The sequence below is a fragment of the Arachis hypogaea genome, chromosome 14 (genome assembly GCF_003086295.3).
Source record: "Arachis hypogaea cultivar Tifrunner chromosome 14, arahy.Tifrunner.gnm2.J5K5, whole genome shotgun sequence".
Lineage (NCBI taxonomy): Eukaryota > Viridiplantae > Streptophyta > Magnoliopsida > Fabales > Fabaceae > Arachis > Arachis hypogaea.
The window spans coordinates 8,247,141-8,391,319 of record NC_092049.1 but is presented as its reverse complement, the minus strand read 5'-3'; the positions used below and the strand labels follow the sequence as shown (position 1 = coordinate 8,391,319).

The following is a 144,179-nucleotide window of genomic DNA, read 5'->3' as shown; positions in this document are numbered from 1 at the left end:
TTTCTCACTCAACAAATGGGTTGCACACTTAAGGTCTTTGGTTTGCTGTAAACAAAGCAAAATTAGAGTCAGATATATTTCTATTATGAAAAACTGATTTAATCTAAGACATATATTTGTTCTTACATTTTTTTCAGCTTGGTTTCTGCCTGCCATTTTTTCTGAAATGAAAAATACACCCATAGATATCAGTCAGATACACCCATCAGCCACATACACCTATACGGTTTCTCATAAGTATTTAATTAGATCAGTTCAAAATGATGTTTCAATTCACTCAAACATGCATAAATATACAAGGTCAAGCAACATTACAAGGTCAAGCAATATACACCCAAGGATAAGCAATATTTAGAACACTTGCAACAGTTGATTATATTACATTATATCAGTTCAAAAATATACACCCAACAAATTATGCCATATACAACCAACAAATTACTCCATATACACCCACCAAATTACGCAATATACTCCCAAAAATCAGTTACGAGAAGAACTAGAACAAGAAGAATAGTAAAACCTAGAACAACTAAGAAGAATAGTAAAACCTAGAACCAAGAAGAACAGTAAAACCTAGAACAAGAAGAACATTAAAAATAGTAAAATGAGAGCTAGAACAAAAAGAACAGTAAAACGTAGAAGAATGTAGAAGAACAGTAAAACCTAGTTCTTCGATTTCGAAATGTGGAAAATCTACAAGATGAGTAAAATAGTAACGTACCTTGAGTAATATATCTTCGTTTTTTTGGAGATTGTTGATGGAGAGTTCTATTTTGTATTGATGGTTTCTGCTAATCTTCGCGACGAGTTCTATCTCTTCACTTTCGAATGTTGTTCGAAAATGGACGGTTTGTGTTTTCTTCGAAGGGCTTGGAGAAGTGGAAGAGTACGTCGTTAAGGAGCGCTTTTTGCGAAACGTAACTGTTGAGTGGTGCGCGTGTATTTTACGCTCCATTCAAAGGGAGTGACTGCCCGTGTGAATGAAGTCTGGGCTGAAAACTTGTAACACTTGTAGAACTTTTTTGTTTGTATGTGTAGCAGCCCGTTCAAATATATATTTATTTACCTAAAAATATTTCGTATGTATTTTTTATTGGACAAATATTTTTCCTCCTAAGTTAATATTACGTAAGTTTTGATTTCTTTATCCACTAAGCAGCATGTAGGTGCTTCCATTCCATGAAAAAGAAGAAACATGAAAAAGAAAGAGGGCGTTAGTTGAAAGAGCACAATCAAGTTTGATGGTGGAAAATGAAATGCAAATGGATGGTGGACTAAACGATCAGCACACGAGTGAGCAGTGAATTCAGATGCATATCAACGACAAACACAACAAGCTCTTAGCTTCCTTCCACCCATGCATGAAATCCTTCACATTCATCATCATCATAACCTGCTTACTTCATGTGATCACAACACACATGCCCCACATTCTGATAAGGCTGAGTATCACTGACACGTCAGCATATGACATGATAATATATTATGAACACGTCACCTTAGAATTGTTACACGTAAGCGACACATCAGTATATAATTATCACTTAAACATATAGCTAAACTATATTTAATTTAAAAGGTAACAAAATTGATATAAATTAAATGTTAAGTTTAAACAGGGACGGATTGGGTGGCATCGGCCCTCAAAATTTTGAAAAACTATATTTACATATAAGATATGTTTAAAAAAAAAATATTATGTAATTTAATAATTTTATATATATAATTTTTTACTATATGATAAATTTATGTCTTAATTATTTAATTTATTAATATTTTTTATTCAATTAATTTAATATCATATTTTTAAGTTTTTGTATTTTTTAAATTAGTTTTTATATAATAATTTCTATATTTATTTAAAAAAAATTATTTATTTTTTTATATTAACACATTTATCATTTATATTATTATATTAATAATGATTTACGTAGTTATATTTTAGTAATCATATTATGTATTTTAGATTTTTTTATAAAAAATACTCATTTATTTTTTCTAAATTTATGTGGTTAAAAGAAAAAATTTTATAAAAATATCTTATATCTTGTATTCTATAAGGATACTGTATTTTTCAAACAGTTAATAATTTATAATTTATTTTTAAAATTTTTTAAAAGAATTAATTTTAATTAATAAGATATTTGATAATTTTTAACTAAACACGCTATAATTTATTGGTATTTTATACTTTTATAATAATATTAAAAAATAAAATTATAAAAAAAATTATAATTATATATATATATATATATATATATTAATAAATTTTTAAAAAATTAACTCTAATAACTATATATTAATTATTTTTATAAAATAAAAAAAATTATCTAAAATTCAATCCTTTCATATTAAAATTTCTGATCCCTCCTGAGTTTAAATATCAATTTTTGTTATATATACATAGTGGGGAAAGCATGATGATGAAATGCACAGTGGATCTTTCACCTATGCATAGAGTTGGCCCTACACAACCTTCTTTTCAATTAGTAGACGAAGCACTCCAAAATCCCTTAATCCACTTATTGCATTCCATGCTTTTTCTCATTTAATCATACACCCTCAATTTTCAAGTTGAACACTACTTTTTCATATATTGTTTATCCCTTTCAATTCATATGACAAGATTGATTTTTTTTTTTAGAGAGTATATATTTCTAACAACTTTTTTTATATTAAAAAATATTATTTATATATCAAATACTCTTGATATTAGTCACCAAAAAATACTCTTGATATTTATATGAAAATATAATTATTATTAATTAATTGTATATTTAAATATTATTTATTAAAATACAAATTTTAATAGCGAGTTACAAAAGATATGGCTAAAGAAAGAAGATACATATAACATACTATTTGAAGGGAGTGTATCATGAATGATGATAGCATGCTTTTGATGCATACATTACTATGTTGACTAATTCCAATGAACATTCTGATTTATGAGACATTATGGTACTCATTATAGTTGTGCCTTCCTTGGCCAAAGCCTATTAATTCCTCTCTTTCTCTTTATCTCTATCTTTCTATCTATAATAATTCTTTGTCTCTTAGGATTACTTGCATGAAACTTCTAAAGCATTATTCACTGTCAAGCCTCACATGTTAATTCATATATGCATGCTTGTTCCAGGTGTTTCTGCTTCTTCCACTTTCATCAATTGGTAGAAAGTTACTGCTTCTGCTTCCTATGTCATTAATAGTATATATGCTTTGAACTGGTATGTTTTCTTTCTTTCTTTCTTAACAATTTCCAATGCATGCTTGTTTGGTGTTTGATGAAAGTCCTTGTAATTCTGTTAGCATAGGTATTTGATTTGAGCATATTGTAGTTGACTTATTACTTCAGAGCCAGTTAAAGGCTTTATACTATATAAAGATGAAACCACTTTTGTCAGGTATATATGTATAAAAAATATTATGGAAAAAAGTAGCATGAGTGAAGTAGATTCTGTGTTTGTAAAAAGTTCCAAGAGAAAAAAGGACAAAAGGAAAATGATAAACCTTCTTGTGGAGGGTGAGAGGGAGGTGAAACTGGGAGAGAACTTTATATATTGGAGAAGGGAATTTACCACTCAATTGGCTAAATGCCTTGGTGAATGCGTGCTATTAAAAAATAGGGAAGTAATTGATTCTAGATAGAGCAAAAGCTAGTTGACATTTAGCCATACACTGTTTCTTCTGAATTTTCGGCTATGATAATGAATTGAGGTATGTGAGGATTCCTTATAAGAAAAGGGTGCCTTGTAAGCACTCTGAATCTGATCATGTACCATCTTATTTGGAAGAAAATTATGTGTGTGAGGGGTTTCTTTCTTCTGTTTGAAAGCAATAGGTGCTTTGCCTTAAAACAAAGTGGCTTTTTTGCTTTACCAATAACATCTGTTTGTGAAGAGATAATACTCAATTTGGTCCCTGAAGTTACACTCGAACCTCAATTTAGTCTTTGAAATTTTAATTGCCTCAATTTAGTCCCCAAACTTTTCAATTGACTCTGTGACGGAAACCACTGTAGGGACTAACATGATTAAAATTTGAAAAGTTCAGGGACTAAATTGAAGCAATTGAAACTTTAAGGACTAAATTGAGGCTCGAGTGTAACTTCAGGAACCAAACTGAGTATTTTCTCGTTTGTGAAAGCATAGACCAAAACTAGAAGTCATCAACAATTAAAAGGAGGGGGGAAGCCTAGCACTAGGATCATATCTTCTTTAGTTCTGTTGCTTCCCTTTATAATGTTTCTCCTAATTTCAAAATTTGAAGCAAATCTAACACAAACCATGTCTTTCTGTCCCAATCGAACTGTCACCATTGAGAGTCCTAGTACTAGAAATCCAATTAATCGACTCAACTCGACCCATCTGAACCTTAGTACTATCTTGACCAATCTCATGGTGGAGCACAAGTCATGTCTAAGGAGTTGCTTTTATGTCACAAATTATTCTGAGCTTTTTTAAGTAATTGTATAAATTATAAGAATTGGAAGAAAAAAAGAGAGACAAAGAAAGAAAGTGGAAAAAAGTTTGGCTCCAACCTTTTCTCGGTTACTGTATACTATAATGGAAGGGTAAGATATCTAATTAAGAAGACCATCCTTTGGTAGAGGACCACTACCTGGCCAATTATAGGTTTCAATTTGAGGAAAAGAAAGTCTACATTCAGTTTATAATTATATATCAAAGTTCATTGATAAAGAGAAAGTAACTAAACAAAGTAACCTCACAAAAAAATAGGTTGAATGATCTTTGCCTGAGGAAGTTTTTTTGGTCACACACTAGCTGTTTGCTTGGTGCATCCCTTTCTCTCTGATTTTCCACATCATTTTGTCAAATAATCATTTAACTTAAAAGACTGCCATGCGTATTGGTACATATTTTACTTTGGATTTATGTACATTCTGATCCAACTATGTAAGCACTGTAATAGCCTCAATATTATTTAACTCTAAGTTGTAACCTAATGTTTAATTTTCTAAGTTTTATTTGTAGCAACTTTATTTTTTATGTTTCAAATAGTGTTGTTCAATTCGGCCCACGGTCAAATAACTGACGGAAACTGCTGACGTGGCACTGTCCATGTTAGATACATGAATACCATTTTTACCGTTCTATAAAACATTTTAGTGGTAAAGTTTTGCAATTGATATTTTTTAGGTTTTAGTGAATAATATTTGAGTACAAAATTTGCCTCAACTAAATCATGTAGCCATGTTTAATTCAGTTACAAATAATTGGACCACCTGGTATGCACCATTCACCTAATCTCTCAATTTGTCCACCAAACCAGGTCTCAATGTTGGTTTTGGATGCATGGACAATTGTCCATATGTATGCAATAATGCAAGTCCTGTTTATGATGGTTTATTTTATTTTCCAAGAAAACAAAAACATACAGAGAGCATAGTTATATGGTCATTTGAATATTTCCCTAAATGGAAATATAAACTTTAATAATTAAATTCAAACAATTATAAAATTGATGAAGAGAAGAACAAGTAATGCTTCACTTTTTACCATGTCCAGTGAAATTAGCACTGTCGGCACTACTACAAATTTAGTGGTGTATCTAACAAACATGGTAAAAAGATATTCTATAGCATTTTGCATCATCAGTGTCCATTTTCTTTTGTTGTTGACTTTTGTTTTCCTATTTAATATTATTATAACTTGGGTTTATGAGTTTATCTATCTTGTGCCCTAAGGACACATGTTAAGATTACAAATTGAGAAAGTTTTTATTGGAAATATAAAAAAAATTCTCCAATGCATTTGATTTGCATTTATTAAATGAAAAAATTTAAAACCTTCTACTAATAGTAAGCTTATCATGGGCACATGTTAGCTAAACCCTTATAACTTATATATCATCACTCATTTCCATTTGCTTCTATATTTCTTGTTACATATCAGTGACTCAATGTTATTGTACATTTACCTAATCTTAATTAGTTTCATGTAATTAAGGTTACATTATATATACATATAATGTGTAAAATATTGTGTCGACTCACATATCATCTACGATATTTCATGAGTAGTTTAAAGTTACTTCCAAATATGCACAATATTCTGCATAGTAGCCTTTATGAGTGCATGACAGCAAAAGCCTGATTTTATTGCTTTAATTTCCCCTGTATTATTAATATGTAGTTTGAGGACCCATCTTTTTATACATATAAGATCATTGTGTGAAGTTATATTCAGATGAATGAAGGAGTCAGAATCACAGCACTTGTCAAATGAAAGTTGAGGTAAGGCTTTCTTGCATATCACTGTTTTGCTTCTACATTTGCTACATCTTCTTTTTCTCTTTCATGATAGTGAGGACATGACATGATATGTGGATTCATGTCCTTGATCTCTGAACAATCATACTGTCACTGAAGTTTCTGTTTTTCAGAATTGAATCAGTGCAGGCTTTGTGCTACAAGTTTTTCTTGACCATTGGCATGTGTGTGTAGATCAAAAACAAATAGAAAAAATGAAGTTCATGAAACTTGGGACAAGGCCAGATACTTTCTACACTGAACAAGCTACCAGGTTTTCATAACAATCTTTCCTCAAAAGGCCCACATATTAATTATGTTTATGTATGTATATATGTATCTACTTGCTATATATAACATTCATAAATTGACTTGTGTTTATCATAAATGCAGGACTTTGGTTTCAAATATAGCTGTAGACCTTGTGATAAAAATCAATGATATTACTTATTTGCTACACAAGGTATTGTAATTAAGGTTGAGTTTGATGTGTGTTAATAAATCAATAAATAACATCAAAATTTTTATCTTTGTTCAATTATAATTCTGCTTTTCGTTAGCTGCAGGCTCCGCTTCTTCCTAAATGTGGTCTTCTGCAACAACTTTGCAGTGACTTCAGTGATCCTGAGCCTGTTTCTCTAGAGCTTCATGATATACCCGGAGGCGAAAATGCTTTTGAACTCTGTGCCAAGTTCTGTTATGGCATGTCAATCAATATTAGTGCTCATAACATTGTGCCAGCATTCTGTGCAGCTAAGTTCCTCCAAATGAACGAATCGATCGAGAAGGGTAACTTTGTAGGGAAGCTTGAGGCTTTCTTCAATTCTTGTATTCTTGAAGGTTGGAAGGACTCCATTGTAGCAATTCAGGCCACTGATAAGTTACCACTTTGGTCAGAGAATCTTGGAATAATAAGAAAGTGCATTGATTCAATTATTGAGAAAATTCTCACACCCTCACCACAGGTTAAGAACCTAAATAACATATTTTCCTCACTTTTTCTAATATTTCTTCTTAGGAAAGATTCATGCATAAATCCAAATTCAGCACCTCATATTTAGATTCAATTTTACATATGCAAGAAACTTTTGTTAGGACATTATGTGCTTAATAATGATTGGTCTTTGCAGGTTAAATGGTCCTACACCTACACGAGGCCCGGTTATGCTAGAAAACAGCATCATTCTGTCCCAAAGGATTGGTGGACAGAGGACGTGTCAGATCTCGGTATAGATCTTTTCCGGTGCATAATAATGGCAATCAGATCAACATATGTGTTGCCACACCAGCTTATTGGTGAAGCATTGCATGTCTATGCTTGCAAGTGGCTACCTGGCCTCACAAATATTAGAAGTTCAGGAAGTTCACTAGCACAGACCGAAGAATCAAAAGCGAAAAACCAAAAAATTCTTGAGACAATTGTAAGCATGATTCCTGCAGATAAAGGATCGGTTTCAGTTGGCTTCTTGTTGAAACTTCTCAGCATTTCGAGTCATCTTGGCATCTCGCCAACGACGAAAACAGAACTGATAAAAAGAGCCAGCATACAGTTTGAGGAAGCAACGGTGAGCGACTTGCTCTATCATTCGACATCTTCTTCGGACCGGAATTTCTATGACACAGAATTAGTCCTAGCGGTTCTTGAGAGTTTCTTCAAGTTTTGGAAGAGCAAGCCCCCTAGTGTAGTTGATAACAGACAATTCTTGAAATCAGTCAGAAATGTTGGGAAGCTCATTGATTCCTATCTTCAAGTGGTTGCAAGGGATAATAACATGCCAGTGTCAAAGTTTGTAGCTCTTGCTGAAGCCGTGCCGGCTATTGGCCGATCAGAGCATGATGATCTTTACCAGGCAATCAACATCTATCTTAAGGTGAATTATATATACATTCTTGTGAATTTGTGTGAGCTTGTTGAATTTTCATGATTTCTTTCTTGGGATTGTTGGCAGATGCATATGAAAAGGCATAATTCTTGTTTTGGTTGGCATTGCCTATTGTAGTTGTAGACACTCCATTCAATATAAACACATGTTCAAGGAATCAAGGCTAATGAATTTGTGATAGAACACTATAGATTTTAATGATTGAAACATAAATAGAATCTGTGATAGAATACTATAACATCGGTAGATGCGGCATATCTAAGAATTCCTCATGGAAGAGAAGAGAACACTATTCACAATTTCACATTCACACCAAAACTACATTCCTTAGGCATTAAGCTACTTCATTAGATGCAATTTAGCTTTATGGTACATTCATGATAATGGTTTTAAATTAAATACATAAACAGGTGCATCCTGATCTTGGCAAGGCAGAGAAGAGGCGCTTGTGCCGGATTCTACAATGCCAAAGACTGTCCCCAGAGGCGCGAGCGCACGCAGTTAAGAACGAGCTTCTGCCACTAAGAACAGTGGTTCAGCTTGTCTACTTTGAACAAGAGAAAGGCTCTAACAATAATAAGGCAACAACAACCACAACCATCAATCATCACAAGCTGCAAAAATCACATCATGATTTACTTCAAGGAGCAGCAGCGAAGCGGCCGGCTGCTAGAGTCGCGCACGACACACAATCTTTAGGCATAAACAAAGAGGAACTCATGAGAAGAATGTCTCATGCCGAGAGCAGAGAAAAGGTTCAAAACAGAAGTAAAATATCAGATGGTAAATTGGCATTGGAGATTGAAAAGAAGATGGTTATAGGAGGAGGAACAAAAGAAGAATGTACATCAGGGTGTAAGTTGGAATTGGTTTCAAAGAAAAGCATGAGAAAGGTAAGGAGTAATAAATCAGAACATGGCCATGGAAATGGAAAATAGAAAAGTGGTAATCATAATAATAAATCCTTTGAAGAACTCAGATAAAAACTCATCTCAACCTTCCAATATGTTCAATTTGTAAAACTTACCTCAATTCTTATTATTTCATTTTGTGTCATAAAAGAAATGTAAGAAGTGTATGATCCTTTGCACTTTCTATCTCTCTTATATTAATGTTTATTATTCCAAGTGGTCAATGCTACAAATATAATGCAGTTGAATTCTTATTGTGTGAGAGAGATGATATTATTATGGACTTTGCTAGGTAAATAATGACTTTTGTGAACAATATGAACAATGGACTCTAAAATTGGCCCAATAAAGTAAAAACACACTATACCCTCAAATTACTCACCTAAATCTTAATATTAGTACAATCATCCGCACACTTAAGTTGCGTTTGTTTCTGAGAACAACACAAGATAAAACACTGAGAACAAGACATAAAAAACAGAGACACAAAATTTTGTGTTCTTGTATCTTGTTTGGTGATAAACTAGAACAAATTATAAAAATATAATTTATTCTCATTTTTTTTTTCATTCAAAAAATTTGAGACGAAAAATATAATTACAAAAAATTAACAAGAATAATGAAAGAAAAAATAAAAAAATAAGTTGTGTCCCTTGTTAATACTTCTGTATCATTTCTGTCAGAATGGATACAAAATCCACTAATTCATTGTCTTTGGACACACATTGTCTATGTTCATGTCTCTTCTGTCAAATACGATTTTGTGTCTCTGTGTTCCTGTCTCAGTGTCCTGTCTCTCTAAACAAACGCAGCTAGTGAATTGAACATTCGATATATCCATTGTTCACATTGTTTAGTATTTTCATTATCTACTTATACTTTTCCTATTATTATTTGGGCAATCTCAATTTGCATTATTTACAAATTCATAAATAAAATATGGGTTTTGCTAACTTGTGTCCTAAAGGCATGGGTTAAACCTATTATATAAAAGAAAATGTTTTATAAAAGTTATTGCAAAAATGAATTTTTTATCAGTGATTAAATATGTCAAAAATATTAAAAAAAATATTATTATATTTTTAAAATATGCTCTTAGGTAAAATTTGTTTTGAAGTATTGAGACAGAGATCGAGAGACTAAAATTCAGTATCATTTTATTAGTTCAGAGACTGGAATTAAAATTTCTGTCTGTTTCCAAAATTTCAGTATTTCAGCATCTTCAAAAAGTGGGGACACAGGACACTAAAATGTTTAGAAATGGAGACTGAAACTTTAATAATATTTTATATCTAAAATACCCTCATTTTAATTAATTAATTCCAATTTTACCATTTGTGCAAATTAAATTAGAGTTTCATTCTTGTTTTAATTTCTGTATCCCATTTTGCACCAAACAAAATACTGAGATTTATTTCAATCTCTATCTTTTAGTCTCTGTCTCTTAGTCTCAGTCTTTCCGTCTCTGCCTCTCCACCAAACGCTACCTTAATAAACAAGTTAGTTAAATCCATAAAATATCATTTTTTCGAAAAAGGAATTAAAGCATTAAATGATTTGGTGTATTATTTATTTAATATTTAATGAGTTCTTATTACAATTAATGATGAAAAGTGAAAATTTGCCAAATGTGTGTAAAGAGTAATGTTATACTTTTCAATTATTCTCCGGATACAAGTTATTTTTTGATACAAGTCTATACAAGTCATTTATATTCACGCGTGTAAGTTCTTTTTCGTGCTGTTATTGCACATTCTTCTTATTTTTCGTTATTTTTCTCTTTCGCTATCGTCATCACCAACACCTCCTCTTTTTTCTCCTTCTTTTTTCATTGGAATTTTTTCTCCTCCTTCCTTTTCCTCCTTCTCCTCCATTATCAGTTATTTCGTTGTTGAAAATAATGAATAATTCAAGTTTAGATTGTCAATTGAACCAGGACGAAATTGATTATTGTTTTGAATCCAATCAAGTGGCTGAGGTGTGGTTCGATTCTAGTTAATTTTTTCGTTAGTAGTTTATGATTCTGCAGGTGAATAATATTTCATCTTTTTTTTTTGTTTTATCTTCTCAAATTTTTTCTTGTTTTATTCTTTTAACAAGAATAAAAATAAAAAAAATCAAACAAAGAAGAAAAAGAAACACATAATGCTGCAAAATTACTTGAAAGACGATGAACTTACATTCATTCAACTAAAAGAAAGAAATAAATAAGAAAAAAATGCAGCATTAGAGAAAATATTTTTTTGTATTTGCAGGAAATTTGGGTGTAACAAGAAGATGTTTTGGTGTAACATGAAGATATTTGAGTGTATTGTTTAAGAATTTTCGATGTATGGGTTCTGCATAATTCAAAACTCTTCCTCTTCCTCCTCATCTTCTACTACTTCTTCTTCTTTTTTTCATCATCATCATCACCATTTTTTTCTTTTTTCTTATTCATCTTTTTCTTTTTTATTTTACCTTATCAAGTTTCTTCTTGTTTTACTCCTTTAACAAGAATAAAAATAAAAAAAATCAAACAAAGAAGAAGAAGAAACACATAATGCTGCAAAATTACTTAGAAGAGAATGAACTTACATTCATTCAACTAAAAGAAAGAAAGAAATAAGGAAAAAGAAGAAGAAGAAGAAAAATGCAGCATTAGAGGAAATATTTTTCTGTATTTGCAGTAAATTTGGGTGTAACACGAAAATATTTTGAGTGTAACATGAAGATATTCGAGTGTATTGTTTAAGAATTTTCGATGTATGTGTGCTGATAAGTTCCGCATAATTCAAAACTCTTCCTCTTCCTCATCTTCTGCTGCTTCTTCTTCTTCTTCTTATTATTTCATATTCTCATAATTCTTCTTAGGAGGAAAAAATGTATAATGTTAGAAAATCAATAAAAATATGAGGAAGAGGAAAAAAAAATGCAGCAACATCAACAGTAATAAAAAAAGGGATAAGTACGATTTTGGTCCCTAATGTAGAGGTCGAAAATTTATTTCGTCCCCGGTCTTTTTTTTGCTATAAAATGGTCCCCAAGGTTTCAGTTTGTTTTAAAATTGTTCTTTTTACCAATTTTATTTTTTTTATTACCAAATTACCCCTCATTAAAAAATTATAAAATAAAATAAATATAAAATTAAAAAAAAAAGAGGAAAGAAAGGGTACAGAGAAGCGGGGGTGGAGAGAGAAAGAAAGGGGGGTGGGGCACGAGAAGGGGGGAGGGAGGAGTGGGGAGAGAAGGGGGACGCCATACCGCCGCACCGCCACTGCCCGCCCGCCGCCGCCACCTCTTCTCAGAGCAACTACGACTCTCTCCCCTCCTTCTCTCCTTCCCTGTCTCAGACTCCTCGAACCAGAGCTCACCGCCAGCGAGCCTCCCCTGCTTCACCATCGCGCAGCAACATGGAGCCTCCCCTGTTTCACCACCGCAAGCGAGCTTCCCTGCTTCTCCTCCCTCAATCCCTGTCACAGAAGGAATCAGAGCTCACCGCCGCCCGTTACCCTCTCTCCAGCCCCTTCCTGTCATGCCCAGACCACCGGCGCTCCACCATTGCCTTCCCTGTCCCCTCTTTTCTGTTTTCTATTTTCATAATCCAGTTATCATTTTGCTTTCAATTTCTATTTTTGGTTAGTGTTAGATGCTTGATTTGATTCTGGATTAGTTTAGCTGGATTTTAATTTTCTGTTAGTTGATTTTAGGGTATTGAATTGCTGAGAATTGCTGCTGAATTGTTGTTGTTGTTGTTGAGCTTCTGTTATTGAATTGCTGAAAATTGCTTCTGCTGTTCTTCCGCTTCTACTTGATGTTCTGTTTTTGGTTGTTGATGGTTTTTTTTATTTTTAATTTTGTTGATGGTTGTGATGATGATGATGATGGTGGTGGTGGTGGATGGTGGGTGGTGGTGGTGGTGGTGGTGGTGGTGGTGGTGGGGTTTAACTTGGGTTCCTGGTTGATTTTGTTGTTCTGATGATGATGATGACCATGATGATAATGGTGGTGGTGGTGGTGGTGCTTAGCCTTCTCTGCTGAGGTTGGTTGATTTTGGGGGTAAAGGGAGAAGGGTATTTTCGTTCGAAGGACGATTTTAAAACAAACTGAAACTTTGGGGATCATTTTGTAGCGAAAAAAAGGTCGGGGATGAAATAAATTTTCGGCTTCTACGTTAGGAACCAAAATCGTACTTATCCCTAAAAAAAAGGACGATGAAGATGAAATACGTGAAAGAAAAAGATGAGAAATGCAAAGAAAAAGGAGAAGAAGAAAGAACATGAAGAGGAGGAGAAGGAGGAATGCGGGATAAAATAGCATAATTTCACGTGCGCGTTATATGTCAAAAAGATTTGTATGTGTAACAATACTCTACTTTTTTTTATATTTGACACTAAATAATTTAATACATTATAAATAAAATAAGAATTGCAATGGTTCTTAGAAAATGATATGTTATTGTTATTAGAGGAAATCATAAAGTAATAGGTTTTGAGCTTTTTTTTTTTTTCGTTTTCTTTTTTGTAAAAGAATTTATATAGCCCATTTGAAAGGTTTACAAAAATTTTTATTTTAATTTTCAAATTTTTAATTGAAAACTTTAATTTTTAATAAAAATAAAAACAAAATATTAAAATTTTTTTTCTTTTCTCCTAAATGTAAAAGATAAACTAAAATTTCTCTAATTAAAAAATTTTGAATGCCGACAATTAAAGATGTAAATTAATTTAGCATCTGTAAAAAATTGAATTAGTTCGATAAAACTATTCAAATAGGTAATTAGTTGGATACTATAATTTGGCAAATTAATCCAATCTTTAATATTATAAATTAATTGATCTCTTTTAGAGTTATTGGTGATTAACTTTTATAATAAAAAATAACAGTTTACTATATGTAAAAAGCCCAAAAAAAGTGGTATTCAAATCTTTATTCCTTTCTCTACAATAATCCTATTTTTGGTCTTTCTTTTCGGTTACTTTGTTACAACCATTTCGGTAAAGGTATTTATTACATATCCTTTTTCAATGTTTAGTGTTGGAATCAATTAATATTAAGTGCATATAAAAATTAGTCATCAAATTAATTATTATATATTTATATATAATAATAATATTTGAAAAATAAAACAAATTTATGTTGTTTTAATTTATTATCAATGCGTGTTTTGTATTTTCGAATTGTTTAATAACAAAAAAATTTAGTCAAAAATAATTAGAATTTACTTTATTTAGTATTCATTAATTCTAACAACAATTAATAAATATTAAATATGATAAATTTTAACTATTTTTTTGTCTTCTTAATATTATCGTTTGTATTTTAACATGTATTTTATATGAATAGCTAATTTAGTAGTTAGTCTTTTATGTCCATATAACTTGGATGATTAATTAATGAATTTATTTAAACAAAAACCTAAAAAATTTAAAAGATGAATTTAAGGCAGGAATTGAGAATTGATAACAATAATTATGATTGTTGTTGTTTTTATTAGAGGTCACATGGTTTTTGTGCTCTCCTAGTGGAACGGCTAAGAAACCCAATACTAAGTTTTTCTATATAAATCAAAATGATACTTCTCCTTTCTATGCTAAATTCCAAATTCCAGAGAGGGGCATAGAATCATGACTACTTCTTTGTTCTCCATTTTCTGCTCTTTCTAAAGGGTAATTTTTGTCTTAATATTATTATTATTATTTGTTTTTGCTTTTGATTTTTGTATGAGTTCCCATTTAATTTTCTTTAATTTGCTATTCAATTTGTGTCTGTGTGTTTGATCTAATTAGAGCTAAATTCAAAATTAATAATAACATGGATCTTTGTTGTGAGGAATTGATTATTCTGGTTCTGTGAATCTTGTGTGAGATGTTGAAATTCTAACTTTAATTTGCAACCATCTTAATTATGTGTGTCTTGTGTATTTTCTGTTATATGAAATATTTAAGAAACACAATCTTAAAATATAACAGTTTTTAAAATTATTTTAAGACATGTCAATTTTATTTCAGTCATTAGTAGTTGATCATAAGTATTGTTGTTTACTTACATTGTGTTGTTTTAGTGATATCTTTCATCAATATAATTTATTTAAGGATAAAGTATTATTTTAATTTCCAATATTTGGTTTAAATTTTAATTTGATTTCTAACATTTTAAATATTCTATTTCAACTCCAAAAAATTTTATACGAATTCAATGTTGTCCTACCATTAAATTTAACTTGAATAATTAACAGAAAAAACGTCTACATTAATGATCATTGGTGAGTCGATTTTACTTATATACTAAAATCGAACGTTATATTGGTTTTTAAATATGTTAATTTTTAATGTCAAATTTAATTGTGAGACAATATTAATTAAACCCATTTAAAATTTTTTGGAATTGAAATAAAGCATTTAAAACGTTAAAGACCAAATTAAAATTTAGCCCAAATATTAAAATCAAAATAATAATTTACCCTTTATTTAAATAATATGTTCTACTTTAGATTTTATACCATATTTTACCGAGGTCTTAGATTGACCCAATAATGATGACAAGATTATCACAGGCCCCAAAAAATTAGCCCCATAATCTAATATCAAGCTTGGTTAATCCTGAAATATGCAAAACATTGATCATGACTAAGAAAACTAAAAAGGGAAATTGTTGACCCCTACCACCAAAAGAAAAAAAAAATGTTTTATATTAAATTTATGTGATTTGCTTCCTTTAATTTAATGGTGTCTGAAAATGATGAAATTCATGTCAATTATATATTTTTGATAATTTGTATTGATCTATAATTGACTCCTTCTGCTTAACAATTTTAGCGAAATCCTTTTTATTAATTAGCTATATTTCTATTGAAAACATATATATTTTTCAAATATAATTCAATTAGGATGATTACTACATTATTTTAATTTATGATATGTAGTTAAGAAATTGTGGTATATCTCAATAACTAAAATTAATTTTTAAAATTAAAAAAATCTTAAAATATTAATTAGATAAAAAAAAATATAGATGTTTGTATATATAAAAAAATAAAGTGCCGTAGTACAAACTCATTTAATTAATTATAAATTACAAATATGTCTTTTGAATTTTAAAGATTTTTTAACATAATAGTTAGGATTTCAATTTAAATCTTAAAATTTTTTGATATTATTAATTTGAATGGGTTGATTGATTTTATAAATTTTTTATTAGATGGGACAATTTTATAATTTAAATCTTATTAAATTTTATATTTTACATATTTAATTTTTTCTTTTAATTTTACCTAAAATCTTAATTTTTTTTCTACTTTATTTTACAGAAATGTGGTGAAGATGAGGAGGTGCTTAAAAGGAATAAAGCATATGTTAGCTACTTTGGTGATGAAGTGTTTTGAAGCAGATGATGGGTCCACAAGACCAACTAGTAGAGGCTTAAAAAACCCTCAATTTCTTGCCAAACAAACAATTTGTATGTTCTTATTATTGCCTTTAATTTTGCTTCTTACTTAATAATAAAGTGTTTAATTAACTTGTTAGAGTTTGAATGCAGTTAGTGTAAATGAGATTGAAGCTCTCTATGAACTGTTCAAGAAAATTAGTTCTATGCTCATTGATGATGGACTCATCAATAAGGTATATACTAATCCCATCTCTCATGATATATAATTATATATTATATATGAATCTTTAATAATGGCATGCTAGCTTTAATTTATTTTATTTCTCTCTAATCTAATAATACTATAATTGGTTGTGAACTGTAATTTAATTTTTCTTTTAATAATCAACAAGTCTGAGTCTGAAAAAACTGGATCGAATTGACAAGTTCGACCGAGTTAATAAAAAATCGGTTATTAAATAATTAGTTCGATTCAAAATAAAACTTGATAATAAGTAAATTAGTTGAAAATCGAAAAATTAGTTAAAAAGATCGATAAACTAATTGAGGTGATCTGGTTTTTTAGTAGTTAATCGATTTAAAATAATAAATATTAAAAAATATTTTTAAAAAATATATTTCTTATATAAGTATATTATTTTTATTATATCTAATTCAATTTCGATTAAATTTTGTTTGAATCTTTAAACTTTTTTACTTCTGGCTCTATTAGTTTGATGGTGTATTCAACAACTTTGAGGAACTTAGTATCAAACACCCTGGTTTATTATTATAATTAATCATTTTAATTTTTTGCTTGTTTGCGGTGCGGTTTGGATTGATTATGAGTAAAAAACTAATTCAATACGAACACTAATTTTGTTTGTGGTGCGATTTGGATTGGATGACTTTTTAAAAAAAAAATCTGATCCGATCCGATCAAATTTTAAGCGGTTTGGATTGGATTGGATTTGCGGTTTTGTAAATTAAAAAAATTAAATACATATAACAAGTCTTAACATCAAATTTTAAATAATCAACAATATCTTTAAAAGCCAACGATAATATAACAATAGAAATAAAATTATAGGTTAGTTAAAATAAATAAATAAATAATATTTTGAACATAAAATATTTATTAAATAATAATAATATTGAATAATATAAAAATGTATAACAAATTAAACATGTTATAAGTATAATTGTAAATATAATAATAAAATAAAAATATTATAGTACATTGTGCGGTTTGGATTGGATTGGATCGGTTATAAAAAGTAGATCCGAAATCCGATCCGATCTAGTGGTTTGTAAAAAATAGAATCCAATCAAATCCGAATTAGTACGGTTTTAATTGGTTTTCAATTTGAATTAGATTGGATAAACGGTTTAATTTGAATCGGTTTAGATTTGAACACCCATACTTTAAACATTAATTACTATATTGCAGGAAGAATTTCAGTTGGCCTTATTCAAGACAGGCAAGAAGGAAAGTTTATTTGTAGATAGGGTAAGTAAGAAAAGCTCTTCTAATTTCAATGTAAATTGTTGCAATAATAATGTATGTATATTCATGAATTTGTTGTAGGTGTTTGACTTGTTTGACTCTAAGCATAGTGGAAGTCTTGATTTCAATGAGTTTGCAATTGCTCTCTCTGTCTTTCATCCCAATGCACCAATTGAAGACAAGATCGATTGTAAGACTCACCAAATTAATTAACATACTTTTAATATTGTTATTAATTGGAATATTTTTATCAAATAATTATAGATTTATTAAATAAAATTAATATATAATGTATAAGAGTTTAAATTTGTGTACTTAAATATTTTATAATGAGTTTCCTTTTTTGCTTGCAGTTTCATTCAGATTGTATGATCTTAAACAGCAAGGATATATAGGGAGAGAAGAGGTACCTAATAACATTTTTCTTTTTATGATTACAATCAACATTTGGATTTTTCACATTTACCCTAAACCCTACAACTACTAATAATAATTAATCTATGTTATATATAGATTGATTTATCTATTAAAGTAGATAATATAAGCAAATTTAGGGAAACAATAACTAATAATCTATCAACGTTGGATGTGTAATTTTAAAATTTTTGGAAGTTGGTTGATTATTTTTATTGTTTCCTAACAAGATTGATCAGACATAAATGAAACTCAAATAATAAGCATTATGTTTTTTTTTTTTTTTTCTTATTATGTGTAGTTAAAGCAAATGGTGGTGGCAACTCTAGCTGAATCTGACATGCATCTTTCAAATGATGTGGTGGAAAGCATCATTGACAAGGTCATTCATTCTTCGTTTACACAGTCGTCTAATTATATTCATTTTTTCGGATTATGATTTACACAGTTAATATAAAAAATAATTATTTTTATTAATGTAATGGTATATAGTGACAGAACTTGAAACAAAATTTTAAAAAGATCATATTTAACATAAAAATTTAATAATAATATTTATATTAAAATAAAATTTATAAATGTAATTATTCTTTAAGTTTATTACTAATAAGATAATAAATAAATATTTTTACAGATAAAAAATATAAAATAGTTTATAATGGTACTCTTCGAGTTTTTAGTGACTTAAATAGAGAATGTTGCTTGTTGAATAGAGAATTGTGAATAGAAAAGCAAAGCAAGGTATTTTTTTGAAACAGGTGCTTTAAATTATAGTAAAGTATTTGAGTCAACTGAACGATTATTTATTTTTTGAAAAACTACTACTAATTTTTTATAAAAAGTTTGGGGGAGCCATGACCCCTCATTATCTCAGCTAAGCTTCGCCACTGATGGTACGTAATTAGATATATGTATAAAATTATTTTACATTGACAGTGTATTAAAATTAAATTATCGTATTAATACCTTACATATTAATATGTAATATGTATTATTGAAATGTTTTATAATTATTAAGACTTTATTATTCAGACATTTAAAGAAGCTGATACCAAAAACGATGGGAAGATTGATAAGGAAGAGTGGAGAACGTTTGTGTTTGGCCATCCTTCTCTTCTGAGAAACATGAACCTTCAATATCTCAAGTAAGTAGTTATATACTTATATGATATATGTTACCTGCTTTTAATTTCTTCTATGACTTGTATATTTTATTCTTCTAAGTCCTAACACACATTTTCAATTTTGGTATATATGCAGAGATATCACCATCACATTTCCAGGCTTTGTGTTTCACTCACAAGTTGATGATGATGATTGATTGACCCATCGTTGTATTTATAATCTTTTTTGTTCTTTATTGACAATCAATATTATATATAAAATAATGTTTTTCTTCTTGTATATTGAACAAGCTAGCTATATAATTAATTAGTCATGTTAATTTGTTATTCCTTTTTTATGTGTGCTGATGCATTTGAGAAAAAATATTTGGGAGAAAATAAAAGAGAAACTTTTGGGGTTATCAATTTTTAGTATTAATAAGTATAAATATTCATGGTTCTGAAAATTGGATCATTCAGTTAGACCGGTCTAATTGTGAATCACAAAGTAATATGGTACGATTTACTGTTTAAAACTGGTAATTCTAAAACTGTTTGCAAACTGTTAAATTGGTCAAAAATTGATTGGTCAAATCGAATCAATATCTGACTGGTTTGTTCTGTTATTAGCTCGTTCTTGCTTATTCTGATTGATTAACTCTGTTACTAATTTACTGATTGATGATAAACTGATATGACAAATTGTTACTGGCTTGTTTTTGCTTTTTTTTTTTTTTCTGTTGTTAAATTTTGTTAAAGCTTTTTTATGATAAATTTTGTGTTCATTGTCTAGAAAAATATTTGTAATTTAACCACAAAAGTTAACAAACTGTGTATTGAAATGAACTCGCATGACATTTTAGTAAGTATGTTTTATTGGTTTTGCTCTCAGAAACCAAGTAATTATCATTTTTATCTGTGTTAATACCATTGAATATAGGAAAAACACTGAAATGATATGTGATTAATCACTATTATGTCAACTTGAAAGTAATTGTGTGTAAAGTTTAAATGTTGTTAATTTCACTTTATGCTTAATACCAATAAGCCTCACTTTTTGACTTAAAATTTAACTATTTGACACTATGCAATTTGATTTATTGGTTAATAAATCACCTTCTAGAACTTTTGGGATTTCATACTTCAAAACTGAACTTGATTAGTCAAATAAAGTGGTAACAAACACGCCAAGACATGAATATATGTATTTTTGATAGTATATTTTGCCATAAGTTGGTGCTTAATATTCTTATTGATTTTTGAGTGTTTTGTTTTTTGTTTTAAGGCTGTGTTTTGTGCTCAATTTTCATTTTGTAGGAAATAGTTTGAGGTATATAAGAATTAAAAAAGACTATCCTGACGATACTACTCTATTGATTTTGGTTCCCTACAAGCTTGAACATAGAATTGGAAAGAGAAACTTTTTATTATTTTATTATTGGTCTATTTTTGGCATTGCATATTATTGTAGTTTGTTTGTTTATCTGTTGAACTTTTATAGAACCAATTGTTTATGATCCCCTTTTGAAGTAAAAGAAAATTGCAATGCTCACTGCTAGTGCTTATTTTTCGTTTTTTTTATGTTGGGTTCAGAAATCATATTGTGTTTTGTGTTTTTATTGAACGATTAATTGATTACTGATTAGCTTTGGCTGATATGCCGTTTTGTGTTTTGTTCTTTTTTTTGCATAGTGATGTGCTGTTGGAATATTATGCTGTGCTGTATTTATGCTTTGGGCTTCATTGTGTTTAGTTTGTGATTGTATTGAAGATTTCAATAGTAATATAATGGATGTTTCCTTTTGTTACTTAACTTTTAAGATTGTCCTTTAATAAGATCGTAAGACTTTAGTTAATAACATTTGATGTATTGCATTAAATTTGGAAGATATTTTAAAATTTATATTATACTATAATTATGTTTTAACTTTTAAGATATTTATTTATATTTTATTTGTTATTTTATTATAAAACGGTTTTTTCAGTTGAATTATGGTTGAAGTGGTTTGATGACCGGTCTGATTTTCAGAACCTGGCAAATATTACACTATTTTTAATAAATAAATTTTACTAATTCATGTGTATAAACTTTGCAAAATGTGTGTGTAAACTGTATTGATTTATGTATGCAAAATTCTGGTAAATATAGGTACAAATTATATATTTTTTGTATGCAAATTTTCTATAAATATAAATGTAAATTATTGTTGGCCAAATACCGATAAAAAATAACGATAATATTTGCTGATAATGTAACATTCATCAATAAAAAAATATAATGTTAGTTAATCCTTTTTATTTATCCACAATAAAAAAATATAATGTTAGTTAATCCTTTTTATTTATCCTTTTTATTTGCTCCTATATCATCAATTAGGTTTAAGAGGAACCACGTCCATGAATCTTTTGTCTCAGCCTCCACGACCGCATATGCTATAGGTAGCATCTGGTCATTCGGATCCCACCCCATAACAACCAATAGCCATCCTCCATATGGTGTCTTCAAAAAGCAACCATCAAGCCCTATCATAGGCCTACACTTCATAAAACTCTCCTTGCAAGCCTTTAAGCAAATATAAATCCTATGAAATCGTGGACTTAGGTCGACTGATGTATCGGGTTGCTCAGTTTGGGCTCCTAAAAGTTCCATTGATGTCAACCAGTGCAATCTGCTTGGTCCGAAATGCCTTTGCTCTTGAAATCTGCACATTCCACTTCCTAAGAGTCCTACTTTGTATGTTGCCCAGCTTCAACTTTGGATTCTCTTCTACTTTTCTCCTGAAGACCTTCGCCAGCCACTTCGACTTCATCACTTTTATGTGAAATACAGTGTTACAAGAATGATGATCATTAATTGTTCTTAGCTGCCAACTATCTTCATTGGCCATCTTTACCGCATATGCAAACCATTCACAACCATCTCCACACTTAGCCCTCACCCGGACATTGTCCACCACTGAAAATTTTATGTTTCTCCCAGTATGAACAGCATATGATGTCACAGCTTCCTTGAACTCTTGTTGCATAAAGAGTTCCAGCCTCCCACTTATACTTACTCATATCCTTCAACTCCTTGTGAACGGGAAATTTCTTCTTGCTGGCTTCATCATCCTCACTCGATACCTCCTCTAATTCATCACTGTTCAATCCTTCATTATCGCTTAAACGAGAGCTCTTTCTCTTCCTAGCAGCCACCTTTTGAGTTTTCTTTAACTTCTCGACAGCACTCTTAATTTTCTTAGACTTTCTTATATCTTGGTGCATCTCCCCAAGAGTTATATCAACATCAAATAGCCCATCATCACCACAATAATCATCTTCACTATCACTAAAATGCAGATCAGAATCAGCCTCATAATCTGGGTCATCAGTGTCATCCTCTTCTTCACTATTGTCCCCATCACCAACATTCTGTAGCACTTCTTCAGCAAATAAATGGGCATCAACTAATCCCTGCATTTGGGCCTCCATATCCACCCCTCCACCTTGGGCTTCTGCTTGAATATTTTGGGCCTGTCTAATATCACTTGGCCCACTATCAGCATCCACACACTCCTCCTCAACAACTTTGCTGCCACCCGCAACATCTAAATAACCAATGTCGTAACAAAAATCATCAGAGATTGAGGCCTTATGCACCACATACAAATCAACTACCTTTTTTTCAACTCCTATATTTGCCATTTCCATTGCTTCTTCATCACCTTTCAACAACTTCAACCCTTCTAATCCTAATTCAGTATCTTTATACCACAGTACCCCAATGTTCTCAGCAATGTACCCAAGTTTTTCAACCACATCATAAGCCTCTATAACACTCCATCTATCTCTGTCACACCAATCAACCGTTGTCACCTCACCATCGATATACTCAGTTTTACCCTTATCACTACAAAACCTACCCCTGTGATGAACTCTAACACTGAAATCATCCATCCTGCCGTTATAAAAAGATGTTCAGACCAAAGAACAGAGTAACTAATCATTAAAAAATATAGACCACCTCAAAGTTATATTTTTCACTAAAACAGAACAGAAATCCCTCAATCCCTCAATGCAATAGAACCCTAACAGCAATCAACAGTGATAAAAAAAAATCCTAAATCCTAACCATGCAGACATGCAGTAGCAAAATTGACTATAATGGCCTACCTCATCAGAAACCTTAATCAGAATGGCGCTATCCAAGTTTGAATGGTTGATGACTGAATGGTATCCCAAACTCCTCCCTCAGTCTCGACGGCGTCACAACATGCGCCGTCCTGCATGTCGCTGTGGCGGACAGTAGTTGACGGTGCGACGTCTGACCACCCACCAAGATTCCTTCTGTGACTCTGTTTCTCTGGCGATGTTCCTTACTGGCAAAGGGAAGACAAACAGGTTATGTTTGAAAAAGGATGCCAATTGGTTTACTTGGGTTACTCAGCCATGGGTATTTTGGGGGTTTCACATTTCTTGCCACATCACACACTATACTTTGCCATATCACTAACGTCCGTGAGTAATTTAAACGGCGTCAACTTAAAGGATAAAATTGATGCAAATCGAAAACTTTTGGGATAAAATTGAAACAAATTGAAACTTAGGGGTAATTTTGAAACTTTTAGTAAACTTCAGGGACAAAAAGTATTACCCTTAATTTTTTTTATTTTATCAATAGAAATAGTAATATAAAATATTTTTAGTAAATTATTAAACACCGCCCCCCCTAAACAGTTAGTCTAGCTCCGCCCCTGACTGGGATGCAAATAAGCTAAGGACTTAGTTACCAGAGGAGTTAATGGGAAAAATCATCGCGATGGCACCTCCCTCACCATGGAAAGATGATGACCAATTGGCTTAGAACCTCTCAAGTGATGGAACCTTCAACCTCAGATCAGCCTATAACTCCTTGGACCGTAATCCTTCAATGCCGGTCTAGGTCTTTAAGAAGGTTTGGAAGTGGAATGGTCCTGAAAGGATCCGGTACCTTCTCTGGTTAGTAACTAACGAGGCTATTCTTACTAATGCTACAAGAGCCAGAAGACACATGACAAACATTGCTAACTGTCCGAGATGTAATGCTGAGGAGGAAACTACTATTCACGTCCTTCGGGACTGCCAATTTGCTAGAAATTTATGGTCTTCCCTAGTTCTTCAAAATTGTTTGGGTGAGTTTTTCACCACAGATTTGCGGGAGTGGATTTTGCTTAATCTGATTCAAAGAGGTAACTGGCCATGCACTTTTGGAATGGGAATATCAGCCCTATGGTATGATAGAAATAAGCTGGTTTTCCAATGAAAAATCTCTGCTCCAGGTGTGGTTGCTATTTCTATTCGCAAACGGACAACTGAAGTATTAAATTGCTTGAAAAGAATCTTATCAAGGAGCAGCCCAATAGGTCAGATCACTTCATCCGGTGGATACCACCACCAGAGAGTATTATAAAAATCAATGTTGATGGCTCGTTTTACTCGCACAATAATAACGCCGCTTGTGGTGGGTTTTTAGAGACTAGTGGGGTAGATTCTTAAAAGGCTTTTCATGCAACCTTGGCAGCTGCTCCATAATGCTTGCAGAATTATGGGCCGTCATCAAAGGCCTTCAAATAGCAATGGCAAATGATATTCATCATGTCATCATCAAATTAGACTCTAAGATGGCTCTTAATTTTGTCAGAAACGGATGTCTTGATTCTCATCCTTGCACGACTTTGATCAAAGATATCAATATCCTTGCAGGACGAATCCCCTCTATTAAAAGTGGAATCACATTTTTAGAGAAGCAAACACTGTTGCTGATTGCCTAGCCAAGAAGGGCTAAGAGCTCCCCAACGAACTGCATATTTTTTATGCACCACCACCTGATTCTATTCACTTTCTATTTTCTGATTTTCATGGTTGCCTTTGGCTAAAAGGTACCATTTGAGTGTTTCTTCTGTTGTTGGGTCCTTGACCCTCCTTTTACACAAGAAAAAAAAAAAAAAGAATAACTACATGCATTTTAGTTAAGGTATGAAAAATAGTTCATAGCTAATTGTTTTCCCTTGTATTCATTGACCCACAAAAAAAGTTACTAAAGTAGAGCAAAGTTATTTTTTCTGCAATACTAAATAGTGCCAAAAAAAGGTATTAAATTTATAAAAAATAAAGCTAAAAATATATCAATAATAACTAAGTGAGACTGTTGACCCAAAAAAAGGTCAGAATAATGTCGACATACGAATATTTATGAAAACCTATTATTCCCACCATTACCAAATAATAAATTATTTACTAAAATTTAATAAAGATGGCAGATTCTAGATCAAATTTCATATAACTTCAAATGCATGTAAGATTTTTCAAATTAATTATTTTTTCAAATTAATTTAATAATTATTAAATTTTAATGTTTGGTCTGGGCACTAAGTAGGAACACGTTCTTAAAAAAAAAATTAATACATAAATTGGGCCTAACCAATTTCAAACTTTATTTAATGACTAAAATAGCCCAAACCACTAATAAATAAAATTAAGGAGCCGAAGATCTAAATACCAAAAGTACGCTTCATTCAAGAGTTGAATAAAAAGACCTCTTTTGTGCTTTGGGCCCTTTGTGGGCCTGGCACTGTCCAAAAAATAAAAAATAAAAAATAAAAAATAAAAGGACCTCTTTTGTTGAGTTCGGGAATTTTTCTCTTCGTTCTCCGGAGGCACCTTCCACGCTTTCTCTGCGGTAAGTGATTGAATGAAGCTTAACACTGACCCATTTTTCTGTTCTTCCTCAAATAAACGCTTTTCAAATAAAAATCCTTTATTTTTATGTCATTTTCTGTTGCTGAATTTTGATCATGTCAACTCTGATACTGTGAACCCTCCAATTACACCACTGCGTTCTTTGTTTTACCTGCATTGCTCTTATTTCGTTAGGTTAAGCTGAACGTTCGGTTATGTCGGAGAAAGGAGGAAAGGGTTCATCGCTGTTAAGCAAGGGTAAGTGTTGTTTCACTTTCCCTTTTTCTTTCTGCAAATTAATGTTAGGTTCTTTTTTTGTTGAGTCTTTGTATTTTCATTTATTTACTTTTGGAGTTAAATTTTTCGTTGGGAAATTGGGATTGAGTTTAACCTATGAGGATTGATTCTCCCACTGATGACTATGCTTGAGAGTGTAAATAAATTATGAAAGCAAATGGCTTCAAAACAAATGGAATGGAAAGGTAAAGGACTTGAACATGCATGAACATGTATTCCTCTTGTTTGGATGCTTAATAATTAATATGTCTGGTGATAGAATGAAAGAGAAGTTTATATCAACCGTTTCGATTTGGAGGGAAGAAAAATGGAGGTTGGAGTTGCTGTTTGCTCCCGCCTTTTAAATTGTTTCCAAATGTACTGTACTTGAGTTTACTCCTTCACTACATGCAATTCTCCATTTTCTATTCTGTTGCTTTGTGAGCAAACCAGAACCAGATATCAGTTCACGAAACATATTTTGACTATGTTTGAAGTGTTTTTGGTATTGTATTTGTTTTTATTACTGATACGAGATCATGTGTTGATACTTCGCATTTGTGTATTAATCTTGTCTTTAGTTGATGATGAAATGCCAATATGTTGTAATATAAGCACTTGAGTATCCTTTTTCTCTTGGCAGGATCCCTAAAAGGGAAAGATGACAGTGCAACAAAATCATCAAAAGGAAGGAGGGTTCAGTTTTCTAAAGAAGGTTAGAACTTAGAAGTTAGAACCATATTCTAATGTCTTGCTACTTCTCTGTGGTGACTACACTGTGCTAAAACCTCTGTGATGCAGCCGGTGCCTGAACTGAAGAAGAGTCGACTTGTTTACAATTAGTTCTTCTATGATCTTACTGATTTTTTCCCCTTTTTTTGGTATATTTTAGGCCCATTTGAATCCGGAATAACTAGTACTGGTTCGCCAGCATCTGGCGGAAAAGGTAGGAGTGCAATTGCTGAAGTTATTGCTGCCTCCATCCTTTCAGGACTTCACATTCTGGCACATTTTGATTACAATATTTAAATAGATTGCTCGTTCTTTTTGTGTCTCCTCAGTCAGTTTCTTTTTCCCTGATTGTTTTTCATTTCCAAGGTGAATTTAACAAAGGAGGAAAGGGAGACAAGGTTGCAAATGGAAAGGCTAATGCTTCAAAAAGCCCATCAGACCCTGGAATTGATCAAAGTTGGTGCTTGACTTGGTTATATCTTCTTTATGATTTATACCTGCATCTTGACTCTCATTTATGATCTATCCATTTAGTCACTGAACTAATCAAATCTGCATTACATAAACTCTGCTTTAACTAATATCTACAATACTACTCCTATTTGGTTGGCTTATGCAGAACTTCCAGAAAATATCAAATGCCTAATGGACTGTGAGGCTGCTGATATCTTGCATGGCATTCAAGAGCAGATGGTCATGTTATCTAGAGATTCAACCATCAAAATCCCTATGTGAGGACACCAAGAACACTTATTTTTTATTGACAAGAATACATCGGTTATTTATAGTTCATGATTTAGGACGAAGATCTGTTTCGAGTGATCTGAATTTCTTCTTCTTTCTATGTAGATCATTTGACAAGGGGCTGCATTATGCCAGTAGTAATAGCAAGTACTCAGATTCTGAGTCGGTTAGACGTGTACTTCAGTATCCTTTATCTTTGAAGATGCTACTTGTTTATACATCTGTGCATACTTGTTTTCGGGTCTGTTTACAGGGATAAGAAGCACTAATGCTTTGCTTTATATGACTGTTCTCTCTCTATCTACATTTTGTTCTTCTCTTGACTCAAACATTAGGCCACTTAAGGGTCAGGGCTTCTCTGATAATGAGGTATCAATCTCATTCTAGCTTCCTTTTGCCCTTATGTATTATTTAACATCTTTTTAAAGTTTTCATTCACTGCAGATATGCATGATTGCTAATATGTGCCCAGAAACTGTTGATGAAGTTTTTGCGCTTGTCCCATCGGTAAAGGTATGACATCTCATTATTACTAATGCCTTTGGTGCTGAAAGTAGTCGTCTTAAGTATATGACAAACTCATTTATCAATTGATGATTATATATTCAATAAGCAAGTGAGATCTGTCTTGGATAAGTAATTCAATTGCAAATTTTATTATATGTTCAACAATCTTTCACACATGGTGGTTTTCATTTTGATTTGAATATGAGCACCTCCCTATTGTTTCCATAGAAGATAAAAGTATGTCTATTATAGAATTCACCAACTAGTTTTATGACTATTATATCCAATAGGATGATGACATCATATAATATTTATGTGTTTCTTCAGGATAAGGGAAGCACTAGCCAAGTTCTTCAAGATTCATTGCATCAGCTTTCTAAGCTTAAACAGTTTTAAGGCCATAATGAAAAAGGCTAGCTGGTGAGCCTTTTTTTTTTCCCCTTTCATTGTTCATGCTTTTGTCTCAGTATTTTTCTGTGTTTCTGCTTTTATTATTGATGGGGCTTCCTTTTTTTCCCCTTTTATTATTGTGAAAGCAGGTTGCCACTAAAGAGAACTGAGAAGTAATCCTTCTCAAATGAAGCATTGTACCTATTACTTTTTGAGTGTACTAACTGAGACAATGTAATTTGAAACTTAATCCATGTTTGAATGCCCTAGACCATGGATCTTGTCTTGTATATGGTAACAAAGGAAAACTTGGTTACACTAAGAGGCATCAATATTATGTTAGCAAATTATGAATTTTACAAAAATCAAAACTTATTTAAGCTTAAATATTTTATATTTATTTCAAAACTTTATAAAGGAATATTGTTATTGCAGAAAGTTAACAGGAAAATCGAAAAACAAAATGGTTACAAAATCAACCGACTTTATGAAATTTAATTTTGATGTTCTGGCAAGTGTTAAATAATTTTACACATTTAATTACAGGCTTTTTTACTTAAATGCGCATGTAAAATATTTTAATTCTCAAAATGTGCATGGTTTGAAATTTTTCTGAAAATACGTACTTCTATTTCTTGGCCGGCGTCTGCGAAAAGGAATTCAACTCCATTTCACTCTAGGTGCCCACGAAATGGGCAAACCATATCAGGTTTAGCTCCCATGAAATGGGTTATCCATTTCTTTGGTGGCAGCAGCAAATTGGGAGGAACAAACTCAGGGGGCGCCAGGCGCGAAATGGGGGCGCGAAATGGGGGCACTGCGGAAGTGAGTTGGACACTCCATTGATAACAAACTTATTCTATTTTTCAAATTTGTTTTGCGGAAGTGAGTTGGACACTCCATTGATAACAAACTTATTCTATTTTTCAAATTTGTTTCGGTGCATCAATTTTCAGTTTTTCTCAATGCTTATCTATTCTCTTTTTCCACTTGTTATATGCTCTATTTCAATCCTTTTTTTTTCCTTTTTGTTTGACATATATATATATATATTTGCTTTTATAATTTTTTTTATTATTTTTTTGTTCATATGAATTCTTTTTTTTTTGTTCATATGAATTCTTTTTTTCTATCTTTTACTATATTGTATTTATGTTGTGTATGAAATTTTTTTATTTTGTTATTTATTTTATTTAGTTTTTATTGTATTTTTTTGTTCATATGATATACGTTGATGGTTTTATGAAATTTTTATTATTTTTTATCTGTATGATTTTTTTCTATTCTTTGATGTACTCTATCTTTGTTTTATATTAATTTTTTTATTTTTTATTTTGACTTTGTAAAATTTGTAATTATAATTATTATATACTACGTTTATTATCAAAATTTTGTATAATATAAATTATAATTCTATAAAAAAGGACAAAATAAATAAAAAATTAATTATAAGTAACAATATAGCCATAAATAATAAAAATTTATAGTCCAAAATAATACTAAATTAAAGAGTACGGGATAATATTAGAAAAATTATAGAATATTTTTTTTGTTTAACATTATAAAATTTATAGTACTCTCTTTTATATTTTTTATTGTATTTATTTATTTATATAATAAATATTTTTTATATTATGTTTGTTAGGTTCTGTTTTTGCATGTATATAAAAAAAATAATTTAAATTGATGTCTTTTTTAATAATTTTTCATCTAAAAGTGATTTTGAGTAGTATAATCCAAACAACATTTATTTTGCTATAATCAATTTTGATACTAATATTGTCAAACATAAATCACGTTATCTCAAACTTATTTTTTATCAAAATCAATTTTGTAAAATCAATTTTATGTAAATTCACGTTTGCAAACTGAAATCCAAACACACACGAAGCTAGATTAGTCAAAGTTTTGCTAATAAATAAAAGGAGGGGCAAATCCACAACTGACGTAACTTTAGTACTGAAACTAGGGGAGCAGTGAGAGAGCTAAGTGGAATTGGGCAACTCACCTCCGCAGTGCCCCCATTTCGCACCTGGCGCCCATGAGTTGTTCCTCTCAATTCGCTGCTGCCACCAAGGAATTGGGCAACCCATTTCGTGGGAGCTAAACCTGATAGGGTTTGCCCATTTTGTGGGCACCTAGAATGAAATGGAGTTGAATTCCATTTCGCAGACGTCGACCAAGAAATGGAAGTGCATATTTTTAGAAAAATTTCAAACCATACGCATTTTGGGAATTAAAGCATTTTACATGCGCATTTAGGTAAAAAAGCCTTTAATTACATGATATCATATTAGCAGAAATAACTATTAATTATTTAAAATAATAGATGCAATTGAATGACTATGTAAAACGTTTTACACTAATATTATTCTTAACTGTTTTTCTTAATTTGTATTTTGGACACTTTAAAAGTTACTCAATGTTATAATTTCTTTTTAATAGAGATCATATTCTTCTTGCATATAAAAATGCAATGAGAAGTTGAGAACACTAGTTTTGATATTTCAAGATAAAGTATAGTAATAAAACAATAAAAATGATGTGTAATTTTATTTTAAATTGTTAAACTTAATAAAATATCACTTTCTATTAATTAAATTATAATATTTTAAATTGAGTTTTAAGAATTACAAATTAATCATGTTTGTGAGTTTATTTTTTTATTACTCTTTCGCTCAAATAATATACATAATACATAACATGTCTAATTAAATGTTGATCAAATATATTTATAAAAATATATTAATTTAATCTATAAATTTTGTTGGGATGGATTAAATTAATAAATTTGGTCAGTATTTAATTAAAAATATTAGATGTCTTACATACTAGCAATTTATAAATGTAATTAAATTATAATCTTTAAAAAATTAATTAATAAAATCTTTTAAAAATAAATTTAAAAAAGGGTCTATTTTTTAGGGAATAAATAAAATTAGGGATGCTCATGGAGCATATAAATAGCATAGTGCCTTAACCTCAATCTGGTTTTAAATAATGACTGGGTCTATTTTTGAGACCTTTACTCGATCCTAGACCCGGTAAAATAACACTACTTTTGGGCCACACCAAAACCAGATCTATATCGGGTAAAAACCGGGTCTTGATAAATTTTAGGTCAAAAAATTATGATGCACTTATTTATAAAAAAAAATTATATTTATTACTGAATAGTTGATATCCATATTTGAATTTGTCTATAAATTTTAATTTTATACTTCTTTGATCCTAATCCAACAAATGTGATTGAAAACAAAATAATAAATTTATAATTAATATAATATAATATTAGAATTAATATATATATATATATTTTGGTCCCATAAGTTATAACCTGGACCAGGTGAAGTTGGATTTGTCTTCATCTAAATCCAACTCTAAATAATAATTGAATCTATTTTTAAAATCCTTATCTGATTTTTTTTTTGTGATTGAAATAAATTAAACAAAGAAAAATAAAATAAGGAACTGCCTAAACAGAGGGACAGTCCCGTTCAAGACTATTCTTAAACTCCTCCCAAGGTGAAAGAAGCTCCACATGCGAAAGTTGTAACTTCATCGCCATCTTTGCCATAGTATCTGCCACCGTGTTTGCATCTCTCATAATCAAACGAAAGTCAACCCGCCAATTCCAATGCAAGATATCTCTTATTTTGAGCACCAGTGGATCAATAAACCCAAAACCATCTTGAGTAACAAGATTAAATGCTTCCACACAATCCGTCTCACAAATAACATCTCGTTGACCCACATCCCAAGCTAAGAGATATCCTCTCTAAATAGCAAACAATTCTCCTTGAAGAATACTATTACTCTCAATCATTCCCAAACACCCTCTTTGTCAGCTCCCATTACAATCTCTAATAACACAAGCAAAACCAACACTATCACCCGAACCAAAATAACTAGCATCACAATTAATCTTAAAAGTACCAATAGATGGGGGATTCCAAAAACCATTTAGAGTAGAGGGAAGGGACATACGTTGTAATTCAAAAATATTCCTAAGCTCCTTTTCTGATGTTAATGCCAGACAAATCACTTTTTCCGGAGGCCAAGTTTCATGGGATTAAAGATGTCATTATTCCTTACTCGCCATATCCACCAAAGTCCCGAAAAGAACTTGAACGGATGCTCTCTGCTATGATACAAGAACCAGTTCTTCAAATCCAAAGGATGACAAGAAATATCCAACCTATGCCAGACAAGCTGAGTTTTTGGACAATCCCGAATACAATGTAAAACCGATTCCTGGCTAGAAAGACATCTTGGACACCTATCCGATGACGACATCCCTCTTCTAAAGCGAAAACTTGCAGTAGGAAGAACCTCCTTAAGACACAACCAAGCCAAAAACTTATGCTTTTCCGGAACAAGCTGACGCCAAAGCCAAAGCCAATTCTTCCGCTCCTCCCAACCAAACAGCTGCTTACACAAGCACAAGTAACCATTGCGTGAGTCATAGACTTTGGCAGCAGACCCACTCCAATACCAACCCACTTCCGGACCTGCTTGTTCATCTGGATTGTAAGAGAGAATATTATCTTTCAAATTTTGAGATAAAGGAGAATAAAGAGTATCCAAATGCCACCTACCAACCGACCAAATATCTTGTATCCGGAGATTCGAATCAGAAATGTGAACATAATCCATCTCATTAGATAACCGTTCTTCTCTCCTCCAACTAGAAAACCAAAAATTCTGGTTCAAATCTCCAATACACCAAGCAAAACCATCCTTCAACACTTCCCAAGCCTTGCAAAGACACCTCCAAATGGGAGAGTCCTTGTTCTTAGGATAACTAAAACAGTCATATAGAGATGATCGATATTTGGCATCCAACAATTGGACCCATAGCTTGTTTGGCTGCTGGAAAAAAGTCCAAACTAGCTTCCCAAGAAGAGCAATATTTACACATCAAATTAGTCTCGAAGTATTCTAGTTCGGGTCTTCGAGCTAGGGCTGCACATGGATCGGATAATATCCGCATATCCGCGGTAATTATCCGCATCCGATCCGAATTTTGCGGATATTATCCGATCCGCAGAGCTATCGGATCGGATTGGATCGGATCGGATCCGCACTATGGTAGGATCGGATTGCGGATTTGGCAGTAATATCCGCGGATTCGATCTGCAAATCCGTATATCTGCACATCACATATAAATAGCATAGTTTAAAAAAATAAACCCTAATGTGATATGAATTTTAGTGTGTTATTTTATGAATTTTATGATATCTTGTTTTTTATTTTTTATGTTGTACTTTGACTTAGAATAATTAAACTTAAATCTTGTGTTATTATTTTTTCTTTTGTTATTCAAGAGAACTTTTATTGATAATATTTTAGAATTAAATATGCTTAAACAGGTGAAAAATGAATTTTTTTTTGTAAAAATAGCCAAATAAAATTTGAAAACAATTTTTTTAATTATGCGGATATATCCGATATCCGATCCGATCCGATCTAAAAAATTGCGAATATCGTATCCAATCCGATCCGATAAGTGCAGTGCGAATCGGATAAAATTTTAAACTATATCCGATCCGATCCGTGTCCAGCCTACTTCGAGCTAGGCTGGGTAATGTGAACCGCTAAATAGGATACTCCTTTTTTCGCTTTTTGAAAATGACAAAAAAAAAAAAAAAAAGACGAGAGAGAAAAGAACGCTTTCAGCGGGACGTCAAAAAAGTAATTGATTTTGTTTGTATCCAAGTCACTTTTGCACATAGTGGAAACTGGAAACGACTCCAATGCATTAAGCCATTAACACTATGCACTATCCTTCCTCTTCTTCTTCTTCTTCCAATTTTCTTCTCAAAATGGGTGCAGAAGACGATGACACGCTCCTACAACTACAACAACCCCAAGAAGAAGAAGAAGAAGAAGATGAAGAAGATTCACAAAAGGCAGAGAAATGGAGGAAGCATTACTCATCAAGTCATAGGATACTCCTTGTTGGAGAGGGTGACTTCTCTTTCTCTCTCTCTTTGGCCACAGCTTTTGGTTCTGCTCACAACCTCGTTGCTACTTCCATTGATTCTCAGGGTAAGTACCCATCTTAAATATTACAACAAATTACTCAAATTTATGCTTATTTTGAATTCTGATCACTGCATTTCAATTTAGGTCTGATTCATTCACTCAAACAACACTTTTTTTGTTTTCTCTATGTTTTCCATTGAAAATTTCAAAAATGGAACTTTGAGGATTCTCCAGGATGCCCATTAATCTGATTTCCATTTTTGAAGAGAACATTATGAAGAAGTACAGTAATGGGATAAACAATGTGAGGGAGCTTGAAGAAAGGGGTTGCCTTGTGCTTTATGGAGTTGATGCTAAGGAAATGGGTCAACATTTCTTTCTAAAGACCCAGAGGTTTGATCGCATTGTATATAACTTCCCTCATGTTGGATTCCTTTATCCAGAGAACAGCTACTGCCAAATCCAGTAATGTTTCCACCATTACCATACCTTCTTTTTTAATAAATTACTTTTGTATATTACTAAATTACTAAGGAATTTAATTTTTGATGAGCTGTCACGATAAAGCAATTTTACAAGTGTATCTAATTACGATACTGTATGTCAACAAAAATAACTACTTTTTACATTGACAGTGTGAATGGTTATCTGGACAATAGTTTTACGCTATGAGGGCATCAAAATCAAAATTAAACTCTATTACACATTCCTTGTTAAGATCATTTTCTTTTGCTCTGAAAGTTAGTGATGCATGCTTTCTTTTCTGATAGAGAAATGATAATTCTTCCTTGCTCAAAATCTCACTAACATACATCGAGTTCATCTTGAATGTTATGTAAATTACAACTCATGCCATTGCGAGTGGAATTTTGAATTAGGAGGATCTTTAAGCACACCGTTAAATATTAGAACTCTTTTTGATACACTAGGGAGACATGATGACATTTGTGGTTGTAGAATTTGTTTCTTCATTTACTGAACCGTTGTCTTGAATTTGTGAGAATTAAACAGGTTGAACAAAAGGTTGGTGAAGGGTTTTCTGTCAAATGCCAAGATTCTGGTAAGGAAAGAGGGGGGAGAGATTCATGTAACACACAAGGCGGGTGATCCATACAGCAAATGGGGTCTGGTCAAGAAGGCAGAGAAGAGAGGTTTGGTCTTGCAACAAGCTGTTCCATTCTTCAAGGATGATTATCCTGGTTATGACAACAAGAGAGCACATGGAAAATTATGTGATGCCTCTTTCCCCATTGGAGAATCTAATACTTACAAGTTCAAGCTTCAGTCCACTCTCTAATGATTACAGGGGTTTATGAGTTTTAGGTTTGGTTTTGAACATCAATGTCATCTTGATTATGCCAACTACCTTCCCTACCATAAAACTTCATCTGCCAAACTGTGTGAAGAGAACAGAGAAAAAGTAAAAAATAGAAGAGAGGACTTGACTTGCATTTATGTGTATAAAACTGATGGCTGGAATATTCAGTCTGATTCTCTCTTTTGAGATTCTCATAATTCATTCTTCACTTTATTAGAGGAGAGACTAAGACTAAATTAAAATTAGTTTTTCACTTTATTATTCGTGTCACCCCTGCCATCAAATTTCAAAATCAGATTCCAATTATCCAAAATCTAAATCTAAAATAACAAAAATCCACTGTGGAATTTGGAAAAGGGATCTTGAATTCTTGAAACTTGATTCTAACCTGTAGATGAATATGTCTCTTGTGTTTTCCCGAGTGCTTCTTGCAGAGGAAACAAGAATGGATGAAGTGAGGTTGGTGATCTTCGAATCATGCATCGTAGAAACAAGGGTGTGCTGGTATTGGAAGTAGTTTTGACTTGAATGACCAGGCTCCGAGTCAACCACACCATAGTCTTCGTCAGAGAGAAAGAAATCACAATGAGAGAGAGAGAGAACCAGAGAACGATAGGAGAAGGAGGGGAATGACGATGGCAAGTCACTCCCGCTGCTGTCGTTGACGAAGAATGAAGGAGAATAGGTCGAGGAAGGTTTGCTGGAGAAGGTCACCGCTGCCACCACTAGGTTCAACCATACTGGAGAAAGAGAGAGAGGAGGAGGTCGCAAGGGGGAGCTTCTCCGTTGCCATCACTGCATTGCTGTGACCTTCACTCTCGTCGAGCTGCTCCGCCATTGTGTCGTCTCCGGAGAAGCAGAGCTCGCCGAAAAACTGCTATTGTCCTGCCCAGTTTTGTTGTCTTTGTTTTGGTGGAAGGAGTAGACTTGGAATTCAAAAAGTGATACGAGGGTACTTTTGGAAATAAATGTTATTAAAGATTTAATTGTCTCCAAAAATTTCAATCTGCTATGTCTCTATTTTCTAGAAATACTGAAGGAGCTAAAATTTTAGTTCCAGTCTCCCAGTTTTAGTCAAAATACCCCAAACAAACACTACCTTACAAAGTCATATTTATGTTAGATGTGAAAACTGTAAAGCAGCTACTGAAGAGCAAACATGAAATAAATGTGTGATATTCAAGATATAGTGTTCATACAGTCTCTTATATGATACAATATACTGAATCCTAGGATGATGCTACAAACCAAAAATGCATTTGAATATTCCTAAGATTAGATAAATAAATAGTATAGTATATCAGCTAACCTAGTTGACCAAATCTATTTATCAAATTGAGAGCCAAAAAGTCCCATGTAAAAATAAAAGTAATAGTAGAAACCAACAATGCTTTGCTGTTTCTGATGCAGATGAATCTGAGTCTTTATCTGTAACTCCCACAAGAAAATGGCAATCTCCAATTGAAGGGTCTAAAAAAGTTACCATACCAAGTCCATCAAAATCACAGCTCCTTGAATCTTGCATTTGTAGCTGATAGTAACTGTTAAAAGCATATGATATATTTCCCTTTGCACCAATCTCATTACATGAACCACCATAGTTAAGTGTGGTGCAATCAGCAACACTGCATGCCAGTTTCATGTGGTTCACCACATTCGTCAAATCGCTTAAAGGGTCTGCTACACACCATCTAGATGGAAGATACTGAACATTCTTTGCATTTTTCAATTGCTTGTTTCCAAATCCAAGGTTCAACAGATACTTAGCCTGTCCATCAAAAGAAAATATCCCCCAATGCCTCTCAAAGTTTCCGGGAAGTGTGCTCTTAGCTCCTTCGTCAAGTAGACTGAAGATATAAACATCAACAGGAGGAGAATTTGGCCTCAATGGTGTCCCTTTGTTGCTCATAATGTGACGGATAAGGCCTTGGTTAAAGACCCTTGCAGCAGTAATATTTGCACCGATAGCTCCATCCGAGGGCCAACCGATTTCGCCAATAACTATCGGCATCTGACCATATCCAAGTTTACTGAGGGCTGCAACTAACGTGTCGTAGTTTCCATCAAACGCATTGGTGTAGACGTTGGAACCATCTGTTACAGAATGGGTAGTTCCCTCAAAGAATGCATAATCTTGGGGGAAATCTCCATTGTCATAGAGACTTAGAAAGGGGTAGATGTTAACAACAAATGGTGAACCATTTGAGTTGAGGAACTGAACAAGTTGAGTAATGATTTGGGTCAGTTCAGGACGAAATGCCCCTTGGGAAGGAAGCGATGCAGATTCATAGGCATCGGCATTGCAAGGGACAACTATCTTTACATAACCAGCTAGATTTGCCTTGACTAAGGATTGCTGAACATTGAGGACTGCAGGCATCACCAAGTTCTGAAATTGGCCATTGTAAGTTGAAAGGAAAGGTTCATTTCCAACTGCAACATACCTATCATAACAAGGCACAAGATGTAAAAGCCTTATAGAAAAAATCAATATGTATTTTGCCATACCAAAAGAGAAGAATCTACAAAAGTAAAAGTAAAGAACAAATTTTATCATAAATATCATCTGAATTACAGAAAAGAAAACAGTGATGAAAATTTCTGCTTTTTGAGCTTGTTACTAAAAAAGTTGGCATCTCTTCACTTTGACAGCTAAATTTTAATAGTTAATCAAAACCCTATTAACTATTAGTTACTATTTCAAACTACTAATGGAATGCATATGATACTTGTTCTAGGGGGTTGTATTGCACCACCTAGTAACTTAGCTTATAAAAGTTGTAAGAATGAGTTAATATCAAACACACCTTTATGAATTACCTCAAATTAACCCTAATCAACTTAAATTATCTTAGTGTTTTCAGAAATATGTAAAAAAGAGTTTTAAAAACCAAATTATTAACTTAGAATAACAATGAAAAATTATAACAACAGAAACACTCTTGATAGAACACAACCTAAGATTTCCAATATTTCTTACTAAATGTTTTTCAGATTATCAAAATATTCCCAGCTCCAACAAATCCTATAAAAGAACTTTAACAACAGATAAGCAAGTAATTTTGGAGATTGTAGAAGATAAAGTAATGAGTTCACTCTCACCAGAGTGCCTAATTCAATTTCAATAAAAGTAAAGATAATATACTCTTACACCTAAATATCTCTTTTTTTTTTTGGTTTATTTTTAATTTTGAATCTAAGGTAATGGAATGCATGAATAAAGAGGTGCATAGAACTAACCTGATATCAGCACCACCCTTTCCAATGTAAGAAGAAACATTCTGTCTAACCCACAAATCAGCAGCAGAAGGTGAAGAACTCAAAACTGATAACATCTCATTTGGGATCCCAACCATTACTTGAATCCCACTCCCCATCAATGCTCTCATCACATCAGGCTCAGCCTCAAACAGTTTCACCTTCTGGATCTTGTTCTCTCTAAGCAGATCAACCACTGTAGTTGGCCTCAGCCTGTGGGATGAAATGGTGCCCCAGTTAACCCCTATTCCTGACTCAGCCATTGGAGCTTCCAAGCTCCAACATATAACAAACAGGTAGAGTGCACCATAAAAGAATCTAGGCTCCAACATGTGTACTCCTACCACTTTGCAATGCTTGACAAAGTTGGAAACTTTAAGAGATCATAAGAGGTTCCTGAAGTAGTTTGAAGAAAAAAGTGATCTGGGTGTTGGAGTTTGAAGATTTAAAGCACTCAACAGAAAACAAAACAGAGTGTTTAACTAGTTACTTAAGTGAAGTTTTGAGTAAAGTTGAAGATAGTTTATGGACTTTATAGTGAGGTTTATGATATGAGTTGAAGGTTGTTAACTTGTGTTATTTAGTAGGGAGGGTTTAAATTTACCAAAATGCCCTAAATTTTTTATTTTTTTATTTGTGTCGGCATTGAGATTTTTCAACACAGGTTCCCCCAATATTATCAGGTGCATTATGTTGTATGGCTTTGCTTAGCCTCGGATTGCTGTTACTAATTTGAATTTAATTTTATCCTAATTTCCTTTTGTTGGAAGTTATATTTAAATAATTTAATCTTTTATGATTGTTAGAAACAAGAGACTGAGAGAATAATATGAAAAGTGTATTATTGAGTTGTGCCAAAAGTACAATATACAAGAGGTATTTATAGGTGCTAAATGAATCAGAGTAATAAAAGCATAGAATCCTATAATTAATATACAGATATACTACATAAATATAGACGATACTAATTGATCCTAATTAATGCTAATGATTCTCTAACATCCCCCCTCAAACTCAAGTGGGAGCTAAGGATACCAACTTGAGTTTGGATAACAAAGTCCGGAAACGAGTCGGGTGATGAGCTTTCGTGAAGATATCAGCAGTCTGATCTAGTGTTCCAACAGCAATGAGACGAATAGCATCAATAAGGATACGTTGCCGAACAAAGTGACAATCAAGCTCAATGTGTTTGGTGCGTTCATGAAAGACATCATTATGGGCGATCTGAATAGCACTGCGATTATCACAAAAAACATCAGTAGGGGACGACTGAGGAGCACCCAAATCTTCGAGAAGCCAACGAACCGAGACAACTTCAGCAGTGGTGTCAGCGAGGGCACGGTACTCAGCTTCTATGCTTGAGCGAGCAGTGAACATTTGCTTCTTAGCACGCCAAGAAATAAGAGCGTCGCCAAGAAACAAACAGTAACCAGTAGTAGAACGACGATCAGTGGGATCACCAGCCCAATCAGCATCAGAGTAAGCCTGAAGAGATAAAGAGGAATGGGCAGAAAAATAAAGACCATGAAAGAGAGTGCCTTTGATGTAGCGAAGAATGCGCAGAACTGCCGCATAGTGAGTAGTACGAGGAGCTGACAAGAACTGGCTAAGTACATGAACCGGATAGGCGATGTCTGGACGGGTGACAGTCAAGTAGACCAGACCGCCAACTAACTGTCGATAGAGAGTCGGATTATCCAAAACAGTGCCATCCATAGGGGTAAATCGAACATTAGGCTCAAGAGGAGTAGACTCAGTGCGACTATCTGTAATCCCAGCACGAGCAAGAAGATCTGAAGCATACTTAGCCTGAGAGAGATAGATGCCATCATCAGTGGAGATGACCTCGAGACCAAGAAAATAGCTGAGAGAACCAAGATCTTTCATCTCAAAGGTACGGTGAAGCGAGGCCTTGAGAGCAGAGATACCATCAACATCATCCCCAGTGATTATCATGTCATCAACATACAAAAGTAGAAGAACAACTCCACGTTCGCTTTTACGAATGAAGAGCGCATTCTCATGAGGGCTAGAAGTAAAACCAAGACTGCATATGGTAGTGCTGAACTTGTCAAACCATTCACGAGGAGCTTGCTTAAGTCCATAAAGTGCCTTGCGAAGGAGACAAACCTTATCAGAAGGACAAGGATATCCCGGAGGTGGTTTCATATAGACTGTCTTTTTCAAATCCCCATTAAGAAATGCATTCTTCACATCCATCTGACTGAGAGACCATTTTTTAACCGCGGCAATGGCAAGAAGAGCTCGAACAGACGTAAGACGAGCGACAGGGGCAAAAGTCTCTTCATAATCAATACCATACTCTTGCGTACAACCTTGAGCAACCAAGCGGGCCTTATAACGGTCAATAGAGCCATCAGAGCGAGTCTTAATCTTGTATACCCATCTACTGCCCACAACTTCCTGATCAGAAGGAGGATCAACCAGATCCCAAGTGTGTGCTTTTTCAAGTGCCTGTAATTCTTCTTGCATTGCTTGTTGCCAATTTGGGTTGGAGGAGGCTTCTCTGAATGTCTTAGGTTCATGTTGATGAAGAATAGTAGAAAAGCAATGATAATCAAGAAGATGAGGAGGTGGATTCCTTACCCTAGAAGAACGAGCGGAAGGAGGAGGCATGACGGTAGGAGCAGGATCATCGTCCGGTCTGGAATCATCGGGAGATGGAGAAGGCGGAGGAACAGGAGGCTGTGGAGGGTCACTCGAGATAGAACCTGTAGAATCATCACTAGGAAAAAGATCAACATTGGGGTTAGTAAACAAAGGTGACTGAGTAGTAGGAATCGACTCAAAGGATGAGAACCGAGAAAACATGTGGTGCTCCCAAAAGACAACATGACGAGATATACGAATACATTTAGAAAGAGGATCCCAACAACGATAACCCTTATGTTCAGTGCCATAACCAAGAAAACAACACATACGAGCCCGAGGTTCAAGTTTACTATGTTCATGAGGCTGAAGAAGAACAAAACATACACAACCGAAAACTCGAAGAGAACTGTAATCTGGGGGGGTATGATAAAGACGCTCAAAGGGAGTAACATTACCAAGAACAGAAGAAGGGAGTCTATTGATAACATGAACAGCAGTAAGAACAGCTTCACCCCAAGTACGCTCAGGACACGAAGAGGAAAGGAGCATTGCACGGACGGAGTCAAGAATGTGACGGTGTTTGCGTTCAGCTCTACCATTTTGTTGAGACGTACCAGGACAAGAAAACTCAGACAGAGTACCCTGTTCTGCAAGAAAGGCTAAGAGTTTGGAATCACGGTATTCCATAGCATTATCACGTCGGAAAACCTTAATGGCTTTGGAAAACTGAGTTTTAATCATAGTAGCAAAGTTGATATAGATCTGAGGTAACTCATGGCGATTAGTCATCAAATAAACCCAAGTAAAACGGGAATAATCATCAATGAAAACAACAAAGTATCGAGCTCCGCCCATAGAGGCAGTGGGAGCGGGGCCCCAAACATCAGAGTGAATGAGATCAAAAGGAGAGCAAGCAAGGGATGAATTATTGTGAAAAGATAAAGCAGGTTGTTTGGCAGTTTGGCAAGAAATGCAGTCAAAAGATTCATTCGGAACCTGACCTAAAACACCCTGAGATACAAGAGGACGCAGTTTTCCTAAGGAGGTGTGGGCAAGACGTTGATGCCATAAGTGAAGGGTAGAGGGAGAAGAAGCAGCACAGAGATTTGGTACAGGAGGAATATGAAGACTTTCGAGTTCAAACAACCTTCCGACCTTACGTCCAGTCCCGATGATCTGTCCCGTCCGAGGATCCTGTACACGACAACCAGAAACAGAAAAGGTGACGTCAAAACCCAGATCAACAAGTTGACCAACAGAAATAAGATTGAAGTTTAATTTGGGAATGTAGTAAGTATCAGGAAGATTAAGAGATGACTGAGATATAGAACCCTTGTGTGTTGCATGCAAGAGGGAGCCATTTGCAGTATTGACAGAAGGTCCATTTGTAGTTGCAGACATAGACGAGAAAATATTACGCAACGGAGACATGTGATTAAAGCAACCCGAGTCAAAGTACCATTTAGAAGTACCTGGAGGGCTCGATAAAGCAGCAGGGGTATTACCAGAAACAGAGAGAAGACGCTGTAGAAGAGATGCAATATCAGATAGAGAGACAGTGGTAGGTTCAGTAGTAGCAGCAACAGCAGAAGCAGGCGCAGGACGTGGTGGACGAGTAGGACAGGTAGTAAGCAAATGTCCCGAGAGCTTGCAATAACGGCAGAACAACTGTGAACAATGGTAGCTAATATGCCCTTTCTGGTGGCATGTGCGACATTCAACAGAGGGACAGCTGGAGAACGGGTGCCCAAAATGGTTACAGTTGCGACAGAAGACCCCCTTTCTGTCTGTGGCAGCAAAAACATCTGACTTTTCCATAAAAGTAGTCATAGAGAACAAGGAGAGGAGAGAAAAACTGCAGTTTCGGAGCAGAAAATGAGGAAACGGATGGCAAAATCGGAAAGAGCTCACCAAAAAACCTTAGGGAGGGTCCCACTTGTCTGCCACGTCAGCAGCCACGTCAGCGCCACGTCAGGGCAACGGAGACACGTGGCAGCCCATGAGAGGATGAAGAGGACGAGTTGGCGTCGAGGTGGCGGCCGGGTCAGCGCGCGGGCCGGGTCGGGTCAGGAGCGGGTACGCGGGTCGCATGGAAGGCTGGTGGCGTGACACGTGGCGGCTTCAGGATCGTGTGATCAACAGCAAGATCCAACGGCTACTGAAGCATCTCGGGGGAGGATCAATGGAGGTGGACAGCGATCTTCCAGCGGCGCGTGGAGGCGCGTGCGGCGGTCTCTGGAGGAGATCTTGGCGGCGTTGGAAAGCTGACGGAGAGAAGAACACGATGATGCCGGAGGTGACGAACCAAAGCGTCGGAAACAGCTCGAAAATTGCGAGCAAAGTGGCACGGGTGGAAGCTGGAGGGAAGAGCAACCTGGTCGTGGCAGCGTCTTTCGGCGGCGCGTGGAGGCGCGTCCGGAGGCGGATGGCGACGGTTTTGGTTGCGTTGGAATCACGGCGACAAGACAAACAAGACGGTTATGGGGGTGACGAACCAAAGCGTCAAAGAGAGAACGAAAAAGGAGGCCAAAGAACACTGCCGACAAGGAAAAACAAAGGGGCTATGAACTAATATTCATCGGAAAAAAAAGACCTAAGCTCTTGATACCATGTTAGAAACAAGAGACTGAGAGAATAATATGAAAAGTGTATTATTGAGTTGTGCCAAAAGTACAATATACAAGAGGTATTTATAGGTGCTAAATGAATCAGAGTAATAAAAGCATAGAATCCTATAATTAATATACAGATATACTACATAAATATAGACGATACTAATTGATCCTAATTAATGCTAATGATTCTCTAACAATGATAGAATAAAAGAGTCATCTAATTGAATATTTTTGTAAAAATCTAATTGAATGATTGTATAAATTTTTTTTTATTATTAGTGTATTAAAATTAAAGAAACTATAACCAGAATATTATTTTGTGCTGTGACTAGAGATTATAATCATTTCAGGAAGTATATGTTCAGATAACCTAAAATTCTATGGCTGATTAGGGTAGGGTTTGGACTTTATCCTAATTTTATTTGTGGATTGAAAATTTTTTTAAAATTTTATTTTATCTTATTTACGGGTTGAGAATCTCTTAATGCTAACCCTATTTGCACCATAAAATTCTAAATCCTACCCTATTTGATCCTACCTGCAAAAAAATAAAAAAAATTTAAATAAATATAAAATTCAATCATTCTAAATTTTATACATATTAATAAAATAAAAAATAAAAAATTAAGTTCAAATTAAAATTAAAAACAATAAAATCTTAAAAAAATTTAACATAAAATTATAAATAATATGATCATCAACTAGTTTAGTAGTTATATTAAGTTTTTATAAGAGGAAGATTGTAAGTTCAACACTTACTTTCTTCACTACATACATAACTATATATTATATAATATATTAGGAATGCGGGTAGGGTAGGATAGGGTATAACCTGAACCCGTACCCTACCTTACCCACAGGCAAATTCATATCGTACCCTACCTTATCTGCAGCGGATCGAGTAAATAATCCTATCCGAACGAATTGATTCGGATTTAGTACCCGCGAGTAGAATATATATTATCAGTCTTACAAAATTCCGATAATTTATTTTTGGTCTTCCTATAAAAAAACAACGTTGATAAAGACATGTAGGTATACTATTACGCAATAATAATTCTAACTTTTTATGAATTTTTCATTTTTGACTTAACGACAAAATTTTGTTTATTATTTTTTTTTTGAGGATGGATGAATTAAATAATATTTTTATTCTAATCTTTTTCTCTTCTTTTCCCTGTCAATCAAACTTTTTCTTACCATAATGGTTAATTTTCTATTAGTATCAATCGATCAAAGTTGGATGATAGATGTAGAAATATAAGTCAGGTGCCTAAGTATGTGTTCTTGCAAAAATTTCATGTGCAAAAATAATTTAGAAATAATAATTTAAGATAATGGTAGTGGTCCTTAGAAGAAATAATAATTTTATACTGGATCTTAGAGTATGGCAATTCCGACATTTTGGAGTGAGTAACCGTACATGTCTAATTCAATTATCAGATATAATATAAATCATAGGAGAATGGTATTTATAATTATTTAATTTTTATCACTAAATTATCTTAGTATAAGAGGTTTATTATAGAATTGACCTATGAAACTTAAAACTATCTTTGAGCATAATATATAACAGAAACTGCAAAATGAAATTTCATAGGTTGTTTTCAATTATCAGAAAACACAGGGTTCAATTCAATTGAAAAAACTGATTAATCCTAATATATATATAGAAGTTTAAAGTAAGATTTAGAGGTGTTTGGGTGAGTTTCTAAAAAAAAATTTTTTTTTGAATTATTTTTTTTAAAAAGATCTTATGGAAAAATGGAAAAATAGAAGTAATTTTATATTTAGATATCTCATAAAAAAAAAAAATTTATTTATCAATTATGTTTGAGTATAATAATATAAAAGTATTTTTTTTGTTTATTTATTATATAAAAATATCTTTTTTTTTTTAAAAAAAAATCTTTTAAAAAAAAGATATAAATTATAACTTTTCAAAAAAAATATTTTTTTTTATTTTTCTAATACTTTTACTTTTATTATTAAAAATTTGTCAAATACACTAAAAAATAAAAAAAAAAATTATTAAAAAAAATATTTTTTTTTAAAAATAATTACGCTCAAACAAACACTTAAATTTGACACCTTTAAATAAAAAAAAAAATAATTCGTTAACATTAATCTTGATATATTCAAACTTATGTAAAAGCAGAATGTGATTATCAAAAACAGTGAAGGTGTGTGATTTTGATATACTAACATGATAAAGGGAAAATAATTGAAAGGGGAAATGGAAGATTATGACACACCAACAGAGATGTGTAAGTGTGGGGGATATAATTGTAAAATCAAATCAATTAAGAACAAATAAACAAATCTAATAAGACTATTTAATATGATATAATATTTAATTATATTATATATATACTAAAATTAATTTTAATAGTTAATTTAATGTATAAATAATATTTTTGTACGATATTATTTGTAAGTATTTGTCATGTAGGATAAAGAGGTGAAATGGATTGGAAACTGTCACATAAATGAAATAAAGGACGGTGCTGCTGCTGCCTCCTCCTCACTCAAATTAATGGATTATTAAACAATTATTAAATTTCATGTGATCTCTTCATAATACATTCACGTCCATAACATTCATGAATCATCATCATGATACTTTTGATATATTTAAATATTCAAAATTTCTTGAACATTATGTATCAATTATGAAAGAGTAAGATTGGCATAATTTATTATTTTTAATCTATAATTAAGTAATAATATTTAAAAATATTAATAACAAATATAATATTAAATTATTAGACTAAAAATATTAAATTATTTGTTAAAAATATTTACCAATATAAATTAAAATTGCTAACTTTTAAATTTTTACATTATGTCATTATTATAGTGAAAGATATAATATTTATGCATTTTTTATTAGTTTAAATTTAAAGATAAGTAATTTCATAATATAGTATGAGAATTTTTATAATACAAAGAAAAAATAACATCTATATAAAATTCACTCAAATTTTTAAAATAATCTTTCACAAAAAATATATTAAAAATTATAACTATTGATATAATTTTTTTTTATTTAAACATTTAGAATAATAAGCTGCTTATTTCTTATTACAAAATTTGTGTTATGCAACAGCAATATCTTAACTCCATTATTTTTTTTTTTATCTTTTCAAAAAACCAAGTGTAGCATAATGTGAAGTTTCAAGAGTATTATTTAAGATTCTTTTATCTAATTAGTTATTAGATCACATCTATTGTGATGGGCAACAGAATTTAGGACTTGTAGCTTTCTTTGTTGAAATTCTCTCATTCTTTTTCTTAATTAATTAATTAATTAAGAAAACCAGGGCAAATGGACGGTGACAGTACTGAGGTTTAAATATTCATAATAATAGTTCCTTGAGATGCTTCATAATATAGCCAATCCATTGTCCTTTTTCTGCAGGTTTTGAAAAATTTTACATCCCATCTTGGTGAATCCAAGGCCAACAACTGATTATTCTATTTAGATTGATGATAATGATTCTTAAGGATATTAATAATTCTAAAGCATTCTTAAGAATTAATATCCACAAGAACATTCATGCATGTATCTTGCATTATGTCATTTCAAGACCAAATCTTTATTGCTAAATATATAAGAAAAAATAAAATCATGCAATGCCCATAATTGGTAATAATTTTATCCCTACAAATTAGGAGTGTATATGGGTCGAGCCACACTAGGTTTGGTTTAATTTAGATTCGACCTAAAATATAGACCGGACCTAATTTTTAGACTTTAACCCGATCTTAGACCCGATGAAACCTACGCACCTTCGAATCGGGTGAAAATTGGATAAAAACCGGGTCTTTAGTATGTAAAAATCACTTAATCTCCAACCATTATTTCACAATTCACATAGTAAAATTCACTAAAAAAAATATAACAAGAACCAACATTTCTCTAAAATTAAAGCGTAACCATAATCAATACTAATATTGTCTAATAACACCAAATATTTAAATCAATACAAATAACACAATATTATGCATTAGTCTAAAGTCTTGTGCATTTTAAATATAAAACATTAACTTATAATCTTATAATGACGAATAACACAAAATATTAAGGTTTATAATATTTAAATTCCACATAAGAATAGCAATCATCCATCACTAATAACACAAAATATTAATTGTGTATGATGACCGGACCACCGGGCCGAGTTCGAATGACTCGAGCTATGGTTCGGACCCGACCCGAAATAATAACCAGATCTATTTTTGAGACCCTTACCCGACCCTAGACCCGATGAAAACACACTAAATTAGCCTCTAAAGTGTTCGGAGCCAGGACAGGTCTTCGAATTGGACCGGACCATATACACCCCTACTACGAATATTTATACAGAAAATTTTATAAGCAACAAATTAATTTTTTTTATAAGAAATTACTTTTATTGATAATAAATATTCCGAATAACTTTAAAAATAAAAAAACTTACAACAAAAATAATAAACACGTTTTTTTACTAGATGAGATTGGATACATAAATCGAAGAATCTGTCTGGTGTAAAGAAAATTCATCAACGGTTTAAAATAACTGTTCTATATATCTAACTGTCTGCATAAGTCTTGCAATTTTATATAACTAAGATTATGCAAAGATAATGAGAAAAGAAAAGAGAGGTGCATATTAACCTATTTCCCAATTGCATCTTATGGTGCTTGCTGGGTTCCTATATATTACAGTGAGACCCTTTAACTTGCTTTTCTGACCTTAGCTTAAAACTCATGTGCATCTGAATCTAAAACAAAATTATCTCATAAAATAGTAAATAGACTCATATCATTTAAAACTTAGTGTTATTGATTTTTATTTTCATTATTATTTGCTTTTATTATTGTTATTTATAAAATGTCACTGATCTTAACTGAATTTGGAATAGAGAGTGAGGATGTCACATTATTAGTTTCTCTAGCACAATTTTTTTTTCTTGATCAATGTTTTTCACTATCAGAAAATTCGTGATTATACATAACCTTACCGATAACTACAGTATCAAAAGGGAAATGATATTTGTACACTAAAATTAGCCACTAAAATCAGTCACCAATATATTTATATATAAAATACATGTGTGGTTTAATTTATTTTCAATATGTATTTATATTCCAACATGTATTTTATACTAGTGGCTGATTTTGGTGGCTGATTTTAGTTTACACGTAGCAGAACCCGTATCAAAAAATGAAAAATTGTGTAGCCATAGAATTGGGATAAAAACAGATTACCCTTCCTAAATGTGAGGATCAGTTGTTAGTATACAGTGCAACTTTTTTTTATTATATGTCCAAAACCACTTTGCAATTGCAAGCTTTTGAAGGATATTGATATATTATCAACCAACACAAGAAGGAAAAAAAGAAGAACAAGAAAGGAAAAGTCAGCATTTTCAAAGAAAGATTATTATCTGACAAATCTTCATTCTATTGGTGCTTGATTCCTCATTGAGAAACACCTTATCTTTATAACTTTCTTTGCCACTTTGAGGGAATCCAAACATCAATTGGGGCTGGTTGGTGTAGAGAATATTAGAATATAGAAAGCTTATTTGGCACTCTCTATTTGTTGAGTATTTATGTCTGCCACCATAAAAGAGAGAAGGCCAAAGAAAATAGTAGCACATGCTTATCACTTCAGGGAGGGTGCTTTTGCATCTACATTTTGCACCTTAATTAGCACACTTTCATTCTTATTTTTATTTCTATATTCTCTCAAAGATTCAAGATTGACATAGATATCTATGGCCCATAATCCATTCCATTCACTCTTTGGTTATCACTCTATCTTCTTTAGGCTCACTAAAAATTGAATTGAATATGGTTGCAATATCATTCCAAAATTGAGTGAATACCCCATCCGATCCCTGACAATTATCTCGAAAGAACAACGAGACCTCCAAGAAAAAAAAACACTCAATCCGATCCTTGATTTTTTTTTGGGACTGATTAGCCCCTGTGCTAAAAAAAAATATTGACTTTTTTTTTTGCACAAGAACCTCGTTGTTCTTTCGAAGTTATTGTCAGAGACCGGGTTGGATTTTTTTTTTTGTCAAGGGTCTCGTTGTCTTGGGTTTTTCTTTCCAAAATTTGATTCTTAATCTCTCGGGTGCATCATTGCCTACTCATTAGTCATAATGAAATAATTAACAAAATACACATCTCTTATCCCAAGGAATTTTAAATGGGACATGTTAATCTTCAATAGATATTTATTTATTATAAATGTTCAAAAATTATATCTATTAGACATATTGGCTCATACATCATTTTCAATCAAATTTTTAATATGTGTATTAGATGAATAAATTATTTGCAAAAATATAATTATATGACAAATTTATCTCTCTTTAAAATAACAAAAGGATTAATTTGACTTATAAAAATTTTCAACATGATATCAAAGTCTTATCAACCACCATGAATATTGAATTCCTAATCTTCTGTCACATTTAGCTTTCCCTATAGCAAATTTATTTCCATCTAAAACTACAATATATCACTATGTGTATATGAAGTTTATAAGATTAGATAGAAATATAGCAAGGGCTAATTCCACTTTATTTTTATTTAGACCACAAGAAGAAATAAAATTAATTATATGTATGTGCTGCCTAAATTACCCAACATATGCTAAAGAGTAACTGAATGTTTCAATGAATCCTCTGGAAAAATGGTTATCTAAATAACCACAATAACAACAACAAGAAGCCAATTTTAAAACAATGTTTAGTTCTGCAATAACAATTATGATAGATTAGGCTACAAGTCTAAAGTGTTAACATAAAGAAAATAATACTAATGACGTGGCATGCATTCAATCAAAAGATCAACAATTTAATTCAAAACACAGCAAAGATTTTTGTCAACCATGTCATTAGTGAGAATTAATAATCCCTTTTACTTTGCATTTAATAAAAAAGGTTATCAGTGCTGGCACCAGCAAGCACAAGCACTTTCTTGATTACTATGTTGATTAACACTAACCCTAACTAATGGATTCAGCTAAAAAATGTTCTAAAAATATTGAATAAAAGAGTTAAGATATTTTTTTTAATTATTTCATTGCATTGAAATTGCAGAAGTAATATTTTACTGAAATAGGAACCTATTATAAAGTGTTTGTAGCAAACTACATTTACTAGTAATTTTATTCAGAGTAATTGAATCACAATATAGGTGCATGTGTTTGATTATCAAATATAAATCCATTAGAGATAACAGATAAGCAAGCCCTTCTGAATCATCAAGCTTTGTCATTGTGATGTGATTGGGATAGTTTATGGCTTTATGCCACTAGTTTAAAGTAAACAAGACAAAATAGTTGACATAAACACATGATTAGTATTCATGATTCTGCATTAGATTAGACTCATCCATGCTGTTCAAGTGTTTATCCTAAGATGAACAATTGAAAGACCCTTTATATTACTTGTTAAAGGAAATAAGATAAAATTGTTTTAACATTAAATAAAGAGTTTACTTTTATGCACTAACAGCGTAAAATGTTTTAAGTTGTCGTTCAATCACATCTATTTTTTTAGATGACCATTCACGTTATCGATGTAAAAAATAGCTATTTTGCTGAGAGATAGTTACGTAATTGGATATACGTATAAAATTATTTTACACTACAGTGCATTAAAATTAAATTCTTAAATAAATACATTATATAATATACAATCACCATTCTGCATTGGAGTGATCCATGCTTATGAAAAAGTTTATCAAGATAAGCAAGTGATGTCATTATGTAATGGAAAAAATTAAAGTCTAAGAAAGCAGAAAAGAGAAGGGGTGTAAAGGCCACAAGTATGAGATTCCTTACATAAATAATTGAACCAATGCTTTTTCTTCTTCTTTGCTTTCTTTATTGTTCATCTCTGCTAAGGGATTCATTCCTGTGAGACATTTCATCAAACAGAAGATGAACCTGTTATAAAATAAACATCATATCAAGTATAATAGAATATAAGAACATAACGAAAATTGAAGCAACAACTTCACGAAGGGTCTTAGGGTCACAATAACATTTAGAGCTTATAATTGCAATTTGCTTGTAGGCTCTCACACTATACCAAATTTGAGATTTAATTTTAGTCTAACTCCAAGTGGAAAAGAAACTAAAAACCATAAAGTATAAGAAAATTTCTCATTCCATGCAAATATTGTATCTCTCATTTGTTTTTTTTGTCATTTTTTTACGTCACTAAGCGTAAATATTTAAATATTCCGGTTAAAAACCAACAGTTAATCCTTAATTTTGTCAAAATTTACCCTCTTTTTATTTTTCACGGTATTCTCTCGTTCAATAAGCCAAAAATTAATTTGTCGCGAATACTAGAGTATACCATATATTTTTTTTGTTTTCTATTGTATTTCCCAACCCGACAGGTCAAGAACATCGGAATTCCATTTAAAAGTTTATCGCTGACCAATAAATTATTACATAGATAAGACGAAATTTGAATCCCTAAGACTTACTTATACAAGCATTTTTTTTTGTTGACAATATCATGAATTTTTTAATATATGTTTTCTTTCAAGAAAAATTCTGATTCTTTTTTTGATCAATTGTTAATGGACTTATGGCCCAATGTTAAATTTCTTAGATCACATAAAGCCCAATTAATACGGTCCCATTTAATGCCAACATAAATTTTCGCCAAATGTTCCCTATGTCTAATTGTCCATCAATACTAGTATATTATTTTTTTTATATTTGTGAGGAATTAATTTTTGATCTAGAAATAAAAAATCAATTATTTGAGTGTTGATGAGATGAATGAACTAACAAATAAAATGGAACTATATTATTGAGAGACCAAAGAAGCATTAATTATTCGACTTGCACACAGATTATATGAATGTCTTAAAATATGGGGGAAGTCAATATTGGCTAGCTCAATTATGACATAAAAGATAGTTATAGAATAATGTGACATGGTAGTAGCTCATCTCAACCTTTAACCATGTAGTCAAATATTCAGTCTCCATTGAATGGAATATATAGAACAGTAGAACACTATTTTTTGGATAATTGTTTACATCTTCAAAAGGATACTATGATTTAAAAAAAAAAAAAGATCACTTACATGAATTTGTCTTTACATAAAATTTTTTAAATAATTTGACATATTTAACTAAATTATTTTTTAATCATCTTTTTTACATGAAGACAATTTCATTTCAGTAGTCACTCGTAACTGTCGATAGTAGACGTGGACGTTTATTTTTTAACCCGAAATATAATTTTGACCTAAAAGGTGTGGACAAGAGTGTTATGGGCAAATGGTTCTCAGTAATTCATGTGTGCAGAGTATGCTACATTATTCAATTTCAATATATGAATGACAAGAAACAAGTTGCAAAATGTGGTCTTATCACTACTTTTTGTCCCAAGAACAACTAGCCTATTGAGACCCTATAAATAGGTTTGGTTTGCAAAGGAAAAAAAAGTGTAAAAGTTTTGAGATTTGAGATGATGGTGAAAAGAGAATCTTTAGTCACTGCTTTCTTATGGCTCTTACTTGTGACATTAGTAGTTGTTGTATATGCAAATGATGAAGGGAATACCAAAATTCACCCACCAAAGTCTAACCATATGGTCTATTATCCTCAAGGTAAAATCAATAAGTATATGCTTAATTATGAATTTGGATTCATTATTTGACTCTTCAGTTTCCAATTCTTGCAACAATTATAGTAATAATAATAAAAATGTGTTGTCATTTTTGTTCAAAGGTTGTAGGTGTTGCTGGTTCATTTGGAAGCCAATGATCCAATGTGGAAAAGCATGCTGTGAAGATGGATGTTGCCCTTAAGCATATAATATATCACAAGGTTGAAGGTTGAAGGTTGAAGGTTGAGGCAGACTCTATATATGTACTTCTCTTTATTTTGTGAATATAATATATGCTGGAAGCAAACAAAACTATTTGGATAATTTTTCCCTGAATAAAACTATAGTGTGCTATGGATAATTTTATGTGGAAGATATTTTAATTACTAAAGTGACATTTGGTTTTCTAAATATATAGTTCATAATCTCTCTCTCACTCTCAATTTTCCATAAGCTCCGTCGCAAAAGGTTTGTGGCAGATACATTCGTCACAAAAGATTGTAGCAATTTTTATCTCACACAAATAATGTTTGCTGCAATTATTCACCAGCAATTTTACAAAATGAAAAGGTGATAGCAAACTCTCTCCATCATGTCACGAAAAATATCTCAAATATTCAAATAAAAAAAAATTCTAACGAACGGATCCATCCAAAAACATAAAATCAAACTTGTGACTCAAGACTACACTCAATCAGAAAGAATGGATTTTAATAAAGTTTTTAGTCATGTGATAAAATCAACCACCATTAGATTAATTCTGAGTTTAGTTTTGTCTAAAAATTAGTGATTAGATAATATATATATATATATATATATATATATATATATATTTTGATGGAATAGCGGGGTCAGGAACCCAAAACAGCAAGCAAAAACTACAAGTCTCTAAGCCTAAAAGAACCATACATGTCAAAAACTAAAACTGAAATAATATCAGGTGTAGGTGTATAAAAAATGTGGAGATCTATGGGGAGATCATGCCCCTTCTTGGCCATTATATCTGCAACTGCATTGGCCTCTCTTAAGGTGTGATTTCAATCAATATTTTGCACACGCCTGCTTAGGATCAGGATATCTTGCACAAGAGCTGCACAAGGGTGGGAGTTTGGGCATCCTGTTTTAATAACCTAAAGAGCCATTGGAGAGTCAGACTCGACAATAATATTCTGAAAATCATTAGCAACTGCTATTTGGTGACCTTTAATAATTCCCCAAAGTTCAGCATGCATAATGGTACAATTACCCAAATTACAGGAAAAGACTTTCATAAACCTTTCCATGTGGTCTCTGAAGATCCCCCCGTAGGAGGCACTATCACATTGGGAGAAGTAGGACCCATCAACATTAATCTTGACATAGTGCTCCTGTGGTTGGTGCCAGCGAATGAGATTTCCCAAACTATTATGATTCCTCTTTAGAAGGTTAGTCTTCTTCATGGCTTTAATAATATCCCTTGTACGTGCTCTAATGTGGCTCACAGCAACCCTTGGGTCAGTGGCCTTGCCTTCAAAGACCAATTTTATTTCGCAACCACCAAAGAGAGGAGGCACCCACTCCAAAGTAGTAAGTCCACTCCGTTTTCCTATTGAGATTTGAGGAGAGCCATTCTCTCATACTTCCGGTAAAAAAATCCCCAACCTCTCTCGCGGGAATTAGAAGCTTCCAAACTTGAGTTGCAAAAGGACAGTCACGAAGAACATGGATAGTGAATTCCTCACCCGACTAACATCGAGGACAGCTGGGGTTCAAAGTCATATGCCTCCTGAACCTTTGAGCATTTGCACAAAGCCAAAGAAAGGTGCAAATTCTTTCTGGGCCCTTTCAGTCCCACGCAAGCTTGAAGATTTGGTCCGAGTGGTTCTGGTTGGTGTGAAGGGATTGGTAAGCAGACTTCAGGTTGAACGCCCCATCCGATGATAAAGCCCAAGCAATCTGATCCTCATTCTTCCAAGGTGATGGTGGAGCCATTACTAAGACTCGTTGGACAACCTCATCCGGGAGCCATTCTCTAAGCTTCCTATCATCCCAATACCCTGAAACAGAGAGGAAATCATTTAGAGAATTAGGTGAATAATTGCTATATTTTACCTAGGTAGCATGTTGGTCTAGAGTTCCAAATTTTGGAATCCATTGATGACTCCAAAATTTAATTTTAGATCCATCACCTATCCTCCATATGGCATTGCTCTCAACATCTTTCCAAGCACGGCAGACTCCTTTCCACAAATTAGAAGCATTATTTATCCTTCTAACATTAAGAAAAATATCAGTCCCACACCGGTATTTAGACCTTAGAACTCTGGCCCAAAGATAATCTCTTTTGTCGACCAGCCCCTATCCAATCTTCATCATAAATGCATGGTTAAGGTCTTTGGCATGTCGGATACCAAGACCACCTGCATTTTTGGGTTTACAGACATTATGCCAGCTCAGAAAGTGGACTTTCTTTGTCTGATTAGTGTCACCTCAGAGAAAATTTTTGCATTTAAAAAAATCAATCATATTACAAGTAGAAACAGGTAAATAAGCAGTTTGCATAGTATAACTAGATAAAGCAGAGAGGACAGATTTTACCAAGGTATTTTTCTCCACCAAAAATAATGATGTAGCTTTCCAATTGCTGAGTCTTGTATTTAATTTGCTTATGATTCCGTTGTAAGTGCTCCGCATTACCCTAGAGTGGAGAAGGAGAACTCCAAGGTACTTTTCGAGATCATTTGTCCTCTGAAAATGTAACGCTTCACTAATCTCATTTCTTATATGATGCCCCACGTTATTGGAGAAGAAGATTCTAGTCATTTCATTACTAACTTTCTGACCGGAACTTTCACAAAAGGCACCAAGAACTCTATCAATTATCCAGGCCTACTCCAAACTGGCTTCAGCAAAGAGAATAAAGTCATCGGCGAAACAGAGGTGAGAGAGCTCAGGACCACCCCTATTAAGTCTGATGGGTTTCCAGTAACCCAGGTTGACCGCTTCTGATATGAGCTAAGAGAGACGTTCCATGCACAGAACAAAAATATAAGGTGAAATAGGATCACCTTGACGAATTTCTCTAGAAGGAGTAAATTCATCTAAAGCCTCTCCATTCCAAAGCATTCTCATTCTGGCTGAAGAGATACACGTACATATGAGATTAGAGATGTGAGATGGGATCCCAATATCATCAAGAGTATTATTAATAAAATTCCATTTCAATCTGTCATAAGCTTTTTCCAAATCAATCTTAATGGCCATCCAGCCTTTAACACCCTTTTTGCTTCGCATGGAGTGAATGACCTCCTGAGTGATGTATCAGAGCTGTGCCTGCCAGGTACAAAACTGCATTGCGTCAGCTTGACAAGCTTCTCCATAATATATCTCAACCGCTTGGCAAGAATCTTTGTGATAACTTTATATGAAACGTTGCACAAACTAATCGGTCGCATTTGTTTTAAAGTAGTAGAGGGCTCCACTTTAGGAATCAAAACAATGAGAGTTTCATTTATCTCTTTCACCTTATAAGGATTACTAAAGATATTCTGCACGAGCCTACACAACTCAGCACCAATCTTATCCTAATTATGTTGGTAAAAAATAGCATGAATTCCATCTTACCTGGTGCTTTGAAGCTTCCCATAGTAAAAATAGCATCCTATATTTCCCACTCAGAGACTTGACCACCAATCAGATTTATATCATCATTACTTAGGCCAGGAAATCTTTGGTTCATGACAAAAGGAGAGTTAGGAGTGTCATCCAAGTATAACTTAGCATAGAATGAGTTACCATCATCTCAAGTTCAGCACTCTCTGTAATCCAATTTCCATTATCATCTTGCAACGCCTCAATTTCATTTCTTCTTCTTCTAGCCATAGTAGTGCCATGGAAGTATTTAATGTTGCGGTCACCAAATTGTATCCAATTACACCGAGATTTTTGAAACCAGAGTAGCTCTTTCTATGCCAAAATCTCTTCATACTCTGCCCAAAGTCTTCCTTGCGGATCTTTTAAGAACCGATTGTATCCATTACTAAGATTATTTGTGATGCCCTATAGCCTTCTCAAAATCCTGAACTTATTTTTATTAATGTTACCAAACACATTGGAATTCCAGATTCTGAGAGAATTTTGAAATCATTTATACAGTTATTCCAAGAGTCCTCAAACTTCCAGCTTCTTTGAACTAAATTCTTAAAATCAGGGTGAGATAGCCAGCCAGCAAAAAAATGAAACGACCTTCTTCTTTTGTTGGGAGGGGCAGAATGAGAAAATTGCAGAAGAAGAGGAGAATGGTCAAATTTTAACATAGGGAGATGTTTGATAACAGCATCAGGGAAGCAAATCTGCCACTCAATATTTCTGAGACCTTTATCAAGGCGTTCAGACAAACTCCCATGCTTCCAAGTGTAGGGCCAGCCCGAGTAGCCCAAATCCAGAAGACCGCAGTTAGAAACACAGTTTTGAAAGTCTCTACAAGCACTGTTATTCTGAGAAATAGAGACCCCCTTCCTCTCAAAGTCATGCAGATACGCATTAAAATTCCCAATAATGCACCAGGGGAGATTCATAGATTCACTAAGAATTTTGAGATCCTTCTAGAGCTATTTTCTTAAGGATCTCTAAGGACTACCATAAATAGCCGTCAACATCCATGGAGGTGAGTTCCTGACTTGGATTCTCATGTGAACAAATTGAAAGTTGTGCCGAAAGATTTCTACTTCCCAAATATCCGAATTCTACAAGCACCAAATACCCCCAGATTGGCCCCTTGCATCTTCAACAAACATGCCATTAAACCCTATTCTATTTCTGACGGTCCTTCTCCGATCCCCACTAATATGGGTTTCCAACAGAATGACAAAATTCAAATCATAATCTCTCTTAAGGTCTCTAATAAGGTTAGGAAACGTCTTTTCGCCCGCACCCCAATAGTTCCAGGTAAGAATATTCATGAGAAACTAACAAAAAATGGAGGTTACCAAGAACCAAAGAGCTAGAAATTAAACACGGTCTGAGGCATCAGCTCCATCCATTTTGCTAACCCGATTCACGGAGTTCTTTTGACTACCAGTTGTTCTAGTCACACACGATAGAGTTGCATCAGGTGGTTTTTCCGGTGCGGGTCCCACAATCACTGATTTCCCTCTATCTTCTGGGTCCGGATGATGAGCACAGTGACGAATCCCCGAAGATCTTGTAGCTTCATTGCTCCCATGGCTAGTATTTCCATTTCTCATAGCATTGAAATCTTCCCACTGTTGCTTCACCATACCCCTCATGTTTGCCATAATGACTTGCTCCATGTCCTCCTTATATGGATCCTTTGAAGTGGAAGGCTTGCTTTGTGGCACTACCGCTGCGGAAGAATCAAGAGCCAAAAGAGCCTTTTCAATAATTTTTTGTTTATGTTTGAAGCCTTTTTTGGGAGGATTGGGCCTATTCTTGTGGTTGGGCCTTTTTTAATGGCTTGGGGGGGTTTTTGCTTGCTCCTTTTTTGAGAAACCTTTCTTTGGCCATAATTGGTTTAGTAACAATAGTTTGGGCTTGACTTGTTGGAGGCCTAGATTGCATGGGAGCCTTTGGAGGAAGTTCATTGTGTTGAGAAATATCCTGCGCAGTATCCGCACCCCATCGATCAAGACATTGAAGCGAGACTCATCCTCAGAACCTTGATTCATATCCCCCTATTTTCCTTTTCATTATTATGGGGCCCATTAGTATTAAATGTGCTTTTATTACCAGGATTATATCTTTCTTGTTTTTTTTTTCCTTAGTGATAGTCTGACCATCATCCAGGGACCAAAATCAGGAGGAACCTGATCAACGCAATTAACCCCTTGATTCGCGCACTTGCTCTGGATAGTAAGATCTCCCGTGATTGAGCCCTCCGGCTGACCCTCCTTCTCCTCGACCGGCGTTTCGACATTCCCAGCCTTCGGTGAGCCTTCCACATGTACAGCGACTTCGCTACACTAATCACTACGATGTCCATATTTTTCACACTGAAAGCAAATGAGATGAAGTCCTTCATACTCAATGTTAAGAGTGCTTCCCAAAACTGAGATTCTCGGAACTAATTTTTTTGTCAAGTCAATCTCAACACAAATTCTGGCAAACTTTCCTCTCGAGTGAATGGAGGTAGCTCGATCAATTTTTAGCATGGTTCCAATAGCTGATCCAACTCGCCATAGAAACCGATGATTATACAGCTCTATAGGAAGATTCGAAATACAGACCCATGCCGCAATATTCTTAACCGCACTCTCCAATGTCAGAAAAATGGTCTCTACCTCTGAACAATGAGATAATGCCCTGCGATCATCCATGGTCCATCCAAGAGAGCGTGTGAGTAGTCCTTCTCATATGAAAAATGAACCAGAAAATAGTCACGATCTATATCAATAACATTGATCTTACCTTTCTTAGCCCAATCCCTATTTAGACGTTGTTCCAAGAATCCCAGGCCGACTCTTTTGTCCAAAACTTTGACAATTAAAGCAGCATGCCATGACTTGCACCATTCATCGAACTCATCTTTTGATACCGGAATGGTCGGACAAGGATCAAAGGCTTTATTTTCTTTTTCCTGTGCCTCCATATCTATGTACCATCGATCCTCAGGGTTAGGTTCCTCCTCCGCCACTTCCACGATATTCCCCTCCCATGCATCCCCAGGAGAGGAAAGTAATGTTTCTTTATACGATATTTTCTGCGGAATAGTAGATCCAGCTAAATTATCCGCAACCATCTCTATACTATCTTCTTTTCTATTCAGATTAATCTCCTCTCGATCTTTGACTTTCTTTGTACTACGTTGTTTTAGGTCATGAACTTGTGTTGAAACCCTTGCATAGCTCGCAAGGTCACTCATCACTCCTAAAGTAAACAATTAGATAATTGTATACATAAAGTGATATTACAAATTATTTATATGAAATAGTCCAAATTAAAGGTTTTGAAATTAATGCTCAAATTGAATGTTGGAAACTAAATAGGTCTTTTTATGGTCTGAAACAAGTTCTAAGAGAGTGGTTTCTTAAGTTATATAGTATCTTATCTCAGTTTGATTTTACACATGCTTAGTCTAATACATCATTGTTCATTAAACAATCTCCTACTTAGGTTATCTATATCCTATATGCTATGTTGATGATATCATTATTATCGGAAATGATACCTTTGAAATTGATACTATGATTAAACAACTAAATTCAATCTTTACTCTAAAAGATCTTGGAGAACTAAGTTACTTTTTAAGCATAGAAGTTCAAAGAATTAGTGTTGGACAATTATACACTTATATTTATCTCAAACAAAGTATTTTATTGATTTATTATTTATAGTAAATATGGGCAAAGCTGCTACAATGCCAACTCCTATGATATAAGATTTTTTACTTAAATAAAATAAACACAACTCAAAATTATTTGATTCCCTAAAGCAAATTTTAAAATGTAAATGCCCTCTTCTTAATAATATATAAATCGTCTTAGGGACTTGAGGGTTATACAATATGTTAACCATGACACCTTAGGATGATTTATGTATGAATGCTTTACGGGAATAACTCATAAATCATGCCAGAGTTCACAACTTTATAAGTTGTCTATAAATCGTTCTAGGGTGAGAGGAGTTACGTGATTCGAGACTAAATCACACAAGATTGGCACGATTTACGTACAAAGGCTATCTCTCAGCACTCTATTACGATTTATGTTCAATTTTGGAGACTTTCAACATGCTGTCACGATTTACCCTCAACTAACTAATCATGAGGAGAGTTAAGGAACCACATAAACGTGTTCTTTCCTAACTTATCAATTATTTATTTAAAAATAGATGTGAATGTATCAATTATTTTTAAAAGTGTATTTATTTAATCTAATCTAAAAATAAATATCAATAAAGATTATATACATCCACATCCTATTTTAAAAATAAATTGATACAATACAAATCGAAACTTTTTTTATTTAATTTGGTCTTTTTAATGGAAATAATAATTGAAATTATAAAAAAATAATTAAAAATTATACAAAGCCAAATAAAAAAAATGACAAACAAAAATTCAATAAAAAATATGCATCAATAAAAAATATTAAAAAAATATATGAGCAACGAATACTATAAATTTCATAAAAACTTAAATTTATGTTATTCAAAACAACATGAATTTATATTACACAAAATTATATTTTTTTAATAGTCTTTTGACTCATTTAAGAAAAAACTTAAATTTATGTATTAAAATTTAGTATTCTTCTTATTATAATTTGTCAATACTCTTTTTTTTTTAATTTAATTTGGTCTTTCTAATGGAATCAATAATTAAAATTATAAAAAGGTATATTTTTTTAAGCTAAAATTTAAATAGATTAAATTTAAATTAAAAATTTAATTAAATTTGATACTAATAAATATAGTTATATTATTGTACTTATATGATTAATTATGTTTGTTTAATTTTTAAAAAATTAATTGTTTAAAATTAGTAATTTTAAGTTAAAAAATTATTGTACTCGTATTCATTTAAAATTTCTAAATTTAAATATGGCCTATCTCAATAAAAGATATAGATGTATATAATACTTCAAATTACATCTAAAAGTGTAATTGATAAGTTAGGGAAGAATATGTCTATGGAGTTTTCTAACTTGTTGAGGGTAAATCGTGACAGGGTGTTGAGAGTCCCCAAAGTTGAACATAAATCACCAGGGATTTGCACGTAAATCATGTCAGCCCTGTGTGGTTTAGCCTCGAATCGCGTAATAGGACGATTTATAGGCAACTTATAAAGTTGTGAACCCTGACACGATTTATGAGTTACGCTTCTAAAGCATTCATGCATAAATCGTCCTAGGGTATCATGGTTACTATATTATATAACCCTCAAAACCCTAGGACTATATATGGAAAAGTCTAGGGGATCAACAATTTTTTAAAAAGTTAGCCAACATTTAACCATCAAAAGAAAATTGAATGATCCCACACCATTGGATTTAATCTCACACCATTGAAAACACTATTGATGGCCAATTGATGGTTACAAAACACAAAAGTTGCTGGCCCCTAGCACTCCTCTTTGTATATTATTAAAAGAGGTATTTATGTTTTGAAAATTATTTGAGGGGAATCAAGTAATTTTGGATTATGTTTATTTTATTTAAATGAAAAAGCCTATGATATATTCTCTACAATTGATGTTTATAGGTTTTGAAGATTTTCAAGATCCAAAAACTTTACAGATTAATAGTTGGTAGTCTCCAATATTTGTCTATTACAAGTTCTGATGTATTTTTCATTTTTGCTCCATTTGCAAGCTCAACCAATTTATGCACAAGCCTTTGCTTGCTAGTTGAAAAGCTGAAAAAAGAGTATTGAGATACTTTGAAGATTACAGAAGACTTAGAGAAGGGGGTTGAATCTATGGCCTTCTTTTGCTTTAATAGATTAAGTATTTAAACCCAACTTCAATCTTGATTTCTGTTTGACCTGTGCAGCGAAAAATTTAAGAGACAATTTCGTTTTGTCTCATAAATATCAGAAAACAGAACAGCGAGAGAAAGGAAGAAGTTGACACAGTCATGTATCCTGGTTCAGTTGCCATGTGCTATGCAACCTACATCCACTCTCCACCACAACAGTGGTGGAATTTTTACTATAGTCAAAGTATTACATACACCAATTTTCTAGGATTCACACAATCCTATCTGGACACACAAGTTTCTTACTTGGTTATGCTAATACCTAACTCTTTACACTAAGTGCTTACCCAACTTAGTAAGGGGCACCTCACTGGTACAAGACACAAGACAGAAAATTACAATCAAAGGAAATTAGAATCCACTCTTGGATTTTTTCTCAAGTGTTTCACTTAGCCTTTTTTTTTTACTCTTAGGTTTTTTCTCAATGCCTCTCATTCTGCCTTTTACCTCTCAAAGATATTACAGAAAGATATACATTAAAAATGAAAAACAAACTGTAAAACATGAAGGAGATTGATGCATAACAGCTTAAACACTATGAACTGAACCCAACAACATAACTCAAGACTTCATTCTTCATCTTGGAGGAGTGCTTCCTTTTGTGTAGGTGCAATACTTCCAAGACTTCAAACTCAGTAGTGAGATTTCACACACAACTCTCTATTCAGGTTCTCTCTCCTTACACAAATCAAAAAAACATTTTTCATTTTGTACATCTTGCAGAGTCACAATTTAGATTTCTCTTGTGTCAACTCTTTGAATTCTGAGCTTCCTTAACTTGTCATCTCACTTACTTCAATTAAACCCCAAATTAGGGATTTCAAAGTTGGTTCTTTTTGCTTGATCGAAGACTTCAGAACAGCGAAAAGAAACTTTTCAATGGTAAACCCAAATCCAAACCCTTGAATTTGTGCTTTGTTCCCAAGAAATAATTTGAGCCTTTGATTTACAGTAGTGATTATCAGAAATCACTTTTTCCATATATCCCAAATTGGTATTGCAGAACTTTGAAGAAGGAATGAAGAAAATAAATTGAATGTAAATGGAAATAAATCACCTTTATCCTCTGACTTAGCTTGGCTTGCTTTGATTTAGGTGATTAGACATTTGCTTTTGTGATGTACCTTTCTCTTTCTTTCTTCTCTAGTGAATGAATGAAGAGGAAGCTTTCTCTCTTTCTTCATGAGTCTGACCGAAGAGAACCTTGTGAACATTTGCTTTGCTTGGCTTCAACTTGAATGGATCAACTTGGGCTTGGATTGGCTTGACTTTCCATTCAACCCAATTGATTCCTTTGCTTCCTTTCTTTGGGCTTTGAGAGTCAGAAAGCCCATCAAAAATCTTTGTTTCTTTGATCTATCTCTTTGAACTGCTGCTACTTTAATTTTGGCCTGCAACACTAACAAAGGCAATCAAAACTGATTGGGTGTTTAACCCAATACATCAATGTTTGTCATCAGCATTTAAGTTAGTCATATTCTTAACTCTACAATCTCTCCCTTGATGACAAACATAGTTTTAAAGAATAAAGTTAAAAAAATTGAATTAGATAAACATAATGCACTTCCCTTTGAATGATATCATTTGCTTTTGGCTTGCTCCCTTTTTCCTTTTCAAAGATTACTCTCTCTGGATTTGTACTCTTTATTTATTTCCTGTTCACATATTCACAAATGGAACACAACTTTTCCCAGAACCAGATTTCTATAAAGATTTGTAAAATAGAGCATGTCTTCATCACATAAACCAGAGCACATATCATCATCACATAGACAGTACTGAAAATATAAAAAAAAAACACTACTATTATACTACTACTACTACTATACTACTACTCCCCTTTTGTCATCAAGAGAGGAAAAAAAGAGCATATTTACACCTGCAATAATCTGTTAAGGCAAAGTCCAGATAACTAGATAAACCAAGAGAAAAATAAAGCAGTAAGTAATCTGTTTACAGTCATCCAAGACAAGACAATTCAAAACAAACTACAATTGTTTCATGAGACAATTATAAAACAAAAGAACAAAAAAGAGCAATAAAAGAGACATCCTCAGACATCTGAACCATCTCCCTCAGAATCAGCAGGTTCTTCAGGGTCGGAGGCCACATTATCATCCTTAAGTATGTTTTCAATGAATTTCATGAGAACGGCCACCCTGTCTCTAGACTTTCTAAGGTAGTTTTCATGCTTGGCAGGCAGTTTTCTCTGCTCTCTGCTTAAGGTAATCAGATGGTTGGATTGAGAGAAAAATTCCTATATCACATCCTTCACCACTCCATATAGAAGTGATTTATGTTCAGTGGAGGCTAAAGTCCCAGAGGCAGATGGAGGAGTATATTCCTCTGGCTCATAGTCATCATCATCATCATCAAGGACCACCTTTTCAATTCGAGTTGATCCTTTTTTCTGCTGTTTCACTAAACCACCTCCTTTTAGATATGACTGTCTATTTTCATATATATCATTTGACAAGTTAACACCAAAATATTAAAAAATGCAGGTTAAGAACATGTCATAAGGAAGAGCTTTATCTTTCTCACTTCTAATGCAATCAAACGTATACCTTACCATTAAGTATGCAAAAGAAATTTCATATTTTGTGAGAATAGCATATAAAACCATAGTGTCACAGAAAGATACTCTCTGATAAGAACCACTCTGAGGAAGAATAATAGGGCTGCACACGGATCGGATCGGATCGGATATAGCCTAAAATTCTGTCCGATCCGCACTGTACTGATCGGATCGGATCGGATACGATATCCGCATTTTTTCAGGCTGGATCCGATCCGATCCGATTCGGATCGGATATCGGGTATATCCGCATAATTCAAAAAAACTATTTTAAGATTTTATTTGGCTATTTTTTTAAAAAATCCAGAAAATTCATTTTTCACGTGTTTAAGCCTATTTATTTCTAAAATATTATCAATAAAAGTTCTCTTGAATAACAAAAACAAAATAATAACATAAGATTTAAGTTTAATTATTCTAAGTTGAAGTACAACATAAAAAATTAAAAACAAGATATCATAAAATTCATAAAATAACATACTAAAATTCAAATCACAGTAGGGTTTATTTTCTTAAATTATGCTATTTATATGAGATGTGCGGATATGCAAATTTGCGGATCAGATCTGCAGATATCACTGCCAAATCCGCAATCCGATCCTACCATAGTGCGGATTAAATTTGATCTGATCCGATAACTCTGCAAATCGGATAATATCTGTAAAATTCGGATCGAATACGGATAATTACCGTGGATATGTGGACATTATCCGATCCATGTGCAGCCCTAAAGAATAATATGGTTCACTATACGATATGGCTGAGTCCGAAGATAACTCAGGGCTTTGTGAGTTGGTGTGAGGCCATCAATCAGAGAGATGTTTTCACACACAACAACCAGAGCATCTCTATAGAAAACACCTAACCCTTCATTCCATTTACCAGAGGTATAAGCACATGCACCGACATCAGTATATTTTAGAGCGTCACTTATGGTTTTTTCATTCAAAACAAGGTCATGACCTTTCACATATGAGTGAATGTTGAGCTCATGGTAAATATGGGTAGACAAATTTTTTTATTTTGAAAATATAGTTTCAGTCTAGAAATTGAAGATTATCAGCAAGAATAAAACCTTTCTTTTTTATGGTTGGTAAATCAGCAAGAAAAGTAGGACAGATGGTACGATAAACAACAACACCTTCATAGAAATCATTATTCATGGCAGATCGAAAACGGTGAGGGTTGTAGTTAGAGTGAAAGGTCATGAATAGTGCTTTGTGTTTAAAAGGGTTAATGGAAGGCTCTTTAACCGATTTGAGAGGGTGATAAGGGTTACCTCTTTGAGAACGCTGAGGTGCAGACCTAGGCTTAGGTCGCGATGGTTCAGGCGCTGGCTCCTCAGCTGCTGGTCACTTTCCTTTCGAAGTGCTTGGTTTTGAGCAATGTTCTGAAAACCGGTTCGAACCGGCCGGTCGAACCGTGAACCAAAAGCTGAAGCGGTTCGAATAACAAGGAAAACCGTAGAATTTGAAAATCGGAGTTGAACCAACGAACCGGCCAGTTACCGGTGGGTCGAACCGAACCGGGACCCGGCCGGTCTTTTAGCCTTGCAGCAAACGCTGCCGTTTTGCGCGTTTTGGGAACCCTAATTCCCTTTTCCCCTTTGCAGTTCGCACTTTCGTCCAGGCTCCAGCACTCCAGCGTCCCATAGAAGCAGAACAACACCCACCAGGCCACCACATAGAGAACGCCTGAAGCCCTGAACGCACTTACCTCTGTCGCGCCTTCAGCACCGTCACGCCGTCAGCACCATCGCGCCGTCAGCTCCGTGGCGCCGTTGGGTCCGTCGCGCCGTCAGATACCTCGCGCAGTCAGCACCGTCGCGCCCTCATCTCCATCGCGCACTCAGCTCCGTCGCGCCCTCAGCCACTTCGACCAGTCACCTCCGTCTGTCCGTCGAGCTCTGCCTCTGGGAGAAAGCAATAGAGTTCGGTTGAAGCGTTGAAGCGTTGAAGCGGTGAAGTCCTTCGAGCTCTGAGAGAAAGCAATAGATTTCCTCATTTCCAGGTAATTTTTAATTTAGTTATGAACATGATTTTGTGATGAAATCTGATACTGATTCTGATGAACTGAACTCTGAGTCTCTGAAACTGTTATGAACTGATATGTGAAGTTGTGAACTCTGTGAACTCTGATGAAACTGTGAAACTGAAATCTGATGGAAGTATGAACTGATATGAAACTGTTATGAACTGATATGTTTTAGTTATGAACTTATGATTGTTTGATTGAATCATTGAATAACTGTTGCATGATGAACTGCTAAACTGTGACTGTGAACTCTTTGATTGAGTAGCTCTTTGATTTTGCTTTGTTTACTATCAACCTCAAGTTATGGTTTTGGATTGAAAACTAGGATAACTCTGTTTTCATGCTAGCATTCATAAACACTTTTGGCATATTGGTAAGTGAAGTTGAACACTTTGTTGAAGGAATATATGACTTGATGCATGTGAAATTGTGAAGGGTGATGTTTCAGGGTCTCTGGTGGAGTTTGACAGGGCAATTGAGTTGGACCCTCGTCAAAAGGCGTGTATGTTTATAAGCATTTTGAAAAAAAAAAGCGTTATATCAACACTTTGGATTGGAATGATTGTAAATTAAGTTCAAGTTACATGAAATTTGGTTGTGCTCATTGTGTTTGTTACCAGATCTTTGGCAAAGGGGCCTCTCCCTTTACTACCTTGATAGGTACTCACTCTACACTCTTCTGTTATTTATTTGAGTTTAATTACTATTCACATGGAATTGCATATTTATAATGTATTGCTTATGAATCTGTAAAAAGGGGGACTGAATTGGATTCCCATTTTGTCATAGATTTGAAGAAGGAGCTGAGCAGTTTCGGCTAGATGTTGCACAAAATCCGAATGATACCGAAGAGTCCATATGCTGCTTTCTCTGTGAAGCTCAACTGTATGGAGTGGATGAAGCACGGAAGCGATATCTTAAGGTAAGTCATTAATTATGTTACTGGAATTTAACAAGAAAAACGAATATGTGAATCTTCACAAATCTGCAGCAAGTTATGGAGGATTTTGATTATTGATGACAAACTTGGATCATTTTGATGTTGCTATGTTATGTTTGATTGGTTGTTTTGTTTTTTGACTTTTGAATTTGTATTTGAATGAGATTATAACATCCTGGTTTATGTAGTTCTTTTAATTTGAATGATATTTTAAAGTTTACATTAGACTATAATTATATTTTCATGTGTTTATTTATATTTTATTTATTATTTTATTATAAAACGGTTTTTTCGATTCAACCACGGTCAAACCGGTTGAACCTATGAACCAATGAACCAGTAGCTAGAGCGGTTCGATGACCGGTTCGGTTTTCAGAACCTTGGTTTTGAGAGATCACTTGGTGGAGCCGTCAACTTGGAAGAAGAAGGATACCTTGGAGTTATTTTGGTGCATGCCATTGGATCGGTGCAAGGGGGAGAGGTTGGAGGAGAAGGTGATGGTGTGAAAGTATGATCTTTGGAGCGAGGAGAAGTTCTAGGTTTTTCGGGGAGTTTGAGAAATTTAGTCCTTGGACTCTTTTGAATCACGGTTTTCTTCCTCATTGGTGTGGACAAAAGTTTCAAATCAAACAAAACACTAATGCTAGTGGGAAAGAAACAAAGAGATAGTGAAAGGAGTTATGAAGAAAGATGTTTGGTAACTGCATCAAGAAAGGAGGTTTTTTGAAAATATGCAACTGCATCACCTATGACTAGATCTTGAAAATACTTGACATCATAAAAAGTGATTTGATTTAAAAAAAAAAACTAATTTAGAAAAAAAAACTTTTTCACTAAATGACAAAATACAAAATAACACATGGATAATGTAACACTCATTGGGCCCAGAGATGGTAAAGTTTAAAGAAACATAATGGACCACATTAACTCTGAACTGTCATATAAGACATTCCGCTAATTATTTAACTTTGGTCTCACGGTGGGTCTACATTGAAGCTAAATGAATTTTTTTTGAATTTAAATAGGATACTTTAAATCTTAAGGATCAAAACAAAATTATGTCCAAACGTAAGAGACTAATTTAATATTTTACCCTAAAAAAAACTACTGATAGTTGTAGTGTTGGTTAGAACTCTTTAGCTTCTTTAGTGCTTAGTTAGTTTATAAATACAGCACATTCCTCTCTTTTCAGGGCAAAGCTTTATTCATTCACTACTATACTCACGCAATTGATCTCGTTGAATTACAATTTAGTTTCTCTTTCCTTTACTGTTTTTATTTTCTAGTTTTGCTTCAAGACTCAATTTCATAGTTTTCTTGCTGCGCAAGATTTCTTCAAAACTCTGCCACTTAGAATTTCATCAAATAAAGTATTTGTTCCGTTCGGGTCTAGCCGAGGTATATGTCTCCCAACGAGACTGCTTAGCTCTTGATGGAGTTATACGTCGTTCGGGAGGTAGTCTCCGGGAATAACCTCGGTATGATGAAACACGGCGATGGGAGCACCTGCAAAAAACACTCCAACGCTCAAGTAAGTATATGAACAATAAGAGATTTAAAATAATGAATTAGAGTGAGCTCTGTGACCTATCCTTTAAGGGTTACTTGGCTTGTGTTTTATAGATGAGTGGGGGGTTATTTCTCTCTTGCGTTTGTTCTGATATCTATAGCAAGTGTCGTTTGTTTGTTAGTAACGGACTGAAGATAATATTTAGTCACGTGTGTAATTTGTGTTTGAGTTTCGTGTTAAGTTTTGATATGAATTCCGAAATATTAGGTCGATTAGGATAAAAAGATAATTGCCGAGTTTTTAGGATTCACGTCAATATTAATTATCTATGCTAATTTTATTTTCTTTTTACTGCTAATAATGATAAATATTTTATTCTGTCTCATCATCGGCTTCATTAACTAACCTATCAATATGACTTTTCAATATATTTTGGGTTAGATTATATTGTGCTTTACATAGTATCAAAGACTAATATCATAGAATTGAAGAGCCGTTTCTTCACAATTAATAAGCAATTAAATTAAATTATTTTTTCTATTTATCACCTTGTGTTGCTTTAAGGTGCTATACTTTCTCTATTCTAAATTGGTCCAAAGATCTCCAATACATGATTAAATAAAGTTTTGATCTTTTAAAAATAATTTATTAAGGACCTATTTTTAAAAATAACTTCATTTGATAAATCAAAATAAAAATAATTTTAATAGGCATAAATATAATAAAAAATACAAAAAATTAATATATAAAATTATATTAGATCGTTTGATTTTGAAAATTACTAGTTAATGTTAAAAAGTATTTTCATAAATATTTTTAAGAGTGCCTATACTTTTTTTAGAATTAAAAATACGAGAACATAACTTTATTTATTTATTTATTTATTTATTTATTTTTTACCGAATTTTTAATCTGTGTTTTCTTAGTGAGTATCGAAAAATTATGTCATTTGATAGTGTATAAATACATAGCTAAAAAGCATCGTTAAACTTTATATTAGTGTATACAATCGTATTCTCCATAATACTCTAATGTAGTAAGTTGACTTGAACAAGTCAATTCAATAACAAAGCAGAATACATAGTACTATAGTAGAGTAAATGGTGTATAATCTTTAATTTCTAACGCGTCAAGAACACGTTTTTAAACTTTTAATTTGTCAACACGTTCACATCAAAAATCAAAATTAGCACCAAACTCGTTGAAACTACGTACTATCGCACCATTAATGCATGGGTCGAGTATTATAGCCACTTCTAATTTTTTTTTATAAGAAAAAACAATTGTCTTATTTGTTAAGATTTAATAATAACAAAGTAAAAGTTTTATATAAATAATAAACTATTATATTAGTCTTGAATATTTGTGTTGAGTATTAATTTCATCTCTAATATTTAAAAAATTTTATTTCAGTCTCAAATATTTTTTTTTTCAAAAATGTCATTTTTTTCTGTTATTATTTTCGTTCTTTTATTATTTTGCTACTTTTAGTGCCAAATTACTACAACCATGGCCACAATTACCATAATTATTCTAATCTTTGTCTCTATCTAAAAAATATAATAGTAAAAATTAGTATTTTTGAAAAAAATTGATAAAAAAACTAAAATAAAATAAAATATAATATTTGAGAAAAAATAAAAAATTTTAAACATTAGAAACAAATTTAAAATTTAATTAAATTAAAAATTAAAATAATACTTTATCTTTCAATAAAAATATAAAGATTTATTTACTTTGCATTTTATTTTCAATATTTTTTATTTTGAGATACTGTGAAAAAAATATGAATAAAAAAAGTTTTGCTGCTAAATTTTTTTTTTTCGTGAAATCTCAATAAATACTATAAGAAACCAAAGAGGTTGTAAATTTTTTTTGTAGGAATGCTAGGGCCAGTAATTTTAGTATTTTGTAACCATCAATAATATTTTTAATGGTGTGAGATTACATCTAATAGTGAGAGATCACTCACTTTTATTTTAATGGTTAAGTGTTGACCAAAAAACACCAAAATTCATGGCCCCTAAACTTATATTTTTTTTTTCTAACAAAGATAGCCAACTTTTTTTTCTAGCTAACATCAGCTACTTTTTTATAAATTAATTTATTATATTAAATTTTAAATTCTAAATTATAAACTCTCAATTCTATATCTAAATTATAAATTCTAAAACAATATTGTCTAATATATTAACTAACCAAAAATTAATTACCTATATTTTTTTTTCTAACAGTCACCGAAAAAATTTTGGTTTCTCTCACGAATCACGATACTAATTATATAAAAAAAATTAATTATCCAAATCAGTCCCAACAATTTTAAAAGTGGATATTTTAGTTCCAAAAAACAATTAATATATAAATTAATTTTAAGATTTTACTCCGACACACAAATCAGTCTTCAATTTATTTTTCAACAGAGTAATTATTTAAATTAATTCTCAAAAATTTTAAAAATAGACATTTTAGTCCAAAAAAATTAATACACAGATCAATCCCTAATATTTTTTTCTAGACAGTCTCCCGTCCATTTTACTTTTACTATATGTCAACCTTTATTATTATTAACTTAACTTTATACATATGGACGATGACACTAGCATATTAATACATTTTATTCGTTAGAAACAAGTAAGGTGAATAATGATACTTTGAAATCCAAATTAAAACATTTTCTTTTAATACAAACATGTTTTTTAAAATAGGATATCTTTTGATTATATTAAATACAAAAATATCAAATGATTTCAACGTTAAATTTTTTGTACAATAATCTCTAATAATTTTATTGAATATTATTATTATTGAGTGACTATATATATATATTATAAATACATACATAAAAATTTAATGAATAAATTTATCTTTATTTTTGTCCAAAAATACAAAAAATTATGGTACCATATTATTGTGCAAATAATAATAATAATTTTATTTTACTTTTTTTGGAGACAAATGACTATTATGTCTGATGAAAAAAATATTAAAAATTGATCTATGTATTAATTTTTTTGGAACTAAAATATTTGTTTTCAAAATTTTTGGGGACTGGTTTGGATAATTACTCTGCTGAAAAATAAATTAGAGACTGATTTATCTGTCAAAATAAAATCTTAAAAATATTTTTATATATTAATTTTTTTTAAAAACTAAAATATTCCTTTTAAAATTATTGAAACCAATTTAAATAATTACTCATAAAAAAAATTACATTCTCCTTACAAAAGCTTCTGCTTCTATATCTTTAACAAGTGTTCACACATAAAATATCCAATCTTTATTTTTCTAAAGTAACACCACTTTTATTACTTGATTGATTTATATCTTAATAATCCCCGTTAATTTTCCCTGTACTTTCCCTTGACTTGACTTAGCATTACTTTAATTGATTTCATTTCTTAAAATCCATGGTCCACGTTATTTAATTTGACTCGGTTTTGCATCAACTCTACTCATGTCTCACTTGCATATATTATAAATACCCTACTCTCACTAGTCATTCTCATCGCATACATCAAATTGAAACTGGTTCTAATTTCTAAACTCTTGTAGGTTGTAACAACAACCTATTATTAGCTTTCACATAAAAGAAAATGAAGGTAAATATATATAATAAACCTTGCATATACATACATAATTTTCAATTCTTTTACTTTATTATTTATAATATGGTTTATTGTGTTTGTAGCAAAAGATTGTGATGCAGGTCCACATGAATTGCCAGAAATGCAGAACAAAGGCACTCAAGGTTGCTGCTTCTGCAAACGGTTAGTCAAATTGAAATAAAAAATTAATTTAATTAATTTAATGGTAGAATCTCATTTGAAGATACGTGTGTCATGTAGTCGGTTCAATTAAATTATATATATTAGTAACCAATTGTAAAAGATAGATATGGTATTTCTGGATTGTATTAATATATAACTACATAAAACCTGTCAATATTTGAGATTATATCTTTTGTAGAAAGATTATTTTAGATATTTTTATTAGAATTTTCACCTGATTTAATATATTAAACACTAATTAATTGTATACAAAAGAAATTGTATCCGAATACAATGATTTTTTAATGTAACTAATTAGTTAAAATTCATATTTTTAGTTTAAAAAAATTTTAATTATTCTGTTAGTTCTTATAATTTTTTAATTAAATTTTTACACTATTTTAAATTTTATAACTAAGTCTTTTTTATGTTAAAGATTTTAAAATTAACGAAATATTTTTCTTAAAAATTATATGGTCAAATATCTAATTAGATTTTTAATTGTGAATACTTTTAATTTACAGAAAAATAATCAATTAAGTCTAATATTTTTTACGTTAAAAAGAATTTTATTATAAAATTAAAAGTATTGTACGGACCAAATTAAAAAAATATAAAAATTTAATTATAAATTTGTTAAAATTATAAGGACTAACTGAATAATTGAATCTTTAGAAAAAAAAAAGTGCATATAACTATTTATTTATTAGTACTTAACAGTCAAAGCAATACTACATATTTAAATTTTTTGTATGGATTAAGTCTAATCAAATTAAATAATAAAATTTAAAATAATACTATTTATAATTGATTTTTGTTGATGTTAGACTTAATTAAATTTAATTGATAAAAATATTTTGATGTATAACATTATAGTAGTAGTAATATGAATATTTTGGTGTTGGTTAAATGCAGGAGTGGATTTTGTGGGAATAGAGGGAGACGAAAAGAAGAACATGGTAGTTATTGGAGATGGGGTTGATCCTGTTAAGTTGACAAATTCTCTCAGGAAAAAGGTTGGACAAACTAATATCATAAGCTTAGCAGAGGTTAAACCCAGTTAATTAATATTTCGGCAAATTTCACAAGAATTCTCAAGGCACCAGAGAATTCGCCTTCATAGTTTTCTTCTATATGTTTATATAATCCCACATTTTTGTTTAGTTGTTTTTGTAAAAACTTACATGCATTGAAAGCTTTGTTGTACTTGTACTCCCCTAAGGCATTTACCATTTTAAGTTTTAATGGCAGAGAGATACAGAGCAATTTTCCCAATTCGATTAACAGATTTGAACAATGATTGTGTTGTAGTGATTGAATAATACTTCCATCATTTACGTGTTAAATGTAAAAAAATTATACTAAAAGACTAGAAAAAAAAAATATGTTTCAAAAATTTTTATTATATACAAAATAAAGAAACATTTAACCGACACATTTGTTAATCAAACCCTTAAGTTTATTAGTCATTTATGAATACAATTTTTTTGGAGTATTCTCAAATTTGATAAATCAAAGAATAATTTACCACGAATTGAGTTTTTATTTAAAAGTTTATTATGGAGTAATTAATTATTTATATATAAAATGAGATTCAAATTCCTAACATTTGTTTAATAGTTTAAGTGAATAAACAAACTATTACCTAATAAACTCAAGTTGGTTTATGAACATGGATTTTTTTTTTGTCCACGGTATTCTTTCGTCCGATAGATTAAGAACTAATTCGTCGCGAATTTGAGTTTCATTTAAGGGTTTGTTGCTGTCTTATAGATTACTACATACGCAAAATGAAATTCGAATTTCTAACACTTGTTTAAACGATAGTCGAATAATTAACACACTCGTTCGTTTAAACAAGTGTTAGAAATTCGAATTTCATTTTGCGTATGTAGTAATCTATTGGACAGCGACAAACCCTTAAATAAAACTCAAATTCGCGACGAATTAGTTCTTAATCTGTCGGACGAAAGGATAAGATAACCCATATTAATAAAGGCAAGCCCAATTTATCTGGAGAGTTACGAAGCTGCTTAGAAGGTTCTATGAGGGCATTAAGGACATGCGTTGTGATTTAAAAAATAGTTAAGAGAAATTCAGATTTCAACCTTATATTTATTTTGTTATTATGCCATAATACCCATGGCAGTTAAGATTAGCTTGACTCCCTTGTGTACCTAATTTCACTAACCAAACGTCCAAAATATACAAAGAATGAAGTAATCAATTTCTGTGCACCTATGCTATTGGAAAAAAAAAAAAGGAATTTGGTTAACAAATGGTATTTTTAAATGCTTTTTATGCAATAATAGATATAACTAAAAAAAGGAATTTTTTTTTATGCTATTTATTTGTCGCCTTCTAATAAAAAAAATATAAAGTTTTCACAACCACAAGTTATGTTATAAACCTCAGACCATACCTAATATATTCTAATCAAAAGATACAAGCAGATTATCTTCCTCACCAATCTTTGTCAATAAATATATATAATTAAAAAAGTTCAAAATATTTTCTTTTCTTTTTTTTTAACTTTTATCCTCCAGCTATGCACAATATTTCCAAAACTAGTCAACAATTTCACAACAAAATAAAATGAATTAATATTTAAAAAAGGAAAAGGAAAACCCCCTTCACACATATTCATCAACTTGACAAAGACATCAAACAGATTAGTCTTAAAATGTCTTCTTGTCATCTTGTGTGTTCTATATAATAGTCTAGAATGCTTGGAGAGGAAGTTAAGATTTTTATGCTCTGTTTGGACATAGTTGTAATTTTAATTTCCTTTGAGCTCTGAGTTACATTCACCCTGAAAATTAAATAACATGAAGGTACTCTTGTTCATTATTAATATTTTTAATTGAATTTCATGATGGTTTCTAATTAAATAATTATTTATATGCAGCAAAAGATTGTGATGAAGGTGCAAATGAAGTGCCACAAGTGTAGGGCTAAAGCACTCACCGTTGCTTCAGGAACAAACGGTTAGTCTTCACCCTCTTTTTTTTTTTTTTTTTCCTGAAGTTAAATCTTTTTATTTCTTTGATGATTATATTAATAAAATAAAAAAAATCTGTATATATACGAGACAATGTTCAATTTAGTTCTTGAAATTTTCAGCATTCATTAAAATTGTTCTTGCACATTTTTATTATGGGTCATTTTAGTATGTCTATATTACACTAATTATAGTAACGATAGTGTTTTAAAAAATATTTTTAAAATTAAAATAATATATTTTATTGTTAAACAACACTTTTTAAAAAATATTGCTTAAAAAAATATTATCAAAATATAAAAAAAAAGTGTAACTTTAGTTTTAACAATATATACATAATTATCATAATTACCATAACCATCAAACTAAAATCTATATTTTATTATATATTTTATATTTTAATATACACTTAACATTATGATGCTGTTATGGTATGATGAAATGCATAAATTCTTGTAGGTGTGGATTTTGTGGGAATAGAAGGGAAAGAAAAAGATGAAGTGGTGGTGATTGGGGATAATGTGGATGCAGCCAAATTAACACGCTCTATGAGGAAAAAAGTTGGACACACTGATCTTATCATGGTTGCTCAGCTTAAACCCAAATAAAAATCATATACATATATACATGCCAAATTAAAAAAAAAAAATGCTCAGGGCTAGTTTATTACATTGATTCCATTTGTACATAATAAGTTCTTTAGTTAATTATATTTTGGGTTTTTTTTTTCTCCTCCTCTTCCTTATTATTATTGTTTGTATCCATAGGAAATTAATGCAGAATAATTATATATATGGAGTTAATTACCTTGTGTGTCTTAGCTTATGAATTTAACTTAAATTAATATTTCTTAAAAGAGTTTATTTCATATAAGCTGCTTGCTCAAATGAGTCCGTGTTAATAAAAGAGGACTTTGTTATGTGTGGCATCAACTAGCTAGGAAACAACCAATTTATCATGTTATTTATTTTTCATATATATAATTGGAGCATTTTTTGTCATCACTCATCACTATCATCATTACATATACCAAATATTATATTTTCAATATTCTTTATTTTAGGCATGTAGCTTTTCAGTTATTTCGGCTAATATTTAATATTTGAGCAATGCTAGGGGCCAGCAACATTTGTGATTGGTAGCCATCAACTAGCCATCAATGATGATTTGATGGTGTAAGATTGGCGTGAAATTTCATCCAATGGCTCACCTTTCTCTGCTGGTTACATGCTGGCCAAAATGCAATAAAATTGCTGGCCCCCTAGACTTTTCCTTAATATTTAATGTCCTTTGATGTTCAATATATTTATTAACATTATTATATTATGACTATTGTTGAACTCAAAAGGCAACCTAGCTAAATTAAAATAAGAAATCGTTCCAAAACAACCCTTCACTACAACCAAACATTTATTCTTTTGTTTATTATTAGTAATTTAATACTCTGTATAGAGAAGGGCCACAAACTAAGTTATAGAAATGTGTGAGTAGTGCTTGGATTATTATATTGTATATAATCATATTGATTATTATTATTATTATTATTATTATTATTATTATTATTATTATTATTATAAACCCATATAAATAAAGTACAAGTCTATTATAAATTTCTCATTACAAGAAAAAAGAAAAAAGAAAAAAGAAAAAAAAAAACAAGAAGAGGGACCTATATATAGCAAATGATTAAATTCTGAAGATCTAAATAGAAGAGTATATGTCTTACCATCAAACCTAACTAGAATTGATGCAGAGATATCCAATGACTTGTATCTACAAGATGTCTAAAATATTAACGAAGGAAACATTGAAGACCCGTTTACTTATCTACAAGATCCGAATATGGATCTTAGAGCTGTCAATTTGGCTTCTGATGAGACATCATCGTTCTCAGATGTTGATGGGATCCTTTCAGAAGACTATTTCAAGCCGTCTCTTTATTAAGACAATGTCCCCACTATATATAATTATTGAGTACACTAAAATAAAGTGACATCTGTCACATGTCTAAGAAAAGTCAGAAAGAAATAAGACTTATCCTTATCCTCTAACTGGCATTGTATGATAAATTCGTTTAGATTCTGTAAGATATTGCTGCTATTTAGAGACCTCTATAAAAGGAGGAGCTCACCTCAGTTGTAATCAAATCTCAATGAACATTGTAATATATCCACTTTTTCTATATCTTACAAAATGTTCTAAATTTTTCTTCTCTCTTTAAAAACTTAGCTAGTGTTATTTTCTTCTTCCTCAATCCAATGTCATAAAGTATGTTCTAAGTTTGCCTCTGCTTCTGCAGAAAATCCTACTCATCAAAAAATGGCATGAATAGGATCCACAAGAATTTTTCATAATGAAAAAGGGACTCAATGTTATAATACTAAATTTTGCTCGAACCCGTTAATCTCACTCGTTAAAATAGTTATAAAGAGTGACTGAGATAAGCATACAATATATTATATCATTATCATCCTGAAGTATTGGAGATCCACTCCTATTACAAAGATCTTTTTAAAATAAGAATAATAATACTATTTAAATTTACGAATATATTAAATAGGATAACTATCTGATTCAATATGTGTATTTTTGACATAAAGAATTAAATTAAAAAATTATTACTTCGATATATATATATATATAATAAAAATATAAAAAAATAAATAATAATATATTATTTGATATTATATTATTTTTATGTTTTAAAATTTATTATATATATTAAATTTTAATATATAATAGAAGTGGAGTGGGACAGCGGCCACTCTAAAAGCAAATTAAAGTTTAATTTTTTTTAAAGGGTTCCAGATACCGAAACACAGAAAAAAACAAGACGGCTACATAGAATCTCTAAATTATAAGTACTAGCATAATCAAATAACATAAGTAAATGGAACTCAGGAATAAGATGATCAAACAAATACAAACCAACGTTAAACTGATATTTTCTCTTGGCCACGACGTCTGCACACAAATTAGCTTTTTGGAGGGAGGGTGTGGATCAGATTCACACGAGTAATTTGCCGAACCAGAACAGTAATATCTTACGGCAGGGAGTAGCACGGATGAGACACGGAGCATCATTTAATGGTCATTTGCAAATCCGCTTCTATAATCACATTATTCATCTCATTTGCTATTGTAATTTGGAGACCCTTGATAATAGCCGAAAATTTAGCGTGCATGTCAAACAATTTTTTAGATTACAAGCAAAACTTATGATCCACGTCTTCATCGAATTTCTGAAAATATCCCACACACAGTATTATTAGTATTAAAGAAAATCGAACCATCCACGTTTAATTTAGCAGTACTCTCGTAAAGAGAGAGTCATTTAGAGCCCGTTTGAAAAGTAGCAGAAACTACCTTTTTTTTTTTTTAATTATAAAAAGTGTTTAGCACTATTTAAAAAAAAATTTTTAATTTTTTGAAAAGTTAATTCACAACTTTTTGAAAAAATAGAAATATATGACTTTTTCTTTTGGATAAGTCATTCTATCACTTCCATACAAAAAATTGACTTCAAAACAAAAAATCTACTTTTATTCTTAATTCTATGAAAAATATTTTCTATTTCTACTAAAAATACTGGCTTTTTACTACCATTTTCAGTAAGGTTCCATCTACTAACTGCACTACCATTTTCACGTAATCAGTTGGAAGTATTCTACCAACATTTCCAGACAATGTTTCCATCTGAACCAATATTCTTTTCAGATAAATTTTTTTTATCATTTTATCACTCTATTTTTATTATTAAATTTGTATCATTGTGTGTAGTATAAAATCTCAATTTTAATTTTATTTTTTTACATGTGATTTTATTTTCATATAGCTTGCTAATATTTTTATAGTTAGTTATAGCAAATTCTTGACCTCAATAAAGGAGGAGGGAGTTCTAATAGGAGTAAAAACAAATATAAAACAGCAATAAAATATACATTGACACACATTTCACATTTGTTTTTATTTTCATCTATCATATCATATACAATAAAAGAGCAAACACTAACTATACAATAATTTTTTTTGACATTGCCATCAAAATTATTGTGAATTAGAATTTTGCTACTATTCACCACATACAAAGAACATTGTTATAGGTGAGGTGAAGTAAAAGAACCAGTTTCTAATGATATTACGTGGACCGAATGTTGAAAGCGCTAGAAAAATGGAACTAACAAGAGAACAAATAAAGAATCAATTGCCTAATCGATTGTAATCTTAGTGATTAGGTTATGTAAAATCAACATACAATATTAAAAAATATTTGTTATCATTGTTATTTTAATATCCATTTTTTTGTGTAAAAAAATTGTATTCTTTGAGTTATTTATCCAAATATTATAATTTTAAAATAAATATTTTTATAACTAAAAATTTAAACATAAAATAACTTATTTATAAGCTGTTATTAATAAAAGTTCTTACATTTTAATTTTTTTTTGGTAAAAAAACTTATTTAAATTATTTATCCTTGACCACAAATCAAATTATTTTAGTGTTTCAAATTTTGTTTCATAGATATGCGTGGACCAAGAATGATTTTCCCGTTCTTAATTTATTAGCTTGTCTTTGTGCATAAAACCAAAATTAGCACTCATCAAGTCTTCTGTGTTTAGACTTTTGAGTAATGTCGTTGTTAAGGCTTACGTAATACGTATATCAATTTACTAACTTTAATAGATTGTCGTAATTATTACTTATTATGATCATATATCAACGTGTATTCAAGTTTAATTATTATTGATTTATATTCTGATCTTAAAATAAGTTGAAAAATAGCTTATCAATACAAAAAAGTATTTAAAATATTTTTTATAATTCAAAAAAAATAAAAAACATTAAAAATTTATTGATACATATTTAAATATTAATAAAATATCAAAATATTATTATAATTCATCTACAAAATTCTTTATATTATATTATATTATATATACATGTCTAACAAAAAATTAAACTTAATGTGTTCATGTATTTCGTGTGGTGTATGTCTACATAGAATGTTAGCTAATACTAGAACATAAAATTTTATAGTTTATTCTTTAAATTTCTAATTTAAAATAGAAAAAACAAGAAATAGAGAATACAAAGTGATATAGAAATGCTCCAATATGAATGGTCTTAGTTGCTTAGACAAATCGCATTGTTTGTCGCATGGTATGATATAAAATATTTTATTCTATAATTAAGTTATTTTAGAAAACAAGTTATACAAGCTGGAATAGCTCAGTTGGTTAGAGCGTGTGGCTGTTAACCACAAGGTCGGAGGTTCAAGCCCTCCTTCTAGCGTTAACTTTGGATACATTATTATATAATTAACTTTTGCATCATTATTATATTCTCGGAATGTCTAAAATGAGTTCCATTATTTTGTGTACATTAGATACATTATTTTTTATAAATTATTAAATTTTATATCTATTATAAAAGAAAAATATTGATATATTTTATATAAAAATAACTTTTTATTTATTAAGATTAATTCTTATACAGTATTATTTGTAATTACATAATATAAAATAATTAAATTATTCATAAAAAAAATTAAAAATATTATAATAGTTAATTTTGTTAAAAATAAATTATTGTATAATACAATTGTTTTAAACAAATATTTGTAAACATACATTTTATTTAAAATATTATACACAATACATGAAAATGTTAATTTTTTAATTTTTTTACACTTTTAAGCAAACGTTTTAAAATTCTTTATTTATACTTTTAAAAAATAGAAAAAAAATAAACATTATTTTCACTTTTTTAAATAAAGATAAAAATTAATTTTTACATAATAAACCTGTAATACCCTATTACACAGAACTTTACGCTTAAGCCGTAAAACAGAGGTAGCATGGTATTACGACCTTTAAAATAAAATATATACATGATAGTATTAGAAAGAGGGTAATATACGAGGAACCTTAGAAAACAGGTAAAACAAAATCGTAAAATAAAAAGCGCAAAGTTCAGAAAACGAGATTACTTGCGTGATAAGAAATCTAAAATTTATAATTATAAATAAACAGAAAGCGAGAATAGAGAGTCAAGGATACAGAATAACTAGCTCCTGACCCAGGGGTGTCAAAAATCCCCAGGAGGCGGGGATCCCCGCGGGGACTGCCCCGAATGGGGCCCTGATGGTAGGGAATTTTCCCGTGGGGATGGAGATGGGGAGCAAAATTTCCTCGAGACAGGCGCAGGGACCCGAGCGGGGATCCCCGCCCCATCCCCGATAATTCTCCGAATTGTTAAACTTACTTAAATGCCCTTACTTTATTTCTAACATAGGGGTATTTTAGTAATTTCATGCATTAAAAAACCCTAACCCTATCCTCCATTCTCACCTTTGTTGTTACACCGTCTCTAACTCGCTATTTCCACCTAAGCCCCAACTCTCCAGACTCCAGTCACTCACTCACTCTCCACTTTGTTCAAACTTCAAAACCCTCACAGCACCATACGCTGTCGTCGGTCTCCACTCGCCGTTGGCCACTCTTGCGCCGTCACCCTGGCAGCTTCACCGCGTCATTTTCTCTCTTCAGGCGCGGCGTCCTTCCCCTCTCCACTTCTGTGTCTGCGTGTTTGCTTCCATTCTCGTCATTGTATGTTAACATATTTATGTCTTTGTTGTTTTAACAGAGAACATAGAGATGTTTGTTGGAAGTTGTATGCTGACAATGAAAGAATATTTGATGTTAAAGACTTTATTTTATTGCTTTCTTTAGAATGAAAGTTGTATTTTAAGATTTTATTTTATGGACTATGATTTGTTAGGTTGTATTTCTGGACTTATAATCTTAGATAAGATATGTTTATGTGTTTGTAATAATATTTTGTAGTTTATTTTTTGGTTTTTCTAATATTTTTTACTATAATTTCCATATGAATGTTAAACATAGGGAGATGGGGAATGGGGTCCCGCGGAGAATGCGGGGAACGGAGATGTGGACAATTATCCCCCCATGACGGAGAACGAGAGGATGGGGATTAATTCTGGGGGCGGGGACGGGGAGCAGGGAGGCATCCTCCGCCCCCGCCCCGCCCTATTGACATCCCTAGACCCAGCCTGCAAAGCCAAGACTAGCCAGAGAATATTTACATACATATATGCATATCCCAAAATGCCCAAATTGTATAGATAAACCCTAGCTCTCCATAACCTCTAAGAGGAACAAAATAAACAAGTTACTCAGAGAGAAAATTAAGTACATATATACATAAACTAAATAACAAAAGAACTCAGAAATCGCTCCGCTTCAGCAGTCCAGACGCCTAGCGAGTAGCGAGGTGCCACTCGACCTGCATTTGAAAACAACAACACCCGTATTGGGTGAGAATCGGAGGTTCTTAGCATGGTAAAGGTGCCATGCATATAAGATATAAGGTCCTGGGAATGCCAAAGGCAATCCTAGAACGCCGACACTCTGATTATACAGCTTAATATACTAATCAGAAACCATAAAAGGGTAGCTATCTAGGAAAATCCAAACCCAACTAAAATCTAATCTTAACACCAGACCTATCCGCCTTTCCTCCATTCCTCCATCACCAATGATTTAGCAAAGACAGACAAACAGACGATTTTAAGTACAAGTAGAAGGCAAGTAGTGCAAGTAGCAAATATAACAATTAGCATAATATATTCAGTTAGGCATTCCCAAGTAATGCATAGCAGACAAAACAAACAAAATGTACATGATGTATGCCTGTCCTATGGCTGATGAGGCTCATCTGTCGGTTATCAAGCCAACCCGACAAGTTCGAAACCCTTGGACTATCTCCCGTCACGCATCCTTATGAGTCTATGCATAGCTTTTTTTCTCTTTTCATTCATAAAACATACATTCATTATATAACTTTACTCAATGAGGGGATAACCATTCCCGAGAATTTATACGTGCCCGGTCACCCTTACGACGTAGCGTTAATAGAGTATTGAGTCTCAACCTGAAACACGTGGTGATAAGTCACGGTATTTCACCTAGAGAAACTCGTATCTCAGATAAAATTAAATGCATAAGCCATATAAGTATTTATAATCATTCATATTCATTCCATAATCATTCATCATAGCCATGTCATCATCAACTCCTCATACATTCACATCATTCTCATATGATTCATCATATTTTCCTTTTACTTCATTCCCAAGTTACCTCAATTTCCTAACTCCATCTCATTACTAAGCTTCCTAATCAAGTTTAGAACTAACAATATGAAAATAGAGGTTTAGGAGGTCAAATCGGCTTTGAAAACACAAAATAATGATTTGCTGAAAATAGGGGTGTCACGCGTATGCGTCAGCCACACGTACGCGTGAGCGTGTAAACGGGCCATTACGCGTACGCATTCCCTATATACGTGTACGCATGGGAGCTTAACAGAAGCGCACAGATGCGCATGGGAGTTTCGCGTACGCAAGCACCCCATGTCACGCGTATGCATGGACATGCATCCTGGCCCATTACGCGTACGCATATGCTTTTTTCGTGTACGCATGGGGAGGAGGCAGTGGCGACAGTTCGCAAATGGGGTGTATGCCTACGCAAAATTTCCATGCCACGTGTATGCGTGGGAGTACGTTTTTCCAAAATTTACATAAGTTTGAAAAACTGCAGAATTCTAGCTTCTTAATCCCAACTTTCGTTGCACATAACTTTTCCGTTTTAAATAATTTTTCTTTCGTTCTTCGAACTGCGTAAACTTCACGGACCCAATTTTCATATAAAATAAATTTGAAACGATTTGGGGGTCCGGAAGCCGAGTTATGCCTCGTCGAAGTTCGGCCAAAAACTAGTTTTTACAAAACCTCAAAAACCTCCATTTTCATTAAAACTCAATTACCACCTTTATATTCATCAACACAACACATCTATATCAATACCACAACAATCTCCTCATCCTTACCATTTCTCAATTCACTCATATCATGCATCAACATCTCAAATAATCAACACGATGAACATATCCCTATTCATTGTATATATATAAACACATATCATTATCAACTCATCACTAAACTCTTATCCAACCAGCATTAATCTCACAATGCATCAATTAACATTTATCCAACAAGCACCAAATCCATATCACTATTCTTATCAAAGTCACTAAGCATTAAATATACTAATACATTCCAACCTATTTTATGGTCACCTAACCTAAGTTTTCACAGAACGTTATATATTAAATACGCGAAACCTAAATCATACCTTGGCCGATTTTCACGTATTATCCAAGGCAACCCACTAAGCCAAGCGCAGCTCCAAGGTCCAAAAATCACCAAAGCATCGACACTAGTCCTCTACCAAGCCTTTCAATGCCCAAAATCCAATATATATATATACACATCTAAATTCACATATCCATATATAAAATTCAATGAATTAACTAGGGTTAATAATCCTTACCATACCCACGGACCAAATAAACCAAGTCTAACAAGTTCCGCAAGCTAGATTGAACCTAGAGTACCAAAATTAACAAAATCTCATGGGTACTTACTAATTTTCGAAATTCTTAGGAATTGAGAGGATGGGATGAAAAATGAGACTTACCCACGTGTTCCGATAGATTTGTAGAGCTCGATGCGGTGGACGCGTGGCCACAAACGGTGTGGCGATCAGAGCTCGGACGGAAAAGTTACGGTGGATTAAAGTGAATGTTAGGGTTTGAGAAGCTTCTCTCTTCCCCTCTTCAAAGTTGTAGCATGAATTCCCTTTTTGGGGAAGAAGAAGACGCGGAGTCTCTTATTAATAAGGGCTTGGTTGGGCCCACGGGTCCGGTTCGATCGGTTTAGTTTGTTTGGCTCAATTTTGGGTCAAATTCTTTGAAATTAGTGTCAAAATTCTCGTTTTAATGAGCTCTATCTTAATTCAATATAATATATATATTTTTTAGTTCTTTTATTAAAATTTAATTTATTGACTAATTATTTATTAATTTAGCGAATTTTACAAAACCAAATCTACAGAATGACATAAAAATTATATAATTATAATTAATATTTTTATATAATTAAAAACATGTTCACCTATTTTTTTATTTGTTATAAATGAGATCTAATAGAGACATAAAATTATTATACACGGACCTTTGAAAATCATATATATATATATATATATATATATATATATATATATATATATTTCTAATCATAAGTGTATTTATATGTGTAATATTTAAAAAATAAATTTTTACTTATATTTTTTAAAAAATAATGTTATAAATTTTTTATTTTTATCTTTTAAAAATGTAAATAAAAAATTCAAAATGTTTTTTTAAAGTGTGAAAAATAAAAAAAATCAATATTTTTATATATTATATATAATATTTTAAAACATATATTAATATCAAATGTAGGTTTTCTTTTTTTAATAACATCGTGATAGTAGTGCCAATTATTACAAGAGAGTGGAACAAAAAAAATAGAATAGATTAGACTTTGAAAGAGCCAAATACTATTGCAATTTAGCATAAATATTACAAAAAAAAATGGCCTCGGTACTTTTTTTTTTTTATTCTCTTGCTTTAAAATTCTCCAAGTACATTAGAAAATATATTATTATATAACAGTTAGTTTTGTTAAAATAATATTATAGGTAATATTTTGAATAAAATATTTGTTTATAAATATTTGAATAAAAAATTGTTATATAATAATAATATACTTTAACAAGATTAATTATTATAATATTTTTTATTTTTTAACGAATAATTTAATTATTTTTAATTAATATAAAATATTTTAATTATTTTATATTATGTAATTACAAATAATACTGTATAATAATTAATCTTAATAAATAAAAAAATATTTTTTATGTGTATTTATATGTTTTATATTTATTTATTTTAAAATAAAAAATTATATTTATTATTTTTAAAATATTTTATATTAATATATTTTATATTTATAAAATTTATTAATATTTTTTTCATATTATTCTTTAATTTTTATTTAATAAAATTTAATAATTTATAAAAAAAAATAACGTATTTAATGCGTATAAAATAATTAGAGTCATACATACCCTTATATTCTTATATCACATGAAATAATTTAAATGAGTACTTAGTATTTTTTTTGTGATTAAATGAGTATTTAGTATTTTGATCTCTTAAATATCATTTGGTTTTATTTTTTATTTTATAGAATAATAATTAGTTAATTATTCGGCACTTTTTTATTTTTAATATTGAGTGAGAGATGGTGTATAACCGTGTTATGGAAGTGCATGGTGCTTGACGGGAGTATGATGGCTAGATTGAACAAATCGGACGGTCCGTTTTGGAGAACGGTCCGATTACTGGCTGGGCAGGTACACAAATCGGACCGTCCGATTTATACCCCTAACCACGTGTCGCGCATGCAGTTGTACCAGCCCCACCAGTAGATATACACTCCCAAGTCTCACGAAGAAAGTCCCATTTCCTTTCACTTTTGTTCATTCATTCATTCTCCTATCCTCCAACTCTACCACAAGCATTCTCCTCCATTGATAAAGCTTTGAGAAAAAAAAAAAAAGGTTAGACCACACATTTTTAACAATGCTTAGAAGAAGAAGAACAAAAGATATTAATCGTTCGGAGCTCCACATTATTAATTATCTTGATCATCCTAATTATGTAAGTTTTTATTTTAAAATTTTTTATTTTAATTAAACTAATAATTATAATGTTAGAGATTAATAATTTATTATAGTGATACTGTTAAAAATTTAGTGGAGTAATAATTTTTAAATATTTTAATTTAATTAAAATAATTTTAGAGATTATTAATAATTAATTATAATGCAAATAGTAGAGAGATCTAGTGTATTAATATTGTTCAGAAGAAAGAATCATGTTATATTATAATAATAAATTAATTATTGTTATTAATAGAATAATTGCAATAATAATATTCTTAATGATATAATACTATACTACGGTTGTTAATAAATAGAATAACTAATATTAATTGTTATTAATGAATTTATTGTAATAATAATAATAATAATAATAATAATTGTTATTATTATTACTACTAGTAGTCATAGTTTAATTATCATTAGAATATAGTACTAATATTATTCTCTTCTATACGTGTGATAATAAATAAATTAATTAGTATTAATTGTTAATAATAAATAATTTTTTGTAGTAATAATATTTATTATTAATAGTCGTTCGCACGATAGTAAAATAAATAAATATTATGAATTAAAAATTATTAAATTAATTATTTATGTTATAAGTTTAATATAAATATTTAATAAAAGATTAATGATTGATTTATTATTGTATATACGTGTTAGAATAGAATAGAATAATTATTTGAGTATTAGTATATAATATAATAGTTATTTATATAAAGTATTGTTATTATTATTATTTTTATTGATTGTGGACTGGTTATTTGATAATGAAAATTTTATTCTATTAAACTTAATTTGTTAATTAATTAATATTATGTTTGTGTTTAGGGTTCTAGAATGTTGCAATGTGACCACTACATGCCGCCGGATCGGTACAATCCAATAGTGGAGGGGTATTTACGGGATACCGGCTTTTATTATGTTTCACAGATTGGAGTTGTCCAATGTCAGTCGACATTGGTCAATGCTTTGATCGAGAGATGGCGTCCTGAGACTCACACATTCTATTTTCCGGTTGGTGAGTGTGCCGTGACACTGGAGGATGTGGCGTTAATTCTTGGTCTTCTGACGAATGGTTTGCCAGTTACGGGACCAACACTGAGTAGTTATGAGGCGTTAGAGCCTGAGCAGTTCACTCCATACATTTCTGACACGCATTCTGCGGATTACTTGACACCACCAGTACATCAGCAGTACTGGAGTGTCCCGCACCAAGAATCAGGTGAACAGGATTTGTTTAGCCAACTGCTTGGATTCATGGCTCTTGTGCCAGGTTACTCATATCCAGCTTACAGAGACATTCCCACTGACCAGAGGGCCCAACCGAGTGGGATTGCTCCAGGTAGATTGTCATTGGATACGAAACCTCGACAGCTCACTTTCTCTAGTACTTCCGGAGGTAGACTTTCTGTTGACTCAAGTATGAGTGATGATGCCATGAGGGGGATCATACAGAGCGAAAATTTACGTCGTGTTCCGATGAGTCTCATTCTAGAGAGCTATCAGCCAGTTGATGAGGACAATGATGACTTTCTGGTTGACCATCCAGATGGGGATGGGGATGAGGATGCGGATGCGGATGAGGATGAGGATGAGGACGACGATGAGGATGAGGAGGATGGTGAGGATGATGATGATGATGGGGGGTGATGGTCCGGATGATGGTTCAGCGCCTACTGCAGGTAAAACAATTTGTTGGTTAGACTGGTTTGATTTGATTTGATTAGTTGGTTATGGAATTAGTTGTGTCGATAAGATTTGATTAGGGTGACTTGATTAGTCGGTTATCGAATTAATTGATTTGATTAGTTGTTTATTGAATTAGTTGGTTATTGATTATTTGAGTTGATTAGTTGACTTGATTAGTTGGTTATCGAATTAATTGATTTGATTAGTTGTTTATTGAATTAGTTGGTTATTGATTATTTGAGTTGATTAGTTGGTTATCGAATTAATTGATTTGATTAGTTGTTTATTAAATTAGTTGTTTATTGAATTAGTTGGTACTTGATTATTTGAGTTGATTAGTTGGTTGTCGAATATTTTCATAGGTACAACCACTGGCGAAAAAGGAAAAGGATGCAACCTTAGAGATGACCCCCCTCGTCGGAGCGCTAGTCGGTATACCCCATCCGCTTTTAAAAAGGTTGCAAAAAAATGCAAAAAATTAGTCAAAGATGTAAAATAGGCGATGAGAAAATGATGTTGGACTTATTTATGTAGAATGTGTTGGACTTATGTATTTAGAATGTATTTTACTTATTTATGTATCATGTGTTGGACTTATGCATTTAGTGGACTTGTTTATGTGATCAACTATGCTACTTTACTTTTCATCAGCACTCACATTAAATTTCCAATACATGAAAATCCCAAAGTCATACAATAACATCACATACGAAAGTCATACAATATATAAAATATTCAAAGTCATACACTAAATCGAGTGACCAATATGGCCAGAGCTCTATTGGGTGGTCGCACCCGGATTACTTGCACCACCATGTTGACGACATTTACTACGACTGTGGCCCTCGGCCCCGCATTGCTTACATCGCCTAGGACCACGCAACATCCGAGTGTCCATCTCATTCAAGAAACGGGTCATCCTTGGCCGACCTTTGGATACCCGTCTAAGGAATGGATTACCTACGAATCGAGGTCCATGATAAACAGGCCATGTTGTGGGATTTCCGAGTGGCCTAAACCTAGTCCTGTATACTCGTCGAACCTGGTCCATCTTGTAGACATCATGTACATACAGTTGCCAATCCAGTCGTTGGTTTGCACAACAAGCAAACACATGTCGACACGGAAGCCGATCAACTTGGAATTCACCGCAGTCACACCGTTGTCGACGGAGGTTCACTGCATACTCCACACCACTGGGACACTCACGCACTTCGAATACCTCATTCTATCGGTCAAAGCAACTAACTTGGATGTTACCTGCTGCCCGCTAATTTGCATGCAGTTTGGAGGTTACAAGCTCAGAGAACACATGTCCTGCATTAATTCGAGCCTCAGCCTCAGCTCTTTTCCGGGTGAACAATTCATTAAGCCTGTAAAACATTGCCTTAACAAGTGCAGTGACTGAAAGATTGCGAGCCCCTTTCAGTACCGAGTTGATGCATTTCACTAGATTGGTTGTCATATGACCCCATCGATATCCCCCATCAAATGCTAAAGCATACTGCTCACGCGAAATCCGATCCAACCAGTTGGTATAAGCCTCACCCCGCTCCCGTAAACACTGATAACGCGTCTTGTACTCGCGAACTGTTTGCGAGTATCCTGTCAATTAAAAAAAGACCCACCATAAAAAATGTTCATCATAATAATTGAGTTCAGGAGTAAATGTAATCGTAACTATCATACCAATGTTGACGATAAGCTTCTGCAGATACGGAGCCTTGAATTTCCTCAAAAAGTTGGACTCTATATGTCTGATGCAGAACATGTGGAATGATCTGGGAGGAGACCAAGCTCCGTTACTACGAGCAATAGCAGACCTAATGGAATCGTGCCGATCGGAGATAAGGCCCACACCATCACGTGTCACAACATGCTATCGCAAGTTACTAAGAAAAAAATGACAAGCCTCAGATGTCTCTCCCTCGACTATCGCAAATGCAATCGGCACGATGTTGTTGTTGCCATCCTGTGAGACTGCAACCAACAAACAACCCTTGTATTTTCCATACAAATGAGTTCCGTCTACCTGCACTATTGGCTTGCAATGTCTGAATGCTCTAATACAAGGGTAATAACTCCAGAAGACTCAGTGTAGTACACGAATATTAGGAACCAAGTCATCTCCCTGATACGCAGGCATTGTTTCAAAATGAACGACTGTGGATGGCTCCTTGTGACACATGGCCTCAAACCATATCGGCAAGGCTTCGTACGAAGCTTCCCACCCTCCGAAAGTTGACTCCACTGCCTTCTTTTTTGCCAACCATGCTTTGTGATAACTTATGGTGTAGTTAAACTTTGCCTGTACTTCCGCAATCACTGATTTCACCCTTATAGATGGGTCAACTTCTACCATTGGCTTTATTTCTTCTGCAACTGTGTTGGAATCCAACTTCGAATGATCTTGAGAAATGGTGGCCCTAGTACAGGTGTGACTACCATTGTATCTTCTTATCTCCCAACAGAACTTTCTGGACATTTTGCTCACCCTGATCAGCCAATCACATCCTGCACCATACTGGGTGCATTTAGCATAGAATGTCGTCGGTTCTAACTCATGCACCCGATAATCTACACCTCTGCAGATTGTATAATCTTTCATCGCCTTAATTACTGCCTCCCTAGAACTGAATTTCATTCCCACAGAAAATTCACCATCTGGCATAAGGGGAAGCTCAGCTGCAATCACATTACAAATTTTAGAGTTGTCAGAACTAATAATCTAATAAACTAATAATCACAGAACAATGGAAAACGTAGTTGTCAAAATCGAACCGGTGATCGAACCGGTCAGGTCACTGGTTGAACCGATTTATCCGGTCCTATATAAATAAAAAATAAAGCATAGTAAAAAATTTTCACTAACATTTCAAAAATAGCTAGCTATTTTAAAACAATATGAAATAAGAACAATAGTATTTTGTTAATTTTACGGAGTTTGATCGGTTTTAACCGGTTCACTCCGGATTTAACTGGGTTACACCGGTTCGTTGCCTTGTGCAGTCTCATCATGGGATTGGACCGGTCTAAGATTCGATTTACCGGTTTCTGGCCAACCGATCGGTCCGGTTGAATCGGCTGGTCCGGCCCAAATGGCCGGTCCGGTCAAACCGGCCATTCCAGTCCGATTTTATCAACAATGATGGAAAATATTACATTTCTCAGCCTACATGTTCACTTCATAATCAAACATTAAACAATTACTAATTACATCTATATTTTGCCTATTTACCGTTGTCTCTACTATTTGTCCTAAACTCAAAACCCATGCACAAATCATACTTTAACAAACATTAATTTAAATTGATGGTGCACCTGCATTTACATATTGAGGAAACTCCGCTGCATGCATGACCTCTAAATCCAACGACCGCATGAAACTCGGCTCCACAAACGGCTTCTAGTTTGCTAGTGCATTTGCCACATCCGCCACATCTGCCACCATAGCCTCGTCAGCTTGATCTTCGTCTACACCCGAATCAACGACCTCGTAGTTACTTTCGAACTCTTCTTCACTATCACTGTTGTAATCTTCCAATTCAATCTCTCGATCCACTGCAGATTGCTCGAACTCGATATACAGTTCGATGAACGATATTCGCGACCGACTTTCAAGATACACTGAAAATATTTCTTGCATGCTCGCTTCGTCGGTCACGTATTTCATTTGAAATTGCACGAACCCACCAAAGATAGATATAGGATATCTGTACAGAATATACGACACTCTCCTAGATATTTGAGAATCCATCTTCTCACAAATGACACCTTTTAATTCTTCAAATGCCAGTGTGAATGGAATAATAATATCCAACAGATTTTCACACACAAATTTTACTCCTTCCGATGTTTGTAATAAAATTTGGCCATGATAATACACTTTTAATCTTACTCTATCATCCATGATAGAGAAGAACAGATCTACAAAGAAGAAAAAGAGATCTGTAGAGAAGAGGTTTAGAGACTTGTAGCACCGGAGAAGAAGAAAATGAAATTGACTTATCAGCTTGGGTCGGTACATATATATATATATATATATATATATATATATATATATATATCACACTCAAATTCGCTAGATGTTGTTATTCCTTTTATCATCTCATTTGAGGAGCTCAAAGGTGTGATCTATGAAAAGATTGATTCTGAGAGGGCAAGAAAAATATCCTGTATTTTATACAGATATCCCATACCGGTGTTTGGTGGATTCGTCCAGTATCAAACTAAATATGTGACGGACGAAGCGAGCATGCAAGAGATGTTTTCAATGTATATTGAAAACCGGGCTCAAATCTCGTTCATCAAGTTGTATGTTGAGTTTGAACAATCTGAGGCCGACCAGAATATTCTACGGGAAGATTATAATAGTGACAGTGAAGAAGAGTTCGAAAGCAACTACGAATTTGTTGGTCCAGATGGAGATGAAGATCAAGGTGACGGAACTATGGCTCCAGATGTGACAGAGGTGGCAAATGCACTCGCAAACGAAGTGCCATTTGAGGAGCCATCATTCATGCGAGTTTTGGACTTGGAAGCCATGCATGTTCCGGAGTTTCCGGAATATATGACTGCAGGTACGTAATTCGTCGTATTAAATTTTTTTAGTTAGTTATTGATTTAGTTATGAATAAATTAGTATTTATTTACCATTATTTAATCATGCGTTGATGTCATAGTTGTCAGGATCGAACCGGTGCTCGAACGGTTTAGGTGACTGGGTCACTGGTTCAACCATTGGGTAAGTGGTTAAACTGGTTGACCCGGTCCTATGCAAATAAAAAATAAAAAATAGTACGAATGTTAAATAAGAAACTTCAAAATGTATGTGTTTGCTAACATTTTAAAAATATCAAGTTATTTTAAACCAATATGGAACATGAACAATAAATATTTTTATTTTTTTACTGTTATATACTACAAGTATTTATTAAAAAATAATAATAAAATTCTCTACAATATGATTATTAAAAATTACATGAGTTTGTAATTATTATTCGCACTGGTTCGATGCCTTGTACGGTTCAAACTCAATGAACCGGACCAGTTAGAGTCCGGTTCATTGGGTTTGACGGTCGAACTGACCGGTCCGATCCGGTTTTTACATCTGATGCTGATGTTCTTATTTTGTTTAGAGTGACATAATAACATGATGGGGTGAACTGTGTCTGAGGTACATATTGGCTTGAGGACTGAGGTTGTTCTTGTGGAAGCGGATTTGGAGGTGACATATGCGGCGAATGTGGCTCCTGTTCTTCATTGTCATCATCCATATCCTGACTACCCTCATCGGTATCCTGATTACCCTCATCCATATCCTGATTACCTTCATCATTCTTTTGACGCACAAGATTCGACAAGTTCAAGCGTTCCCCAAATTTTGATCGGTACCAGTACATGTGACTATCCAATGGATGCTGTGAAGGCATGGGAAGCTCTGAAAGAACGTAGTTATACTTGTTTGTCTAATACATCACCCAAATTGAATGACTCGGTGCCGTGGCCTAGTTAAGATTCTTAGGACCAGTCAGGATTTCTCCATGCGCCTTGTCCAGATTCCGCTCCTGATTAGGTACTCCCTGAACGAAACTGAACTATCGCCTAAACCTATCGGTAGCATGCCACTCGATACATTCAAATGACACCAACGAAACTGAAGTGCTCCAGACAACCGACTGCATGTAGATTTCAGCAAGAATTATGTTCGGATTCACGCGATCCACAGCATAAGCAACCCACACAAACTGGAAAAAATAAAGGAAACTCATGATTACAACCCACAATACCAATAACAATAACAATGCTTCATAATTTTGTCCCAGACCCTAAACCCGAAACTAATACTTCTTTAATTAAAACACACATGGCCTTCCTGAAGTTCATCAAAGGCCTTCCTAAAGTGAGCTAGATTCAGATATCTATATTGTCGGTCACCACGCTCCCAGTTACGCCACCTAATATGATATATTCAATTAGCTCAACTGAATCTTAAATATCAAGATACGGGTACATTGTAACATAATATTACCAGTTTGCTAGCGAAAAACTGCGGGGTTTCCTAGGAAGCGGCGATAGATATGGCAGTCGGATCCAAGCCCAACCGAGCAGAAGTGTTAGTGGACCATCTATTTCCTTACAATTAAAACGAGATGCCCTGCATAACGCCCTGTAGAGGTGTGCTAGGCATGCCGATCCTCATCTATACTGTCCAATACTGACAAAATCGCGAAGCAAGGGTAGAAATTTCCAGTGCACACCTGTCCCAGACTTATCCCCAAACAAGATCGTCCCGATCAGCAACATAATGTGGCACCTCACATACCTCTGTATACTGATTTTATCAGTCAACTCTAAATTTTCTTTTAGATCCCGTAGCAAGGTCAGTTTTATGCAGCTACCTCTACAGTCCGACTTACGCAGTGCAACTCTAAATTGAAGTAAACACTCTGCCTCCAAGGCTTCAAAACTACTCATTGTCATCCCTATGACTAGAAGACCATCCGTCGGCAGACCAAAAATTAGAACCACATCTTCAATAGTCACGGCACATTCACCAATGGGAAGGTGAAACGTATGTCTGTCTGGGTGCCAACGTTCGATTAGAGCATTCACCAATACTTTTTGACACTGCACTACCCCAATCTGAGATACATGATAAAAACCGGTAAGTCGTAAATGCTCCTCCACCCTATCGTTGTACCGATCCGGAGGAGTTGGGTGGTCACATGTCAACATTCTTAATTTCTACAAAAAAACATAACAAATTACTAGTCAACTTATTAACAATTACTAACTTACTATCATAAATCATTTTACCGAATCCTTATAAAACTAATTATTCTAACTTCTAAAATTAATTATTAATCCTTAAAATTATTCATAACTAACTACTAATAAAAATAATTACTAATACATATATTCCTAATCAAAATTCTCAACAATATTACAACATCTAGAATAATATCTAATATTAATTACTCATTTACTATCATTTAAACATTTTTCCTCAATTATAAAAAAATATTAATAATCAATATATGCAATTATTCATTTTCTAATAACAGTAATAACAATTAACTTGCTAATAATGATGATTACAATTAAAAAAATTTAAATATTCTCATAATAAAATCTAACGTACTTTAATAAAAATAATCCTACTAATCATTCAGTATTAACAATTTCTCACAATAACAATAACATTTAACTTCATCCATAATAGTTATAGTTAATATTTTTAAAAAGATTTAAAAAAATTAACGTTCTTTTCAAACATAATTATACTAAAGAATAATAAAAAATTAAAAACAAAATTACATTCTTTATAAAAAGACCCTATCATTCTGTTTACATTTTAAAATTCAAAAACTAACAAGAATAATAATAATGAATTTTCTAATAATAATATTTATAATTAAAAATTAGTAAAAAGATTTCAGAAAAATCTAACAAATATTAAAAAATACTAATAATCATTCTATTTATATTCTTAAATTGCATTTCTAACAACAATCATAATAATTAAATTTCTAACAATAAAATTATAAACATAAAAAATTTAAAAAAAAACTTACATAATCAGGATGACTGAGATAATGAATAATATGAAACTCAGATCAATCAACATCTTTAATTTTATATTTTTTTGGCATAATTTTTTTTTCTCTACCATGCAAAGCTCCACTTAGAAACGGAAAAAAGGTGGGAATGAAATTGAGAGTGAAATGTAAAAATGATTGTAATCGGACGGTGAGAAAGAATTGTATGGATCTTTGTTTGATTTCAGGGCACCGTTTGAGGAGAAGCTCCTGCACGACGCGTGTCCAAACTGCATCAAATCGGACCATGTGTTTAGTGAAACGCAACGGTCCGTATAATGAATAGAACTCGCAGAGTTCGAGTTGTGGCTCTACTGACACCACAAAATTATAAAGCACGTCTCTCTTCCATATCAATCCAACACCAATCATGCATCTATATGCAAATTAAAAACGGTTTCCCGGGGTGCAAATGGGTCACTATCTAGGCGTGTCAAACTTGGCTACACAAGTCTACCAAAGTCAAGGACAAGACTCTTCTAGAAAAAAATTTAAATAATGTACACAATAATAATAATAATAATAATCTCATAACAAAAAGATTGTGGCTACGCAAAAATGACTGGGTAGCATACATTCCAGACTTATATACATACATATATTAATACATGAATTCTCTTACTATGTATCATACCTTTATCTTTTTTATAATGGCAGCGAAAATTGAAGTTTTGTAGTCAATTTTTGGTGTTTCTAGATCAAATTAAAAAAAATAGTTTTATTTTTTGAAAACAAAAAAAATCCCATACTCACATTCTATGCAATACCTAATTATTAATTGCCGTAAATCATTAATTAACTTATTTATATTTACATCTCTATCAACTTAATTTTATTTATTATCTAAAAAAATAATAAAACAAAAATTAATTTTAAATTTATACTAATAATAACAAAAAAATTATGGATTAATAAACACATAATATATATATAAATATATTGTTCCTCTTCATAGGACCTACACAGGGCTATAGAAGCTGCACTGCAATTTCCTCATATCCTATTGTCTCATTTGGCCAACTTTTTTTTGTGTTACAACTGCAAAGGAACATAATCAAAATAATTAACTTAAGTGGTGAATGCTTCTAAATTCTAATAATAGACTAAATAAATATTAAAGAAAGAAAGAAAAAATACAGAAATTCTGTTTTATTAAAAGAAAAATTAAAGCAAAATTATATGAAATATGATATATTCTTTTAAGACATATTAAACCACTTTTTTATTTTAGTCATGACGACAATTAGTACATAAATTTAGTCCAATATAATATATAAATTTGGTTACAATTTTAACTTATATATATATTTTAATTTTATTTTTATACTTTTTTAATTAAAAAATACATAGCATAATATTTTTTCTTTACATAACTTTTGTATCCTCTTTATATAATCTTTAAGTTTTATTAAGATACATGTTTGAAATGGTGCAAGAAGACCAGAGAAAGTTAAAGACAATAATAATAATTTTTACCTATGTTTAGATGTGACTGTACGTGCATGATGAAACTCTGCATATATACATAGAAAGCTGGACTGAATCTCAAAAACATCATAAAAAACTATGAGTATCAAGAATCTTGGATGTGCAGAAAATATGAATCTACCAATATAGAAAATGATCCTCTCCAATTTTTTTAACAATTGATAGAATATAGTGTGATTTATTACCTTTGATTCTATAAGTGGGACCAAAAATAAATAAGAGAAAGAGAGTAATAAATGATTAAATTGAACACTGGATACCATCCAATTTTTTTCTCACTCGAGAGGATCCACTTTCCTACCAATATGTTTCAAAATGAATCGCCTGCGTGACTCCCTTCATGCCATATAAGACGTTTGTTAATCTTTTCTTAACAAACTAACTTACATGGCATTCAGGGAGCCAGGCAGACACATAATTCGAATATTTCAGTGATTTCAATTACTTATGAATCACAATATCTTCACCACAATTTGCACCATCAAAACAACACACAGCAATAATTGATAAACACAAGACAAATAGATGGAGCATATGAATAGATAGATAGAACAACTTGATGATATATCTGAAATGAATTTTTTTTTCTTGATGAAATTGGTAGTTGTGTAGAATGAAAGGGGTGTGTAGAAGATGGTATATAAAGAGAGAAGTTGAAGGAGAAAGGAGTGAAGAGAGAGAGAGAGAGAGAGAATAGAAAATCCATGAAGACATTGGGGACCAAGTTGCAAAGGCGGCAGCCAAAGAGAGAAAGGGTTTGATAATTGAATTGTAAAGCCAAAATGGTTCCATCACAAAGTGCCAAAGCCTCCCTGGGTTTTGCAGGTACCCCATTTTGGATTTTCTTCCCTTGGAAAATGTGACCCCCCCAACAAACAAATTCCTCGTTTCAAATTTCCCATCACATTTTCCAACTTTTTCTCTTTACACTTTTATCAACTTAAATGTACAAATACTCTGTTTGGTGATCCGTGTAAGATTAGAAAAATATGTGTTAACATCGTTAAGAAAAAAAAAACTTTGTTATAGAAAATTTTAAAAGATAGATTTTTAATATATTTATTTTATATTTTATAAAGTAAAATGTTCAAAAATTTTATTTATTATAATAATCTTAATATTTATTCTTTTATAATTGGTTGTGAACCTACACAATGTACGATGTAATTGATGGTTTTATTCAACCAATAACATCATTTTTAGTACTTCTCTTTAGGGTTTTGTTTGTAAAACTGGCTCCGCTGTTGATTGAAAAAACTTTTATGAAAGAGATATAAAATTTATTTTTTTTAAATGTATTTATAAACTTTTCTTTGTTGAAAGTTGAAACTCCTTTTGTTTTAGCACACCCATATTGTAGGCATGCTTTAATGCGTTGTGTGATTCCATTGGTTATAATATATATAACACTAGCTATCTTATTAGCAAAAACTATATTAATGAATTAATTAAAGGGGTGAATGAGTTATGTTGTGATATTCAAATATATATATATAAGATGAGGCGAAGAACAGTGAATAAGACAAGGCCAGAGTTGCAATGTGGCATTGGCTGAGTTTGATGGTTTCTACGAAGAAAATGCTCAAAGGTAGATCCAAGTATGGACAAAATTTAATTAATTTGAATCAAAGTATTAAACATATTGCATTATTCATGAACACTATACTCACTCCATCAACATCAAACATTGAATGTGTTAAAAAATTTTGTGCATTGTCCATCAATGTTGAATTTAACTAGCTCTACCTACGTTCCGTAATTCCTTTAACTATATTACTGATCATATAATAATATAAACTACTGTAGTCTGATGTGAGAGACTACTATATATGGCTTTTATTTCTGTTCTTTTTTCTAACCAAAATAATGTATGTCTCCACAAGATATATAATTAATTTTGATGATATCATTCTATATATTATTTTTTGTATTTTTTTATTTATACAAAGTTTATAAAAATATATATATATAATTTCATGCATGTATTATATTACAAATCACATTTGCTATTAATAATTCCAAGCTTTGAAACTTTCATCATTATATATTAACTGTGATGAAACTTTGCATTATTGTTACTCTCAACTTTGAATTGAAGCAGCCTCTTGCTATGCATATATATATATATATATATATATATATATATATATATATATATATATATATATATATATATATATATTTATAATTATGAGCTAATAAATAATAATTATGCATAATACTTAATTAATATATAATTATTATGAAATTACTCATCTCAAAAAATTAAATTGTCTTATGCTATTTTTTATTTATTTTTAGAGTTTATCAAGATTCGAACTCTTCGATGCTTTTCAAACATAGAGGTATGATATTATCTTATTAAATTATTTATTCTAAAAATTTAAACTGATAAAAAAATAATATAAATAATTATATCTCTAATACTCATTAAATAATTAAGTGGAAATGACTTAGGCCCAATTTGAAAAAATAACTTAATTAAGCTACTTTTGAAAAAATAACTTAAACAATAAATGACTATATTAAAAGTAACTTGTAAATAAGTTATTTTGTGTTTGTGTTTTTAGTTTTAAAAGTGTTTATTTTATAAAAATGTGATAAAAAGTAATAGTATTATGAGAGAAGTCATTTTTTTTAAATTCTCTATAAGCTCTTAAATAGCTTCTTAAAAAGTTGCAATTTGATTTTAAAAATTGCACCAAAAACTAATACTATTACTTTTTATAAGTTAAAAACTAAAAAAAGTTAGTTTTGAAACTTTTTAAAGGGACCAATCTTGTGATCCTAGAGGCTAGATGCATGGAAATAAAAAAAAAAAATGTGTAGCTGTCCACACGGAAATGACATTGTTGAACTTGACTCATTTTACTGTGGCCCCAAGGATAACATGCAAAGACTTTTTGGAATTTTGGTTGCTACTAAGGGTGTGTTTGACAAACACGTTGGGGCGGAGAGAAGCACGTTTGAGCTTCTTGAAAACTTCACTCTTATGTTTGGCCATTTTTATCCTTGTGAACGCAGAATTGATTCTGCCTCTGAACCCACGTTTAGGAGGAGCTCAAATTTGTAGCTTCTGCGTTTCACGTTTTACGTTCACGTTTAGGAGAAGCTCAAATATTCCTTTTTTACCAACCCTACCCTTCATTTTCTTCTATAAAAATGATACTAGTAATTATTAGTCATTCTTTGTAATTCTTCCTACTTCTTCATAATTTTTTAGTTCCATTTTTTTCATCAAAATCGTTCAGATTTATTTCAATCACTAACAAATTGAAATTTTTTTTATTTTTATTTGATTTTATTCATATGAATTTTATTTACGTTTTATGGTATTTTTTTGTTCATATAATATATGTTGTTGGTTTTATGGAATTTTTATTATTTCTTATCTGTATAATTTTTTTCTATTCTTTGATGTACTCTATTTTGTTTTGTATTAATTTTTTTATTTTTTATTCTGAATTTGTAAAATTTGTAATTGTAATTATTATATATTACGTTTATTATCAAAATTTTGAATAATATAAATTATGATCCTATAAAAAATGACAAAATAAATAAAAAATTAATTATAAGTAACAATAGAGTCATAAATAATAAAAATTTATAGTCTAAAATAATACTAAATTAAAGAGTACTGACGATACTAAAAAAATTATAGAATATTTTCTTTTTGTGTGACATTATAAAATTTATAGTACTCTCTTTTATATTTTTATTTTTTATTATATTTATTTTATTTATATGATAAATATTTTTTATAGTATTCTGATTTTGCAGGTATATAAAATTGATGTCTATTTTAGTAATTTTTCATCTAAAAATAATTTTGAGTAGTATAATCCAAACAACATTTATTTTACTATAATCAATTTTAATACAAAGATTACCAAACATAAATCACGTTAACCCAAACTAACTTATCATCAAAATCAATTTTACAAAATCAATTTTATGCAAACTCTGGTTTGCAAACTGTAATCTAAACACACACTAAATAGTTTACCAAAAGTTTAACACTTTGTTTGAGGGGGGAAAGAAATAGGAAGGAGAGAAATTGAGTGAAAAAAAATAGAAAGGAAAGAAATTGAAGTGAAATTTAATTTTTATGGGTGTGTTTGGATGGAAGAAAAATACGATAGAAAGATATTGAAAGATAAATAATTTATGTTGTTTGTTTGAAAAAGAAAATAGAGAGAAAAATGAATTAAGTTATATAATGACAATATTACCTTTCATATTATGTAGTCATGTTATTATGTATATAATTATGTAAATATTCATAAATATGATTAAATAATAACAACAAAATTTAATTATATTCATAATATAACAAACTCATAATTCAAACTAAAATGTAATCTTTGTTCTTATACTGCAAAATTGAACCTGAGACCCATAGATCTATGAATCTAATAAAGAATGAAAGGTGAATAAGAGCAACATAGAAAACTTACCAGATTTGACCCGTAGATGTAAGATGCCGTGACCAGAATGATTGAGAAGTGGTGGAGGAATGACGTTAGTAACACTTGCACTAGTTGATACTTGATAGAGTTGGAAGTGGGTAGCATGCACAGCTGAATCTCATGTTAAAGATGAGTTTTCAGAAAAAGAAAAGGGTAGGGTTTGGAAATGATGCAGTGAAACGAGTTTTCTTCCCATTTTTTCGCCTTAGTTGGAGAGAAAAGTTCTTGGTGGGTCTCATTCACTTTTTGCTACTGTTGTATTTTTCTTTTTACATTTTCTTTCATTCCCAAACAAGTGAAACTTCAAATTTTCTTCCTTTTTCTTTCCGTTCATATTCAATTTCCCCCAATTTCCATCTAAACAAACACAGCGTAAGTAAATTTAGTCCATGTGTCTAAAGACATATCTTAATATTTTTTGAGTATTTGTTAAAATAATTTTTAATATTGAGAGTAAAAGTCAAAATTGAATTTTTGTGAAATTTAAGAACTTAATTGATTTTTGTTTTTATTTTCAGTATTTTTTTGTTTTTGGTATTTTATGAAAAAAAAATGAAAATGTTGACAAATATAAAAAAAAAATTGTTTTCACTATTATATTGTCAATTTTTTTTATCACAGTATCTTAAAAATAAAAATATTAAAAACAAAAATGAAAATAAAAAGCACAAATCAGTCAGGCTCTAAGTCTTTTTTATTGAATGTATTAACCATCTTCGGTTGTGTTAGTGCAAGGATGAACGAGGCCTGGTTATTAAAATTAAAAAGAAAAAATTATTGGGACCACTAATCCATTGGTTTGTTGTTTTGTGTTGTGAAAGGAATTAATTACTATCCACCACATGGTTGATTGGACCGGCAAATCTCCCCTTTTGTTAAATTGGGTTAATCAATTAAACTTGTGATTAAATTGTTAATAGATAAAATAATATGAACAGATAACATAACAGTTCATACCTAGAGTACAACCGAAAGGTTATTGATTGGGACCATTATTATCGTGTGTGTATATATATATAGTGTTACGGCCTGACCTAAACAGCATACGGGCCGATTCGACCCGTGGACCACCCGACTCGAACGGTTGGATCGGAGTTGCTCAACCTCTCACCCGGACACGCGTCCCTGACAGCTCCACTACAGCTGTGTGAAGGAAGCTTCGAGGAAGGTGGGTTTGTCCTTGTGGGACCCACTTCTGACATGGTATATATGGGGAGGGTCCTACCCCTCCCCCAAGGTACGACATATATCATTCTCTCACTTTTCTCCTGCACACTCGACTGACTAGAGCGTCGGAGTGTCTTTGCAGGTGACACCCCCCTCTCCACGCGAAGAGCTCGGGAAGTCGGTTACACCTCCTCCAATCCAGCAACCCAAGACCAGACGACTTCCCCCTTTTCATCAACCAAAGTATCAACCTGAACCGTCCGGTACCCGACCTACCGAACATTAGCGCCGTCTGTGGGGATGTCTGAATGGACGTTGTGCTGGACCCAAGAGGAACAGGCCGCGAGACCGAGCGCAGAGGAGAAGCCTCCGTGGCTTCCTCCCGGGAGCGTACGAGGTCCCCTCCACGACGAACCTCACGATCTCAAGAAAGGCGCCCCTTCGGGAAAACTGGCGACAACAGCGCCAGAATAATGCAGGAACTGCGTCACAGGATGCAGGACCTGGAGCGCCGGTTGGAAGATCGGGAACATTGCCAACAAACTCCCGAATCAAGCTACTCCCGTTCCCCTCCGAGAAGCCACTCCCGGCGAACAGCTAGCCCACGATCTGAGCCCGAGAGCGCCAGGGAGGAAGGACGCCCAAGGAGACGCCGCGACCCCATCATCTACACCAGGCGCAAACGGAGACGAACCACAGATCGAGACCGGGAAGACGGCGAGGAAAGAACAAGGAGAACGCGGGGACCAGTGATAATGGGCGCAACCCCATTTCATCGTTCCATCCTCGAAGTCCAACTGTCAAAGCAGTTTGACAAGCCAACGGACATGAGGTACGACGGAACCCAAGACCCGCAGGAGCACCTTACGGCCTTCGAGGCAAGGATGAACCTGGAGGGAGTGGGAGACGAAGTAAAGTGCCGAGCTTTCCCGGTAACTCTCGTGGGACCTGCGATACGGTGGTTTAATAGCCTCCCGACGGACTCGGTGGCCAGATTTTCGGATATTTGCCACGCCTTCTTAGCCCAATTTACTACCAGAATCGCAAAGGCAAAGCACCCGATCAATCTGCTCGGGGTGACGCAGAGGTCCGGCGAACCGACCAGGAAATATCTAGACCATTTCAACGACGAGTGCTTGGAAACCCGACGGGCTAACTGATTCGGTTCCTAGCCTGTGCCTGACGAATGGACTCCTAAACGAGGACTTCAGAAAACACCTCACCACAAAGCCGGTATGGACAATGCAGGAGATCCAAAGTGTAGCCAGGGAATACATTAACGATGAAGAAGTCAGCCAGGTCGTGGCTGCCAACAAACGGCAGCCCTCCTACAATAAAACCCGACAGCACGGCAACAGAGAAAGACAGAAGGAACACGCCAGAGACGGCGGTCCGAACAAGGCACCCAGGCCGTTTCCTCGAGTCGGGAAGTTCACCAATTACACCCCCTCACTGTCCCCATCATAGAAGTTTATCAACAGATAGCAGAGAAGGGAATTTTGTCGAAGCCTTGACCTCTGAAGGACCAGACCGGGGGAAACAAGAGTCTCTATTGTGATTATCACAAAGGCTATGGACACAAGACACAGGATTGCTTCGACCTGAAGGACGCGCTGGAACAAGCGATCTGGGATGGTAAACTGGCCGAATTCTCCCATCTCATCAGGGAGCCAAGGAGGTGAGATCGCGACTGCGAAGGAGAGGACAAGACCCGTGCGGCAAAGCGACGTCACGAGCCGGAGGACAACGAACACGGCCTTACCATAGTGAACGTGGTAACGGCAAGAGACGCACCTCCAAGGTCGAGGTCGGCACACAAGAAAGACGCCAAGGTCCTGGCGGTTTCCTCATCCACTGTGCGAAGCTCCAAGAGGCTCCCACCCATCTCATTCGGTCCAGAGGACCAATGGTTCGAGGAGGCCGCAGAAAACCCTCCCATGGTTATCACGGCCAGAGTGGGAACCGGCCTCGTCAAGTGAATCCTCGTGGACACCGGGGCTGACTCGAATATCATGTTTCGCAACGTGTTCGACGCCCTGGGCCTACGAGATGCTGATCTAAAGACGCACCAGCACGGTGTTGTAGGTTTGGGCGACCACTTCATCAAACCAGATGGGATAATTTCCCTACCAATATCTGTAGGATCAGGGCAGGGGCGAAGGTCGGTAATGGCCGAGTTCGTGGTTCTACGAGACTCTACAGCCTACAATGTCATCCTAGGGAGAAAGACTATCAACGACCTCGGAGCAGTGATCAGCACAAAGATGTTGATAATGAAGTTCGTCGCTGACGACGGATCCGTGGGATCCATAAAAGGAGACCTGGAAATGGCAGTCGCTTGCGACAATGCCAGCCTCTCCTTAAGGAAGAAATCTAAAGAGGCATCGGGGGTGTTCCTTGCCGACTTGGACGCTAGAGTCAGCGACAAGCCGAGACCCGAGCCGGAAGGGAACTTAGAGAGGTTCAGAGTCGGGGACACGGAGGAGAAGTTCACCTTCGTGAACAGAAACCTCCCACACGACTTGAAGGAACCTCTAATGGAAATGATAAGGGCCAACGGCGACCTATTTGCATGGACGCCAACCGACATGCCGGGGATAAACCCCCAACTCATGTTACAAGGTAATGCCGTTCGGCCTGAAGAACGCTGGGGCAACGTACCAAAGGCTAATGAACAAGATATTTAGCGACCTCATAAGAAAAACGGTAGAGGTGTATGTAGATGATATCCTCGCAAAGACCACCTGGCCTAAGAACCTCATAAGCGACCTGGGAAATGTGTTCTCTTCCCTCCAACGACACGGCATGAGGCTCAACCCACTCAAATGCGCATTTGCCATGGAAGCGGGAAAGTTCCTAGGGTTCATGATAACCCAAAGAAAGGTCGAAGCCAACGCGGAAAAGTGCCAAGCGATACTCCAAATGAAGAGTCCGGGCTGCGTTAAGGATGTTCAGAGGCTGTCGGGCAGACTCACCGCCTTATCCCGTTTTCTTGGAGCATCGGCTGCTAGGGCGCTACCATTTTTCAATCTTATGAAAAAAAGGATAGTGTTTGAATGGACCCCGGCTTGTGAGGAAGCATTTAAACATTTCAAAGAGATCCTCGCCACACCACCCGTGCTCGGGAAGTCCAAAGTCGGAGAACCGCTCTACCTGTACCTGGCCATAACGGATGAAGCGCTGGCGGCAGTTCTGGTATGGGAAGAAGGGAAGGTTCAACAACCAATTTACTTCGTGAGTAAAGCACTGCAAGGAGCAGAATTGAGATACAGCAAATTAGAGAAGCTGGCTCTAGCACTGCTAACTTCCTCCCGAAGACTACGGCAATACTTCCAGGGTCACCAAGTGGTCGTGAGAACGGACCAGGGAATCCGCCAAGTGCTCCAAAAACCTGACTTAGCGGGAAGAATGAGCCCCGATATGCGATCAAGGCACAAGCAATGGCGGACTTCTTGGTAGAAGTAGCGGGGGACCCGACCGAGGAAGCGGGCATATGGTGGAGGCTCCATGTGGACGGGGACTCCAACCAAACGTCCGGAGGTGCCGGGATCATCTTGGAAAGTTCTGCTGGGGTCATATACGAACAATCAATCAAGTTCGAGTTTCCCGTATCGAACAACCAAGCGGAATATGAGGCCCTTCTAGGCGGCTTGATCTTAGCTCGGAAAGTCGGGGCTACGAGGCTGGAAGTATGCAGCGACTCACAGGTCGTGACCTCGCAAGTAAATGAAAGCTACCAAGCCAGAGACTCGCTATTGCAAAAGTACTTGGATAAGGTCAAAGAGCTGAGCAAACAGTTTGAGGAGGTCGCGGTCCAACACGTTCTAAGGGAAAGGAACACACGGGCAGACCTCCTATCCAAGCTAGCGAGCACGAAACCAGGAGCCGGCAACCGGTCCCTCATTCAAGGCATGATAAAAGAACCAGCAGTTGCCCTCCACCTGACAAAGATAAGCCCCTCCTGGATGGACCCCATCACTGATTACCAAGAAAATGGCAAACTCCCTTAAGATGAGAAGGAAGCTAAAGCGTTGAGAAGAGAGGCAGCCAAATATGCGATCATACAGGGCCAACTGTTCAAAAAGGGACTTAGCCAACCCTTGCTGAAGTGCCTGCATCCCGACCAGACGGACTACGTGCTAAGAGAAGTCCATGAGGGGTGCTGTGGCCACCACATCGGGGGCAAAGGTCTAGCAAGAAAGCTCATCCGAGCTGGATATTACTGGCCATCGATGATGACGGACTCCAAAGAGTTCGTAAGGAAATGCGTTAAGTGCCAAGAGAACGCCAACTTCCACAAAGCACCGGCAACCGAACTAAGCCTATTGACGTCCTCCCGACCTTTTGCACAATGGGGAGTCGACCTCTTGGGACCTTTCCCAGTTAGTCCGGGGCAAGTTAAATATCTCGTAGTTGCCATCGACTACTACACCAAATGGATAGAGGCTGAACCGCTGGCCAGTATATCCTCATCCAATTGTCGAAAGTTCATGTGGAGACAGCATAGTTGTCAGAACCGAACCGGTGATCGAACCGGTCAGGTCACTGGGTCACTGGGTCATTGGTTCAACCGGTGGGTCACTGGTTGAACCGATAGAACCGGTCGTACGTAAATAAAAAATAAAAAATAGTAAAAAATTGAATAAAGTGACAATTAGGACCTTAAAATTTTCGACTTCAGATTAATTAGCCCTTGAAAAAAAAAAATAAAGTACCAATTTGGTCCTTCAAGATAGTAAATGATGAACACATTATGTCCCTCTATTAATTTATCATGTGAAATTTAGTAGTAATGCTTATATGTCCCTACTAATTAGTCCTAAGTCGAAATCTTCGAAGATCTACTAACTCAATACTCTAAAAAATTTAAAATAAATATCTTTACTAACATTTTAATATGTAAATGTAAATATTAAAATATTTTATACTTATTTTAATAATTCTATAAATTTTAAAGAATTAAAAAAATTGAGTATAAAACTAAAATTAAATTAAATAAATATAAAATAATTCAGTTGTGTATGTATATAATATATAGAATAATTAGCACATAGATTTACAAATGAAAGCACCAGCTTGGTGGCATTCCCTATTGAAGTCTAGCAAAGAGACATGGGTCACTGGGTCATTAGCTCAACCGGTGAGTCGCTAATTCACCCGGTTGATCCGGTCATAATTAAATAAAATTATAAAAATAAAATAAAATAAAAAATTAAAACTTAAAATATATGTTTTAATAAATATATTAATAACAATTAAATATCAATTTCTGGATATAATTTATGATGTAAAAAAGATAATAAATTAATTATTTGTATAAAATATTTTTTTAATTTAAAATAACACAAGAGAGAAAAAAAACATAACACAATAAAACTTGGTATTAATGTGAATTCATGTTTAAAAAAAATAAAAAATGAAATTCATTTAAAGTTAGTATATAATTATCTTTTGGTGTATATGTTAATGAGAAACGTGATGGCATAGTGGCATAAGAGGGGACCTTGTATGCAGTAGGTCCCCTGTTCCGAACCCTTCAGCAATGTTTTTTACCAATTTTGGGACATCGGAGCACCTTCCGTGGTTTGTGGCCCACGAGTGCATCCGTGGACTCGCACGGGTCAACAGCGGTTCAGACACGAACCGGTCGGTTTTCAACGGGTTTGACCACCGTTGACCGAGTCAATTGCGTGTTCGGTCCACAGCATCAATCGAATCGGCCAGACCACCGGTTCACCAGTTTTTCGGTCGAACCGGCTGGTTCAGTCCGGTTCTGATAACTATGGGAGACAGTGATAACCCGATTCGGCATCCCGGAAGTCGTCATCTCGGATAACGGGACGCAGTTCACCGATAAAAAGTGCGTTGAGTTCCTCACCAGTCTGGGCATAAAATAAAAATTCTCTTCGGTGGAGCATCCCCAGACGAACGGGCAAGTCGAGGCTGCAAATAAGGTCGTCTTGCTGGGCCTCAAGAAGCGGCTGGATAATAAAAAAGGTGCATGGGCCAACGAACTCGCCTCGGTCCTCTGGTCTTATCGTACAACCAAGCAGTCCTCCACGGGAGAAACCCCTTTCCGCCTGACGTATGCGGTGGACGCAATGATACCCGTAGAGATCGGCGAGCCGAGCCCATGACTACTTCTAAACGGAGCGGAAGAAGCTGTAGAGAATGACCTAGTAGACGAGGCAAGGGAGATGGCCCATTTGTTAGAAGTAGCACTAAAGCAAATAATGGCCCTGCGCTACAACACCAAAGTACTCAGGAGAGAGTTTGAACAAAACGACCTCATCCTGCGGCGCAACGACATCGGGCTCCCGACCCAGGGGGAAGGCAAGCTCGCGGCAAACTGGGAAGGCCCCTATAGGGTCAAAGAGGTAATTGGAAAAGGCGCCTACAAGCTGGAGAAGCTCGATGGCAAGGAAATCTCGAGAACCTGGAATGCAGGTAACCTAAGAAGGTTTTATTCTTAGCTCAAACACGCCGATTAGGTGATCTGACGAGCTCAGTGATTTACTTTCTTGAATACTTGTCATGGCAACAGACTTGTTTAGCTGTCGATTAATGTTTACTTGTCAAAATTAATGTTTATTCGTCAAAATTACTTTCCCATCTACTTTTCCCCATTTATGCATCCCACGACAACATGTTCCTTATAATGCATGATAAACGGGACAACGACACGGTGCCCCGAGACTGATCACCCCGGGAGCCAACTAAGTTAAAGCCAAAACAAACGGCTACAGCAACAGCAAAGCCACGACCTGGCTTCGCCAAGTTACCAACATAACGGTAAGCGAACACGAGCGACAAGCCTACGCCGACAAAACGGTAACAAAACAAAACAAAAATGCTACCAGATAAGCGAAGAAAAGTGATAATCACAAGTCGACCAAGTGACTATTAAAGTATAACAAAAGTAAGTTCCACAAAGTTCTACAACATAATCACAGATCCATACAAAAAGTACAAAGAGATCACATTTTGGGCATGTCGACAATCTTGCCATCCTTGATTGTTTTAAAGACCCCAATTGCCGATGTGTCAAAATCAGGAGCCACGATCTTCACCTGGGTCTTGAGAGCCTCCTCAGTCATCAGGATCGCGCTCATTCCCAGTTTCACGGTCTCTTTATGTTTCTTCCTAAGCTCCTCGACCTCAGCTTGAGCAGCCTTAGCCGACGAGACGGCCACATCACGTTCCTTCTCCAAATCGACCACCCGACCTTGCGCGGCATTGAGTTGGCTCTCCAAAGTCATCTCCCGCTCGGTTAGACGGGACACGGTGGCATCAGAGGTCTTCAGTTTTTCCTCGGCAGACTCGGCCTTCTCCTCGACAGCTTTAAGCTTCTCCTCCGTCTTGGACAGTTGCTCCCGAAGCGTCTCAACTTGAGTCTTGAATTTATTATTGGCCTTGATAGCAGATTCGAGCTTCCTGCGCAGCGACTGCATCCCCGACAACTCGAACTTGGCCTTCCGAGCTATCGTAGCACCGCGGAGAAGGGTACGGTACATCCACCTTGCCTGCCCCGCAAGCTCGGTGCCAAGGAAGTGATCCTCTGTGCCGGAAAGCAACTGCGAGTCTATAAAGGTCCCGGCATCGAAGTTCCGCTCCGTCACGGTGAGAGCTCCTTCAGGGCTGGAGGATGCTCTCTGCCTCTTGAGGGTAGGGACAATCTTCAAGTCGTCATCCTCGACTTGTTGAGCGGAGGACGAATGCCTGATGCCAGCCGTCTCCTCATGAATAGGAGAAGCGTGCGTCCCGTCAGAATTTTTGTCCGACATCTCGGTGTCACGAGGTGAAGGTACCGCCTAATCATCCTTACTCTCAGGGAGGATTTCTGGCTTCCTGTCAGCCTTTTCCTCATCGCTGTCCGCCAAGAATGTCTTGAACAAGCCCTCAAGCCCTGTCACCGAAGCAGACATCTCCACTGCAACAAATAAGTAAACAAGTTAGTCGTGAAACTGGCATAACCAAGTAAAGCAATAGAAATACAAAAATACAAGGCAAAGCAACTCACAAATATGATTCCTGGTGACCACCCGGTCACGCATAAGGAGATGGGGATTCACATGATTCCTCCCAAAAACAGCCAACAACACGTCGGCAATCTTTCTGTCCACAGCGGACATCCCTTTGTAAGTCACCTTGATAAATGTGTTGGACCCCACCCCGAAACTCCAGTACGTCGGGATAAGGCGTTCCCCCTCCAACGACAACCAGAAGGGATGGCGACCTTTGACCGGACGCACCTTAAAATACTTGTCTTTAAACCCATGATAATAGTCCTCGAACAAGCCGAAGATCCTCCGACCATGGGTAGATCGGAAGGACATGAACCCTTTCCTCGCCTTCCCCTCCTTGGAAGGATTCGTGAGGTTGAAGAAAAAAAGAAAAACGTCAACGGACACCGACAACTCTAGATATTCATACACCATCTCAAAACAGCGGATGGAAGCCCAACTATTCGGATGCAACTGAGACGGCACCACGGAGATCCGGTTAAGGAGCGCCATTTGAAAAGCAGAAAATGGAATACGAACCCCCACTTGGGTGAACATGTACTTATAGAACCAAATCCAATCGGCAACCCGGGGGGACTGGAAATTAAGCTCATATAGTCGTTCGTTGGGGGCAGGAACAAAGACGTCGTAGTTGGCCTCCTCGTCAGTCCCACCGCACAAGTACTCGGCTTGGCAGAACTCGGTTAACTCCTCCTCGCCCATCTGGTTCGGGGAGTCCTTCACGTCGGAAGTTACCCAAGCGTAGGGGTCGTAACCCGCGACGGAGGTGGAAGCTCGAGAAACGACGCGAGGCATACCTACAGTGGGGGTACCACTCGGTTAGTCTATGTGGTCGGAAGTCCGGAAAAAGCCCAGAAACTACATTTAGCCTATTCAATAACTAAGATCAAGCATGGCTAAAGCAGAAATCCAAGTAAAAACCTAAAAAGCTAACACCCTGGAATGGTAACCCCCTAACGCACCTACTTGACACTATGATCATCTAGCATGCAAATCAAACAAGCAACATGCATATAGGAGAAATGATAATGAAGATAAAACAAACATAAAGCAGAGAAAGAGGAGAAGAGTGCTTACCTGATTGACTATGATAACTGAGAGGAAAGCAGGAAGGGATGGATGCTCAAAAACACGAAGATCACAGTAGGGAATTCAGGAAGGAAGAAGGAGAATGCAAAGAAAATAGGAATGAAGATGAACAAGGAAATGGATTGAAAAATGGAGCGTAAAACTGACTAGAGGATTAAAAATATGACATGAAGCGCGAAAGGCAGGGGTAAAAAAGTCTTTACTCACATGGTTTAAAACAACCCATTATGAGCATTAAATGCCCGGCGCGAAGAACGAGGCGACGAACGGTTATTCGCATCAACAAAAAGACACGCGCGCAAAAGGCACGTCCTATCCACGAGCGGTCGACCTGGCGACGACATAAGGGAAAACATAACGCGCCACCAACAGCGTTCACGTCCATCGCTGACAGCTCCGCTACAGCTGTGTGAAGGAAGCTTCGAGGAAGGTGGGTCTGCCCTTGTGGGACCCACCTCTGACATGGTATATATGGGGAGGGTCCTACCCCTCCCCCAAGGTACGACATATATCATTCTCTCACTTTTTGCCTGCACACTCGATTGACTAGAGCGTCGGAGTGTCTTTGCAGGTGACACCCCCCTCTCCACGCGAAGAGCTCGGGAAGTCGGTTACACCTCCTCCAGTCCAGCAACCCAAGACCAGACGACTCCCCCCTTTTCATCAACCAAAGTATCAACCCGAACCGTCCGGTACCCGACCTACCGAATATATATATATATATATATAAACCATTTTCATTCATAAACATAGTACAATGATATTTACAAATGGCAGAAAAAGATATATTAAATCTACATCTAAATCATCACAATATTGTAAAGGAGTTAAAGGTTGAAAAGGTCAAAGAGTCGTTTAGGTGATTAGTTATAATGATAGCTCAACAATAAGCAGTCCAGTGGATGATCAGGTTACAATAAAAGAAATTGGGTTATAAAATTGGATCAGTGTAAACAGCAGAATCTAATTCAATGAGAACTGAAAAAATTCCATCTTAAATGAAAGACTTTGTTAGCAAGTAAAAGGTATGAAACAGGGAATTAATTTTTAAAGGTGAGCTAGAGAATTAATTAGAAGAGTTTTATAGAAGGGAGAAATCAATTCTGTTACATGAGAAATGTATTGTGAGATTATTTTTGAGGAGTTCATTCCTGACTCGTAAAGGGAATTAGCTTTCATGTTTTTTATTCCATCTATTTCCTTCTAGTAGTAATAAACTATTCAATTCTTCTTCTTCTACAATCTTACTCATTACATTCTGTACTATCATGCATTAGTCATTGTGTTGTTCTATTATTGGTGCTCTTGTTGAGAGGGAGCATGGCTTCCGATGAACTTTGACAGCAAGAAATTGTTGCTTTACAACAGAATCATGTGGAGGTTGCAAGTCACGTCTCCATGACAGAATCGCGCATGGATGGACTGGAGGGATCGATGAGAGAAATCCGAAGCATGCTGTCTGACGCACTTAAGTTGAAGCAGGTAGCCCCGATGATCTGTGATGAATGCTCTTTATACCATTGATACCAACAACAATTCTACCAACCTAGAGGTACAAAAGTTGATTTTACCCGTTTTTATGGTGATAGTAATGTGGATGAATGGATTTTTAAAGTGAAAGAGTATTTTGAATAGTTTGTTGTACCTGTGGAGATGAGACTTAAAATGATTTCCTTCTATTTGTCTAGAATTGTTTATGCTTGGTATCTTGGGGGTCAATAATAACATTGCATATACTTGGTAGTCCTTTCTCGATGTATTACTTGTCAGCTGCTAAAATTAAGATGAAGAGAGACAAGGGCCTCTATTACTATTGTGAGGAGAAGCGGTCACCAGGACATAAATATAAAACTTCTTGTTACTTGTTTATCAGAGAAAAAGAAATGCACGAGATCCCAAAAGAACCAGAACCTGAATTGATTCAAACCCCGGGAGCGGAGGCGCCGAGTGTAGTGGATGCTATGCAACCGGAAATTAGTTTCAATGCTATGGTAAGTCAATACCAGCCCACCATCTTTCGCGTGAAGGGCATGTATAATGAGCAGCCGGTTATGGTGTTGGTTGATGGGGGGAAGTTCCCATAATTTCGTGAAAGCAAGTGTGGTGGAGATATTCTACTTTCCGATTCAGTAAACCACGCCACTCCAGATTTTAGTAGGCAATGGAGATGTAATTGGTTGTAAGGCGTATTGCGAGAATATTCCCTTGATAATGTAGGGATACCAATTCTCCATTAGTACTTTTGTGTTGGATCTCCAAGGGGCAGATACAGTTCTCAGAGTTCAGTGGCTGATGTACCTAGGCTATGTCACCACACATTATGAATTGCCTACTATGGAATTTATGGTGAATAACGTCACTTCAAGCTACAAGGTGAACGGTTGCTATAAGGTGAACGGTTGCTTCAAGCTGACACTATGAGTAACAAAATTTTCAAAAGATGCTTTCATCGGAGGTTGTCACAACTCTCTACCATCTTAAGGTGGTAACGGAGGATAAAGAAGGAGACAGTGTAGCCAGAGCTATAACAAGTTTTAGAGGAGTTTGGAGGAGTTTTTGATGAACCAACCCAGCTGCCACCCAATCGAGACATAGACCCTACTATTACTTTAATGCGGGAGTCACAATTGGTGTGTGTTCAGCCTTATCGGTACCGTCATTTTCAGAAGGAGGAAATTAAATGTTTGATGACATAGATGCTCGGATAAGGGGTAATCTGGGAGAGTCAGAGTGCGTTTTTCAGCCCTATTTTACTAGTTAAGAAGAAGGACGGGAGCTGGAGATTTTGTATTGATTATAGAGCATTAAACGCTATTACAATTCGGGATAAGTTTTCTATTCCAACCATTGATGAGATGCTTCATGAACTCTTTGGTACGGAATACTTCTAAAATTGATTTGAGATTTGGTTACCATCAAATCCGAATGAATGAGAATTCGTTTCACATGATAGCTTTCTGCACTCACCAAGGGCATTATGAGTTTGTAGTTATCCCTTCGGTCTCACTAATGCCCCTTCAACCTTTCAGGCTACTATGAATAAGGTTTTTCAGCCTTATTTACAAAAGTTTGTTGTTATTTTCTTCGATTACATTCTTGTCTATAACAAGACTTGGGAGGACCACTTGTACTATATCGGGCTAATCCTAACTGTCCTATCCTAGCACCAGTTGTTTGCTAAGGGATCAAAGTGCCTTTTTGCTCAAAGACAATGGAGTATTCGGGCCATATCGTTGGGGCAGATGGTGTGAAAGTTGACCCATCTAAAATAGAAGCAATTCAAGTATGGCCAAAGGCAAATTCTTTCAAACAGCTTAGGGACTTTCTTGGACTAACATGGTATTATCGCAAGTTTGTGGCTAACTTTGCCCAAATTGCTCATCCTTTGACCGAGTTACTCAAGAAAAATAATTTTCATTGGGGCGAAGAGGCAGATAGAGCCTTCGAGCAGCTAAAAGCTGCCATGATTCATACCCCAGTACTAGCGTTACCAGATTTTTCTATGCCTTTTACGGTAGAGGCGGATGCGTCCCATAAAGGCATTGGTGCAGTATTAACGCAGAACGAACATCCCCTATCCTATTTTAGTAAGAAAATGAATCCAAAGAATGAGTCTTGCTTTGGCTTATATCAAGGAACTTTATGCAATTACGCAAACGGTGACCAAGTGGCACCACTATTTATTAGGGAAAAAATTTATTATAAAAACTGACCATCAGGGTTTAAAGGAACTCATGTCACATGTGATTTTGACACTAGAGCAACAATACTACGTGGCAAAGTTGTTGGGCTATGAGTTTGATATTGAATACAAGGTTGGCAGATTGAATCAGGTCACTGATTGCCCTCTCCCATCACCTTAATTTAGAGTCTCAATTTGTATTCCGCAGCCTCACTATGATTCAAACGGATCTGCTAGATTCTCTCAAAAGGACTAATGCTCACTACCCTACCATGGTATAGTTACATCAGCAACTTAAAGAGGGCAAGCTTAGCATAGATTCCAGGGAACGGGATGGACTTCTCCTATATCGGGAAAAGTTCTGGGTTTTTGACTATAATGGGTTACACAAATTACTCCAACATGATTTTCACAATTCAGTATGTGGGGGTCATGGTGGACTACTCAAAATGTATAAATTATTGGCGGATTTATTCTTTTGGTCTGGAATGCGGACTGCTATCTAAAAATTTGTTGAACAGTGCTGGGATTGTCAAGTTACCAAGTATGTTCCTGCACGCTCTTAGGGACTATTACAACCACTCCTAATGCCAAAACAGCTGTGGGTGGAGATCTCTCTTGATTTTATTGTGTAATTACCGAAATCTACTGGGTATACTACGATACTAGTGGTGGTGGACGGAGTTACTAAGGTAGAATATTTTACTGCTCTTAAACCTGGATTTACAGCGAGGGATGCAGCCAAGGCATTCATCAATTCGGTGGTCAAGTTACATGGATTTTCGGTCACTATGGTTTCGAATAGAGACCCTATTTTCCTAAGCAAGTTTAGGAAAAATTTGTTCGAGTTTAGTGGTACCTAGCTCAGCTACAGCACTGCCTATCATCCACATATTGATGCGGTTAGACTGAGGTAGTTAATCGCACATTGAAGCAATATCTCAAAGTCTTTATGCACTCTTACCCAAATCAATGGTCCTCTTTTCTCGCGTGGGTTGAACTCTGTTACAACAACTCTCACCACTCCTCCCTTAATATGTCACTACATGAGACACTCTTTGGGTTTTCGATGAGAACCTTGCACGGATACTGCCTGGGGGCCGCCACGATACTTGCCGTGGATGAATTTTTTATGGTGCGGGAAGCATTGTATCGGAAACTGTGTTATTCCCTTCAATGTGCGTAAGAAAAAATGAAGAATCAAGCAGATCAACACCGCTGGGAGAAAAGCTTTGAGATTGGGGATTGAGTTTTGTTGAAAATCTGGCTCTATCATCAGAAATTCCTAACCCACAATACCCACAACAGATTACAGAAACGTTTATACAGTCCATTCCAGATTACTCAGAAGATTGGGAAAGTAGCATACTGTTTGGCCTTGTCGACCGGCTGTGCCTTGCACCCGGTGTTCCATGTCGTGGTGTTGAAGTAGTTCAATGGGTAGCCTCCAGTGGAGCCAGTCACGGTGTCGGACCTCCCACCATCGCTGCAACTGCGTCCAGTCGCCATCCTCTATCATCGTTCTATGGCTTCTGATGAGGGTGTGTGAACTCAAGTCTTGGTGGATTGGGAAGGGGCTTCCAGGGATGAGACCACATGGGAAGACTTGAAGGAGTTGACGAAGTTGTTCCCTGAGGTCAACCTTGAGGACAAGGTTGTGTTGGAGGGTGGGCTAGTTGATAGCTCAACAATAAGCAGCCCAGTGGTTGATCAAGCTACAATAGAGAAAATTAAGCCAGCTCATGAAATTGGATCAGTGCAAACAGTAAAGGCCAAACCAATGAGAACCAGAAAAATTTCATCTTAAATGAAGGACTTTGTTAGTAAGTGAAGAGTGCGAAATAGGGGATTAATTCTCAAGGCTGAGCTGGAGAATTAGTTAGAAGGATTTTATAGAGGGGGAGGAATCAATTCTGTTACGTAAGGAATATATTGTGAGATTGTTCTCGAGGAGTTTATCTCTAACTCAAAAAGGAAATTACCTTTCACGCTTTCTATTCCATCTATTTCCTTTTAGTAATAATAAACTATTCAATTCTTCTTCTTCTACAATCTTACTCATTACATTCTATACTATCCTGCATTAGTCATTATGTTGTTCCATCATATAACAATTGTAATTCTATTTTTATGTTAGCGTGGTGAGCTTGCTTATTATGTTTATACATAAGGGAGAAAATGTTAATTGTATGGTTATTATATAATTCAAAGATTGTCTACCTTTTCTTAATACGTTTATTCTCTCTTGAAATTCTGTTGTTATAATTCTGTGTTATCACTGAGCTTCTTCTTCAACTCGAAATGGGGATCAGATCTAAATCTGATATCACTAAACCAAAAATTTTGAATGCTAAAATTTGAGAATGCTAACATTATAGACTAACCTTGATTAGTAAATTTTGTAAGACTAATTTATTATCCGCTTAGCGTTGAACCTATGGGCCACACACTAACGAGTGTTTTAATCTTTACTAAAGAATTATTTAATTATTATTTTGATTTAATCAAATAAATAATTATATTAATTCAACTAGAATATTATTATATTTTTTGCTAGCACTAAGAATATAATAATAATATAATAATTAAGAATATTAAGTGAGAATAAAGAATAATTAGTTATTCTATTTTTAAATTTGAATTTTAAATAAGATTCTAATCAATTTTGTTTTAAATTGAATTGTGATATGATATGATTCATAAGATTTTAATTTTAAATAAGAGAAGATAATATTCATATTTGAAATAAGATTCAAATTTAAAATCGATAACAAATCTCATACTATATATATGTATGATAAGAGTAAATGAAAATACACGTAAGAATTTTATTCCTTTACTTTTACATACATAAATATATGTAAGCATAATTTTATGGTGTGCAAAGAGATTTCTCAATTTAGATTAGATATTCATTAGTCAAAAAGTTGACAACAAAAGTTAGTCCCGGTATATCTCTACACATAAAGTTTTCGTACAATCTGCATAACCGCATGGATAAGCTCACACTAACCCGTCAATTTGAGATCCAATTCGGGATTTTCCTTGGGAGGTATCGGGAGAAGGGGTGCCCCTCACAAAGGGGTCGTAGTGACCAGGCCCGGACGACTGTTTACCAAAAACACAGGTCTCCGGGTCCTATTGTTAAGAATAGAGAATTACTACTCTCATTTATAGCATTTAACCAACCGGGCAAAAGAATAGAATGCTTGGCTAATAAATAACTCACTTCTTGGTCTTCGACTCCCTCAGTCACTACGAACACCCCGATCAATAAAGTTTTTACTAAAGCATACTAAGGTATTTATATTTTGGTGATTGCTATGGTGCCTACAAATGTTTGCCTAACTTTTTAAAAGAGTTAAAAATTAATATTTAATTTTAAAAGTATAAAAATAAATAATTATTAAATATTCAAAACTTACTATAATAAGTAAAATAGGCAAAAGTTAGGCACCGTACTATAGACACCATAGAATTTACCTTATATTTTATCTATGTTACTAGAATAAACTTTAAGCACAAAATATATCTTTAGACATTTTTTTACTTCTGCTACGTGTTATGAACACAGTACACATTAGATTAGACAAATTATAAGTTCTCTATAGCTACTTTGATGATTGGAATTAAGCTCAACCTATTTTTTTGATATCTAACAAATATGTATAACTCTGGTGGAGCTGTTGAAGCGGTTGATTCTTCTGATTCTGAAATACACATAAGAGGTATAGTAAGTGATTTGAAGCAGTTGATTTTTCTTTACCCTAATCCTAGAATTAAAAAAAAGTGAGAACTCTCTCAATATTTTTTTTGGGTATTAGAACTCTTATTAAGAAATTGAGTTTGAGAGTGACCCAAATATCTAATCTACCAATTAAAAATTGCATAAAAAAAGAATAAGGGGAGAGAGTTGGGCTTTGAGGCCCAATATTCAATTTTCTTTACCCAAAAAAGGTGCAAAAGAATACGTATGGTAGTGGTATGGTATTTTAGGAGAAAGAAGCAAAGATTATCTGGCGCTGACCAAAAAAAAAAAAAAAAAAAAAAAAACAGGAAGGATTAGAGAAGAAAACGTTTGTTTGCTTCGCTGGAAAATTCTATTTATATTATTTATTATTATATTACTATTAATTATAATTATAATTATGCCTTATAAAAAGTAAAAACCCTTATTTTGACTTTCTCTCTTTCTGTTAGGTTTTTATTTCTAATTCTAATTCTAATTTTCGTTATTTTTTCGCTTTCCCCCTTTTCCATTCTTCTTCATCATCGCTATCTCTCTCACAACACTGATTATTCTCATATTGAGATTCGCAAAGATCTAAACTTCACAGCGTTTTCGCGCGACGCATAATGTCTTACGCATATCTCTTCAAGTACATCATCATCGGTGATACCGGTAATTTCAATTATTTCCCCTGATTTTTATGATCTAGGTTTTATGAATCTTATGATCAATTGATTACAATAATTGTTCAATTTTCTTAACTAACCCATGGGGTTCAGCTTTTCAATTGTTGAGAATTCTAGAAATTTTGATGCTTGATTCTCTTGTACACGTGGCGCTTTCCTAGCTTCCGTTTGGGATCTTTTTTTTTAAGCTTATAGTTTCTCTGTGTTTTTATGATCTTATTTGATGCATAAAATTAATATCGTAGCTGAATTGATTTGATGCTGATCCCATTTGGTTCCCAACTTTTCCCTCAATACCATTGACATCCAAAATATGAACTGCTAATGCTTTTGCAGTTGTTCACAGCTTCTAATGATTAATCAACATTTCATACTGTAATTATAGTAGTCACTTCATTAAAATTGTATAATATGGAGCTTTTTGTTAAAACAAAAAAAAAAAATTGTAAAGCTGAGAGATTGTAATGGGCACTTCAGTATTACTTGTAATCCTAATTGCTAGAAACAATTAATATGAATCGAGGCACCATTGACAAAGCTAATTGAAGTTGTAGTCTATTTATTTTCATTTCATATATATATTGTGTTCAAAGTGTACATGTAATATTATGAGCAGTAGTTTATTTATGGAGAGAAGTTATTTATGTAGCCTTCCTGTTTTATTATTATAGGAGTTGGGAAGTCATGTCTTCTACTTCAATTCACTGACAAGCGCTTTCAACCCGTCCATGACTTGACTATTGGTGTTGAATTCGGGGCCAGGATGATCACAATTGATAACAAGCCGATCAAGTTGCAAATATGGGATACGGTTTGTTTGCCTTTTCACAGACTTTCTGATAAATCCAGCTAGTTAAAATCTACGATAATGTGAAACGTTTGTTTTTAATTTGTTGCGTTTGGTTACCATGGCCTGTTATATTTTGGGATTTTGGTGCATTTTCACTTTCACTCTTTAGCTAGTTGTCAAGCACAGTGTAGTGTGTCCTAATGGATAGATCCATTTGTTAAAAACCACATAATTGGAGATGATAGGCTTTGTATTTGTGATTCTTCCAAACTAATTACTATAGACATAAGAATATATTTTTGGCTCTGGACAGGTTGTGCAGGTTTTAATATATGCCATATTGCTCGAGTTTTATGACTTAGAAATTTGAGATACTGATTTTTCCTTTTAATATTTCAGGCTGGTCAAGAATCCTTCAGATCTATTACAAGGTCTTACTACAGAGGGGCTGCAGGTGCACTACTTGTCTATGATATAACCAGGTATGCTCGTATTTGAACTTCTTTAATCTATGCATGAGATCCTAAAATCAATTAATCAAACAGTTATTGTTTACGTATAATAAAATTAACTTATTCTGAGAACTGTCTTATTCGCAAATGTTTATATGACATTGTATGAATTGTGTATCCTGTCACGCCAAGTAAGATTTGTAAATCACTTGACTTATAACGAGTTCAGGTGTGCATAAGTTTGTCGTTTTCTGAGAGGTATGTGTTGTAAATGTTAAATTGAAGTAAGCCAATGTCAATGATGCTGGTTGCTGACCTGTTTCTACTAACAGGAGGGAGACATTTAATCACTTGGCTAGCTGGTTGGAAGATGCAAGGCAGCATGCAAATGCAAATATGACAATTATGCTAATCGGCAACAAGTGTGATCTTGCACACAGACGGGCTGTAAGCACAGAGGAAGGTGAGCAGTTTGCAAAGGAGCATGGGTTGATATTCATGGAGGCCTCAGCAAAAACTGCTCAGAATGTTGAAGAGGTTGTTTCATCATATCATCTAACATCATACTCTCTCTCTCTCTCTCTCTCTCTCTCTCTCTCTCAAAGGCTGATTTCCAAAACGTGCAGGATCTTATGTTGAATATATTTATTTATGTAGATGAAGGTTTTAATTTAACTTATCCATTGTAGGCATTCATAAAAACGGCTGCAACCATTTACAAGAAGATTCAGGATGGAGTTTTCGATGTTTCGAATGAGGTTTGTTTCATTTTAGTTCTGTCACATACTTTACCACTTGTCTTATCCCCTTTATGGAAATTTCATATTATATTAGATTATTATAGACTAGAGGGCTTGTTCTTCAATTGCAACAATGGTTCCAATGTGAAAAACACATGGGACAAAAACAAAAATTGATTCAAGGATAAACAGTTTCAACACTGATAAAATTTACATGGTGTTGCAGTCATACGGAATAAAAGTTGGATATGGTGGAATTCCTGGACCATCTGGCAACAGGGATGGCCCTTCGGCTGCAGGTGGAGCCTGCTGCAGTTGAAGTGAAGGACATGCATCTTATTTGCTTCAATGTAGTCCTTTATGTATTCACACTTTCCTTCTACTTTGACTTTGGATATGAAAGATATATATGTTTCTCCATCCGTTGATAAAGTTAGTTAATTGTATAATGTTTTCTTTCTAATCTTGATTTGTTTCTTGAACGTAAACCGATTATTTGTCTCTGTATTTATTTTTGTGTATAATTGATTTATATGTTGCTTCATTCTTAATCAGTTTACATAGATTTGCTCTCTGTTGAAATATTCTCACAGTTTTGTTGCATTGAGGTTATGTTTCGAATATTTTAAGCGGTTCTTATTCCATTCAACTCCATCCAGATTGGAGTGGAAGAAAAACTAGTGATATCTGCAATGGAAGAAAGATAAAGGTAGTGGATGGAATGGAATAGTATGGATTATATTCAAAGTTATTCAATTCTTTCTTGTTTTGAAGTATCTTATCAATGTGAGTATATTTTACTCCGTTGCATAACTTTCAACAATGCTTTTGAATATTCCATGCTGAAACCACTCGGTTGTGGTTCTGTTAACTTGGTGATAGATAGAATCTAAGAGTCTCTTGAGCTTTCAAAACAAAATTCTTACTGTTCAAAACAATATATTTAGTTATTTACAATAAAAGTAGGAACGTTTTTAAAACTAAATTTTTCAACTAGGTCGTCGCGTACTTCTTTTTCTTCTTATTTTGTGTTCTTTTTTCAGTTATTGTCGTCGTTGTTGCCAGTTGCCACCACTGCTGTTGTTGCTACCGCCACCGTTGTCTTCTTCATTTTGTTGTCGTTTAATTTCTTTTTTTTCCTTCATCCTTCTTTATTATTATTATTATTATCGTTTTTATTGTCTTTATCTTCTTCTTTTGTATATATTCAGAAAACTAAAGCACATAAATATAGAAATTTTAGTATACAAAAAATTTGCTACACAACACATAAATTTTTATGGACAGCACAAATTATAGTGCCCTCAGAAATTTTTGAGGAACCATATGCCTAAAATATTAACATCTAACTAACAAAATATGCACAACACATAAATGTTGGTACATAGCACGGGAATTTTGGTATATAGCACAAAAATTTTGGAAAATCACATACTTGGAGCATTGACTCACCTAACTAACAAATTATGTAAAAAAAATTTCTGTTATGTACAATATTTATCTGCTATGTGCAATATTTATCTGTTATGTGCAAAAATTTATGCTATATACAAAAAATTGTACTATATCAATAATTTTCTATGCTTTATCAATAATTTCTGTACTGCAGAAGAGCAAAAAAGAAAAATAATGACATATGCATACATTTTTTTTTGCTAAACTTATGCCAACAGGATTAAATTTAGTTATAAAAACGCTTGTATATATAGCATCTACGATATATTTAAGCCTCACAATCCTGAAGTAATAATTTACATTATTTCCGTTAGAGAATAGAAGATACTATATTTCCAACTCTATCTTATAATAATATAATTTCAAAGATAATAATTTGGGCTTGCCGAACACCCTATAAAGGATTCAGCTCTCAACAATTTGTTTCTACAGCAAAACTTTGTCCCTTCCAAAACAACTTAGAAGATAAATTGAACTGTGCCTACGTTGCATGATGATGATGATTGATGTGAGTAAAAGTAGCATGCCATTCATGTGTTTGTCAACTTATGCAGCTTCTATTTGGTTTTTCTTTCTACTTTGGAAATCATTTGGCAATTGAAATCAAAATCTACGTAATAGAGAGATTTGAGTGGCTTGTTGAATCTTACAGCTGGACACTTGAATTAGATGACAAGGAATAAATGCTCCCAACAACAATTTAAGCCGCAGTTACACTCTTCGCCAATTAGATTAATACATTTACCAGACATATTTAAATTGATTTTTTTTCTTCTTGGTAGAAATAAATTTGGTGTTTTGTGGTTATTATCTTAAGGATTATTTCTTATATAGGTTAATGGTCAAATTGGTCCCTGAAAGATTGCACGATCGTCATTTTTATCTCCGAAAGAAATTTTTAATCAAATTAGTACACATGGACCGTTAAGTGACAGGTGTGTTAACAGCTGTGTACTCAGTTAGAAGCTGATAAGATATATTCACCTTATTATGTTAAAATAGTCCCTATCCCCATTTTATGAACTCTAATCCCCAAATTGAACGGAAACATTAATCCATCTTGAGGAGTGGTGTTGCAGTGGTGCAAAGACATCACCCAAATTTAGAAGCCACAATGCGGAGCGCCGGTGGAGGACGAAGTGGTGGGTTATCACCGCGATCGCTGGGTAGCTTCAGCTCTAGCTCCTCCATGCGAAAAAGGAGGATGAACATGAACAGAACCTGTTTTGTGGGCTAAAAACTGTGATCAAGAAATCTAGAATACCAGAAAATTTAGGAAAGTTGTTTCATACTTATCCAAGATGTCGGGTGAGTTTAAATTGGTATGAACCATAGTTTCTTGAACCCCCTTTCATCATTAATGTGAGATTCAATTTTTCCACTTGACATGTGCAGAAAGGCAGCCACTGTACCTACTTTAGTTGGGTAGATGATAATGAATATGAAGTTTTTGAAGTTGTAAATGGTGGGGAAGAAGCAGAGTTTGAAGTTGAAAGTGATTATGAAGATTGGAAAGTGAAACTAGGTTGGAAAATGGGTAGTTTGGAAGCTAAAGTCAGAGTAGTTAAGATGTTGCTTATTTTCATGTTTGTCCTAGTAATAATGCTTATGTTAGTGGTTGGAGCACTTTATGTCAAATAAGTGGGAAAGTAAAAAACTTGTAAAAGCATTGGTGATGTTGTTATTTTGTTGGATCTTATTAATAGTGTTAGTGAAATGTAATAAATGAAGTTGAACATTTTTGAATGTCCATTAACAATCATGCAACCCGCATATTTTGACATTAGCTTAAATTTTTACACAATTCTAAAAACAAGTAAATAAAAATAAAGACTTAATCACTCATAAGATAAATTAAGTCTAATCATATGTATTAAAATCGAAACATTTGCATATCCATATAAGCATGCTAACATAGTCTTCACAATAATACCAAACATATTAATCAAGTCTTCATAATATCAAGCACAAGTTACCTAATTTTGGGCTATACCCAAATATGAACAAGGTTGTACAAAATACTTCAATATGTCTATAATGCATAAAGATTCTAATCCTTAGCCCTTTACAAAATACATAATTCGGCCCTTAATACACAACATAATTTAAACATCTTTGTCTTTCTTCCTCGGATGTTTGAATCCGGAAGTTGGCACAAAAGTCTTTAAGCTAGCAAGTTTCTTCGCAGTAGCAGAACTGGTACCCTTGATTGTTTCAGCTGAAACTGAAATTGTTGCAATTGCAGCCAGTTGTGGTGAGGCTGGGGTTGTTGCTTTTCCTTTTTTAACATGAAGCTTTGGAGGCCTTGATTACTTTGTCCTGCATTTTATCATCATGAAGGATAAAGTCAATTCACTAATCATATTCTCATTATGGAACATTATAATTTATAATAAAAGATAGATTACAAATAAGGTATCATACTTGGCTGGAAACAGATAAAGGTTGAAATTCTTGTGTAACCGGAACTCCGTCTGATTGGTCAAGGATCATTTCAATTGGTGCATTTGAAGTTGCTGCTGGAGGATTGGTAGGATCTTGAGCAACAGGATCAATCGGGGTTCCCTTGGGTGCATGTTGAGCATTAGCATCAACAAGGGCAGTAACTACTGCAAGTTGAAGTTGCATAAGCCTTGCTTGTTCAGCAGCTTCCTCTTGTTTCTTCACTTTACACGTTCTTCTGTTGTGCCCAACTTCACCACAATACAGGCACAATATTGAGTTATACTTTATTTTCATCCGTGTCTTTGAGCCAACAGGTTGCTCATCTTTGTCCTTTCTCCTGTTCATTGTGGGCCTACCTGGCTTGATCTTAACTGGAGGCAGAATTGGTGCTGACGACCCTGTTTTTTCCATAGATTTGGCCCCTTTATTGGATTCACATTGAAGCAGTATGTTCTTCTATACGCATCCATCCTTAGCAATTCACATAAGCAATCACGTAAACGTGATTATTAGCATCCTGCCCACATGCAGTAAAATCTGTCCCCATGTAAATTCTTCAAAAATGTCCCATCTAATCTGATCAACGGTCTACACCCGACTTTAAACCCTTTCTTACAAGCGTCGAGGCACACATAGAATCTCTGAAACTGTGGAGGACTCTCAAGCATCGGAATCACTCCAACCTGAATTGTTGAACCCGGGATAGTAGTGTATAGTTGATGGGCATAATCCCAAATCAGACCATATTGTGCAATCTCATCTCCTTCAACAACCTTCATAGCTTTCCTTAATGCCCTAGTGATACATGTACTGTTCAGCCGTATGTTACATTTTCTCATAAACCATGCATACACCTCTTTGTGTTTCATTGTGGGGTATTTTCTTAGTGTAGGAACAAGCTTTTTCAAAGTCTACTCCTGAGTAGCAGCCCTATTACTCCTACTCTTAGGACATGTATGTTTATCCACTAAAGTCTTAATCTGCCAAGACATATCAGAATTCTTCAAAGCACAATACACTACCTAGGGACAATTTTCTCCGCTACAAACAGCCTTAACCCGCACATTATCATTCTTCTTGAAAACAATATTGCTACTCCACTGTATAGTATAGTCCCTAGTGGCATTCATAAATTCACACTTTGTCTTGAAGATCATACCTACCTCAAGCTTCAGCTCTCGAAACCTGACTTTCTTGTTATACGGTGGATAAATTGCATAGTCCTCCTCATCAGAATCCAACGCTTGATTCATATCTTCTGAGTGACAGGATCCAAAATCAGATTCACCATTAGACTCTACACCTCTTTCTGATCCTAAAAAATTGATAACAAAAGGTATTTACTAATCAGTTTCATAAATAAAATTTGTAACATAACACTATAAATAATATAACAAAGTTCATTGCATGTCACCTGAATCCGATATCTCATCATCTTCAATATCCTCATAACTAGAGTCATCCGTATCAATTGCCTTATTAGTGGATCTGTGAGATGTAGGCCTAGACTTCTCCTTGTTTCCATGTTTCTTTGAACCTGAATTCTTGGCAGCAACAACCCCATTATCACTATCACTAGAACTCTCATATCCATCTCCCAAAATCTTTGGAGGCTTATAGAGAATATCTTCGGTACTCTCGTACGAATCATGAGAGTTACTATCCTCCTGAAGTGGAGCTGGGATAACAACTCTACCAGTCTTTATCACATTGCTTCCCTTCACTGGTTCTTTCTTTTTATCTCTAACAACATACTTCTTGAAAGGCTGAGATCTTGAGGGTTGGCTGTGAGTTTTCAATAGTTAGGACTGAGCTTTCAAAGGTTGGGTAGAAGACTTTGATGGTTGAGATAAGGATTTCATGGGCTGGTTGTGAAGAACAAATTGTGTTTCATGCTGTGATTTGGGCTGAGACATGAGCTGTGATTTGGGTTGTGATTTTGGCTGACACATGGGCTGTGTTTTGGATTGGGATTTTAGCTATGGTGGTGTATTGTTGGGCCTAGACATGGGCTGTGGTTTGAGTTGGGACAGTGGTTGTGATTTAGGCCTTAAACAGTATCTCCTATTCAACTGGGAAGTTTTTGTGGCCTTGGGTTACAGGTGCTCTAGGTCTCTAATATAACTAACTCATCATCATCCTCACTCATACACTCCACCATGCGTGGCTCTGAGACTCTATGCACAAAATAAATGTTGATCGAATTGTGATTCCTTCTACAATCCTTCACCATTTCCAACAAATCAGCATCTACTTCTAACTTCCTCAACCTAACTTCAAGCGACCGTCCGGGTACTTTCCAGCAACAACCGTCCACCTCTGAATATCCTAACTCCTTATAATATCCCTTTACAAAGAAAACATCTAGCGTATCCCCTTTAACTCCCGCTAACACCTTTATATTGTCTGGTTCATAAATTTTTGATCCACTTTCGTCATTCTTAAATTTTCCACCATTATGGAAAACAAATGTCATTGGATGATTTTTCATCTACAAATTAAAAATAGCAACAGTGAATCATGAGAGTGCACTCTATTTTTCATTATTTTTATTTTTTTGTACAATTTATTTATGTTTTAGCAACAAAATTTCAATTACTACTTTAATCTAAAATGAACACCATTTCACCAAACCCTACCTTTTACATGAACTAAACAAAACAAAAATTTTCATCTATCCACGCACATTATATTCGGCCATATCAAAACAGAGCATCCAGATTTTTTCAACATACAAAACGTCTGAACCATTGCAAAACCCTAGCAGCAACTACTCCCAGCACAAAAATCCTAACCCAAAATCAACCAACATTCAAAATCAACGAATATGATACCACACATTCATACAAAAAAAAATAAAAAAATAGAGAAGGAACTCGCCATGCAAGAGAACTTACCTCTCACCGGAGACGGCGCCTACCACCGCAGAAGACTGGTGGCCTTCAGACCGCGACGAGGAGGAGCGATCGCAATGCGAACGATGTCGCTGATTATTGCTTGCACGGCTGATCAGAGTAGCTTCTTCTTCTCACTCTGTTTCGGTGACTCTTCGTTGGTATTGGGTGAAAAGGAGAAAAGTGTAAGTGAAAGTGAAAGAGAGAAGGGGAATGAGAGAGTTACTTCAGTAATAGGAATTCTTGCAATATGGCTTCGTTTTGGACTTACTTAGGTGTCACTTAACAGTCCACGTGTACTGTCGTTAACGGAATCTGTGAGCCCATAAATGGAAGGACAAACGTGATTGATGTCAAATCTTTCGAGGACTAATTTGATTAAAAAAAATTTTCGGGAACAAAAATAACAATCGTACAATCTTTCAGAAACCAATTTGATCATTAACCCTTTTCTTATATATACTACACATGTTCAAATAAAAAATTGATTCTCTCAATTTTTTTTTCGATAATTATTGTAAAGTATAATGTCTTATTATATAATTTTTAAATGAAACTAAAAAAAAATACATGAAAAAATATTAAATAATATAAAATCACATTTGATACATCAATTGAATAAAAAAATTGAGAACATTTATTTCCGTTTAATCCTTTTCTTATTCCTAAATTTATGAGAAATTATATGTGAATATGCAATGAGTTACGGCATATGCTTTTAAAATCATTGGATGGTGCAGAGGATTTTTTTTTTTTTTTAATAAAGAAAAGCTTAGAACATGTATATATTTAAATGCGAGAAGATAATTTTATACGACCCAAAAGATGTAATAATTATCGAGGTGAAAAATGTAAAAAGCAACTTTATTACTTATATTCTTGTCTTCTAGGTTTAATAATTGCACAAAGTAGTGTATTAATGCACAGCTACATATTTTAATAGACAAGAAAACTTACATATAAATGAAAGAAATCGGTACTATTAGAAATGGAGTATTATTACTCATTCCTTTTCAAAATAAGTATTTTTCACATTTTAAGTTTATTACAAAAATTAATATATTTGTCGTTTTGATGCATTCATTTGTTAATTTTGTCAAAATGCACTAACTTTTTAATGAATCAAAAGAATTAAAAGAGATATACTTCGAAAAGGAGAGAATTCACTACTAAAAAAGAAAAATATAAGAAAACAGGATCTCTCATTTGAATAGTCATAATTTCTCAAATATATTTCCTTTTTCTCATAGGATCTTTTATTCAAATGAAATGATGCATCCATCGAATTCATCATGTGAGGCACAATTGTGGGACATGATTGATATAACCATAGTGCATGTAATTTTGTGATTAAGACTGTTTGTGTAGGAACAAGAGGTCATGTTGAGTAGACTACTAATTAGGGATGATTGTGTTTTATGTGGTCCATTATTATTATTATTATTTTGGACTATGTTTTGTTTTCATAACTCACAACTCATAAGACAATCTTTCCTTCAATCCCATCACCTTTTCCTTCATTAATTGTTATCTTAGCTTAGACATGCATTATGTATAGTATATGCTTTTCTTGAGCCTTGTTAAGTAGCAATCAATGTCCCAAAACTTTTAATCCCTCTGCTACAACTTTATATGGAAAGAAAATTGTTTTGTGATAGGAATCAAACAAGGAAAATACTAGATCATCATCATAATTTTTTATTTTTTATTATCAATTAATTATTAATATTTAAAAGTATAAAATAAAATATATTATTATTAAATTATTAAACTAAAAAAATTAAATTAATAACTAAATAATAAACAAAAACAATAAATTTTAATACCCCTAACTAATATTTCTTATCAAACAATGGTTATGTGAAAGAGAAATGTTCGTTATTTGTACTTTTTATTTGTTGAACATTATCTTAATATTTAGTAGTGTAGTTTTATTTACCACCTTAATGGTGGAGTGTATCAACACATTATCTTATAAATATTAGATTTAAATAATAATATTTTCATGAAAATAACAATAAAATGGCGTGGAAAGCTATCTTTATGCCTATTTTATATTTTTGTATTTCATCTTTTAAAAATATTATTTATAAATTAAATTTAATTATTATATATATATATATATATAATTTAATTAATTTTTAATATATTTTATATTTTAATGCGTATTTTATACCCAAAAAATCTAAAGAAGGTGTACATGGACTATCCCCTAGAATTTCAAGACTTCATTGTATATTATGTGATGCTTAAATTGTCATTCATTGTATGCATTAGTTTAGTGGTAAGTTGTTTACACTATTACACAGGATTTTTTTTGAAATAAATAAAAAAATATTTATTTTTAGAAACACGTTATTTGGACTTTAATTTTTTAGATATGTTTTTTTTTTAGGATTTAGGGCAAATTCGCTACACCTCCGTCGAATTCCATAATTTAAATAGCGTTCGTCTGACCCCCTGCGAACTTCATAATTTATAGGAAGTTTGCCGCATCCTCGGCAAACTTCAAGTAGAGTTCGCCATACTATATAAATCGTGGAGCCAATTTAGTTTGTCGCTTTCTTCCTTCCAAATCTACTTTCTTCCTCTTTCGCTTCTGATATTTAGAATTTTTTCTACGAGATTTTCTATCTTCTGACGTCTGTGAAGTTCGTTATCCATTATATCGTCAGCTTCAAGTCAGTATATAACATGCTAGTTAACTGTTTACTGTTTACATGTTAGTTAGAGTATATAACATATTAGTTAGATTTTTTATGTTATTGTTTTCAAGTACAGTTACTGTTTACTGTTTATAACATGTTAAGGAGAGTAAGTTATTAGTTAATTGTTAATTAGTTTAGTCGGAATAGTTAGTTTAAGTTGTGAGTTAGATGATAATTAGTTGAATAATTAGTTAGATTAGATTAAAATGATACGTAGTTAGTAAAATTAAGTTATCAGTTAATTATTGATTAGTATGTTTATAGAGTTAGTTGAATATGTAATTGGATTAGATTAGATTAGAATGATACATAGTTAGTAAAATTAAGTTATCAGTTAATTATTCATTAGTATGTTTATAGAGTTAGTTGACGGCTTCATGTAGTTGGTTCACATTTTAATTAGTAAGTTTATAAACTGATTAAGATATAAGGTAGACAATTAGAACTCAGTTCATGTTATTTTATTTTACTAGAGTGTAGTTAGATGGAGCAGTAATTATTGGGGTACAAACATACGCTTTACAGATTGGATCAGGCTGAGCACATTGTCGGCAAACTTGATCGAGTGGTACACTTTTATTACTCTTGTTTATTATATTGTAATAAAATGTGAATTTGTAATTTTATGTGTTTACCCTTTTTTTTTAACTTGTTTTTTTGGTTTGGTAAGCACCTCGAATCTTGCGCGCCAGACGAAATTCGATGAGACGCCCGCCTAAGGAGATTATGCCATATCTCAGGCGAGTTGGGTTTGAGCATGTGGCGTATATGGTAGAGTTCGAGCACGATTGGTCATTGGTGTCAGCATTGATAGAGAGGTAGAGATCTGAGTCCCACACATTTCATTTGCCACGCGGAGAGATGACTATCACCCTACAGGGCGTGGCCTACTAGTTGGGATTCAGGATCGATGGTGATCCTGTTAGTGGCTGCATCGGTGGGTGGGAGCAGCACTATGATGGATGGTCCATTGAGGAATTCTTCCAGCAGCTACTGGGTGCTGTTCCTGACCCAGAAAATAGACAGTCACAGATCAAGTGGACTATCAAACTCATATGGTTTCACAATATCGTTTGCGGAGAGCTGGAGCAGGACGTCACTGAGGAGAACCTGTTGCGGTACACGAGAGGGTATATCATGTAAGTTATAAGAGGTATCTTATTTTCGAATGCATCTGATTCTCGGGTACACATCAGGTGGCTCTCCCTACTAGAGGACCATGACAGATGTGGCAGGTTATCATAGGGCTTGGCTGTGCTGGCATGACTGTACTGCCAGATGTATCATGCCACGGAGCATAGTCAGCGCAATCTGGGTGGTTGCGTTAGTTTGCTGCTCTCCTGAGCCTATCACCATATTCCACTAATATGGCCAGATGGAGTTGATACTCATCGATTTCTGCTAGTTGAGAGGTATTATTTGTTTTGTACTTTTCTTCATTAGTAAATGAAATTGAGAAATAATATGTAATCATTCGCGGTATTGTAGGTGGGTTGAGTACCGTCCAGATAATGCCAGAAGCGAGCACAGGCTTAGGCATTATAGACATACGTTGAATGGGATCGGCATCCTCAACGTAAGTGATAAAGATTTAAGAATTATAATTTTATGTTAATTAAATTTGGAACTTGTATATGATGTGTCTTGCGTTTTGTGAACAGGTTGACTGGACACTGTATGTTGACCTACATCTGCAGGGTGTAGTTCCACCGGGGATAGCTGAGGGTGAAACCTTGGCGGCGGTTGTATGTCTGCTCCTTTGCTTTGCTATCATCGAGTGGCATCAGGTTGACAGTTCGGTGGCCTGCAGCACATTTTGACTAGGCCTCTGAACATCGACGAGATGCATCGGCACGATGGTAGGTTTGGGCGAGGCTAGTGATTCCCGCATTTTCTAGGTGGCTGGCATGAGATGTGGGATGCTCATGCAGACCATCACCTCCATATACACCACCATATCTACTGGCGTCCATCACGATCATACATGACTTGGTATCTTCCGTGGGCCCACATAGAGTTGGTTGGTCAGGGTGACCAACACTTGGTGGCAAGTGGGGCTGTACCAGATGACCTCCCGATTCACGACCCGAATGCTCCACAGCTGCATTAGCCAGAGGACGGTGACCTTCCAGAGGTGCAGCCTCATGCTGATGGAGGGAGCGGTAGAGGTAGAGGGAGACGCGGTGGAGGGAGAGGTAGGCAGGGGGATCCGGAGGTTGTCCACGACAGAGATTCCATTAGCCTGCCAGTGCATGTGGCAAAAGATGGTGGACATATGGTTGGGGATCTTTCAAGACCCTTCCCCGAAGACTACTTGTCTCTTGACCACCTGGGTCACATCCTTCGGATGTCGGGCCCAGTCACCAGGGGCATACACCAACTGCCGGCCCCAGTGCGCACCTTGACATTCAATTCGACCTGCTATTCACCCTGCCAGACTTCGGGCCCAGACAGATTATGAGCCCATTTTGGATACGCAAGACATGGTTGATGTGACGATGGATATGCCTGACTGGATGACTCGCTTGATCCAGGGGGTGATGGCAGGTTGCCGGATGTTCTGGCAGTGCCACAGCAGACCCAGCCCTTTTCACAGATGCACATCGCTCCTCCACAGTCTGCATACCAGCTACGACACATGGATGATCCATCTAGTGGGTCATCCTGCACTGCAGATTACGCGACTTTGAGGGAACAGATGAGCACTCCAGTACCTAATCTAGATCTGCCCCTCGGGCGAGGACAGTGCGATGTCAGACCTCCTGCATGTGGCACAGGTGGCTGTCTCGACCCGAGGCTTCATGGATGATGTCTTGGTCCACGTGGTGGTAGGCAAGGTTGTGGCTAGTAGGTTTTGTGATAAAAAAAAATATTAATTTTGTTAAAAATGTGTAATGTACAACAGTTAGTCATGAGAAAATATTAATTTTGTTATAATTAATATCATTGTTTTAAAGTTCAAACAAGTATGCTATTTTCAAGTAGTCAAATGAAGTAAATTATATGGTACAATGCTTACAATAATAGAGTTATCCACCCTAAAACGACACTTATAACTAACATCGACTAGACAATGCCCCTCCATCGTCAAGAGCGGTACAAGTCCTACGCGTGTGAACGACTTGACGACACAATCCGCACCTCTTCTCCCCGTTATGCTTAACATCATCCATGTTATTACGAATCCTGGAGATGACGGGACGAACTCTCTTCACTTTCATCATCCTAGGGTTGGGCTGAATCCAGGCCCCGTCATAGGATGACTAATCATCCTCATGACCTATGGGACGAAACTCAGATCTATAAATATTAAAGACCAACTCCATGCGATACACAGGATGTACATACCGCTTCCAATCAAGTCGTGCATGAGAGAAATCTACAAGAACGTGACGGTAAGGAACATGAAGAGTCTGAAAATACCCACAATCATACTTACCCTCATCAAGTAGCACTTAGTAATTCTGTTGCTTGGACCCAGGCACTGTCGTTAACTCTTCAACCGTAAACGTAGTCCTCGACCGATCAAACTGGCAAACATTCATAGTATTGACGTGCTTCGAGTTGAATTCTATGGCCTTTATCAACGTCTGTGAGAATTCAGCACCGACTTGAAGTTGGGCAAGGGCCTCTGAACCTTTCCTAGCAAAAAGTTTACCCAAACAGAAATAACTTGACTTAATAAGAGCCGTGATGGGCAAATTACGAGAACCCTTCATGACAGCATTACTGCACTCTGAGATGTTTGTCGTCATGTGACCAAATCGACGACCCTCATCCACATACTGCGCCCAATGTGATCGAGGTATTTCTTCAAGCCAGTTTATGATTGCTACATTCTCGCCCCTCAAACGGCCAAAATAATGAGCGAACTCCCATTGCGACTTCGAATACGCTGCGTTAACCAGTAGGGGTGTGCATGGGCCGAGTGAAACCAGGTTTGATGTGACCCAGACCTGGCCCGAAATATGTACCGGGCCCATTTATGAGACCTGAACCCGACCCTAGACCCGATAAAACCTATACCCTTTCGGGCCACGACTATACCGAGTGAAAACTGGGCCATTCACATTACCTTACATTTTCTAAAATTAAAACATAACCACAATCAATACAAACAACACAATCAATACAAACATAACCACAATCAATACAAACAACACAAAATTAAAGTCTTATGAATTCTAAAAATATTATTACTTGAAAGTCACAAATAATAAAAATATCATAAATGTACCTTCAACAATCTTTTGACTACTATCAAATAAATCAAACTCTTGATCTCCATCTCTTTGTTTAGAAGGGCACAACTAACTTTGAGTGCATATCAAAGCTTCAGCCATTAATGGTGACAAAGAGCTACGGAAGACATCAACCACACGTCCACCAGTGCTAAAGCATGATTCAGAAGCAACAGTTGAAACTGGAATACCTAAGATGTCACGGGCTATGAGAGAAAGAATTCTGTATTTTGAAGCATTCACTTTCCACCAAGCCAATATATCAAAATTCTCATCTTCCACAGTATCCTCGGCCAAATATCTCTCCATATCTGACTTGATATCTGCATTAGCCTTCTCTCTTTTTGTTTTTTTCACATATTAACTCTATTTTCAGAAACGCCCTTGGCACCAGCTGAGACTTTAATATTGTCATAAAAAATATCTCTAGATGAATCTCCACCATCATCCCTCCCTTTATCATCGGCAACCTCTTTTTCATAAAACTTATGCAACATGTCTAATGTGAATTTAACAAAACCAGTCATGCTAGTAGACACTTCCGTGTCATAAACATCCTCCAAACACCAACAGAGATAATCTAGTTTGTACCGAGGATCCAATACAATAGCAACAAGTAACAATGGATTAAATTTGTCAACCGATCCCTAATATTTATCATATATATGTTTCATAGAACATGCCATGCTTCCTAACAATTCAGAATGATTTTGGCTCCAAGATGTTAATTGAGAAGCAACAGATGCAATTTCATAAAAATATTTGTTCGATGTAACATGCAAAGAAGGTGAGAAACTCAAAGTTATCTCATAGAATATTCTCAAAAACTCAATAAATAATCTAGCATGTTGCCAATCAAGTGGTGTTGGTGGACCAACTTTCTTTTTTCCCCCACTGTCCTCTCCAAACCATCTAAGAAAATCAGGTTCTTGATCATAAAGTCTATCAAAAGCTTTTTCAAATTTCTCAGCATGTTCCAACATTAGATAGGTAGAATTCCACCTAGTTGGAACATCCAAGCACACAAGACTTTTAGATTCAATTAACTCGGCCTCAATGCAATCTTTAAATTTTTTAGTCCTTTGAGGAGAAGAACATACCTGACAGCATTTTTAATGCTTTCAATTGAAGTTTGTTGCTCTTTAATTCCTTCGTTCACTATCAAATTAAGAACATGAGCACATCATCTCACTTGCATATACTTTCCTCCACACACCAACCCACCTCTTGCACCTAATTTCCTTTGAAGATAAGTAATAGCTCCATCATTCGAACTTGCATTATCTACTATGATTGTGAAAATTTTTTCAATTCCCCACTCTCTCAAGCATTTCTCGATTTCTCTTCCTACCGTATCACATTTGTGGTTCTCAATTTGACAGAAATTTATAATCCTCTTTTGTAACTTCCATTCGTCATCAACAAAATGTGCAGTCAAGCTCATATAATTATAATTTTGATTTGATGTCCAGCAATCAGTTGTCAAACAAACCCGAGCACATGACTTTGCCAACCATTCTTTTAGCTTTTTCTTCTCATCTAAATACAGTTGAAAGGAATCTCTTGAGACTGTCCACCTAGATGGTACCGTAAATCTTGGTTCAAAACGATTTAACATCTTGCGAAACCCAATTCCCTCAACAACTTTAAATGGCATTTCATCTAGTACAACAAACTCAGCTACAGACTTCTTACAATCTTCCAAGTTATAACCCTTAAAGGCTTTGCATAGATCCTCTTCTTCTTCAATTTTGGGCATATAGCCATGAAGTGTCCCCTTCTTCCCCGCTTTAGTAAATATCCACTTATGAGCACTCTTTAAGTGCTTATTTAGAGAATTTTTTCCATGTTTAGTAGGATGACAACCGTATTTTTTCTGACAATGATTACATTTGGCCTGGTGCTTTCCTTTGTCTCAGTCAACGGAAGTTCAGTAAAATGCTGCCAAACATACGATTTCTTTCCCCTACGAGGAGCTTCTGGATTCTCAATGTTTGTATCCTTATCTTCTTCATTAACTTGTGGTTCAGCAGGAGTTGTGGCGGCATCAATAGCAGAAGTAGCAGGATTTTCAGCAGAAGCAACAGGATTTTCAGCTTCAATTTCTATTCTTGTATTCTCCTCAATCATAAAGATAGAAACCTTATAATAATTCATGAAGAACAAAACAATAATCAACTAAACAAATTAGCAAAAAAATCAGTAAACACCAAATGCATCAACAATTTAACATCTCTAAATTCACAATAATCAAAGTTCACAATAATAGAGAATCAACACCCACAACCTTAATTAAAATTCTAATAATCAAAATCAACAATCACATCCCTAAATTCACAAATTTTTATAATCAAATTATCAAAATCCCTAATCCCTAATCAGAATATTAATTAAATAACAAAATTAATTGTTTGCCTGAGAAGAAGACCGGAGAAGAGAGCGGAGCAGAAGGAGAAGGACTAGCAGAGAAGCAGGGAAGAAGACGAACGGGCCAAGCACATATGCGACACGTCACAAGAAGCAGGTCAGCATCGTCGTCCGTCAAACGAATGGCTTCGCCAGAAACTCAAGACTGGGGTAGTGGGGTGAGACTGCCTGGTGCGTGCTTGCTGGGAAGACGAGGACGAAGTAGCAGGCGACTGCGTGATGCGTGCTTGCTGCTGCTAGGAGTGCGTCGTCTGTGGCTGCTTGCTGGGAGACTGAGAGTGGGCCGTGGGGAGAGAAGATGAGGTCAGGGGTCACTGGGTTAGCGTCGGCCGTGGGAAGTGGCGGAGTGGAGACTGCCGAACTGGGGAGTGGGGAGTGGGGACTGAGGACTGGGCGAGTGAGGTTGAATGGTTGAGGGAGTGAGGTTGAATTTCTTAGATCTGAATGCGTTAATACCCTAGCCCCTTCCCTTTTCCCCCTGATTCAAGTATAAGCGCATAATTGAGTTATCGGGCCGCTGGGCTGGGTCCGGGTGACCCAAGCCATGGCCCGGTCCCAGTTTCACTGAGTTCTAAGGTTTCATTTTTTTCTACCGGGTCAACCTCGGGTCTCTTCGGGTCCGGGTCTTCATGACCCAAATTTCATTGGGTCCGGGCCGGGTCTTGGGCCGGACCGGGTCATGCTCACCCCTATTAACCAGAAACTTCTTCAAGTCCTTGTTTTTGAAGTGAGTCATGAAGTTGGCAGCAATATGTCTTGTACAAAATGCCTGGAAGGCATGAGGTGGTTTCCATAAACTTCTCTCGGTGTTCAACGCAGCATCAATTAATTTGTGTCTGTCTGGGTTGTGGTGTCACATGCTGCCGCAGATACGAAAGAAAGAACGACAAAGCCTCCTTCGTCTCACCCTCAACAATGGCAAATGCAATAGGCAAAATATTTGCATTGCCATCTTGAGCAATGGCCATCAGTAACGTGCCTCCATATTTACCATATAAGTGGGTGCCATCGATGGAGATAAGTGGCTTGCAATGCTTGAAAGTCTCAACACACGGTGGAAATGTCCAAAAAACTCAATGAAACATGACAGTGTCGGCTGAACCAGGCCAAGGTTGTGTCACAAGTTGCACCCAAGTACCTAAAAACCCATCAACAATTTGCACATGTAGATGGTGGATTTATGCATAACTAAGGACAATGAAATGAATCTTACCGAGCAAGTACATCTGCATAGCGAATAACCAACGAGGAAGCTCGTTGTATGACTCCACCCAATCGCCATATATTCTAGAAATGACTCTCTACTATGCAAGTCAAACCTTTATATAGGATGCCTTGTAACCGAAGTGATTCTTCACACCTTCTTGCAGAACCTTGATGCTAATTGTTGGATCTGCTTTGACCATTGTGAATATGTGTTGAACAATCACCTTTGAATCCAACCTACAATGGTCTTGACCCATGGATGTTTGCATGCAAGTATGAGGACCATTGTATCTCCTGACCTCCCATGTTTCTTGCTTTCGACGATATGCTATGCGTATGTTCCAAGAACAATCGGACCCGAACTGGATACACTATACATCATACCTCAATTGGTCACTCTCTAGTACTTTATACTCCACAACCCTCCTGATGTTATACCTCTTAAATGCCAACATGACTTCTTCTTTATTCTCAAATTGTTGTCCAACCTCGAACTCATTGCTTGGATCCTCTTCGGGGGCTCCATAGATAAACGACCAATCTGAAGTCATTGCATTGAGATTCAACCTAGAGAAGTGATCCGACCGGTCATATGGTTGAGAAATGGCAGGCTGTGTCAGAGCGATTTGTGTGTCACCGTAGTAGTTCATCTCTTCTTCCTTGTCACCATCATCAAAAATTTCCGTTGATTCATCATCAGCATCGTCTTCATCATCGGGGTTAACTTTATACAGATCCATCATCGGATCCCTTATAGCAGAACCCTCATGACTTTCAACATTATCTTCCATCATGTCAGCATTACCAAGTTCAACGTTTGAGCCCTCTTGACTACCTTCAGGTGGCATATTTAGATCGACCATCATCCTTCTAATATTTTGTCTAACAGCTCCACTTAACGGACTATCATCAACAGTATCCACAGATGATCCTCGTCCACCCAACTCAATAAGAAACACAAATAATTCCAACAAATGAACATTTGTCCATCGATTGTGCCACGACCTTATAAGACATACGTCCTCGTCGTCACGTAACCGATACCTAATTCAAAGCAACAAAAATATTTCTGAAAATCGTGGTCAAATAAACATAATAACAACAGAGCAAAGGCAACTGTAACATACCTTTTATAAAACAAATTGTCATTTACTTTGGGCGGATATCTGTAGTAAATTTTTTTCACTCTTTTCGTGTGTTGCTGCCCAACAGAATGCAATATCAAATTTTTCAACACTGTTAGAATGTTGACTTTTAGTGTTATATACGTAATTATTGGTTGTCCAGACTTAAAAACGATAGAACATTTTTCATCATATACTATTTTACCATCATAATGAATGGATAACAATGGATTTATTGGCATTGTAGAGAAAAAAAAGCCAAGATGAGAACCAAAGTGGAGAATCAAATTGTGATTTTGAACTCCGTTCTCCAGCAACCATGCTTGTATTTTGGAAACTCCACTTAAAGTTCACCGGGAGGTGCTATAAAGTTCGCCGGGAGGTCAGGCGAACTCTATTTAAATTATAGAGTTTGTCGGGGTGCAATGAACTTATCCTAAATAAAAAACCATATCTAAAAAATTAAAGTTCTAATAACGTGTTTCTGAAAATAAATATTTTTTAATTTATTTCATAAAAAAATCCATTACACAAGCATAGAGTTCAAGCCTCATTTGTTGCATTCTATATTATTTTATTCAATGAAAATTTCTTTTGTTGTTTTTTTTCTATTTTTTTAATGTTTTATCTTTTATCATATAAAAGAGTAATTATATTTAATTATTTTTCATGATATTAAAATTATAATATATTAAAAAATTATTTATTAATATGAATACTTTTTACATATTGTATTCACTAATTCATTTTAAATGCATATATCAAAAGTATTAGATAAATTAATTTATATTATATATGCTATGTTTTTTATGATAATAAAGTACAAAAATAATAATTTTATGTAGGAAACAACTTTGATATAAATAAATTTTTAAAATTACTTTTAGTTATGAATAA

At 34.2% G+C, this 144,179-nt stretch overlaps 10 protein-coding genes, 3 long non-coding RNA genes and 1 other non-coding gene across 36 annotated transcripts; 10 read left to right on the top strand and 4 right to left on the bottom strand.

The window, feature by feature from the left end:
- The first annotated feature begins 2,626 nt into the window (after positions 1 to 2,626).
- On the top strand, positions 2,627 to 9,284 carry LOC112741352 (BTB/POZ domain-containing protein At5g47800). Of its 20 annotated transcripts, none has more exons than XM_072213685.1 (8): positions 2,627 to 2,964; positions 3,143 to 3,230; positions 6,213 to 6,259; positions 6,409 to 6,548; positions 6,668 to 6,737; positions 6,841 to 7,239; positions 7,405 to 8,145; positions 8,568 to 9,284. In XM_072213685.1, exons 4-8 carry the CDS (start codon positions 6,490 to 6,492, stop codon positions 9,093 to 9,095), a joined length of 1,797 nt encoding a protein of 598 aa, XP_072069786.1. In that variant the 5' UTR covers positions 2,627 to 2,964; positions 3,143 to 3,230; positions 6,213 to 6,259; positions 6,409 to 6,489; the 3' UTR covers positions 9,096 to 9,284. The 20 variants fall into 20 exon arrangements, with proteins under 20 accessions (XP_072069786.1, XP_072069788.1, XP_025646075.1 ...); XM_072213687.1 differs by having other exon boundaries at positions 2,812 to 2,964; positions 6,470 to 6,548; XM_025790290.3 differs by having other exon boundaries at positions 2,812 to 2,964; positions 6,470 to 6,548; positions 6,835 to 7,239.
- A 5,355-nt stretch (positions 9,285 to 14,639) lies between these two features.
- LOC112740251 (calcineurin B-like protein 2) lies at positions 14,640 to 19,790 on the top strand. Its single transcript, XM_025789028.3, has 9 exons — positions 14,640 to 14,716; positions 16,357 to 16,505; positions 16,587 to 16,669; positions 17,866 to 17,925; positions 18,004 to 18,112; positions 18,276 to 18,328; positions 18,638 to 18,718; positions 19,369 to 19,481; positions 19,597 to 19,790. The coding sequence occupies exons 2-9, from the start codon at positions 16,370 to 16,372 to the stop codon at positions 19,655 to 19,657; spliced, it is 696 nt and encodes a 231-aa protein (XP_025644813.1). The 5' UTR covers positions 14,640 to 14,716; positions 16,357 to 16,369; the 3' UTR covers positions 19,658 to 19,790.
- Positions 19,791 to 26,055: 6,265 nt separating this feature from the next.
- On the top strand, positions 26,056 to 29,149 carry LOC112741350 (DNA-directed RNA polymerases IV and V subunit 4). 2 transcript variants are annotated; one of them, XM_025790285.3, is made up of 11 exons: positions 26,056 to 26,136; positions 26,331 to 26,393; positions 27,055 to 27,126; positions 27,304 to 27,357; positions 27,510 to 27,599; positions 27,763 to 27,874; positions 27,993 to 28,070; positions 28,223 to 28,256; positions 28,332 to 28,400; positions 28,722 to 28,814; positions 28,934 to 29,149. In XM_025790285.3, exons 2-10 carry the CDS (start codon positions 26,351 to 26,353, stop codon positions 28,788 to 28,790), a joined length of 621 nt encoding a protein of 206 aa, XP_025646070.1. In that variant the 5' UTR covers positions 26,056 to 26,136; positions 26,331 to 26,350; the 3' UTR covers positions 28,791 to 28,814; positions 28,934 to 29,149. The 2 variants fall into 2 exon arrangements, with proteins under 2 accessions (XP_025646070.1, XP_025646071.1); XM_025790286.3 differs by having other exon boundaries at positions 28,931 to 29,149.
- Positions 29,150 to 34,412: 5,263 nt separating this feature from the next.
- Positions 34,413 to 36,312, top strand: LOC112741349 (uncharacterized protein At4g26485). The gene is made up of 3 exons (XM_025790284.3): positions 34,413 to 34,836; positions 35,040 to 35,238; positions 35,785 to 36,312. Exons 1-3 carry the CDS (start codon positions 34,563 to 34,565, stop codon positions 36,068 to 36,070), a joined length of 759 nt encoding a protein of 252 aa, XP_025646069.1. The 5' UTR covers positions 34,413 to 34,562; the 3' UTR covers positions 36,071 to 36,312.
- A 939-nt stretch (positions 36,313 to 37,251) lies between these two features.
- LOC112741348 (glucan endo-1,3-beta-glucosidase 5-like) lies at positions 37,252 to 40,020 on the bottom strand. Its single transcript, XM_025790283.3, has 2 exons — positions 39,332 to 40,020; positions 37,252 to 38,535 (listed from the first exon to the last, which is right to left on the bottom strand). The coding sequence occupies exons 1-2, from the start codon at positions 39,679 to 39,681 to the stop codon at positions 37,422 to 37,424; spliced, it is 1,464 nt and encodes a 487-aa protein (XP_025646068.1). The 5' UTR covers positions 39,682 to 40,020; the 3' UTR covers positions 37,252 to 37,421.
- Positions 40,021 to 53,953: 13,933 nt separating this feature from the next.
- LOC112741346 (uncharacterized) lies at positions 53,954 to 54,632 on the top strand. The gene is made up of 2 exons (XR_003171447.2): positions 53,954 to 54,222; positions 54,344 to 54,632. It is a non-coding gene; the product is annotated as an uncharacterized lncRNA (long non-coding RNA).
- Positions 54,633 to 55,085: 453 nt separating this feature from the next.
- LOC112741347 (uncharacterized) lies at positions 55,086 to 59,558 on the bottom strand. Its single transcript, XR_003171448.3, has 2 exons — positions 56,390 to 59,558; positions 55,086 to 56,257 (listed from the first exon to the last, which is right to left on the bottom strand). It is a non-coding gene; the product is annotated as an uncharacterized lncRNA (long non-coding RNA).
- A 14,660-nt stretch (positions 59,559 to 74,218) lies between these two features.
- Positions 74,219 to 75,798, top strand: LOC112741343 (heavy metal-associated isoprenylated plant protein 47). Its single transcript, XM_025790280.3, has 3 exons — positions 74,219 to 74,355; positions 74,445 to 74,523; positions 75,439 to 75,798. The coding sequence occupies exons 1-3, from the start codon at positions 74,350 to 74,352 to the stop codon at positions 75,585 to 75,587; spliced, it is 234 nt and encodes a 77-aa protein (XP_025646065.1). The 5' UTR covers positions 74,219 to 74,349; the 3' UTR covers positions 75,588 to 75,798.
- Positions 75,799 to 76,830: 1,032 nt separating this feature from the next.
- On the top strand, positions 76,831 to 78,330 carry LOC112741344 (heavy metal-associated isoprenylated plant protein 47). The gene is made up of 3 exons (XM_025790281.3): positions 76,831 to 77,357; positions 77,432 to 77,510; positions 77,984 to 78,330. Exons 1-3 carry the CDS (start codon positions 77,352 to 77,354, stop codon positions 78,130 to 78,132), a joined length of 234 nt encoding a protein of 77 aa, XP_025646066.1. The 5' UTR covers positions 76,831 to 77,351; the 3' UTR covers positions 78,133 to 78,330.
- A 4,415-nt stretch (positions 78,331 to 82,745) lies between these two features.
- TRNAN-GUU (transfer RNA asparagine (anticodon GUU)) lies at positions 82,746 to 82,819 on the top strand. Its single transcript has one exon. It is a non-coding gene; the product is annotated as a tRNA-Asn (tRNA).
- A 9,312-nt stretch (positions 82,820 to 92,131) lies between these two features.
- Positions 92,132 to 93,985, bottom strand: LOC140178457 (uncharacterized). Its single transcript, XM_072215541.1, has 4 exons — positions 93,910 to 93,985; positions 92,966 to 93,546; positions 92,551 to 92,740; positions 92,132 to 92,466 (listed from the first exon to the last, which is right to left on the bottom strand). Exons 1-4 carry the CDS (start codon positions 93,983 to 93,985, stop codon positions 92,132 to 92,134), a joined length of 1,182 nt encoding a protein of 393 aa, XP_072071642.1.
- Positions 93,986 to 95,739: 1,754 nt separating this feature from the next.
- LOC112741342 (uncharacterized) lies at positions 95,740 to 100,901 on the bottom strand. Of its 3 annotated transcripts, none has more exons than XR_011870566.1 (3): positions 99,939 to 100,901; positions 96,893 to 99,500; positions 95,740 to 96,818 (listed from the first exon to the last, which is right to left on the bottom strand). It is a non-coding gene; the product is annotated as an uncharacterized lncRNA (long non-coding RNA). The 3 variants fall into 3 exon arrangements; XR_011870567.1 differs by having other exon boundaries at positions 95,740 to 96,608; XR_003171446.3 differs by having other exon boundaries at positions 95,740 to 99,500.
- Positions 100,902 to 108,394: 7,493 nt separating this feature from the next.
- On the top strand, positions 108,395 to 109,599 carry LOC112742176 (uncharacterized). Its single transcript, XM_025791420.1, has 2 exons — positions 108,395 to 108,912; positions 108,990 to 109,599. Exons 1-2 carry the CDS (start codon positions 108,395 to 108,397, stop codon positions 109,597 to 109,599), a joined length of 1,128 nt encoding a protein of 375 aa, XP_025647205.1.
- A 12,783-nt stretch (positions 109,600 to 122,382) lies between these two features.
- On the top strand, positions 122,383 to 125,333 carry LOC112741341 (ras-related protein RABB1c). Its single transcript, XM_025790279.3, has 6 exons — positions 122,383 to 122,786; positions 123,472 to 123,611; positions 123,990 to 124,072; positions 124,375 to 124,579; positions 124,732 to 124,800; positions 125,009 to 125,333. The coding sequence occupies exons 1-6, from the start codon at positions 122,741 to 122,743 to the stop codon at positions 125,099 to 125,101; spliced, it is 636 nt and encodes a 211-aa protein (XP_025646064.1). The 5' UTR covers positions 122,383 to 122,740; the 3' UTR covers positions 125,102 to 125,333.
- The last annotated feature ends 18,846 nt before the right edge of the window (positions 125,334 to 144,179 follow it).

Coding starts and splice junctions, on each gene's coding strand:
- LOC112742176 (XM_025791420.1), top strand. CDS start 108,395: ATGAGGCTCAACCCACTCAAATGCGCATTTGCCATGGAAGCGGGAAAG. Junction 108,913..108,989: donor ACTTCCTCCCGAAGACTACG/GCAATACTTCCA, acceptor AACCTGACTTAG/CGGGAAGAATGAGCCCCGAT.
- LOC112741344 (XM_025790281.3), top strand. Junction 77,511..77,983: donor CGTTGCTTCAGGAACAAACG/GTTAGTCTTCAC, acceptor AAATTCTTGTAG/GTGTGGATTTTGTGGGAATA.
- LOC112741348 (XM_025790283.3), bottom strand. CDS start 39,681: ATGTTGGAGCCTAGATTCTTTTATGGTGCACTCTACCTGTTTGTTATA. Junction 38,536..39,331: donor AAGGGTGGTGCTGATATCAG/GTTAGTTCTATG, acceptor TTGTTATGATAG/GTATGTTGCAGTTGGAAATG.
- LOC112741350 (XM_025790285.3), top strand. CDS start 26,351: ATGTCGGAGAAAGGAGGAAAGGGTTCATCGCTGTTAAGCAAGG. Junction 28,071..28,222: donor TCGGTTAGACGTGTACTTCA/GTATCCTTTATC, acceptor CTCAAACATTAG/GCCACTTAAGGGTCAGGGCT. Junction 28,401..28,721: donor CGCTTGTCCCATCGGTAAAG/GTATGACATCTC, acceptor GTGTTTCTTCAG/GATAAGGGAAGCACTAGCCA.
- LOC112741349 (XM_025790284.3), top strand. CDS start 34,563: ATGCACTATCCTTCCTCTTCTTCTTCTTCTTCCAATTTTCTTCTCAAA. Junction 34,837..35,039: donor TACTTCCATTGATTCTCAGG/GTAAGTACCCAT, acceptor CCATTTTTGAAG/AGAACATTATGAAGAAGTAC. Junction 35,239..35,784: donor AACAGCTACTGCCAAATCCA/GTAATGTTTCCA, acceptor AGAATTAAACAG/GTTGAACAAAAGGTTGGTGA.
- LOC112741343 (XM_025790280.3), top strand. Junction 74,524..75,438: donor GGTTGCTGCTTCTGCAAACG/GTTAGTCAAATT, acceptor GGTTAAATGCAG/GAGTGGATTTTGTGGGAATA.
- LOC112740251 (XM_025789028.3), top strand. CDS start 16,370: ATGAGGAGGTGCTTAAAAGGAATAAAGCATATGTTAGCTACTTTGGTG. Junction 17,926..18,003: donor AAAGTTTATTTGTAGATAGG/GTAAGTAAGAAA, acceptor AATTTGTTGTAG/GTGTTTGACTTGTTTGACTC. Junction 19,482..19,596: donor ATGAACCTTCAATATCTCAA/GTAAGTAGTTAT, acceptor GTATATATGCAG/AGATATCACCATCACATTTC.
- LOC112741352 (XM_025790290.3), top strand. CDS start 6,490: ATGAAGTTCATGAAACTTGGGACAAGGCCAGATACTTTCTACACTGAA. Junction 6,549..6,667: donor TACACTGAACAAGCTACCAG/GTTTTCATAACA, acceptor TCATAAATGCAG/GACTTTGGTTTCAAATATAG. Junction 6,738..6,834: donor TTACTTATTTGCTACACAAG/GTATTGTAATTA, acceptor GCTTTTCGTTAG/CTGCAGGCTCCGCTTCTTCC.
- LOC112741341 (XM_025790279.3), top strand. CDS start 122,741: ATGTCTTACGCATATCTCTTCAAGTACATCATCATCGGTGATACCG. Junction 123,612..123,989: donor AGTTGCAAATATGGGATACG/GTTTGTTTGCCT, acceptor TTAATATTTCAG/GCTGGTCAAGAATCCTTCAG. Junction 124,801..125,008: donor TTTTCGATGTTTCGAATGAG/GTTTGTTTCATT, acceptor ATGGTGTTGCAG/TCATACGGAATAAAAGTTGG.
- LOC140178457 (XM_072215541.1), bottom strand. CDS start 93,985: ATGGCCGGTTTGACCGGACCGGCCATTTGGGCCGGACCAGCCGATTCA. Junction 93,547..93,909: donor GATCGGTTGGCCAGAAACCG/GTAAATCGAATC, acceptor ATGTGATTGCAG/CTGAGCTTCCCCTTATGCCA. Junction 92,741..92,965: donor ACTTGGTTCCTAATATTCGT/GTACTACACTGA, acceptor AACTTGCGATAG/CATGTTGTGACACGTGATGG.